The 125,218-nt window shown below is 42.0% G+C and overlaps 2 protein-coding genes and 1 non-coding gene across 3 annotated transcripts in view; 1 reads left to right on the forward strand and 2 right to left on the reverse strand.

Annotated features, from left to right (window-relative positions):
- Positions 1 to 49, reverse strand: part of Ino80 (chromatin-remodeling ATPase INO80) — a 499,736-nt gene extending 499,687 nt beyond the window's left edge. The window contains 1 exon segment of the mRNA XM_080278280.1: positions 21 to 49. Within this exon segment, the coding sequence (XP_080134406.1) occupies positions 21 to 49 (29 nt within the window).
- A 24,129-nt stretch (positions 50 to 24,178) lies between these two features.
- Positions 24,179 to 24,297, reverse strand: LOC145407320 (5S ribosomal RNA). Its single transcript, XR_013898683.1, has one exon. It is a non-coding gene; the product is annotated as a 5S ribosomal RNA (ribosomal RNA).
- Positions 24,298 to 45,912: 21,615 nt separating this feature from the next.
- Positions 45,913 to 116,397, forward strand: LOC145407015 (serine-arginine protein 55-like). The gene is made up of 9 exons (XM_080278031.1): positions 45,913 to 45,985; positions 57,107 to 57,233; positions 62,916 to 62,986; positions 75,438 to 75,530; positions 79,201 to 79,270; positions 108,261 to 108,334; positions 108,867 to 109,031; positions 113,758 to 113,871; positions 116,271 to 116,397. Exons 2-9 carry the CDS (start codon positions 57,108 to 57,110, stop codon positions 116,395 to 116,397), a joined length of 840 nt encoding a protein of 279 aa, XP_080134157.1. The 5' UTR covers positions 45,913 to 45,985; position 57,107.
- The last annotated feature ends 8,821 nt before the right edge of the window (positions 116,398 to 125,218 follow it).

The following is a 125,218-nucleotide window of genomic DNA, read 5'->3' on the forward strand; positions in this document are numbered from 1 at the left end:
TGCACAACACACCCCACTACATCACAGGGGTTGACGCCAGCAAGGGCATGCGGCTAGAAAACTTTGCCCCCGCTACCTTGTGGCAGACCTATTGAGGGGAGGCGTGACGAGGGTTCCGCCAGCATAAATCGTGGGACTGGGATGAGATGTGGTTCGAACCTGTGCTAGATGGTAAAGGCATTGCGGTTCCCAGGCTGCCGCTTCCGCCCAATAGAGAGGGACTCTATCTATCTATTGCCAGACGCCATAATCCCGTAAGGGGTGGCCATTTGACTCTGAGTTATTTGTTTCACAGGGAAGGGCACTAACCCTCCACCAACCAATTTGTTGACACGTAGGAAGCACGTACTGTTTGGTTATATGGTTACCACCAAGCGTTGTAAATGGTTTCTTGGCTTACAGGAAACCATTTGACTTGTCACTCAATGTAATGCCACCTGTAAAGGAAGCAAAAGCAATAAGAAGTGACAGGAAAGATGGGAGAAATAGGAAGAGAGGAGGGTAAGCACAGAAAAAGAATGATAAAGACTAAGGAAGAAGTAGGAAAGGAAGAGGTTGTGTAGATCAGATATTCATTCTTAGGTCTTTAGTGGAAAAGTTTCTAGAGAAGGGAAAGAAGTTGTATGCGGCTTTCATGGATTTGGAGAAAGCATATGACAGGGTGGATAGACTAGGATTGTGGAAAGTGTTAAGAATATATGGAGTAGATGGGAAGTTGTTGAATGCTGTGAAGAGTATGTACGATGGTGCGAAGGCTGCAGTGCGTGTGGATGGTGAACTAAGTGAATTTTTCTCTTTGAAAGTTGGTTTGAAACAGGGATGTGTCATGTCTCCATGGTTGTTCAATCTGTACATGGATGGGGTAATAAAAGAGGTACAAGGTAGGGTAGTGGATGTTGGAGTGGCCATGGTGAGAGAGGATAGTGTTTGGAAACTCCCTGTACTGTTGTTTGCAGATGATACTGTGTTGTTGAGTGAAGACGAGGGGGAGCTGCAGGGCTTGGTGGATGAGTTTGAGAGAGTGTGTAAGAAACGGAACCTAAAGGTGAATGTAGGGAAGAGTAAAGTGATGGTCTTTGAGAGAGGTGAAGTTAGTGAATGTACAGCGAGGTTAGATGATGAGGAATTGGAAAATGTGAGTACGTTTAAGTATTTGGGTAGTGTGATGAGTAAGGATGGAGGTTTGGAGGGTGAAGTGCTTGAAAGGGTACAGCAGGGAAGAAAGGTTGCTGGTTCCTTGAGAGCAGTGATAAGAAACAGGGAAATGAGCATGGAAGTGAAAAAGTTACTACATGACAGTATTGTGATACCAACTCTAACGTACGGAAGTGAAGCTTGGACATTGTTGGAAGGACACAAGTCAAGAGTGAGAGCAGTGGAAATGAGTTATGTAAGAGGAGCCTGTGAAGTCACATGGAGAGACAGGCTGACGAATGAGGATATAAAGGAGCGTTGTGGTGTGGATGTGGATGTGATAGGAAGCATTATGAGGAACACACTGAGGTGGTTTGGCCATGTGGAGAGGATGGAGGGTGAAAGACTGACGAAGAGAGTTTATGTGAGTGAGGTGGAGGGGGGAAGAGGGAGGGGGAGGCCGAGGATGAGATGGAGGGATGGGGTGGAGAGGTATATGAGAGAGGGGGGTGTGAGTTGGGAGCAGGGGAGTGAAATGGCGGGGGACAGGGCGACTTGGAGGCGATTTGTTTGTGGCCACCCCAAACGGGATTGAGGCGTCTGGCAATAGACAGATAGATAGAAGAAGTAGGCAGCACTACATCAAGTGAGTGGATGATGATCGCCACCACCTACCACTAAGAGGGACCCAAACCTGGGAATAGCACCCCAGGAGGCTGCCCTATCAATGGGTGTATAAGTTCAGGGTAGTGACAGTGCCAAGGCACACTTGGAGGGTGTCCCTGTACAATAGCTGTCCTGGCAGGGTGTCCTGAGGCCAAAACCACAGCAACTGGTCAAGGCTGGTGGGCTAGGGGTCCAGGATCCATTGCATGGGCCTGGGGCTGTGCAGTGGATGGGGCCTGTGGCATGTCTCTCCCCTTCTATTTTACTGATTATGACCAAGCTAAAGAATGTAATTCAAAGCAAACCTGAGGACAATAATTCACCCAGGGGAATCAGAGTGGCTTTGTGGAATGTGGGAAGTTTGAGGGGAAGAGTGGGGGAAGTGGTTGAGGTAATGAGCAAGAGGTGGGTGAATGTGGGATGTGTGCAAGCGAGAAAACGGCCGTGACAGCGACAAATTCAAGGGATAACTTGTTCATATGCAGACATTCTGTCTGTCTAACACTTAGGCATTCATATCATGCACTGTGTGGGTGGTGCCTCACTGACGTGACTGACTGTGTCTTGAAGTCCGGTACAGGGGTGGATCAGCCAGAAAGACTGCAGGGAGGGACTGTTCCTATAAGTTGTTTTGGCAGGGTAGGATAGATGGATATGGGTGTGCGTGTGTGTGTTGGTTAGGGAGAAGTGGTTGGAATATGTCATGATGTTATGCAAGTAAGTGACAGGATAGCAGTAGTAAAAATTTTGTTCGGTGGGATGGTGTTTGCAATTGTATCGGCATGTGTTCCACAAGCAGGATTGGATGAGGCAGAGAAGGATAGATTTTGGGATGGCTTAATACATGTAGTAAGTGGTATGGAGGATGATGAGATTGTAGTATCTATCTATCTATCTACTGCCAGGTGCCATAATCCCGTAAGGGGTGACCATTAGACTTTGAGTTATTCGTTTTACGGGGAGGGGCACTAACACTTCACCAACCCATACAGTTTGGTTATGTGGTTACCACCCAGCACTGTAAATGGTTTCTTGGCTTACAGGAAACCATCTGGCATGTCACTCAATGTAAAGCCACCTGTAAAGGAAAGAAAAGCAATAAGATGTGACAGGAAAGATGGGAGAAATAGGAAGAGAGGAGGGAAGGCACAGAAAAAGAATGATAAAGGCTAAGGAAGAAGTAGGCAGCACTACATCCAGTGAGTGGATGATGGTCACCACCACATTAGGGGGGATTTAAATGCTTATGTAGGTGAAATACCTCAAGGATATGAAGGAGTACATGGGGGATGTGCATATGGTACAAGAAATAAGGAAAGGGAAAAGATATTCGGGTCTGGGGATGCAATGAACATGATTGTAATCAGTAGGCTGATTACATATGAGTCTGGGGGAAACACCAGCCAGATAGACTATTTCCGGGTCAGGAGGGCTGATAGGAGGTTAGCAAGAGATGTTAAGTTACAGGGCGCGAGGAGTGTGTGCAGCAACAAAAATTATTGATATGTAACATGGTGCTTATGGAGGACATATGCACCTGGGAGGAAAAAATGGAACCTGAAAAACCAAGCAGTAAGTGATGCCTTCTATAGCAGGATGAGGAAAGTGGTGGCTGAACAGGGAGACGTGGACAGAAATGTTCATGAAGAGTACAGAGCCCTCAAGTGCAACCTCTTGAAAGCTACTGATTCTGTATGTGGATGGACAAGAGGCCCACCAAGACAAAATGACTTGGTGGTGGGATGAGGGTGTAGAAGCTGAAGTTAAGGAGAAAAGAAAACTTTCTGGGAATGGAAGAAGGGTGGCAACAAAGAGGAATACAGTACTTGGTTGCCAAGCATTGGGCCAGAAAAGACATTTACAGGCTGAAGTCTGGGTCACAGAGACTTTTACTTGATAGCCTAAACCGTGTGGATGGGAAGAATATGATATTTAAGGTGGCAAATCGGATGATGAGGGACAATAGGGATATCGTAGGTGAGCAGTGTGTAAAGAATGATGAAGGAAGGGTTATGGTGAACAATGGGGATATTAGAGTCACATGGAGACAGCATTACAGCCAGTTGTTGAATGAGGAGTTTGACTGGGATATGGAAGGTTTCAAGCTAGCAGATCTAGTGTTTGGCCCTTGGCCTTTGATTGATGCTGCTACTGTGAGCAGGGCAATAGGCAGGATGAAGGTGGGGAGGGCAGCAGCTGTGTCTGAATTGATTGCTGAAATGTTGAAAGTCTCAGGAGATATAGGAGTGAGGTTAGTCACTGACCTGATAAATAGCATTATATATGAGTGTGCTGTCCCAGATGACTGGCTGAAGAGTGTAAATGTAAATGTGTACAAGGGGAATGGTGATGCCCTGGAAAGAGGAAATTATATATGCATAAAGTTTTCAGACCAGATAAGGACAGTAATGGAGAGAGTTCTAGAAGGAATGATTAGAGAGAGAGTGAATACTGATGAGATGCAGTTTGTTGTTTATGCCAGGCAAAGGGACCACCAATGCCATATTCATTGTTCGGCAGCTTCAGGGAAAATATACAGGAAAGAAAGGGAAACTGTGCTTTGTTTTTGTTGATTTGGATGCCTCTGACAGAGTCCCTGGAGAGATTGTGAGGTAGGCAATGTGAAAGCTTGGGATTGAGGGGTGGCTGCTTACGGTCATTATGGCCATGTATATGGATGGAGATCAGAGTGAAGAGCTTTCTAAGAATGTTGGTGGGCACCAAGGGTCAGTCTTGAGCCCTTTTTATCATGGTACCTGAAGCCCTCTCACATGACTTTAGAAATCGACTCCCGTAGGAGATGTTGTATGCTGATGATTTGGTGTTGGTTGCAGAGAATGAAAGGGAGGCTGAGGAAAGATTTAGGAAGTGGAGAGACTGTATGGGGCACAAAGGATTAAGAGTAAATGCAGATACAACACAAGTGATGGTATCTATGGCTGGGGGTAGTACTGTCAAAGAAGGAGAGTGGTCAGTGTGCAATTTGTCACATGGGTGTGGGAAGCAATTCCATCTTGTGTTGTGTTTGTCATAAGTGGGTGCACAAGAGATTTAGTGGTATCAGACATAGACTGCAGGCTAATGCTAATTTCATGTGTACGGTGTGTCAGGGAGAGCATGTGGATACTGCCAGGCGTGAAAGGACTGAATCCGCTGGTGAGTCTCTTTAGTATGTGGAAGAGTTTTGTTATTTGGATGACATGTTATGTGTTGGAGATGGGGCAGGAGCTAGCCCTGTGGCTAGAGTGGAGTGACTGGAAGAAGTTCAGGGAGCTGTTGCCTCTCCTGACATTGAGAGGGCTCTCCCTCAATGTTATGGGAAATTGTATGCAGCATATGTTAGGATTGTAATGCTGTATGGTGGTGAGACTTGGGCAGTAAAGGAACAAGATATTCGCAGGATCAAGAAATGGCAATGATTAGGTGGATGTGCAGTGTCCTTTAGTGCAAGGCCTCAGGGGGCTAGGTTTATGATGGAAGAATTGAGAGGTAGGATGGGACTGGAGTGTACCGGTATTGGTGTTGTGATGAGGAGAGGTAGATTGCGACGGTCTGGGCATGTGAAGATGGAGGATGATGACTGGGTGCAGAAAGTAAGAAGTGTTAATGTTGGGAGTAGAACAGTGAGAAGCAGACCAAAAAAGACCTGGGAATAGGTCACTGAGTGTGACCTCAGGGTTAAGGGACTATTTAGGGAAGCTGCCAGAAATCGAGCAGCTTGGAGGGATGCCATTAGGTGACCAAGGCCGATGCGTGCAAGCATGTTGGAGCCTTCAAAAATGAAAATGAAACGAAAACAATTACTGTATAATATATGAATTCATAAGAAAATCCAACAGTAAAACCCACTTACCTCAATTAACGGAATTAACAGAACACCCACCACCACCACAACATTACATGATTGTAAACTGTAAGTGGCAAGTAATAGATTCATCTCAACTGTGATGTTTGCTGCATAGCGTTACTTCAGGGCCTACAAGAAATCCCAGTTTTGATCTTTCAATTATTAACTGCTATAACAAAAATTATTTTTTACTATCCATTTTTTGATTCACAATGGTTTTACCATGATGACAAAGCTTAAATGACAGCAAAACTTTCATACTTGGATCACACAATGTGTATGTTGCAATTTAGTCAGAGCATGAGGAGATATAAGCCTGTTTTCTATGTTCAGCTAACAAGTAGACTTATCAGAAGTTCCACTTCATCCTTCCTTTATTAAAAACTTGCACTAACATATAATATACATTCATCTAGTGCATCTTCAGCTACTCCAAAGATCATGAAACAAGACACTTCATCACAATGATGCAGAAAACATTTTAGAGGCTGTGTGTGTGTGTGTGTGTGTGTGTGTGTGTGTGAATGGCATGCAAACATACACACATGTCATGCATGCACACACACACACACACACACACACACACACACACACATCCACGATCCAGGCGCACAGGCTGAATTGATCAACAAATGTTTTCAAACTGTTTTCACAAGAGGGAATGAGTTTAGTGAAAATAATGATAGAGCTAAGGACTCAGTGCTGGACGATATACAAGTAGATATACAAGAAATATATGAAATTAATGGAAAAACAAGATGTTAGGAAAGCACTGGGACCTGATGGAGTGTGTAACTGGATAATAAAAGAGTGTAAAAAGGAACTAGTAGTAAGGATGTATGACATCATTATGAATTCACTAGCAAAAAGCAAAGTCCCTCGGGATTGGAAAAGAGCAAATGAGGTCCCCTTATAAAAGGAAGGGAATGAGGAAGAGCCACTGAATTACAGGACATTATCATTAACCAGTGTTATTGCAAAAATCTGAGATTGCAGTGAAAGACTGATGGATCAAATACCTGGAGGGAACTAATACAATAACAGATCATCAATTTAGGAACTAATATAATAACAGATCATCAATTTGGCTTCAGAAAAGAAAGGTCATGTACTACAAACCTACTAAGCTTTTACGTAAGAGTGATATACGGTATGTAAGAGAGGGACGGATGGATTGATTGTGTCTGTTTGGATGTAAAGAAAGAGTTTGACAAGGTACCACACAGGAGACTGTTGTGGAGACTTGAACACAGAGGAGGTCTGAATGGGGCTTTACTTTGAAAGATTTTCTAGGGGATAAGGAAATGAGAACAGTCGTAAAGGAGCAGCAGTCGGAGTGGTGTAAAGTAATAAGTGGTGTACCTCAAGGGTCAGTTTTGGCACAAGTCTTGTTCCTGGTTTATGTAAATGACATGGAGGAAGGAAAAGACAGTTATATACAGTCTATTTGCAGATGACACTAAGCTATTAAGGAAAATGAAAAAAGAGGAAGACTGTAAGCAGCTGCAAATGGACCTTGATAAGATATCTGACTGGAGTCAAAGGAGGGAAATGCAGTTTAATGCAAAGTAATGCAATGAGTACAAAGAGACAAACAGGAAAATACAGAATGGGGAACAAATGGATCAGTAAAACTAAAGATGAAAAAGACTTAGGGGTAATGTTTTCAAACAACCTTTCGCCAGAAAATCACATAACCCAGATCACCAGAGATACATGCTGTATTACCTTTTCAGAAATGTTTGAGTTGTATTTACTTATTTAGATGAAGAGATGATCAAAAAACTGGTTGTATCAATGATTCGCCCAAGACTGGAATATGCAACAGTGGTATGGTCACCACATAAAAAGAGGAATATAAGAAAGATTGAAAGAAAACAAAGAGCAACAACGAAGATGGTACAGTATCTGACTCGAGGGAATTACTGAACAAGGAAAGACTGTTGAGACTAAATCTCCCAACCCTAAAAAAAAGGAGGATAAAGGGAGATCTGATTAATATGTACAGAGTACTCTCAAGGGAATGGAGAAGCTTGACAAGAGGGACCTGTTTTTGTGGGACGAAAAAGAAACATGGGGTCATGGGAAAAAGCTGAAAAGGACCACATGCAAGAGAGACATCAAGAAATACAGCTTCACTTACAGAACTACTGAAGCATGGAATAACCTGGATAAAGAGGTGACAAATGCCAAGAGCATTCACAATTTCAAAACCAAGTTGGACATTAATAATCAAGGAAACGGGATGGTACGAGCATAGCTCCTTTCCCATAGATCGCAACTAGGTAAATACAAACACACACACACACACACACACACACAGGCAAGATGTGTCCACACATCGCTCCACACCAGGCCAATCTCAGCCACAAATGGCCATACCTAAAAAGTATCTTTATGAGTCAAGCTCTGTACTAGGTCCAACTAAGTAGTGTTCTAATATAAAAGAAGAAGTTCAAGCAAAAGTGTTGTTCCAATAACAGAATACAATGAAGTAGCACAGATGCACCAAACAAACAAATAATCTGTTTGGTGTTTACTGTTTCGTCTGCGACGTAGAGGAATGCAAAACTGTAAGCAGAATCTTTCTCTTAGTACCACAAGATGACCACCATCTTTAGCCAAGCAAATTTGGAAGAAGTTAAGAAAAGGGATAAAGGTAGAAAGCAGGATGATGATTTCTACCAGGAACTGGTGGAAATGGAGACATACAATGAGCTGGCAGAACAAGTTTACAGACTAGAAACGGCATTTCAGAGTGAAATAAATGAAATTAAGATGCAATTAAGATGAGTTTGAGAGAGTGTGTAAGAAACGGAACCTAAAGGTGAATGTAGGGAAGAGTAAAGTGATGGTCTTTGAGAGAGGTGAAGTCAGTGAATGTATGGCGAGGTTGGATGGTGAGGAATTGGAAAATGTGAGTACGTTTAAGTATTTGGGTAGTGTGATGAGTAAGGATGGAGGTTTGGAGGGTGAAGTGCTTGAAAGGGTACAGCAGGGAAGAAAGGTTGCTGGTTCCTTGAAAGCAGTGATAAGAAACAGGGAAGTGAGCATGGAAGTAAAAAAGTTACTACATGACAGTATTGTGATACCAACTCTAACGTACGGAAGTGAAGCTTGGACGTTGTTGGAAGGACACAAGTCAAGAGTGAGAGCAGTGGAAATGAGTTATTTAAGAGGAGCTTGTGGAGTCACGTGGAGAGACAGGCTGACGAATGAGGATATAAAGGAGTGTTGTGGTGTTGATGTGGATGTGATAGGAAGCGTTGTGAGGAACACACTGAGGTGGTTTGGCCATGTGGAGAGGATGGAGGGTGAAAGACTGACGAAGAGAGTGTATGTGAGTGAGGTGGAGGGTGGAAGAGGGAGGGGGAGACCGAGGATGAGATGGAGGGATGGGGTGGAGAGGTATATGAGAGAGGGGGGTGTGAGTTGGGAGCAGGGTAGTGAAATGGCGGGGGACAGGGCGACTTGGAGGCGATTTGTTTGTGGCCACCCCAAACGGGATTGAGGCGTCTGGCAATAGATAGATAGATAGAAGATGCAATTGCACATGCAGAAGGAGGAAAATGAAAAATTAGTAAAGGAGGTGAACAAGAAAGACACAACAACAGATGAGCTGTTTGTAGAGGTGAGTACACTTAGAAGGAAGATTAGTGAAATGGCAAGCACAGTTGCCAACCATGAGAGTATTATGGAAGAGTTCAGAAATGATACAGAGACAATAAGGCTGGCAAGCACTCTGACAGATAACAGCAGTGATAATGAGAAGATAACCCAGGAGAATGATGCGATGAAAAGCTACAAAGATGATGTGGAAACCACATACGCTAACATGGCGAAAGTTAAGAAAGACTTAGAAACGAGTCGAAGAAAAAAGCACTAAAAAGATGTGAAGAAAACAATCCAAAACAATCCAAAATTGGTCACAGATTCAGCAGACATCAACAAATCTATAGTAATCACTGGTACAGAGGAGGAAGAAATAAAAAACAAGATTTCGAGAGACAAAAAGGAGATGGCAAATATAATGAGCATATTGATGGAAGTATCATAGGATATCTGTAGTCAAGACATAAAGGAACACAAAATGCTAGGGAAATATGATAGAAACAAATCAAGGCCTCTGAATGTAACCTTCCAGATTGTATACACTTTGGAGGAAATACTAAAAAATGCAAACAAACTTATGGGAAAAAGAGGATTTAAAAAATGTATAGACAAAGAGATGCCTAACTCAAGAGGAACTGGGATTACTAAAAGAGAAGAGAAAGAAGGCAAAAACAAAGAACGAGGAAAGATCAGTGGAAGAGAAGAACACATTTTTTTTTACAAAGTAATTGGATTGCAGGTACGAAAGTGGTACACAAACAGGAAGGAATAAAAAGGAAGAAGATAGCAGACCCAAGTCATGACAAGTATGTAAACAAGATGATTAATACTCTAATGTAGATGGAATGGTATCTGAATTACTAGAGATCAATGACTATATCAAATAAAATGAACCCCACATTATATGACTAACTGAAACAAAACTAACACCAAGGATATCAAACGATACCCTAAACCTAGATGAATACAATACAGTAATCCTTGTACTTTCCGGACGCCCACTTTCTGGCCTCCACACTTACCGGACATTGTGGGCCTGGACCTTTGGATCCCAAAAATGGCCAAAAAAAAGAAAAAAAATCCCCAAATAATCCTAATTTTTTTTTCTACTCGTAATTTGAAATTGCCGTGCAGAGCCAAACAGCTGTTTACACCATGGCCCCTTCACCCCTTCCTTCCTCCCCCCCTCCCCCTTCCCCTGTCAGGTTGCCATTTGGTATTTTTCATTACCAAATGTGGACCAATTTGGTAATGAAAAATTCGTTTGGTAATGAATCAGAATAATGCATTACCAAAAGGATATTTCACATGTATGAAGATGGCGGATTGTTTGCTCTCTCTGATTAATCTGCTAGCCTACACAGCGTGAAAATAATCAACATGCTGTTAATTATAAGGAGAGTGATTACATGTATTTCCAATTGTATATATAATTAGTGAGGAATAAATGCTTCCTTTAAGAATCTGGTAATGAAAAGTTAAATTTGGTAATGAAAATTGAGGAGTTTGGTAATGTGGCCAAGTTCAGATCTGGCAACCCTGTCCCCAGTTACTGCTTAACTTTCGTTCAGGGAAGACGTCCATCATAATCGATGCCGCACGTGCTCGTTCTTTATGAATAGCAGCGAATAAACCACAATACCTTGCCACTAGACCACATGGGAATTTACAGTGTTGTGCAGTGCTAAGAAATTAGAATTTAGAGTGCAAAGGATTAAGTGTGGAGTGAGTGTGGGGTGCAATGTGGCGGTTGAAACTGGTGGCTGAAACTGGCGTGGTTCAGTTCAGAAGAATGTGCAGTGTTAAACAATTATAACTCACAGTGCAAAGAATAAGTGAAGCACAACACTGGATTACTGTACGTGCTTCAAGAGCATTTTCACAACTACCAGAGCCTTAGAGAGTTAGAGGAGGCGGCCATAGACGTGTTGTAAGTACAGTACCCTGTACACTGCTAGGCCTAAGAATTTTCCATACTCACTTCTAATTCCTCATTCTCTGGTTCCTTTTCATTTATGTCATGCTTTATGTCCATTATTGGTGTGAATAGGGTCTTAAATAGGTTTAAATAAGTGCTACGCGTGTCCGGTAGGGAGTTATTTAGGTGGCTTTCAAAGTTAGGCTGGGTTAGGGTCCTTAAGTACCAGTCCAGCAGTCAGAGGCCCACTTTCCGGACATGCCTTTGGCTCTATTACATCGGATAGTGGAGGGATTACTGTATACAGAGGCTTCCTTCCATGAAACTTTCACTGCCTCTTCTACTTCTTCCGCCTGCTCGTCTTTGCATCCTTTAGCTTCTTTGAGTTAATGACACTTTTCATTGTCATCATCACTCAGTTCATCTTCCCAGATCCAAAAGTGGTCGCTTGTTTACGAGGAGTTGCCAATCCATTCATTACTTGATCCATGACCACATCACTCAGCACTTTGGCACATTTGGCACCTAGTTTGAATTTTTTCATTTTGATTTTCTTTACTTTTGGAAATTTTGTTAGCCTTCTTCAAAAATTTGGATTATTGGGATTTTCGGATTATCTGTGTTCGGATTACTGGACTTTTACTGTATATATGTATATACTGTGTGTGTATATATATATATATATATCATCCAATCCTACGTTGCCCCATGCGAAGCGTAGGAGTTCGGGGCTAGGCAAGTTGGTCCTGACATTTAAGGTGAGAGTGTACAGCCTCACTTATCCCTGAGTGTCATTATGTAAGCAATAAACCCCAACCACCCCTTGGATATATGCCTTCACCAGTTCAATCCGATTGGAGCACCATAATTACCCACTAAATCACCACGCACCATAATTTGGTTATATGGTTACCACACAGCATAGCAAATGGTTTCCTGCAGTACAGGAAACCAGATGGCTTGTCACTCATTGTAGAGTCACCCAAAGGCAGAAGGAAGAGGAAAGAATGAAGGAAAGACAGAAGAGGGAGTGTAATGTCACCCACAGGCAGAAGGACAAGGAAAGTATGAAGGAAAGAAAGACAGGGGAAGATGGAAAGAAAGAAGGATGGAGGAGAAGAAAGGGCAGACACCCAAGAGCTGCACTACATGGAGTGAGTGGATGGTGAGCATCCCCACCTACCACACACATATACAGTATACATATAGATATATAGATATATATATATATATATATATATATAGACAGATAGATAGATAGATAGATAGATAGATCAAACACAAAGACGTACATAAATATACACGGTATAGAGGGAATGGAGATCGTCTTAAAAGACGCCTGTTCATCAGATGCTTGTGGAGTGGTTGATGCTGGGAATGGTTGCTGATTTGAGGGCCATGAGAGGATGATGTGGAGGTCTGTTAGATCATATACTTGTGGTAAGCAACATCAAGCTGAGAAAAATGAGGTGGACCAGGAGAGAGTGGAGCAGTCAGGGAGAAAGACTGAAAGCCGAGAAGCTGGGGATCAAAGAAATGGGAGATGAATACAGGACCAAAGTAAGGAGAGGAGTTACAATCAGTAAATTGGAACGAAATGGATCTGGACAGCCTGTGGAGTGCATACAGGGATTGCTTAGTTAGAAATGCCAAAGCAGTGTGTGATGTGGCAAGAGTAACAACAAAGATGAAAGGTACAGCATGGTGGGATGAAAAGGTTGAGAGAGCAGTGGAGGAAAAGAGGAAGAAGTGGCTAGAGTGGGTAGAGGACAGGGGTTCCATTGAAATAAGAAGTGAATATACTGAGTGCAAGAAATTGTTTTGGAAGGAGATAAAGAAAGTAAGAAAGCGTGAATGAGGAAACAGTAGGACAGTGAAAGATGGGAATAACAGATTGTTGGTGGAGAAGAGAGAGAAATTGAGCAGATGGAAGGAGCACTTTGAAGATTTGATGAATGAAGAGAGTGAGAGCATTGCGAGAATAAGTGGCTGGGGAATGGTTGAGAGAAGAAGAGTTGAGAGGAGGGAGGAAGAGATCAGTAGGGCACAAGCAGTGGAAGCAACGAAGAAGATCAAGATAGGAAAGGCCGAAGCAATTGATGGAGTGCGTGGTGAAATGCTGAAGTATGGGGGTGAGATTGTTGTAGAGTAGATATGGAACTTGAGTAGATTGGCTTGGGAAGAGGGAAGGGTTCCAGAGGACTGGAAATCAGGTATAAATGTTCCTTTATACAAAGGAAAAGGGGAGAGAGAATTATGTGGTAACCATAGGGGTATTTGCCTTCTTAGTGTGACTGGAAAAATATATGGTAGAATACTTATTGATAGAGTTAGGCATATAACAGAGGAGCTAGTTGGGGAAGAACAAGGGGGATTTAGGAAAGAAAAATGGTGTGTAGATCAGATATTTGTTCTAAGGTATCTAGTGGAGAAGTATCTAGAGAAGGGAAAGAAAGTATATGCTGCCTTCATGGACTTAGAGAAAGCATATGACAGAGTAGAAAGGCAAAGTATGTGGAAAGTATTAAGAATATACGGCGCGGAGGGAAAATTGTTGAGTGCTGTGAAGAGTATGTACGAAGAAGCTAAGGCTATGGTGCAAGTGGATGGTGAGCTGAGTGAGTTCTTTGATCTCAATGTGGGACTGAAACAGGGATGTGTGATGTCTCCATGGCTGTTTATTATATACATGGATGGGGTTGTAAAGGAGGTGCAGGGTAGGCCAGTGGATGTAAGGGTGGCTCTAATGAATGAGGGTGAGATATGGAAGAGTCTGGTGTTGCTGTTTGCTGATGATACAGTATTGTTGAGTGAAGAAGAATGGGAGCTGCAAGGTTTGGTGAATGAATCTGGGGCAGTGTGTAGGAGGAGGAATCTGAATGTTAACGTAAATAAGAGTGAAGTTATGGTGTTTGAGAGGAATGAACTCAGAGAATGCACAGTGAGGTTGGATGGTGAGGACATGGAGAATGAGTGCATTCAAGTACTTGGGTAGTGTGATGAGTAAGGATGGAACGTTGGGGGATGAAGTGTGTGAAAGGGTACAGCAGAGAAGGAAGGTTGTTGGTTCACTGAAAGCAGTTTTGAGAAATAGGGAGGTGAGTATGGAAGTTAAGAAGTCACTGCATGATAGTACTGTGATCCCTACCCTGACATATGGAAGCGAGGCATGGACCTTGCTAGAGGGGAACAAGTCAAGAATGACAGCAGTTATTTGAGAGGAGCATGTGCAGTGACATGGAGGGACAGGTTGACGAATGACTGAATGAATGAATGAAAGAAAATGTGACATGGCGGCACAACAGCAGAGGTCATTTGCCGCCAACCATAAAATTAAAAGAAAGTCAAAATATATACAAAACATTAAAAAGCAAAGAGAGAAACAATGTATGTTGACGAATGAAGAAGTGAAGGAACGTTGTGGAGTGGATGTGGATGTGGTTGAAAAAATTAGGAGAAATGCATTGAGGTGGTTTGGACATACGGAGAGAATGGAGAATGAAGGACTGACTAAGAGAGTGTTTGTATGTGAAGTGGAAGAAGGGACAGTGAGAGGAAGACCAAGGAGGAGGTGGAGAGATGGAGTTGAGAGGTGTATGAGGGAGAGGGGAGTGAGTTGGGGGGAGGGCAGTCAAATGGCGGGAGAAAGAGCGACTTGGAGGTGTTTTGTCTGTGGCCACCCTTTGCGGGATTAGGGCATCGGGCCATAGATAAGAGAAGAAGCATGTAAAGAGACTAGTGAAGAAGGAAAAAGGAGGTAAATTATGATCTGAGAAGAAAATAAATGCAAACTGCTCTGAAAATAGGAAGTTATTCTGGAAAGAGGTGCGGAAATGTAGACGTGAAAGCAGAAAGAAATGTGAAGATGTGAAGGATGTAGGTGGTAGAGTATTAACCCGTGGGGATGAAGTAAGGACCATGTGGAAAGAATATTTTGAAACTCTGATGAATGGGAATAGAGACAGCAGAGTCACTGTAAACATGATTGGTTTTGGGGTGTTAAGAGGAGGAATGCAGTGCAAGAAAACTTGATACTCACACAGGTGAAGAGCGCTGTGACGCAGCTGAAAAATGGGAAAGCAGCGGGGGTTCATTAGGTGTATGCAGAGATGATTATGTGTAGCAGACAGAGTGGGATGAAGTGCTTGTTGGAGATATGTAAGATGGCATGGGTGAGTGAAACTGTGCCTGCAGAGTGGAAAAAGGCTGTGATTGTACCCCTGTACAAAAATAAAGGTGAGCAAAGTGAGTGCAAGAATTATCGTGGCATAAGAGTGTAGCAGGGAAGGAACATGGAATAATTATTACAGAGAAAGTATGAGAGATATCAGAGCTCCAAGTGAGTGATGAACAGGATGGCTTTAGGAGTGACAAAGGATGTGTGGATCAAATATCTGCAGTGAGAAGGATAATGGAGAAGGCTTGTGAGAAGGACTATAAGGTGCTTATGGCATTCACGGATCTGGAAAAAGGATATGACAAAGTAGACAGAGAAGGACTGTGGAAGGTTTTGCACATGTATGGTGTAGATGGTAAGCTGCTAGGATCCGTCAAGAGTTTCTATGATGGTAGTGAAGCATGTGTAAGGGTTAATGGGCATCTAAGTGAATGGTTCATGATCGGTGTGAGCGTCTGACAAGGTTGTGTGATGTCCCCATGGTTGTTCAATATATATATGGATGGGGTGATGAGACAAGTAAAAACATGAGTAATGGAGAGGGGAATGGTGTTGGTAATTAATGGTGATAAATGGAATATCTCAAATTTGTTGTCTGCTGATAAGGCAGTACCAGACAAGAACTTGGTAGACTAGTGCAGAGTTTTGCTGATGTCTGTGAGCGTCATGCCTTGAGAGTAAATGTAGAAAAGAGTAAAGTGATGGTTACTGAGAGAGAAGGTGACTCCCGGTGCGATGTTACAGTAAATGGAGAAAGACTGGAAATGGTGAGAGAGTTCAAATACCTGGGTACAGTGATAGAAAAGAGAGGAAAATATGCAAAAGAAGTGGAAAGTAGAGTGACACGAGGGAGGAAAGTAGCTGATGCAATGAAGGCCTTGATAAGAAACGGAGGCATGAGTGTTCCAGCTGCACGAGGCATACATGAAGGAGTGTTAGTGCAAACTTTAACATATGGATGTGAGACTGGTGTGGCATGAAAATGAAAAGTCAAGAGTAAGAGCAGGGTAGATGGAACTGCTGAGGAATGTATGTCAAGTACAGAGAGTGGATAGGACACGAAATAATGTGATTCATGAAAGATACGGAGTGAGGAAGTTCGTGGACACTAGAATCGAAGAGAGTGTACTGAGATCGTATGGTCATGTTGAAAGAATGATTAACAGAGTGATGAAAAACGTATATCTGAGCGAATTTGAAGGAGATAAGAGGCGAGGTAGGCCATGAAGAAGGTGGAGAGATATGGTGGCTGAGTATGTGAAGAACAGAGGTTTGACAGTCAGTGAAGCTTTGGGACTGACGAGAGATCGAGCTGGCTGGATGAATATTGTGAGGTGAAGCACATGATCAGGGATGTGGCACCCCTTTTTAACATGACAGCATCTGGACTGACTCTATCAGATACGTTTATGTGAAGTTACAGAACGTGGTGAATGTTTTTTGTGTATCAGATAGAGCCAGGATTCCGGGAGCTTGAATGGTGGGTGAATGGAATCATGGTCCATTGGACTGGGCAAATTTGGGCTGTCTGAACACTGCTACTCCTCACCCAGCCCTAGAGTAGGAAAGGAGGTCCGGATGATGATGATGATATATATACAGTATATATATACACATACATACATACATACACCATCTAATCCAGTGTTGCCCCATAAGCGTAGGAGCCCGGGGTTAGGCAAGTTTGCCTGACATCTAAGATGAGGGTGACCAGCCTCACCCATCCCTGAGTGGCATTATATGAGCAATAAACCCCAACCACCTGCACAGGTTCAATCTGACTGGAGTGCCTTAATTACCCACTAAACAACCAGGCATCATAATTTAGGTATATGGTTACCACCCAGCACAGCAAATGGGTTTCCTGGTGTACAGGAAACAATCTGGCTTGTCACCCAGTGTAGAGTCACCTATAAAGAGAAGGAAGAGGAAAGAATGAAAGTAGAAGAGGAAAGAAAGAAGGAAAGAAGAGGAGGAAAGAAAGAAGGAAAGAAAAACATAAGAAGAAGAATGGAAAGAAGGATGGAAGAGAGGAAAGGGTGGCCACCCACCAGCAGCACTACATCGAATGAGTGAATATTGAGGATATATATATATATATATATATATATATACAGTATATATATATATATATATATATATATATATATATATATATATATATATATATATATATATATATATATATATATATATATATATATATATATATATATATATATATATATATATATATATATATATATATATATATATATATATATATATATATATATATATATATATATTATATATATATATATATATATATATATATGTGTATATATATATATATATATATATATACACTCAACCCTCGGCTATCACAGGTTCCGCTATAGTGAACTCGCTATCACGCCTAAATAAAAAACTACCCAAATACCTTTATCACGCACTAAATGCCCGCTATCACGCACCGGAAATGCTCGAAATTTTCAAGAAGGCCGGGCTCCGGTGCTCCGCCCAGCCAACAAAAGCTTCACTCCGTGATTGGTTGTGTGATGTCAGCGCCAGCCAAGCGCTGATTGGCCGCCCGACCGAGTCTCCTGCCTGCCAAACCATTCAAGTGCGCACCCTCAGACCATGAACAGTGACAGCGAGAACAATAACCTTTTTTTATGATATGACCATGGCCAATGAACCTCCTCCCTGTCCCACTACCATCACCCAACATAATGCTGCGGCACCTGGCAGGGAAATAAAGAAAAGGAAGAACTTAAGTTATGCAGATAAACTGGAAATGTGAAACTTATAGACAATGGAGAGACCAAACGAAGTGTGGGGAAGAAATATAACATCAGTGAATCAACTGTGAGGGGTATTTATAAGAATCATGATCACATCATAAAACATGCTCATTTTTGGACTATTGTATGTTAATATGAGGTACAAAATAGGTATCTTAGGGGTAAAGATTGAGGTCATGGCACCAATTAGAATTATTTCCATAAGTTCTTCAATTCGGCTATCACGGTTTCGGCTATAGCGTAGCCATAGCAGGACCAATTGGGAGTGATAGCTGAGGGTTGAGTGTATATATATATATATATATATATATATATATATATATATATACTGTATATATATATATATATATATATATATATATATATGTATTATATATATATATATACCTGTATATATATATATATATATATATATATATATATATATATATATATATATATATATATATATGTATTATATATATATATATATATATATAAAGAAGCGTTGTGGTGTTGATGTGGATGTGATAGGAAGCGTTATGAGGAACACACTGAGGTGGTTTGGCCAGGTGGAGAGGATGGAGGGTGAAAGACTGACGAAGAGAGTGTATGTAAGTGAGGTGGAGGGGGAAAGAGGGAGGGGAGGCCGAGGGATGAGATGGAGAGATAGGGTGGAGAGGTATATGAGCGAGCGGGGTGTGCGTTGGGAGCAGGGGCGCGAAATGGCGGGGGACAGGGCGACTTGGAGGCGATTTGTTTGTGGCCACCCCAAACGGGATTGAGGCATCTGGCAATAGATAGATAGATTGATAGATATATATTATCTATATATATATATATATATATATATATATATATATATATATGTGTATATATATATATATATATATATATATATATATATATATATATATATATATATATATATATATATATATATATATATATATATATAGAAAGACTATATAGATATATATATATATATATATATATATATATATAGATATATACAGTAACCCCTCCAATATCCAGATCAATAGAGCCATAGGCAGGTCCGGATAGTGGTCCTGTCCGGATATTGGGCCCCAGCTTATGGACTTGTACTTATGGACCCTAACTCTGAAAAACACCTATACAACTCCCTCTGGACATGCATTGCACCTATTTAAGACCCAAATCACACCAATAAGGGACATAAAAGACTGAAATAAATGCAAAAGAACCATAAAATGAGGTTTTAGAGGTGAGTTTATACAATATTAAACATTCTGGGTACTTACAAGTCCCTTGCTCTTGGACTGGTTTGAACCGCCAGTTTGCAGTCCACAGTTAATCCTCTGCACTCTAAATTCTAATTTCTTAACACTGCACAACACTGTAAATTCCTGTGTGTTCTAGTGGCGAGGTATTGCAGTTTATTCACTGTTTATTCACAAAAAACAAGCACCTGTGGCTTGCACTGTTATGAGTATCTGCTCTCCATCGGAGTTAAGCTGTGACTGTTGATGTTGGTGGGGTAACACAGTTGCCAGATCGCAACAGCCACATTACCAATCTCCTCAACTTTCATTGTCAAATATAACTTTTCATTACCAAATTCGTAAAGCTAGCATATATTCTTCACTAATTATATATACAAGTGGAAATACATGTAATCACTCTCCTTATAACTAACACCATGTTGATTATTTTCACACTATGTAGGGTAGCAGATTAATCAGAGAGAGCAAACAATCCACCATCTCCATCCTGTGTATCCTCATACATGTGAAAAATCCATTTGGTAATGCATTATTCTAATTCATTACCAAACGAATTTTTCATTACCAAATTGGCCCACACTTGGTAATGAAAAATACCAAATGGCAACCTGACAGGGGAGGGGGGAGGGGGAGGAAGGAAGGGGTGAAGGGACCATGGTGTAACAGCTGTTTGGCGCCAGGCGGGAATTTCAAATTATGGGAGGGAAAAAAGTCAGATTTTTTTCGAATTTTTTGCGGTTTTTGGCCCATTTTGGGAATATTGGATCCCAGGAGGATTATGTCCGGTTAGTGGGGATGTTCGGATATTGGGTGTCCGGATATTAGAGGGATTACTGTATATATATATATATATATATACAGTACTCGTCAAAAGTATTCAGCGTTGTCGGCCGGGCGCGCAATACTTATGGCCCAAAAAGAATCACCCATTTTTGGGGGTAAGAATTGAGCCACAAGTTTGAGCTCCGAGCATGACGTCACGGTAGCCTGAGGCCTTCCAACGCGCTGGTTGGTTCCCGCCTGTCACCCACGGGCTGCCTGAGAGAGAGGAACTCTGCCGAGTGTCCCTCTCAAATTGCGCCATTTTTTACCGAGTGTCCCGCAGTGTTTTGGCCTTCAAAACTTTGTTATGGCACCTACCCGTGAACTATCGAGTGAAATCATATCCCAGATCATTGCTCTAAAGAAGGCAGGCCACCAGACAAAGGAAATTAGTGAATTGGTTGGTGTGGGACGATCAACAGTGCGTCGTTGGTGTGCGCGGTTTCGGGAGGAAAACAGTGGTGAAGTTCCCACAAAGAAACTGAGGTCTGGTAGGCCTAGGAAAACTTCCCCAAGGTCTGTTAATGTTTTAAAACGTGCAGTGGAGTTTAATCCTCGTGTGAGTGCAAGGAAAATTAAGGAGAGCAACCCGGAAGTGTTTGGTGAGGTGTCAGTGAGAGCAGTGTCTCGTAGGGTGCATGAGCTTGGTTACACAAGTCGCAGGCCTGTGAAAAAGCCTTTTCTCACCAAGAGCCAGAGAATTTGTAGGCTTGCCTTTGCTAATTAATATCTAAACTGGGGTGAGGAGCAATGGTTGTCAGTGTTGTGGTCTGATGAGGCAACGTTTAGTGTTACCTGTAACAGAGGAGCACGTGTGTATCGACGCAAGGGTAGTGACCCACTTGACCCACGGTATGTAGAAAGCACAGTTAAACATCCTGATTCACTCATGGTATGGGGTTGTTTCTCAGGGAAGGGTTTGGGGAAGCTTGTTGTACTTCCCAAGAACCTCAGAGTGAATCAGGATGTTTAACTGGAGCTTCTGTGTGATCATTTACCAGACTCCTTCGAGCTAACAGGTGCACGAGTGTTTCAGCAGGACGGTGCACCTGCTCACAAGGCCAAATCGGTCACCAATTAGCTTCGTGACTGCGAGGTATCATTCATGACAGACTGGCCAGGAAATAGCCCATACCTCAACCCGATTGAAAACCTCTGGTACCTCGTAAAGAAGAGTCTCCAAGGGAAGGACGTGAGCTCTCTGCTTAAGCTGGAAGCCGCCATTCGTGACTCCTGGGACAAAATACCCCTCCAGCACCTCAGGAGCCTCGCCCTTTCACTTCCAAGACGTCTCAGGTCCGTGAAGAAACATAAAGGCTACCCTACGAAGCACTAAAGGTAAATAAAATGCATTATTTATATGTTTTTTCAATGTTGAAAGGTTTGTTTCTCAGGAGGGACGCAGGGCGCTCCATACTTCTGACGAGCACTGTATATGTGTATATATATATATATATATATATATATATATATATATATATATGCAGGGTGAGTCTGAGAAGGAAGAGCGAGTAAAAGCAGAGGATGGAAGGATGTTAATTGAGATGGATGCAGTAAGGAAGAGATGGGCAGAGTATTTTGAAAGATTGTTAAATGTAGAGGAGGAAAGGGTGGCTGAGATTGTGGCGGATGGAGGGGTGCAAGGATTAATGTGTTGGGAGAGTTGAATGATTCTTTGATCACGAAGGAGGAAGTGGAGAAGGCAGTAAAGGAGATGAAAACAGGGAAAGCTGCAGGTATGGATGGGTGTGCTGTGGAATGCCTGAAGGGTGGTGGAGTGACTGTTGTTGACTGGTTAGTAAGATTGTTGAATGTGTGCTTTGTGAAAGGTATGGTGCCAATTGACTGGGCAAGTGCTTGTGTGGTTCCGTTGTATAAAGGCAAGGGTGATAAGGATGAATGTACTAGCTTTAGGGGTATAAGTCTGTTGAGTGTTGTAGGTAAGGTGTATGGTGGAGTGACAATTATGAGAGTTAGAGAGGGTACAGAGGGAGTGATTGGTGATGAGCAGTGTGGCTTTAGGAGAGGGAGGGGATGCGTGGATCAGGTGTTCGCTGTGAGACAAGTGTGTGAAAAGTATTTAGCGAAAGGCAAGGATGTGTTTTGGGCATTCATGGATTTAGAGAAAGCGTATCATAGAATTGATAGGGAGGCTTTGTGGACTGTTTTAAGACTGTATGGACTTGATGGTAGGTTACTGAAAGGGGTGAAAAGTTTTTATGTAAATAGTAGAGCGTGTGTAAAAGTGGGAAATGCTGTGAGTCATTGGTTTCCCGTGAGAGTGGGGCTGCGACAGGGATGTGTGATGTTGCCTTGGTTGTTTAATATTTATATGGATGGTGTTGCAAGGGAGGTGAATGCAAGAGTGTTAGGTGGAGGTCTGAGTCTGGTGAATGTTGATGGTGGAGAATGGAATCTGAAGCAGCTCCTGTTTGCAGATGATACTGCACTGGTGGCTGATTCAGAAGAGAGATTGAGACAATTGGTAGAGGAGTTCGGAAGGGTGTGTGAAAGGGGGAAATTGAAAGTAAATGAAAATAAGAGTAAAGTGATGAAGTGTACGAGGTTGGTAGATGGTAGGGGGATGAATATAGTTTTGAATGGTGAGTTGCTTGAGGAGGTAGAGTGTTTTAAATATTTAAGGCCACATGTTGCTGTGGATGGAAGAATAGATGCAGATGTGAAGTTTAGAATGAATGAAGTAGGTAAGGTGCTGGGAGGAATGAAAAAAGTGTTTAGATGTCATTCGCTTAGAATGGATGTAAAGAGAAGGCTGTATGAGGGTGTTGTGGTACCGACTGCATTATATGGGGCTGAAACATGGAATATGGGTGTAGCAGAGAGGAAAAGTTTGAATGTAATGGAGATGAGGTGTCTGAGGAGTATGTGTGGAGTGACGCGTATGGATCGAGTGCGAAATGATGAAGTGCGAAGGAGAACTGGAGTTGTTCGGGAGATGGCTGGTAGAGTTGAACAGAGGGTGTTGCGATGCTTTGGGCATATGGAGAGAATGGATAATGAGCGACTGGTGAAAAAGATAACTAGATCTGATGTGAGAGGTGTAAGGCTGAGAGGGAGACCACGAACAGGATGGATGGACAGTGTGAAGAGAGCGCTGGATGCGAGAGGGATGTCTGTTGAGCAAAGAAGAGTGGCTGTGCGTGACAAAAATAAATGGAGAGAAATTGTGACCGAATAAATGATGATGCAGCCCTGGGGGGACATTCTCCCAAATTTGGTCTGATCAGCTAGTCAGGTCAGGTGCGAGTAAGGGGAGGGGATGAGTCTATTATGATGTGGCAGGGGTAAGTCAGCTCTGCTGTCGGGCCCTGCTGCGGATGTCACTGATTGCACTGCGCAGTTGACCCTTGTGCGGTGTGATGTGGTGAGGATCTGCCCCTTCTCCCCTTTGGGGCTAAGATGCGAATGAATGTGTTTGAATGGATGAGTAAATGGGGAGTATGTCATCCTGTCTCGGCTACCTCTCTTTCCTTGGGGGAAGCAGCTTAGGTATATAGATAGATCAATCTATCTATATATCTATAAATATATATATATATAGATATAGATATTTACTACACTGGATGGTAGCCATATAACCAAAATTTGGCGCCTGGTGGTTTAGTGGGTAATTATTGCGCTCCAATCGGATTAAGCCGGTGAAGGTTTATATCCAAGGGATGGTTGGGGTTGATTGCTCATGTAATGCCACTCAGGGATGAGTGAGGCTGGTCACTCTCATCTTAAATGTCGGGACCAACTGCCTAGCCCCGGGCTCCTACGCTCCACATGGGGCAATGTAGGATAGGATGATGGCTGGCTGGATGGAGATATACTGTAGATATATATACAGTATATCCATCCATCCATTGCCAGACGCCATGTATCCCAGACGGGGTGGCCAAGGGCTTAGAGTTAATTGTTTTACAGGGAGGGGCACTAATCCTCCACCAACCCCACTTGACGTAGGGTTACCAACAGCATCTGGTGTTCCCAGGCGGTCACCCATCCAAGTACTAACCAGACCCAACGTTGCTTAACTTCGCTGATCGAACGGGAAGCGGTGTACTCAACGTGGTATGGCCGTTGGCATACAGTATATAATGTATATATATGTAACTCTGAGAAAGAATTACAAATATAAGTTTTCAAGGCACCCCGAGGGCTCTATACTAAGGCTCCAAGGGTGCCGTGACGCCCGCGGACAACAGGATGGGGACCACTGTTTTAAAACATATCACAGTCACTGTGAGATGGACTCCGTCCGGAAATGTATCTATCATTATTTACTGAATTTAACTGGGAAAAAATGGTTCTGATAAATGAAAATCCAATGTTAAAAAAAGAGTTTCATTCAATGGGTACTCCTGAAGTGTGCAATAAAAATAAAACAGAGCATTACTGCTATGGTGTGAGGTAGCCAGCAACTGGCTGTATGACACAGGTGTTGTGGACAGGTGAGGGAGGCAGCCAGTCATGGCTAAGGCTGGTATGGGGAGGGGATCTTTTTAATTTCATCTGGTTGTAGTCAAGGCCAGATTGAAGGTGGTGAGAGGGTTGCTGAGACAAAAGCCCTAGGACCTCCACACAACACAGATCCCCACAAGTCAAGAGTGTATACTGGCACTGATCTTCATAATTTCATGCCCCTAAAATAAAAACAACACACTACTGTGTACTGTATAGGCTTTTTGCAGTGGGTGTCTATATTACTGAGCTCGGCCAACATTAGTCATAACTAAACTTTTTCATAAATACCATATTTGATGCTTGGCCTACTATTGAGCCTCCACTACATGCTGTGCCCTAGGGCCCCAACAGCTCTTACTCTGGCTCTGATGGCAGGCATAGAATGGACATTCTAGCATTTAACAAATGCATTTGTAGCATTATAGAATATAGAAAGTGGTTACAGGATATGATGTCATGAACTGTATGGTCAAAAGGGGGATTAGGGGCTTTAGGCTGGGATGCAATTAATTATAACCTTATGTTCCTTAATTTATACTACACAAAAAAATTACAAGACACGTGTCAGGGATGAAATTCATGTGTTATATGGGACTGTACTGTATATCACAGAAGTTGTTCAGATCACTTCTAGATGAGCAGCTGCAAACAAATAGTGAAGTGTTAAGCGGAATGTTATCATTCTGAAAATTTGACTCACCTCAAAGAGTGTAAAGAAACAGAATGGAGTGCAATATAAAACTGTCTAGGACTTAAACCTAAAACTAAGACAAACCTACTAAAGTAGTCTGGCATCATAATCAATAAAACATGCAATGCAACATACAGTACTGAATACAAAATAATGCATTCAGTATACTGTATTTACATTTTTGAAGGCCTTGGCCATACATGCATATAAACACCTTTTTTTTTTATGCTGACACCAACTGATGTTGCATGCCTTGCAGCTCTGGCACCACTGGTGTGCCACCAAAAAGAAACCTGGCCAAGTTTTTCATTGGCCACATGCCCTTGCTGTTTGTACCAAATGAAACAAATTGCAGCTGTGCAGAGAAGAGATGTATGTGTAGAAGTCTTAACCCGAACTATGACTATGTAACTATGAGAACTCACAATACACTTCCATGGTAATTGTCTAGGCTGAGACTTATTTCAATGAGAATGAACATATTTTCACAAGGAATGCAATTTTTTAAATACAATTCTCAGTACAAAACTTAAACCTACTTTTTCTTACTTGACATTGGACATAGATTAGACAGCCCATTCCCTGGAGTCCAACAGCCCTGTGCACAACAGGCAGACACACTGTATCACCAGCTGGGTGCTACACACCATACTGATCATAATGAATATATGCTTGAGATATCTCATTTAGGTGTGACAGTACTGTACTGCATTACTGTAGCTGGATCTTGTGGGTCAAAATTCAAACTCCCTATTGTACCTAAGGATGAACCTCACATCCTATTGTTAAATGATCCACTACTCTACTATCTGACCATAAGCTGGGCAGCTTGTGGTCAGACACTTAATACCCTGTACAGTATTATGGTAAAATTATGCAGTCAAACCTTATTGGCTGATTGATAACACTTTCAACATAGTTCAGGAAGGGGTCAAGCTTGAGAGCCTGTTCCAGCCGCTGGATGTGCACTGGCTTAGAGAACTCCACCTCATCCATGTTCACAACCTGCAAGTTATACAGCATTAAGAGTTACAGCATGATGAAGCAGCTGAGCAAAAGTAGTACCAACAAATACAGGGTCATAAAACATTACTAAGCTAGACCTCGTTTCAAGTTGTTTTACTTAAAGCTGATTCATGCAGCTGTTGATGAATTAACACCAGGTCTTCAATAATGCTCTATATTTATCCATGGCCAGATGCCAATATCCGTAAGGAATGGCCATTTTTCTTTGAGTTAGCTGTTTTACAGGAAGGGGCACTAACCCTCCAACAACCCACTTGTTGCCACATGGGACGCATGTGCAGGTTGGTTATATGACTACCACCCAGCGTTGTAAATGATTTCCTGGCTTACAGGAAACCATTGGGCTCATCACTCTATGTAAAGCCACCTGAAAAGGAAAGAAAAGTAATAAAAGGTGACAGAAAAGATAGGAGAAACAGGAAGAAAAGAGGACAGAAACAGAGAAAAACAATTAAGGTGAAGGATGAAATAGGCAGCACTACATCAAATGAGTGGATGATGGTTGCCACCACCTAACACCTTATTAATGTTGCTCTTGACTAGTTACAGAGTTACTTAACCCCTACGCACCAGGTGTCAATGTGGACCGACGCAAAAGGGGTGGACGGAGACCGCCGGGTATCAGTAGGAACCACAAAAGGATTCTCACCAGTTTGAAATGGCCGCCATTTGATCTCATCACCAAAGGGTAGCAAGAGACTCCTGCTACCTGATGCAAGAGTACCTCAGTCGTCTCTCTGACTTGGCCAGATGCTGAACGATGTTTTCTGAAACCTTCTTATTTGATTCCATTCCCACCTCACGTGGACCCCTTGCCTCATCCATTCCTGCCAACCCTCTGCCCAAAGATACTAGGAAAGAGCTCAATGATAGTGCCATAGGACGTGCCTTGGATGCCACTGTGTCTAGTTGATCCAGTAGTGGAGAAGTTATCATACTGAAAGCGAAGCCAAGTCGAGGCCATGCACACACGCATGAAGACATCCTGCTTCTAGAGGCAAAAGTTACTTATCTTCATGTCCTTACTCATCGAAGCAACCACCTGCAGACCTAGGGATGGTTTCATTTGCAAAGATGTGTTGGTGAGTAATATGGTCTTTAATCTGTTTTCCTAACTATTATACTTTCACAGATATGAAGATTTAAAAAACAGCTATTTGAGGAAATACAGATGTAGGGAGAGGGTGACTGTGCCAAAAAATTCCCAGCACCTAAGGGTGAAAAGTCAAAAATGAATTTTCTCGTGCTTTTCACTCAACTTTCCTGAGCTAATTTTAAGTGGCATTTTGCCCACACATATCTTAGACTTTAAATGAGGACTGACTGTGACATACGAGGTCTGTTCAGAAAGTATCCAACCACTGACTCTAAAAAAATAATTGCCTAACCTGTTGAGCTAGGACACTAATCCCTCAAAGTAGGCCCCTTCTGACTTGACACAAGTAGCCCAGCATTCTTTCCATTGCCTGAAACATTTTCAAAGTCAGTCTTTGTTATGAAGAATTTGGAAGGAATCTGAGTGTGAAATGGAGGAGAGTAAGAAATTGTTTTGGAAGGAGGCAAAGAAAGTAAGGCAGTGTGAAAGGGGAAATAGTATGGGAGTGAAAGATAGGAATAATAGATTGTTGGTGGATAAGAGAGAGAAATTGAACAGATGGAAGGAGCACTTTGAGGACTTGGTGAATGTAGAGAGTGAGAGCAGTGAAAGTATAAGTGGTTGGGGAATGGCTGGGAGAAGAAGAGATGAGTGGAGGGAGGAAGAGATCAGTAGGGTGGAAGTAGTACAAGCAATGAAGAAGATTAAGATGGGAAAGGCCCCAGCAATTGATGGAGTGTGTGGTGAAATGCTGAAGTATGGGGGTGAGATTATTGTGGAGTGGATATGGAAGTTGTGTAGATTAGCTTGGGAAGAGGGAAGGGTTCCAGAGGACTGGAAATCAGGTATAATTGTTCCTTTATACAAAGGAATTGGGGAGAGAGAAGTATGTGGTACCCATAGGGGTATATGCCTTCTTAGTGTGACTGGAAAAATATATGGTAGAATACTTATTGATAGGGTTAGGCATATGACAGAGGAGCTAGTTGGAGAAGAACAAGGGGGATTTTAGGAAAGGAAAAGGTTGTGTAGATCAGATATTTGTTCTAAGATGTTTAGTGGAGAAGTATCTAGAGAAGGGAAAGAAAGTGTATGCTGCCTTCATGGACTTGGAGAAAGCTTATGACAGAATAGATAGGCAAGGTATGTGGAAGGTATTAAGAATATATGGAGTGGAGGGGAAATTACCGAGTGCTGTGAAGAGTATGTACGAAGAAGCTAGGGCTACAGTGTGAGTGGATGGTGAGCTGAGTGAGTTCTTTGATCTCAATGTGGGACTGAAACAGGGATGTGTGATGTCTCTATGGCTGTTTAATATATACATGGATGGGGTTGTAAAGGAGGTGCAAGGTAGGGTAGTGGATGTGGGGGTGGCTCTAATGAATGAGGGTGAGATCTGGAAAATTCCGGTGTTGCTGTTTGCTGATGACACAGTGAAGATGAATGGGAGTTGCAGGGTTTGGTGAACGAATTTGGGACAGTGTGTAGGAAGAGGAATCTGAAAGTTATTGTCTATCTATCTATCTATAGCCCGACGCCCTAATCCCGCAAAGGGTGGCCGCAGACAAAACGCCTCCAAGTCACTCTGTCACCCACCATTTGACTACCCTCCCCCAAACTCACCCCCCCCTCCCTCATATACCTCTCAACTCCATCCCTCCACCTCATCCTCGGTCTACCCCTCCCTCTCCCTCCCTCCACCTCACCTACATACACCCTCTTAGTCAGTCTTTCATTCTCCATTCTCTCCACATGTCCAAACCACCTCAGTGTATTTCTCCTAATCTTTTCAACCACATCCACATCTACCCCACAACGTTCCTTCACTTCTTCATTCGTCAACCTGTCCCTCCACGTCACTCCACATGCTCCTCTCAAGTAACTCATTTCCACTGCTCTCACTCTTGACTTGTTCTCCTCTTGCAAGGTCCAAGCCTCGCTTCCATACGTCAGGGTAGGGATCACAATACCATCATGCAGTGACTTCTTAACTTCCATACTCACCTACCTATTTCTCATCACTGCTTTCAGTGTACCAACAACCTTTCTTCCCTGCTGTACCCTTTCACGTACTTCATCCCCCAAAGTTCCATCCTTACTCATCACACTACCCAAGTACTTGAATGCACTCACATTCTCCACATCCTCACCATCCAACCTCACTGCACACTCTGTGACTTCATTCCTCTCAAACACCATAACTTTACTTTTGTTTACATTAACTTTCAGCTTCCTCCTCCTACACACTGTCCTAAATTCATTCACCAAACCTTGCAACTCCCATTCATCTTCACTCAACAATACTGTATCATCAGCAAACAGCAACACCGGAAGCTTCCAAATCTCACTCTCATTCATTAGGGCCACCCCCACATCCACTGCCCTACCTTGCACCTCCTTTACAACCCCATCCATATATATATTAAACAGCCATGGAGACATCACACACCCCTGTTTCAGTCCCACATTGAGATCAAAGAACTCACTAAGCTCACCATCCACTCGCACCGTAGCCCTAGCTCCGTCGTACATACTCTTCACAGCACTCAACAATTTCCCCTCCACTCCATATATTCTTAATACCTTCCACATACCTTGCCTATCTATTCTGTCATAAGCTTTCTCCAAGTCCATGAAGGCAGCATACACTTTCTTTCCCTTCTCTAGATACTTCTCCACTAAACATCTTAGAACAAATATCTGATCTACACACCCTTTTCCCTTCCTAAATCCCCCTTGTTCTTCTCCAACTAGCTCCTCTGTCATATGCCTAACCCTATCAATGAGTATTCTACCATATATTTTACCAGTCACACTAAGAAGGCAAATACCCCTATGGTTACCACATACTTCTCTCTCCCCTTTTCCTTTGTACAGAGGAACAATTATACCTGATTTCAAGTCCTCTGGAACCCTTCCCTCTTCCCAAGCCAATCTACACAACTTCCATATCCACTCCACAACAATCTCACCCCCATACCTAAGCATTTCACCACACACTCCATCAATTCCTGGGGCCTTTCCCAGCTTAATCTTCTTCATCGCTTCCACTACTTCCGACCTACTGATCTCTTCCTCCCTCCTCTCATCTCTTCTTCTCCCAGCCATTCCCCAACCACTTATACTCACACTGCTCTCACTCTCTACATTCAACAAATCCTCAAAGTGCTCCTTCCATCTCCTCAATTTCTCTCTCTTCTCCACCAACAATCTATTATTCCTATCTTTCACTCCCCTACTACTTCCCCTTTCACACTGCCTTACTTTCTTTACCTCCTTCCAAAACAATTTCTTACTCTCACTCCATTTCACACCCAGATTCCTCCCAAACTCTTCATCCACTTTCTTCTTACTCTCCTTCACCAGTCTCTTAACCTCCCTTCTCCTGCTCACATATACCTCTCTCTTCTCTCTCTCATTGTCTCCCCTACCTCTACTCACCAACCATTCACCATATGCCTTCTTCTTTTGTTCCACAGCTCGTTTCACCTCACCATTCCACCATGCTGTCCCTTGCACACCCTTGCATCTCCTCCTCACTCCACAAACCGCCTCACACGCTGCGCTTATCTCTTCCGTGAATATCTTACATACGTCTTCCACCCCTTCCATCTGCTCTAGCTCATACCTTCCCAATCTTTCTTCCACTATGCTCTTATACTCTGTCCTTTTCTCACTATCTTGCAATTTCTCCACTCTTCTCATAGGAGCTGCTTCCTCCTGTCTTCCCCTTCGTCTCCTCAACCACTTTCTTTGCAGCTCTACCTTGGCCATCACTAAGTGATGGTCCGAGACTCCATTCCCCCACCCTCTCCACACCCTTGCATCCAACACTTGTCTTCTCATTCGCTCATCCACACACACGTAGTCTATCATTGCCTTTCGTTCAACAAGTTCACCATCCATCCTCCTCATTACTCTCCATGTATACCGGTGGATCATCTTATGACGAAAGTAGGTGTTGGCTATTGCCAACCCCTTACCAGCACAAATGTCCACCAAAGCACTGCCATTCCCATCTACTTCAGCTGGCACACCCCACTGACCAACCACTCCATCCACTCGTACATTCCCAACTTTGCCATTCATGTCTCCAATCAACAGCACTCTTTCACTCCTCTCAAACTTATCCATACATGCTTCTACTCTCGCCCAAAACTCATCTTTCACTCTTGCCACTCGATCCTCTGTTGGAGCATACACACATACAATCGCCCATGCTTGTATACCTACTTTCATCCTCACCCATACAATTCTTGCACCCATTGTTCCATACTCTCTTATATTCTCCTTCCACTTCTTTCTTATCATCAGACATACTCCCTCTCTTGCCCTCTCATTCTCACTGACTCCCGCACATATACCTACACCGTATTCCCATTCTCTCTTCCTTTCACCTTTCCATTTAGTTTCAGTCAATCCACATATATCCACTTTTGCATCCTCAAGCACCTGGACAATCTCTCTCTCTTTCACTTCATCATTCACTCCTCTCACATTCCATGTTCCTACCCTCAGAATGTCCTTTGTCCGTTCCTTAGTCATCAACGTATGGTCCGTCCGGGTCCGAGGCGCTTTATTTGCTTTTTTAGTTAGTTCTTTTTACAGGGTGGGGCACTAACCCACCACCAACCCTTTTAGTCGCCTCGTACAACAAGCAGGGATACTGGGGGAGTATTCTTGAAACCCCCCTACCCCCAGGGGGGGTGTTTGAGAGGAATGAACTCACAGAATATACAGTGAGGTTGGATGGTGAGGATATGGAGAATGTGAGTGCATTCAAGTACAGGTAGTGTGATGAGTAAGGATGGAACATTGGGGGATGAAGTGTGTGAAAGGGTACAGCAGGGAAGGAAGGTTGTTGGTTCACTGAAAGCAGTGATGAGAAATAGGGAGATGAGTATGGAAGTTAAGAAGTCACTGCATGATAGTATTGTGATCCCTACCCTGACGTATGGAAGTGAGGTGTGGACCTTGCAAGAGGGGAACAAGTCAAGAGTGATAGCAGTGGAAATTAGTTACTTGAGAGGAGCATGTGGAGTAACATGGAAGGACAGGTTGACAAATGAAGAAGTGAAGGAATGTTGTGGGGTGGATGTGGATGTGGTTGAGAAGATAAAGAGAAATACACTGAGGTAGTTTGGACGTGGAGAGAATGGAGAATGAAAGACTGACTAAGAGGGTGTATGTGAGGGAGGGGTAGACTGAGGATGAGGTGGAGGGATTGAGTTGAGAGGTATATGAGGGAGGGGGGAGTGGGCTGGGGGGAGGGTAGTCAAATGGTGGGTGACAGAGCGACTTGGAGGCATTTTGTCTGTGGTCACCCTGTGCAGGATTAGGGCATTGGGCTATAGATAGATAGATAGATAGATAGTTTTTGTTATCTCCTGCAGGTGCTTTGTCATATTCGCCATGATCTCTTCTCTCATCTCAAATCAGGAACCCTTCAGTAGTGTTTTGAGCCTAGGGAATAACCAAAAGCTGCACAGAGCTATGTCTGGTGGGTAGGGAGCCTGAAGGACCTGCAGGATGTTGTTCTGGGCCAAAAATTCCTGAATCAGTTGAGAATAATGGGCAGGGGCATTGTCCTGATGCAGCTTCCAACTTGCCACTTTCCAAAGGTCTGGGCTCTTACACCAAATTGCGTCAAGAAGATGACTGATAACGTTGAGGTGGAAATGTTTGTTGACAGTCTGACCTTCTGATACGTATTCATGATACACAACACCATGGCAGTCGAAAAAAAACTGCCAACATGCATTTCACCTTGCTGCTGACCTGTTGTTATTTTTCAGGCAGAGGCAACCCTGAATGCTTCCACTGGGAAAATGGTGCTTTGGTTTCCGGGTCGTACCAGTACACCCAAGTCTCATCTTCTGTTATAAGTCTTCAGAAAGTGTGGATCGCAATTTTCACAATCCAGCATGTCTTGAGCAATGTCCATCTGCAGAGCTAGTTGTTCACGTGAAAGGAACTTTGGAATGAACTTGGCGGCAACTCTTTGCATATCCAAATCATCCATTTAACTTTTGTGTGCTGATCCATCACTGATTTCAACTTCATTAACAATTTCTCTGACAGTCAACCGACGATTTCCCATGACCAAATCGCAGACTTTCTTCGCATTTCCAGTACTACTGCATGTTGATGGCCTCCCAGGACGTGGAACGCTCTCAACTGACATTCGACCATTTTTTAAGCGATTGTACGGTACCACTTCTTTATGTGCATTACCCCCATGGCTTCATTCCCTAAAATTTGCTGGATCTTCCTGATAGTTTCAACTTGGGTATCACATAGTTTTTGGCAAAATTTGATACAGTAACGTTCAACTTTTTCAGTCATTGTGACAAATACGGGAACTCCTTTTATTATATATACAGTAAAACCTCGATACAACGGACTTCAAAAGACTGGAATTCGCTTTTATCGTACTCAAGGAGCTACCAGACTAAATTCCTATACAGTATATCAGAAAAAGTTTGATAAAGCCAGAAACAGTCCGCACTGCCTGACCACTTCAGCTATGTTTACCACAATAAGGTAGATAAAAGACATGTTTTTATCAGTGTACAGTACAGTATTATTATATACTGTATATTATACCATTTAATTACTGTCGTGAAGTTATAACACAGTACAGTACCGCAAAGGTATCAAAACAGTTTAAAAACTGTTCATGCAATCTGGAGTAATGTCTGATATATCGGAAAAAGTCTGGGTTAGCAAGGGGAAGTCTGGATGTCGTTTTTATCGGAATTTCGCATTTTTCGGAATGGTTTAGGCCCCATTTGGTTTGTTATAGTGACGTCATACTGTACCTATATACAGTAATCCCCATACTATCTGGACGCCCACTTTCCAGACACCCCACTTACCGGACATTGTGGGCCTGGACCTTCGAGGGGGGGGGGGAAAATCCCACCTGTAATTTGAAATTGCCGCGCAGCGCTGAACAGCTGTTTACACCACGGACCCTTCATCCCTTCCTTCCTTCCTCCCCCCTCCTCTCTCCCCTGTCAGGGTTGTCATTTGGTATTTTTCATTACCAAATGTGAGCCAATTTGGTAATGAAAAATTCGTTTCGTAATGAATTGGAATAATGCATTACCAAACGGATTTTTCACATGTATGAGGTATATGAGAGAGGGGGGTGTGAGTTGGGAGCAGGGCAGTGAAATGGTGGGGGACAGGGTGACGTGGAGGTAATTTGTTTGTGGCACCCCGAACAGGATTGAGGCGTCTGCCGATAGATAGATAGATGAGGATACACAGGATGGAGATGGTGGATTGTTTGCTCTCTCTGATTAATCTGTTAGCCTACACAGCATGAAAATAATCAACATGCTGTTAATTATAAGGAGAGTGATTACATGTATTTCCTACCTATACCTATTGCCAGATGCCATAATCCCATAAGAGGTGGCCATTTGACTTTGAGTTATTTGTTTTATGGGAAGGAGCACTAACCCTACAACAACCCACTTGCTGACACGTAGGGAGCAGGTATGGTTTGGTTATATGGTTACCACCAAGTGTTGTAAATGGTTTCTTGGTTTACAGGAAACCATTTGGCTTGTCACTCAATGTAAAGCCACCTATAAAGGAAAGAAAAGCAATAAGAAGTGACAGGGAAGATGGGAGAAATAGGAAGAGAGGAGGGCAGGCACAGAAAAAGAATGATAAAAGGCTAAGGAAGAAGTAAGCAGCACTACACCAAGTGAGTGGATGATGGTCGCCACCACCTACCACTATGTATTTCCACTTGAATATATAATTAGTGAAGAATACATGCTAGCTTTATGAATTTGATAATGAAAAGTTAAAATTGGTAATGAAAATTAAGGAGTTTGGTATTGTTACGGCCTAACTTCGATCGCAAGTAGATGCTTATCGCAATGGATGCCACACATGCTCGTTTTTTGTGAATAAACTGCAATACCTCACCACTACACCACACGGGAATTTACAATGCTGTGTAGTGTTAAGAAATTAGAAGTTAGAGTGCAAAGGCTTAACTGTGGAGTGCAAACTGACGGTTAAAACTGGCTTCGTGCAATGAACAGAATGTTCAGTGTTAAACAATTATAACTCACGGTGCAAAGAATTACTGTAAGTGCAGCACAACACTGGATTACTGTACATGCTTCAAGAGCATTTTCATCACTGCCAAAGGCTTAGAAAAGGTGGCCACAAACGTACCGTAAGTACCCTGGCTGAGGTACAGTCACTTCTAATTCCTCATTCTTTGGTTCCTTTTCATTTATTTCATGCTTTATGTCCATTATTTTTTTCATTATTTTTTTTATGTGAGGAAGAAGAAACCAAATGCCATGAGCCCGCAATAACAGTTCCCTCCAAGAGAAAAACAAAATAAAAGAGAGAGCCAAATTCAAGATCCATTCATTTCGAGATGCCTGGACACACTGCGTTTGAAAGACTGGAGATCATAGGCAGCAGGAAATACAGACAGAGGGAGACAATTACAGAGCTGATCTGTTGCATAAATGAAGGACTGGGAGTAACGGTTAACTCTTGCATTAGAGAGTTGGACAGAAAAGGGATGAGAGTTTGCTGTTACATGGGTGCTATGCGCCTGTCGTAGAGGTGGAGGAATGCATGCAGACAGTTCAGAGGAGCAGTGACCATTAAAGCAGCGACAGAAAAGAGATAAAGATGCAACAGTGCGGCGAAGAGACAGAGGTTGAAGGGAGTCAGTAAGAGGAAAAGAGTTAATGAGACGAAAAGCCTTTGACTCCACCCTATTGAGAAGAGCTGTATGTGGGGAGCCTCCCCACACATGAGAGTTGTACTCCATACAGGGGTGGATAAAACCCCTGTATAGAGTCAACAATTGTGCAGGGGTAAAGAAAGAACAGAGTCAGCTTAGCACACTCAATCTCTTGGAAGCAGGTTTTACAAGAGATGTAATATGATCCTTCCAAGATAAGCCCAGAGTAAATGAAACCCCAAGCATGTTCAAGGATGATGCAGGATTAAGCTGAACATTATTAAACATTAATGGGTATACCTGTGGAAGATTTTGACGGGTTGATAGGTGTAAGAACTGAGTCTTGGATGCATTAAAAACAACAAGATTATTTTTACCCCAGTCAGAGATACGAGCCAAGTCAGACATTAGGTGTGCCATAGCATCATCCCTTGTTTGTTGAAGTAACTGCTGAGATGGGCGTTGCGGGAACCGAATGGAGAGGTGAAGGGTGGAGTCATCAGCGAATGAGTGGATAGGGTTAGATGTACAGCTTAGAAGGCCATTGATGAATAAAAGGAAGAGAGATGGTGATAGGACAGAGCCCTGAGGAACACCACTGTTGCTAGATCTAGGAGAAGAACGATGGCTGTCTACAACAGCGGCTATAGAACGACCAGAAGGGAAGCTAGCAATGAAGGCACAGATAGAAGGATTGAAACCGTAAGAGGGCAGTTTGGAAATTAAAGATTTATGCCAGACTTGCTCGAAAGCCTTTGAGATGTCAAGTGCAATGGCAAAGCTTTCGCCAAAGTCCTGAAAGGAGGATGACCAGGAGTCTGAAAGGTAGGTGAGATCGCCAGTGGAGCGTCCCTGATGGAACCCATACTGACGATCAGAAAGAAAGTTGATAGGAAAGATGCCTTAAAATTTTTCTATTGAGAACTGACTCGAAAACTTTTGAAATATAGGACATTAAAGCAAGTGGACGATAGTTGGAGGGTTGGGAAAAAAAAAAAATGGAGAAATGAATTCCCCGAGCAAGGCAACTAAGGCCATATAGCCCCGCTGGGGTTACAGGAGGGAGCTACCCCTCCCAGCAACGGTAGCCCGGGCGAGGCTCGAACTTGCGACCTCCCAATCACAAGCTCAGCGCGCTACCACTGTGCTACCGTGCCCCCTTGGAGGGTTGGGAGTGGTCACCCTTCTTTGGGACTGGCTGAATGAGAGCAAACTTCAGGCAAGAAGAAAAGGTACAAGTTGACAGATAAAGGCGAAAGAGTTGGCCTAGGCAGGGTGTAAGCACAGAAGCACAGTTCTTGAGAACAACAGGAGGGACTCCATCAGGCCTATATGCCTTGTTAGTATTGAGGCCAGTGATGGCAGAAAATGCATCAGCTGAAGAAATCTTAATGTCAGCCATGAGGAAGTCAGAGGCGGGAAGTGATGGAAGAACAGCACCGGAATCGTCTAAGGTGGAATTGGAGGAGAAAGACTGTGCGAAGAGATCTGCTTTTATCAGTAGAAATAGCTACAGAACCATCAGAGTAGAAAAGAGGAGGGAAGGATGATGAGATAAAGTTGTTAGAAAGGTTTTTGGCAAGGTGCCAGAAGGAGCGGGAAGAATTCGAGTTGGATAGTTGTGAGCATTTAGTACGGATTGTGTGGGTAAAGTTGAAAATAGGAATACAAATGTGGGCGATTGTGTGTGTGTATGCGCCAATGCAAGATCGTGCTAGAAGAGTGAGAGAAGAGTTCTGGACAAATGTAGAAGTGTGCATGGAAAAGTTTGGAAGGAATGATAGAGTGTTTTTGATTGGTGATATGAATGGTAAAGTTGGGAATGTGAAGGTGGATGGAATAGTTGGTGAGTGGGGTGTGCCTGCTGAGATAGATGAGAATGGGAGTGCGTTAGTGGACATTTGTGCTGGGAGGGGGTTGGTGATAGCCAATACCCTCTTCAGGCATAAAATGATCCACAGGTATACATGGCGAATGATGAGAAGGGTGGGTGGTGAATTGAGTGAAAGGAAGGCAATGATTGATTATGTGTGTGTGGATGAAAGGATGCGAGGATGTATATTGGATGCAAGAGTTTATAGAGGTTGGGGGAGTGGACTTTCTGACCACTACTTGGTGGTGGCCAGAGTTAAAGTTCAAGTAAGATGGAGGAATAGAAGAAGGGAACGACGAGAGGAAAGAGTAGTTGCAAGGAGAGTGGAAAGGTTACAAGAGGATGAAAAAAAGGCAGAGTATAAGAGAGAAGTGGAGGAACGATTGGGCAAATATGAGTTGGAGCAGATGGGGGACGTGGAAGGTGTGTGTAGAATATTTACAGAAGAAATATGTGCAGCATGTGATGTGGTGTGTGGAAGGAAGAGAAGACGGAGGGGGGTGCAAGGAACAGCGTGGTGGACTGAAGAGGTGAAACGGGCTGTGGCACAAAAGAAGAAAGCATACAATGAATGGATGAGATATAGGGGCGTGGAAGAAGTTGAGAGGCGGAAGAGAGAGTTATATGTAGAAAGAAAGAGAGAGGTGAAAAGATTAGTAAGAGAGAGTAAGAAGAGAGTGGATGAGGAATTTGGAAGAAATTTGAGTGTAAAGTGGAGGGACTGTAAGAAAATGTTCTGGAAAGAGGTGAAAAGAGTAAGACAGGGTGGAAGTGAAGTTAGCAGGGGAGTGAAAGATAAAAATGGTAGATTACTAGTGGAGAAGGGAGAAAAAGTGAGAAGATGGAGAGAACACTTTAAGGAATTGTTGAACATAGAGGATGGAAGTAATGCGAGTATAAGTGGCTGGGGAATGGCTGGGAGAAGGAAGGAGGTGAGAAGACAGGAAGAAATCAGTAGGATAGAAGTTGTGGAAGCAATGAAGAAAGTTAAATCAGGGAAAGCCCCAGGAATTGATGGAGTGTGTGGTGAAATGCTGAAGCATGGGGGAGAGATAGTAGTAGAATGGATGTGGAAGATGTGCAGATTGGCCTGGGAGGAAGGTAGAGTCCCGGAGGATTGGAAGTCGGGTATAATTATTCCCTTGTACAAAGGAAAAGGGGAAAAAGAAGTGTGTGGTAATCATAGGGGCATTTGTCTTCTTAGTATAATAGGAAAAGTGTATGGTAGGATACTTATTGACAGAGTCAGAGAAAGAACAGAGAAATTAGTTGGAGAAGAACAGGGAGGCTTTAGGAAGGGAAGAGGTTGTGTAGATCAGATATTCATTCTCAGATCTTTAGTGGAAAAGTTTCTAGAGAAGGGAAAGAAGTTGTATGCGGCTTTCATGGATTTGGAGAAAGCATATGACAGGGTGGATAGACTAGGATTGTGGAAAGTGTTAAGAATATATGGAGTAGATGGGAAGTTGTTGAATGCTGTGAAGAGTATGTACGATGGTTCGAAGGCTGCAGTGCGTGTGGATGGTGAACTAAGTGAATTTTTCTCTTTGAAAGTTGGGTTGAAACAGGGATGTGTCATGTCTCCATGGTTGTTCAATCTGTACATGGATGGGGTAATAAAAGAGGTACAAGGTAGGGTAGTGGATGTTGGAGTGGCCCTGGTGAGAGAGGATAGTGTTTGGAAACTCCTGCACTGTTGTTTGCAGATGATACTGTGTTGTTGGGTGAAGACGAAGGGGAGCCGCAAGGCTTGGTGGATGAGTTTCAGAGAGTGTGTAAAACGGAATCTAAAGGTGAATGTAGGGAAGAGTAAAGTGATGGTCTTTGAGAGAGGTGAAGTCAGTGAATGTACAGCGAGGTTGGATGGTGAGGAATTGGAAAATGTGAGTACGTTTAAGTACTTGGGTAGTGTGATGAGTAAGGATGGAGGTTTGGAGGGTGAAGTGCTTGAAAGGGTACAGCAGGGAAGAAAGGTTGCTTGGTCTTTGAAAGCAGTGATAAGAAACAGGGAAGTGAGCATGGAAGTGAAAAAGTTACTACATGACAGTATTGTGATACCAACTCTAACGTACGGAAGTGAAGCTTGGACGTTGTTGGAAGGACACAAGTCAAGAGTGAGAGCCGTGGAAATGAGTTATTTAAGAGGAGCCTGTGGAGTCACATGGAGAGACAGGCTGACGAATGAGGATATAAAGGAGCGTTGTGGTGTTGATGTGGATGTGATAAGAAGCGTTATGAGGAACACACTGAGGTGGTTTGGCCATGTGGAGAGGATGGAGGGTGAAAGACTGATGAAGAGAGTGTATGTGAGTGAGGTGGAGGGGGAAAGAGGGAGGGGGAGGCCGAGGATGAGATGGAGAGATGGGGTGGAGAGGTATATGAGAGAGGGGGGTGTGAGTTGGGAGCAGGGGAGTGAAATGGCAGGGGACAGGGCGACTTGGAGGCGATTTGTTTGTGGCCACCCCAAATGGGATTGAGGCGTCTGGCAATAGATAGATAGAAATTATTTTTAGCAGAGCGAAGAACAGACTTAGCACGATTCCGGGCAGAAATGTAAAGATGATGTGATTCGGGGGTGGGTTGGCTTCAGTACCTTTTGTAGGCCCTCTCCTTGTTGCGGACAGCATTAGAACAAGCGTGATTAAACCAAGGCTTTCTTGCGTTAGTCAAAGGATATGAGAAAGGAATGTATGCTTCCATGCCCAAGAGAATAACCTCTGTAATGCGCAAGGCACACTCAGATGGCTCCCAGCCATGGAAGCAATAATCATTCCAGGGAAAAATCAAAGAAGTACTGCCTGAGGGCCTCCCAATCTGCGGCTCCAAAATGTCACAGATGACGTTTCCCTGAAGGGTCCACAGGCCGTACCAAAGTGATATGACTGGTTAAGGTGATAAGGTTGTGATCGGAGGAGCCCAACGGAGAGAAAAGATTAACAGTGTAAGCAGAAGGATTAGTTGTAAGGAAGAGGTCAAGTATGTTGGAGCTCTCTCCAAGGCGGTCTGGGATACGGGTAGGGTGCTGTACAAGCTGCTCTGGGTCATTAAGGATAGAAAACATGTAGGCTTGTTCACCAGGTGGATCAGTGAAAGGAAAAGAGAGCCAAAGGTGGTGGTGAACATTGAAATCTCCTAAAATGGAAATTTCAGAGAAAGGAGAAATGGATAGAATGTGTTCCATTGTAGAAGTAAGATAGTTGAAGAAATTTTTATAGTCAGTAGAATTACAGGATAAGTAAACAGCGCAGATATATTTAGTCAGAGAATGACAGGAAAGCCAAAGCCAGAGTGTAGAGAATTCAGAAGAATCGAGTTCAGGAACACGAGAGCAAGATAAGTCGTTGCGTATATATACACAACAGCCACCTTTGGCTTTGAAATGAGTATAGAGAAAGTAGGAGGATACAGAAAACGGTTTGCTGTCAGTTGCCTCAGACAGCTGAGTCTCAGTTAGAAAAAGGTGAGGTTTAGAGGAGGAAAGGTGGTGCTCAACAGAGCAAGGTTAGACGAAAGGCCGCGAATGTTGAAGAAATGAAGAAGATGAGAGTCAGACAGTGGTTCCAGGCACCTCGAGTCATCACCGGGAGAGGGGCGGAAGGTGGGGGCATTTAAGGTCCCCCCCACCTCTGGGGACTCCGAGGCTGGGTGATGAGACGCCATGATTTTTTTTTTAATTTTGGAAAAGGAAGTGTAGTGTGTACTGTGCATGTAGTTTGGTGTAGATAATTAGAGAAATTTGTGTCGGAGAGCATGCTGGCCTACTCTCTGAGTAACTGAGACACTGAAAAAGTTCAGCAAAGGTGAATGGTCAGGAACTAGTCCTGAGGGCTTATGAAACGGGAGCTCCAGCACTCCCTGTCATCAGCTTTCCATCCACCTAGGGAGTACTGCCCTGCTCGACTGGTGTTACAGTCTACTGGTGTGAAAAGGGTCTTAAATAGGTTTAAATAGGTGCTATGCATGTCCGGTAGGGAGTTATTTAGGTGGCTTTCAAAGTTAGGCTGGGTTAAGGTCCTTCAGTACAAGTCCAGGAGGCTGGGGCCCACTATCCGGATGGGACCACTTTCCGGACATGCCTTTGGCTCTATTACTTCAGATTGTAGAGGGATTACTGTACCTGTCTATGCTCTGTCTTCTTTTACAATAAACATTTCAGTTTAATTCAAGAGTGGTCAATACAGTATTTGAAATAATCATCCTGGGGAAATACTGATAGCATTGTCAGAGTCTGCTAAAAGCTTCAAAAAAAATGTAGATGCATATTTAAGGGCAAAATTGCAAATCTGACAACACAGCCCACTCCCTGCTTGAATGTCCTCCACTCTAAGAAGCGAACACAGGTAAATGCATGTAAATACCTGTACAAGCATATGAAAGAGGATTCTCATTCAGGAATGGTGTGCTGGAATTAGGTGGAATGTTTAAGACATGTCACTAGACCTCTTAATACACTTACAACTTTAAACAAAATTGACATTCATCAACTATTCCATGGCCCAGCGTGGGATGAATCTGAGGATTTTTTGGTCTGCAATCCACTCCTTTTCCACTTGACCATTACCTGCGGTTTCCAAGTGCAACTATTTTATTCACTTTCAGGAGGCAAGATAAGCGCTGCCCTTTGATGTATCATTATCAAAATATGATACAGGCAATGCATACCCGGTACCAGTACTTCAACTAAAGTTTCTTGGATATACTTTAACAGTTTTGGTTAGAAGTTTTATTAAACTTCCAATGCTTTTCTTAAACACCAAAATGAATTGGAAGTATTGTATTCATTTCAGTTATGGTTGGTGTAAAAAAAAAAAACACCAGTATCGGTACTGCATACATTACTACTTCATAATGTTAGGTCTTCTGACACCTGGTAGCTGGCAGGGATTAGTAACTAAAAAAAAAAAGAAAAGGAAAAACAATGAGTACATAGAGCCATATACACAACCTATTTGTATTATAAAGGTAAAGTTTTCTATTCATCCTACCACACTGTACAGAAAGGCTCCAACAGGCTTGTATGAATCAGCCTAGGGCATCTAATGGCAGTTCTCCAAGCTGCTTGATCTCTGGCAGCCTCCCTATCCAGTTCCTTATCGCTGAGATCGTATTCCATGACCTTGTCCCTGATCTTTTTCAATATGCCTCTCACAACCCTACCCTCAATGTTCACACTTCTCACTTTCCACAACCCAGTTGTGATCCTTCATCCTCTCCACATGCCCAAACCATCTCAATCTGCCCCTCCTCATCACAGCATCAATACACTCCAGCCCCCTCCTTCCTCTCAACTCTTCATTTGTAAACCTAGCCTCCCCAGGCCTCACATTCAAGGACGCACCCACACCAATCTAATCAGTCATTTCTGGACGTCTGAGCCTCCAAACATGCTCTTCCTTTACTGCCCAGGTCTCACTACTAAACAGCAATACACTCCTAATACATGCCACATACAAAGATCTTTTAGCATGGGGGGAGAGCCTTCTCAGTGTCAGGAGAGGCAACAGCCCCCTGAACTCCCTATAAACACTCCTGACCCTAGCCACAGTCCCATCTCCTGCCCATAACATATCCTCCAAATAACATGACTTCCACATACTCATGACACTCACTAGGAAGATCAATCCCTTCAAATCTAACAATCTCTACATGCTCTCCCTGACACACATACAGTATATACATATATATGTGAAAGTCACTAGTTTTGTTGAAGCTGGAGTATGTACTTGTTTCAACTGTTGTCTCCACCTAAATGAGGAAAATTCAGGAGCTGGAACAAACACAGTGAGCTTCCACAAAGAAACTGAAGCAACTACTTTAGCACTGCACAGAATCACCATGATCAACGGGGACTTAAAGCGTTAAACATTTACTCTACGAAGATGAGATACTGCATTATTTATATCTGGAAAATACTTAGAAATGTAGTCCACAGCCCTGCAACACCCAAAGAAAGAACTGTTGGATGTCAGCACCCTCAAATAACTCCAGGAAATCCGTAGATGCAATCACTCAATGCCTGAACACAACCCATGCAGTTTCATAAATGCAGGACCTTGACTATTGTATTCAATTGCCTTCCACAAACTCTGTTCAAGAGTAAACTTGATAAATTCTTGAAGGGGTTTCCTGATGAACCTCCCATTCCACAAATACCTACCCCACCGGGAGTTGAAAGCAACTCCATACCAGAATAGCTCAAGCACAGCAGAAAGGAGGGCATATGTGGAGATGTCAGACTCCCAAGTACCATGGCGAGGACACCTCAATGCAGAACAAGTAAGACCAATATGATATATATGGATATTCCAATGTTGTCATTGCTGAATCTGATAAAGAGGCATCAAGTTAGTAACTTTCCATGGCCTAACCCTGACACCAAATTGAAGTGTTCATTTGCATCTTGCAATGAACACAATACAGGTGTATATTGCAGAGTTAAACTGTCAGTCAACAACATTACCATCCTTATGTCCTTATCACACCACCATGAAGTAATATAATAAATGAAAGTTACAGTCCTCAGGCCAGTTGCACTTTTATTGTCCACGCATATTTTAGCATACAAATCTGTTGAAAAGCAATTAAACCATCATGTAACATCATTGGACTGAGCAAAGTAATAATGGATAAATTACCATCATGAAATCTGGTAGTACGCCCGGTAAATAAATAATGACGTGGCAATAATTCCAAATGGGGTACTAATTCCTGGGATCAAGCCGGTACCAGAGATGAAAAAAATGTTACAGAAGGTGAAGTCTGCGACTAAAAATCAGTGGCAACCTAGCAATATCACAGATGAGTCGAGTTCTGGGAAGAAAATACTACCTAATAAGGCCAGACTACAACACATGAGGCCGGTTAACAATCACTCCGCCAGCTTTCACAGTAATTCAAGGAAAAATACACAAATTCACTTATCACAGGCCAGTGCTGTACACCCACAAGTGTATGTATATGCTAAACTAGACACAAGAAGCACTAACAGTGGGTCAGCGGCAAAGCATCTTCAGGCCACGAGTGTGAACACAGCGACCGGGAATGAGAAAACGGTAGAAAATCTTTATTCGCCATGATCATGTGCGCCGCCATTATCAAGTGACTCTCGTCCTTGCGCTTATGTCAAATTTCCCTTAGCCTGTTTAAGAACTACCTTTATAATAGAAATTTATATCAAGTATTTATTAAGAAAACTAAAGAAAGAAAACTTAGCACTATTTAATCTCGATTATTAATGAACTCTGCTAAGAACATTTTGGAACAAGACTATAATAGGCTCACAAGCTAGCAGATAACTTTCATCTCTATATAAATAATAAATCGGTGAAGTGAGACCAATACACTGCCATTATTATTGTAATATAAAACTGCAGCGTCTCCCCCCAGAGTTACTTTCATAATAAATCGATAGCAACTTAGTGTAACTTCAACGCTCTAGGACATTTTAATCACATTGCTCCATGTTTATCTTACATGATACGGATTTTTTTTTTTTTTTTTTGTTAGAACTTGTCCCAGTGCAAGCAAAACAGACTTTATTCGCGAATCTTCAGTCTAGTTTGTCTTCTGTCAATTGTTTAGCTAGATCTCTCAGGTAAGCTTAAAGATGGTTGATCTGCTGCTTCAAAATATAATGACACCTATGTCTAGCAGAAACTCCCACTTCGTACAGGAATTTTGATAGGTTATTGCTGAAAAAAGTGTTAGTCTAAATACACTGATGCATCTGGTAATTTATTGCAGTCTGTATTGAATAAGTGGCTTACATCTTAGAATTTGTCACTCATAAAACGAGTCTTTCAAAGTTAACACTAGGCACTTGATATGTGTAGTGACGCCCACACACTGCATTAACATTGACGTTTTCTCAGACTTTATCTACCTTTCGTAAGGTATCAGAATCGAACTCACCACCTTAGAGCCCTAGCATCTTGATTGGTCCATTCTTTAGTTGGGTTATGCGTTGTTTCATGATCATCAAGTCAATGTTTACCAGTACCGTGGTGTAATGGTGTTGCCAGTTAGTGTTATCCCCAGTATGATTAATTTAGCAAAATGTAAATAACATAACCTTTGCACTACTGGAGAGAGCATTTAGAGGTAAAGATGCAGTGTATGTCTGATGCCATCTACTTTTGTTTTCCTCTCTTGTAACTTTTAACCTCTCATTTAGTAAAAAGATGAACTTGCATGAATGAAGCCAGCTATTAACCATCAGTCTGTACGCTGATCTTATTTGTGAAGAATGAGCATGACACAAGCATTCCCAAGCGTTCTTGCCCTTGTGTACCTTATTGCCAGAATTTGCTGTTCATTGAATGTGCATGGATAATACTTTGATCCTATTCTTTGCCAGGTGGCTCTTCATTGCAAAGCTCATGGTGTACAACATAGAAGTTCCTCAGTTAATGAAAAAATGTCAAAGTCAGCTTTCTAGGGGACTTCGGACAAGAAGGGGTGTGTGCACTGTGTTCCATAGAATTTTTTTCCTCATGGTTGGTCATGTCATCAGAATTCAGAGGTTTTGGTGCAAGCTGATTCACTGCCTCTTAATGGCTGCACTTTAGGCCTATGTGTGTTTATGGATAACAGTTTCACTGTTTATGAGGATTTGTTTTGCATGTAATTGACTGCTACTCTTTTATTCACCGCTTAATGGTTCACCACTTGTGCAATAATTTACAGATTATTGAATAAATCCATCAAACATAGTATCCCAGTTCATGCACCGATGTTTGCTGTTAAGTGGTTGTTATGCTGCTGTCGTATTCATTCTGAATGTTACTGCTGCAGAAATTCATCATCTATCTATCACTTCAGTTCAGTTCAGTTGAATGTCGGGGGTAATGCCTTTACAACGGCACCCCCTAATGTATCTTCTTACAGTCTGGGTCTTTTTGAAACTTGTCTAGCGCTTTCAGTTTTTTTGGTTCTTATCTGCCAAAATTTAAATAATACTGATTTACTTTCTTCTAATGTGCTGCTGTTGAAGAGCAGATTTCCTACTATTGAGTCTTCATCCTCTTGGTATGGTCGCTAATCTTATTGCTTTCTCAATCATTTGTTCTTTCTGTACCTTGAAACGATGTTTACTATCATTTATCATAATTCCCAGATACTTTATTTTATTAGTGACCATTATTCACGCAATTTCCCGCAGCTTTTCCATTTTATTAAATACTATTATTTTACTCTTCTGTCTATTTATTTCTAATCCGCACTCTCTACTTACATTTATTACTGCCTCTATAACTCTCTCTGGATCTTCCACACACTGTTCCAACAACATACCATCATCAGCGAAAAAAAGGGATGTGATTTTGTGTACATCATCCTTATAGCCTATAACTAATTCTTCTAGTTTCTACATTATTCTATAGGTTACTAATTTAAACAATGTAGTGGACCCCCTATCATCATCATCATCATCATCAGCCGTTTGAGTATCCACTGCAGGACTGGCCTATCCCGACTGAAGTCGGGACGATACAGCCAATGTATCTCTACCAAGTGGCTTAGGCTGTCTAGTAGAGATTGTATGTAGGGTGAGAAGTGCTTGTTAGTGTAATTGTAGTGTTGGAGTGGCTTTGAATGTGTGTGTAGTCTGTGAACCAAGTGTAATCGGCCCGCACAAGCCGACTGGGTGCAAGCATACTTTACAGTAAGCGACACTGGTTCAACCACAGCACCCCTGGTGTCCGCTAATGCTGTACGTGGCCGGGTGAACACTCCCAAAGTTTATTACCCTGGCGGGGCGCAAACCCTGGTCCACCCGTGTACGAAATGCACACTCTACCGCTGTACCACAGGACCCCCTATACCCCTGTCTTATTCCGCTAGTTACAATCCTAGCAACATTCGCGGCCTTTCTTCTAACTTTGCTCTGTTGAGCACCACCTTTCCTCCTCTAAACCTCACCTTCTTTTTCTAACTGAGACTCAGCTGTCTGAGGCAACTGACAGCAAACCCTTTTCTGTATCCTCCTACTTTCTCTATACTCATTTCAAAGCCAAAGGTGGCTGTTGTGTATATATACGCAACGACTTATCTTGCTCTCATGTTCCTGAACTCGATTCTTCTGAATTCTCTACACTCTGGCTTTGGCTTTCCTGTCATTCTCTGACTAAATATATCTGCGCTGTTTACTTATCCTGTAATTCTACTGACTATAAAAATTTCTTCAACTATCTTACTTCTACGATGGAACACATTCTATCCATTTCTCCTTTCTCTGAAATTTCCATTTTAGGAGATTTCAATGTTCACCACAACCTTTGGCTCTCTTCTCCTTTCACTGATCCACCTGGTGAACAAGCCTACATGTTTTCTATCCTTAATGACCTAGAGCAGCTTGTACAGCACCCTACCCGTATCCCAGACCGCCTTGGAGAAAGCTCCAACATACTTGACCTCTTCCTTACAACTAATCCTTCTGCTTACTATTACAGATTTTTTATGAATGGAGGATGCCAGTAATCTGGTGTAAAGATTATCTTTTTTTTTCATTTGTCTTTCCTTCCTCTGCTGTTATTTAAAAAAAAAAAAAAAAAAAAAAAAATCTTTGCTTCACTTAGCCTCTGGAACTTTTCAAGGAGGTACTTGAAGGCTGGACTAGTCTTGTCCATTGCCTTAACAATGTTCTTCATCAGGCCCAGCTTGATGTGTAAGGGTGGCAAGAGAATCTTCCCTAGGTCAACCAGTGGGGGATGCTGAACATTTTTCTGCCCTGGTTCCAACGACTGTCAAAGCAGCCAGTCTCGCTTGATGTAGTGCGAATCTCGTGCTTGATTGTTCCATTCAGAAAGACAGAGCAGCAGTGCTTGGTGTTTCTGGCATGTAGACCTAGCAAGAGAGTAACAATCTTCAAATTACAGCAGAGCTGCCACTGATGTGAGTTGTAGTTTATGAAACTCAGGAGATGCTCCACATTGTCTTAGGTTTCCTTCATATGTGCTGCATGACCAACTGGAATTGAAGGCAGTGTGTTTCCATTATGTAGCAAAACTGCTCTGAGGCTGGTCTTTGATGAGTTGATGAACAGCCTCCACTCAGAAGACTCATAAGCGATACTGAGAGCCGTCATCAATCCACTGGTGTCCTTGCAGGCCACAAGTTCTCTTTCCATAAAGAAGAATCACACGAGGTCTCTTTGGTGGTCATGAAACGTGGAAATCCAAACATCACTCACCAGTAGATTCCACTGCTGTAGCCTCGACCCAATTGCCTTATTCTTAGGCAATTCTAAATCTCTGACAAGATCGTTGAGTCAGGTCTGCATTATGAGCTGTGGCTCAAAAGGAACTTGTGGAGGAAAAGCTGGGTCATGTGATGTAGGATGCTTAAGAATGCAGCTTTCAACATTTTCCTCTTCCTCATCTGACTCCAGTGTGAACGCTTCTGGAGCCACAGGAATTGGCAGTGCATCTCCATGGGGTACTGGTCGTATGACAGATGGAATGTTGGGACACTGCACAGTCCACTTCTTTTTAATTGACACACCTGCACGTGGAAGCACCATGGAAAAGTAACAATTGCTGATGTGATCTGTTGGTTCCCTCCAGACCATTGGCACTGCAAACGGCAAGGATTTCTTCTTCCCATTCAGCCACTGACAGCGCTTTGTGGCATAGGTGTTGCAGCAAATGTGCAGGGCCCAAGCCCAGATCTTATCCTGATTGCCGATTTTGCAGCCAAAATAGAGGTGGTAGGCCTTCCTGATATACCGGTAGTGGTTATTTTGCGCTTTTGTGAAACAAAAGTAACCTCACCAAAAACATAGCAGAAGTTGTCAACATTGTTCACACAGGTATGAGGCATTTCCATCAAAGCTGCAAACACAGAACACACGTTTTTATTAGTGACTAGTGGCTTGTTTATAGGTGACTACAGTAAAAGTCCAAAATTTCGGCATCCAATGCCCCGGCAAATCTGACATTTCGGCAGTTTTGAGAAATAGTCCCATTTACGAAAATCTCCGATCGTTCGGCAGATTCTCCGATTTTTTTCGTCAGTCTTGAAATTCTCCATGAGGCTCGCCAGCTAGCTACCCGCCTTTACCCGCCTTAGTGAGTGAGATAGTGAAAGTGATGGAACGAGTCTACCACTGCCATGAAGCTCAGAGGCTAGCTCTTTCTCCTACAGCATAAAGAGAGGACAAACATGTAGTGAGTCTAGTATGGGAAAGAGAATCTGTTTCGCCATTCTTCCTCCATTCTTCCGAGTTGTTGCCGTGCTGCTGCCGACTTCTCTTGATTCTTCTGTGTGCTTTGTGAACTTCGTACCGAAATACCTCTGAAATTACTATTCGAGTGTGCTGTAAGCACCGTAACATCAGACAGGAGCTTTGTAACACCTGAGTGGACCAGCCGTGTGTTGTGAACAGTATAAACATCTTCTGCATGCTTTGAAACTGGCCTCCACGTGTGGAAAGTTAACTGGTGTTAGCAAGAAGCGTACACATAAGATGTTGACTATTGTACATATGTACATATTGTACATATGTAAATAAGGAACCTACAGTACTATAAGTTTAGGTAAGTGCATGTGAACTTGTAGGCCTACTGTACCATTACATTTATATACAGTATGTTCACTAATTTCTTTATTTTTCATATTCATGTATAGTACTGTATTCATTACAGTATTGTACAGTATCAAACAGTATACAGTACTCTCTCCAAACACATTTGTAATGATATGAGTAATGATGATAGTGTTCACCGAAACATATAAGGTACTGAGTGGGTAGGGTTTTCGATAATTCGGCAATTTTGCTATTTCGGCACTTGCCTGGTCCCATAGATGCCGAAATATTGGACTTCTACTGTAATATGATTTTGCATGTGACTTAGGTGATTTTATAGGTGATTCAGTATCAGACATTGTCTTTTGATTATATCAGTAATTCACATCACACGTTCTTGTTTGAAATTGAGCTCATTCTCTCGTAGTCCTTATACAATATCTATCTATCTATAGCCCGACGCCCTAATCCCGCAAAGGGTGGCCGCAGACAAAACGCCTCCAAGTCGCTCTGTCACCCACCATTTGACTACCCTCCCCCCAACTCATCCCTCCCTCCCTCATATACCTCTCAACTCCATCCCTCCACCTCATCCTCGGCCTACTCCTCCCTCCACCTCACCTACATACACCCTCTTAGTCAGTCTTTCATTCTCCATTCTCTCCACATGTCCAAGCCACCTCAGTGTATTTCTCCTAATTTTCTCAACCACATCCACATCCACCCCACAACGTTCCTTCACTTCTTCATTCGTCAACCTGTCCCTCCATGTCACTCCACATGCTCCTCTCAAGTAAATAACTCATCTCCACTGCTGTCACTCTTGACCTGTTCTCCTCTTGCAAGGTCCACGCCTCGCTTCCATACGTCAGAGGAGGGATCACAATACTATCATGCAGTGACTTCTTAACTTCCATAGTTATTTCTCATCACTGCTTTCAGTGAACCAACAACCTTCCTTCCCTGCTGTACCCTTTCACGCACTTCGTCCCCCAAAGTGAATGCACTCACTCTCCATATCCTCACCATCCAACCTCACTGCACATTCTGTGACTCCATTCCTCTCAAACACCATGACTTTACTTTTGTTTACATTAACTTTCAGCTTCCTCCTCCTACACACTGTCCCAAATTCATTCACCAAACCTTGCAACTCCCATTCATCTTCACTGAACAATACTGTATCAGCAGCAAACAGCAACACTGGAATCTTCCAAATCTCACCCTCATCCATTAGAGCCATCCCCACATCCACTGGCCTACCCTGCACCTACTTTGCAACCCCATCCATGTATATATTAAACAGCCATGGAGACATCACATAACCCTGTTTCAGTTTCACATTGAGATCAAAGAACTCACTCAGCTCACCATCCACTCGCACCATAGCCCTAGCTTCTTCGTACATACTCTTCACAACATTCAACAATTTCCCATCCACTCCATATATTCTTAACACCTTCCACATACCTTGCCTATCTATTCTGTCATATGCTTTCTCCAAGTCCATGAAGGCAGCATAGACTTTCTTTCCCTTCTCTAGATACTTCTCCACTAAACATCTTAGAACAAATATCTGATCTACACACCCTTTTCCCTTCCTAAATCCCCCTTGTAGCCTGACTAAATATTCAAGCTTTTTATTATATTCAGTGATATCTTGAAAACTAGAGCCAATGAAGATTTTTCAGCAGCAACTTCGTTTTCAGTGACCCAAAATCAGTCAAAGAAGACTGCTTTCATTTCAGAAGCATTTTGACTGTAGACCAGTGTAATTTGATGATTTGTGTTGAAAAAAAATTATGAGCCACAAAAACTGATTTCTACAACGTCTTCCCACGGTTTATGAATTCCAGTCCTTTATGTGCAATACAGTATATCTATGCATTTCTAAAATACAGTACAGGTCTCCCTCATTTTACGATTGGTATGCGTTCCTAGAAAGGCAATCGTAAACCGAAATATCGTAAAGCAAAATTAAGGTTTAATGAGATAAATAGGGATGCGTTCCTGGACTCGTGTATAAGGAACCCAAGACCCATACAAGTGATCTAATATGCAATAATAATGATGATGTTTTATGTATTGTAGAGTCATGCTTGTCTCCCCAGCTTCTTAATGTTGACAGCATGCTTTATAACAGTCGATACAGTCGACTGTGCAAGACTCATGGAACGAGCAATGGAGTTTGCCCCCTCACCTGCTTCGTGCTGCTTCACAATATTAAGCTTAGACTCCAGGGTTAAGGACGTTCTTGCTTTCTTTGGCTTCATATCACCAGCACCAGATGTTGCAGGGGGTCTACAAGACATCACGGTGGTGGCACTAGGGGTGCAAAATATGAAGAACAGGAGAAATAGTAATATCATGGGCACTGATGCACACAGATGCACAGAGGTTGTATACTGAACATGCACGCGGGTGAGACTGGCAAAAGTGCGGGAAACTGTGTGGGTGGGGCAGGTATGCCACACATCTCTCAGCTGATCTGCCTGTGAGTGCAGGATTTCCACATGCCCAATCGTAAATGTGAGGGAGCTCAATCATAAAATGAACACTTGGTACTAAAGAAGAAGGATCGTAAATGCGAAATATCGTAAAACGATAACGTAAAACGAGGGAGACCTGTAGTTGGATATTTATTTTGACTTTCTTTGTGATAACTAGTCTTTGGTAAGTTTTGTAGCCCTCAGCTTTACAAATCCTTTCTTCTTCTTCTTCTACCATAAGTGCCCACAGTCTACACCAACTTTACATCTTAACCCTTTGAGATTCCGATGACGATTTTGATCGTCATTTCAAATCCAACCTCAGAGATTCTGATGACACTTTTAATCATCATTTTAAGAAACTTTTGTAAAACATTCACCATAATTTGCTTTTACGTGTCATAACGAAGAAACTCGAGTGTGATGTCACGGAATGGTTGCTCTATGTGTGGCGGGTACTGGACAGCTGGTCTGACTCATGGCTTTGTTTCTTTATCACTTTATTCTTGGTGAATAGTTTTCTACAGCAAGGTATAAAATTTTTGGTTTCTGCCTAACTTCAACTCGTCACTTTGACTTTTTATTTTCTTTGTTTTCCTTTTTTGAACATACGGTATTAAGATAAAGTACAGTTATTCAGCTTCAAAATAACACCACAACCAGCATCCTATCATAAAAAGTGTATTTACGCTGACCGATCAGAGAAAAAGATTGCAAAGCGAATATGAGGCCGACTAAAATAAAATTTTGCATTTCTTTCCTTTTGCTTTACCGCACAATAAAATGCAAAAATTACCATAATCTATATATCATTGTAAAGGTAATTTATTGTAGTTTTGCATGATTTAAACCATATTTACATATCTTTATTATTTCCTTCTTTGCCGAATATTTTTCTACGGCAAGGAATTTTTGGTTTTTGCCTAACTTCAACTCGTCATTCTGACATTTTATTTTATCTATTGTCCTTTTTTTAACAAAATACAATAAAGTACAACTATTCAGCTTTAAAATGGCACCAAAACCAACATTCTATCATGTAAAGTGCATTTACACAGGGGTATCAAAGCTCCGCGAAGATGCGGGTCAGCGTGAGAGTGGCTGACTCTAACACAGACATAATGTACCTGGCCCAGAAACCTGATAGAATTAATACTGCTGTTACTGAAAGAAGATGAAGATGTGGGCATGCACATGCACCTGGCACTATACCTGAATATCTATGCAATGAATGCTGCTGATAGATCAAAGTAATGGGAAAAATACATGGAAGTACATAAAAATGCTGAAAGGAGAATGGGGAAAAGAATAAAGCAGTTGTATGGATGGTGTGTACAGGGAAAATGGAAATAAAATAAGTAAGGAAAATATAAAAGGGGAAGTTATGAAATTTTGGGGTAAAATTTATGGAGAGCATGTGTACCGGTAGGTGGTGGCGACCATCAGCCACTCACTTGTTGTAGTGCTGCCTACTTCTCCCTTAGCCTTTATCATTCTTTTTCTGTGCTTGCCCTCCTCTCTTCCTATTTCTCCCATCTTTCCTGTCACTTCTTATTGCTTTTCTTTCCTTTACAGGTGGCATTACATTGAGTGACAAGCCAAATGGTTTCCTGTAAGCCAAGAAACCATTTACAACGCTGGGTGGTAACCATATAACCAAACCATACGTGCTCCTTACGTGTCAACAAGTGGGTTGGTCAAGGGTTAGTGCCCTTCCCCGTAAAACAAATAACTCAAAGTCAAATGGCCACCCCTTACGGGATTATGGTGTCTGGCAATAGATAGACAGATGGATGTTAATGAGATAAATGAGGTTTGGAGTACAGACAGTATAGAAGGTATGGGAGGGAGAGAAAATATAAAGATGAGACTAGAGGGCAATCAAGGAGAGAATTCAAAGGAGGAAGAGTTAGAGGAGAGTGATACAAACTATTTTGATATATGTCCTAATGAAATAAGAGAACATTTAGATATGGCACTAAAAGTGAAGAATAAAATTAAACACATGGAAGATGAAGTAATAAATGTAGGAAGAGTACAGAAATGTCTAAAAAAGATGAAAGCTAAGAAAACCGCAGGACCAGACGAAATAAAACCCGAGTTATTTAAAGTATTCCTAGAGTGACATATTGCTGCAATTGTTGGTGAAATTGTTAAAAGAAGTAATACGGACAGGGAATATACCAGAAGGTTGGAAGGAATCTAATACAGTAATGATACCTAACACAAGAAAACCTCAAGTTAACAAATTTAGACCTATAGCACTAACAAATATACCGGTACAGTATAAACTAATAATGGCTGTAATAAGAATGAGTACTGAAGAGCAAATTGAGAGAAATGAGTGGGGAAAAGATACTCAGGCAGGTTTTACAAATGGAGGAAGGGTAGAAAATAATATTTTCATCATAAGGTACTGTATAGAGAAACCAATCGAAATGAGGAAACCATTAGTCGTGATATTGAAAGATTATGCTAAAGCGTTTGATAGCATCAAAAGAGGTAAGATGACAGAGGTACTGAAAAATTACAGGATATGTCCACAAATAATAGAAGTAATAGCAAAATTGTATGAGGGGGATAACACAGTGGATTGATGACGGCTCTCAGTATCGCTTATGAGTCTTCTGAGTGAAGAAAACTCATAAGCGATAACGGAATTCTTATTGCTTTTGACGGATGTATTGTCAACAAACTCAGTATCACATCTAATAATAAAAAGACTATCAGTTTTAGCAACAACGAAATCGAACAAACACCTCCAGCCAATCAGAATCTCGGCCGGAACAGTGTTGCCATACATGCCTGGCCTGATTAATTGGTATGAGGTATAGTCTGGTCTTTCCCATACTGTACCTGTACTGTACAGGTATACCCTGGTTTAATGATGCAGTTGGTTAAATAAAAACCCATCGTTGGGGGGATATCATATCACAGGGTATGTTTAACATGCAAAGTATGGGGATGCATTTTTGAGCCTTGGGTTACTTCCCCAACCAAGCTTTAAACCCACCCAGATGAGTCCAAAAACAAGCTTAAAGCCAATTTGAATGGCCTAACAGCTGTAAAAGAAGCTAATCTAAGTGTAACATTTGTAAATAACTCACTAAAACCAACAAATAAAATCTGAGAATCGTCAAATATAAGTCTGGAAAAAATCAAGCTTAGTACACTGTACCCAAAAATGACGATATTCACTCCATCTTTGGCTAAAATACATAAATCTAAGTTTAAAAACAGTTTATGAATCAACCTGAACACAATTTTAGTCTAAAATATCATCAAAATCAGTTTTAAAAAATCAAAACCCATCATTAAACTGAGGTTTGGCCATCGTTTGGCGGGGAATGGCGGTATTTCTACCCCCATCGTTAAGCTGGGGTATTGCATCACGGGGTATCGTATATCGAGGTATATCTGTACTTGCATTTGTTTGCACTCCATCTGTCAGTTATACTGATGACCAATACATACTTAATATGCAAACATAGCCATTACAACACTGATTTCCATGTGCATCACAGTACTCAAACATAGCCATTACAACACTAATTTCCATGTGCATCACCCTTCCTGTAGACACCTCTTCCCCAGTCATACTTCACAAGGATGGGGCATGGTTAATTCAGGCTCTTGCTGTCACTTGGAGAAGGTCCAGTCATGCAGTGGGTGTGATATGGACTGATATAGATACAGGTGCAGCATGTTTTGAAGATCACCAGAAGTGCCATTAAAAAAGAGATTGGCTATAAGGAGAACTATGTAAAGGGAAAGTACAGTAGTTAGCTAATTCAAACTTATTAGTCCCATGTTTTTGGTTGTCATTTATTGTGGCTGCTGGCAGTTAGTTTTATTCAGTTAGGAGAGAGCTTATGGATAGAAGAGATTACGGTGAGCTGAGCATGATCACAAATTTGATTGATTATGGTATTGTTTTGCACGATGAACAAGATAAACCAGTACCGTAGTGCAACTTAGAAACTAAACATTTCATTTTCCAGGATGGTTGGGACACGTGTATATGTGGGTGGACTGAGCTACCGAGTAGGTGAGAGGGACCTGGAGAGGTTCTTCAGAGGATATGGTAGACTCAGAGACATTGTCATCAAGAATGGCTTTGCTTTTGTGGTGAGTTCTAGGTTAACTTTTTCAAAACTAGCAGTACAGTCAGACCCATACTTACCAAGGATCAACTTATGAAAAATCCACAGATACAAAAAAAAATTGTGTGTGTGTGTGTGTGGCAGGTCAGTCATAGCAAGGAAGGATGGGGTCAGATGATGACACTGACAAGGAGGTGAGGTGATAATTGCAGTTCAGGGAAAGGTAGGTGATAAGTGAAGGAGTGGAGACACTAATGGTCTTTAATCTGGGTGAGAGAGAGAGAGAGAGAGAGAGAGAGAGGATAGCACAGAAGTAGGTATGGAGTAGAAAGGAGATGGGGTAGAGGGAAAGAACTTTGTGTCCTCAGTAATTGTGGGATTAGGGTTGGGTTGGAGAGAGAGAGAGAGAGGATAGCACAGAAGTACCTTAGGTACGGAGTAGAAAAGAGACGGGATAGAGAAAGATAACTGTGCGTCCTCAGTAATCATGGGATTAGGGTTGGGTTGGAGAGGAGAGATAGAGAGGGGGGAGAGAATAAGAATGAGAGAGAGAGAGGATAGTATGGAAGTAGGTATGGAGTATAAAGGCGATGGGATGAAGGGAAAGAACTTTGTGTCCTTAGTAATTATGGGATTGGGTTGGAGAGAGAGAGAGAGAGAGAGGGGGGGGGATAGTACAGAAGTAGGTATGGAGTGGGAAGGAGACGGGATAGAGGGAAAGAACTTTGTGTCCTTAGTAATTATGGGATTAGGGTTGGGTTGGAGAGAAGAGAGAGAGAATAAGAATGAGAGATGGAAAAAAAAATGACTTGTGAAAAACCTTCATGAACAAGCTATTTTTGTAAGTTGGGGACAGCCCTTATGATAGAGCAGAACCAGTGCATGTTAGTTTATGCTGTGCTAAATAAAAATTGTTGACTGATATACAGTAGGCCCTTGCTATAATGGACTAATTAGGGGAATGCCAGGTCCGTGAAAGCTGATAGTCCGTTAGCTATATCTGAGGGTCCCCCCTGAGGTAGGATTTCAAGTACGTTTGAAAATAGATGAGTATGATAGCATATTCTAATACTAAAAATGTAAACAGTAAATTACATCCACTTTACACCAACCTGGCCCATAATTTTGCCCTTCTGCAGCTTATTTCATATCCATAACATAGCACTCCTTCATGACTAGTACAGTATTATTATAGCAGTCTTGATGGGTAGAGGGCAGTTTCAGGCCAGGTTGGAGTAAAAACGGTAGGAAAATATGTGTATTGCAACTCATTGTGCCCCATTTAACAAACAATGTTCGTTATAGCTGGCAAAATTTGGTGGGCTTCGTAGTGTCCATTAACCCCTTAACCGCGGGTATTGTTTTGGTCTGACTGTCCTCTCCCGCGGGGGTTTCAGCCAAATGTAAACAAACCTTTAAACCTTAATAACTCTGCACAGAATAAAGCTAGAGAAAAAAATAAGGTACCATTAGAAAGTACAAACCTTCAGCTTTCCATTGATGTAGGTTTCATGACTTCGTTGACTTTCACAGGACGGGAGAGCCGTTAGAAGTGAGGGGTGTGAAATAACTATTTTACGCCCCACACACCAGTACCAAATGCCAACCACTCTCTCATAATAGTAATATAAACATATATGAACACTGTACATACGATAAACACCCACTCTGTGTTCACTGAGGTAGGTAAAAGGCACTTCCCTGCGGCTGCGCCCGCTCTTCACTGCGGCTGCGCTTTCACTTCACTGCGGCGGCACCCGCTCACTGACGTTTCCTGCGATCTTTTCATTATTTCTGACTTCTAATATTATTTTACATATAATATGGGCAGTGTACATTATATTTACAATGCACTTATTACTATATTGCGTCACTGGCGCATCACAGAATTACATAAGTGCCGCAGAATTCCACAAGTGCCGCAGATTCTCTTATTACAATATCACTTATTATACTGGCCAATATTTCCTTTATTTTCTAGGCAAAATATCCCTTATTACTACATTATCCATTATACAATTATTGGCAAAGCACGTCACTGTCGCATCACTATATATCACTGTCACTTTCAGTATTTACTCAGAGAGTGGTACTCGGCAAAGCACGGAGTTACACATAGAGCGACTTGGCATTCAAGGCACTGGTGTGTGCTCATTTTTCTCGTCGTAGGCCTTCGTGTGGTGGTTGAACATACTCTGCAGCGGCCCTGTGACAACCTGCCGCCTGCTTTAGGAGGCAATTTCACAAGCTGGTGCCGGCTCATGTAATTGCGGCACTCAAGACGGTCAGGTTGTGTGTCAGAGTGTCGCCTCGGGATCAATGCCGTCACCTGACCAAATCGTTCAAGTAGCTGCTGAACGACAGTCTTGGAAAACTGTCTCAGTGATGGTTGCCTTATGCCCCGACTTGTGTCTTGTAAAGAATGAAGGCATTGAGCATGCACATATCGAGCATGTGCAGGCAAGCCTTCCTGTACCATCGGGTGTTTCTCCTGAGACAGTCTATTTCGCCAATCATCATATCAGACTTATCAACGAGTCTCATATTTACATTATAATCAATGACGGCATCAGGCTTCATGATTGGCTCTCCCGTCCTGTAGCTGACCTTCCCAGTTCTCTTCATTTCCCCCTTGTGGATGGTGCTGATCATATTGACAACCTTCTTGTCATGCCACCTGATACGCAGAAGCTTTTCTGACTTCTTCAGGTGAACATCTCCCCTGGATGATGATGATGCTTCGGGAAACTAGGCCACTCTTTCCTATAGCTCCGCACAGTGCCAACAGTGCCAATGCCGTGTTCAGCAAGGTATTTGGAGAGTTTCGGTGCTGTGTAATAATTGTCTGTGTACAGCACATGATTACCACCAAAATACCTCTCCATCAGCACTTTACAACGGCAGACCAGAGAAGCCAAGGGGGTCTTTCCTGTTCACATCCATTGTGCTAGCCGAGTAAATGACAAAATCCATTATATACCCCGTCTCACAGTCACACAGCACAAAGAACTTTATCCCAAAGCGGTGGCGTTTGCTGGGGATGTACTGCCTGAATTTGAGACGTCCTCTGAACAATACCAGGGACTCGTCTATGACGACTTTCTGCATAGGCCTGAAAAATCGCATAAATCGATCCCTAATCTTGTTGAGGAAATCCCTCACTTTCCACAAAGGGTCAGTTTGGGACGGGTTGTCATTATCAGCGAAGTGCAGGTATCCAAGCAGCTGTCGGAACCGATCCCGTGACATATACTTCCCGAATATGGGGATAGTAGTTATGTCATCCACGAGCCAGTACTCCTCCAACTCATGTCTCTTTATATGGGCCATCAAAAACATGAGTGCAAAAAAAACATACAGCTCTCTGATCCCGACAGGCAACCACGACACTTGCTTTGGCGAGCCAATAGGTCCCAGCCCTTGTGCTGCACACTGAGTTGCATACCTATTGGTCTCATCGCTGACATGCTGCACAATTTCATCATCAAGGAAGGCCAGGAAGTAATCAACAAACTCATCACCTGCGTTGCATGGGAAGGCAGGCTGTATTCCAGCATTTGTCATATCAAACGGTGGATTGTGTGGCTGGAAATCTCCACCGTCAGTCCAAACAAATGCATCAACTTGCCCTGTGCGTGGTTCAGTGGCAGGGGCATGTTGCATTTCACTCGTTTCCCGTGAGAAGGAGCTGATGTAGAGGCAATGGGTGAGGCTGGTGGTGTGGCTGGTGGAAAGCGGGTGGTGGGTGTGGCTGGTGGCACCGGGGAGGGGGGGTAGTGCGGGGGTGGTGAGTGGGGGGTGGCGCGGGTGAGGGAACTGAGCGGGGGGCAGGCGGGGGGGTTTCTGACCTGGTGCGTGGTGAAACTTGACCCTTTCTACCCCGCTTATCACCTCGCTTATCGCCCAGCTTTGCCCTCCAACTGCCACGCATCCCCTTTGTTCTAGGCCTGCCTGCACGGCCTGCACGGCCTGCCTTCCTCGCTTTGCAGGCTTTGGTAATTCGTACTCCTCAGATGATGTAGACTGAGGAGAGGGCACGACAGATGATGATGATGATGATGTGAGGGCAATTGGGCTAGGGGAACGGGAAATTGATGGGAAATGCGTACTAGGGCCTGGTGTGGGAGACGTGAGCCTGCGCTTCACTCCCTTCCCACGTGCAATACCAGATTTGCCCATAGGAGCCTTTCCTTTCCCAGAGTAAGTTGGGGTGGTGGGGGGAATCAACACGATCACTTTCATCACTGTCACTATCAATGGAAAATGGTTCACCACCAATCACTGCCAAATCATCACTGCTTGCTGTGAGTGTGTCACTTTCACTGCCACAATCAAGAGTAGTACTTACTGTTTTGTCCAGCTCAGTTCTAATTTCAGGAGTGCTCAACCCCTTCTGCCTCGCCGTCGGCAGTTCCTTTACCGGTGTAGAGGTAGAGGGAACACTAGCACTAAACATTGTAGAGGAGGAAGCGAGCGACGATGAGTCGGGACGGAGCGCCATTATCACGCAGAGCTGGACAGATACTGACTGACGCGGGTCAGGGCAGGGGTGGGGGGGGTCCCCTCGGGGTTGGAGGAGGGAGGTGTGGGATGGCTGGCGTGAAAGAACTCGACAGCTACTCTTGCGTGAGAATATTTGCGCGCCGGGAAAACGCGCGGTGTTCAAAATATTCACGATCATTCCAGAATGCCACCCGCGGTTTGGTCCAGTTTTGTCGCCGTCATTCTGGAATGACACCCGCGGTTAAGGGGTTAATTCTGATATCCTTTTTATTGGGGTCCATTATAGTGAGGGTCTACTGTATAATATGAAGAATACTTGAATTTCTGCTTGTTAGTAGCCGCACTCAATTGTGATGTTGCATCAGAATGTCTATCTATCTATCTATTGCCATATGCCTCAACCCCGTTTGGGGTGGCCACAAACAAATCGCCTCCACGTCGCCCCGTCCCCCGCCATTTCACTGCCTTTCTCCCAACTCACACCCCCCTCTCTCATATACCTCTCCACCCCATCCCTCCATCTCATCCTCGGCCTCCCCCTCCCTCTTCCCCCTCCACCTCACTCTCATACACTCTCTTCGTCAGTCTTTCACTGTCCATCCTCTCCATATGGCCAAACCACCTCAGTGTGTTCCTCATAACACTTCCTATCACATCAGAATGTGATGTTTATAAATTACATTATGGAGCTGTGCCCAGGTAGACCATACTGGACACACAGTGGACCTCATAATGATCGTGGTAAGTGCTATTCTGCAAGATGCCCTCAGACATTTTAAAATTACTGCACTATAGTAGCAACATTGTAATAAATTCTTTTGCAAACATGCCGTACAAGTCCTCCAGTGCCAGACATATTTGGTAGCATGATTTTGATTGGTGAGGAAGTAATGTCCTTGTAAGTCGTGTAGAGGTGTAGCCACTAACCATTTAAAAGAAGGGAGAGAATCAGATGCAAAGGGAGCATAGGAATTAGTGAGTACAGTGTAAAACAAGATAGGTTATCTGTGTACTTGAAAAGTTTTAGTTGATCATTCTGTAAATAAGTTGAGTAGATTAATGTTGTAGGCTTTGGTGCTGGTTCTCTCCTTTTTGCTTAAAAAAAAAAAAAAAAAAGAAAGAAAGAAATTAAGAAAAGAAGAAGAAGAATGTTCTCCTGGTGATGAAGTCACTGCTGAGTTAGTTGTTGTCTAATACTTTTCAGGAATTTGATGACTACCGTGATGCAGATGATGCTGTGTATGAGATGAATGGGAAGGAACTCATGGGAGAAAGGTACTGTATTGAATAACCAGTGCTGTAACGATAAAAATTTTTCTTAACTGTATGTGATATGCTGACATACTCTTCCCCTCTTACTCGCCAAATGAAAGAGAGGTGGGTAATCTGGGTTATTTATTTTGCACAGTGCAATTGATAGTGTGTACTATATATAGTTATGTTCAGTCTAGAGTTCTAGTCTAGACTGGGTGTTTGGAGCAGGAGATCCACTACAGTACTGTACTGTTGTCTGTACATGAGCTTTGTGGTGTGGTGTTCGATAGTATGGCACCACTGATTGACTCCCAGTGGGAGGTCATGCAGTGTACATGAATACATCCAGGAGTACCAGAACTGGTGTAGAAGTACAGTGAGCTCTCACATAACGTGCGAATATTTTCCCCAGAAGGTCCCGCGTTATGTGATTTTAGCATTACAGGGCCATATGTTTACATGTTAAAGGGTTTCATGGTACCCAAGTCAGTCCCAAATTCACCTTTTCGGGCAATTTTCAGGGATTTTTTCCCAGGACATTTACTTAATAATGACATCATTATATACAAACACAGGAGGATTCCTTACTTTGAATTGAAGAGGTTGTGGGCTTGTTGGGGAGAGAGGGAGTGGGGTTCCGAGGGAGGGCAGGACTCCTACTGGTCCCCAGGTGGCCAACAAAAAAGAGCAAAGATAACACAGCACGTGTGCAGCCAGAGCGTGGGGAGAGGGTAGGCTCGTGGGGCAAAAACGCACAGTGGACTGTGAGGACACCCTGCGCACACACGTGACAGCCATATGCCATTGGCTGATGCAACACGCGCTAAAACTATCGCTGCAAGCGTTATGTCTGTTCCCACTGATTAGGACCAATTTTGATGTCTTATAACTACGATTTGGAGAGGGAAAATTCTGTTCGGTCCTGTCAAACGTACTATATTGCAGGTTAGGACATTTGAAACCATGCTATTTTCTACCATGAAGTGCATTGTGTAGAGCAGTGTTTCTCTCTCTCTCTCTCTCTCATGGCTCCCTTCTGAGTGTCATTTACCTCTGCGCCCCTTTCATAGCCACTATTAATAAAAAAAGTAAATACTGTATGATACTTTACCATCTGCTCTGTTCACTACCAGTAATTTCAGCTGTATCACATAGAGTGTTTCCAATAGGTAAGAGATATTATAAATCCTGTGGAGACATAATTGTGTAGTAGCATACAAAAGGCTATAAAGATACAAAATGTCTAATAACAGCATAAGGTCTTCTAGCACAAAATATTTGTATAATTTATGCCTGTTTCCATGTAGCAAACAAAATGCTGTAAAGATATAAATGTGTAGTAGCAGCATAAGATCTGTTTAAAAAATAAAAACATAAATGATCAGTACAGTGAACCCTCAGTTGTCGTACATAATTGGTACCGTAGCTAGTCTGTGAAAATGAAATTGTGCAGTAATGAAAGCACCAGAACAAAAGGGATTTATTCTAATCCCCACTCATAAATCCAAATTTTCTCTTTTCAACAATTTATACCCACCAAATTCCTACATGCTATTATGTTAAGTATCAGAAGTACACATATGCATGGTTAGGGTAATAGAAAGTGATGAAAAGGGCACAGTTAAGAAGAAACATGTACAGTACCATAGTGAGACATGAGATGGGATTGAGGTAAGGGTTTCTGAGGCTAGAGGGTGGAGAATTAGTGGTTACCACCAGGAATTGACTCTTCAAGTAAGGTCTCATCTTTGCATCCCTTAGAGCCATCAGAAGCCACAGGTACTGCACATCATTGTCAGCAGAAACTCGCTCAAGTGTGTGGTAATGATGATTTTTATCCTTAAAATGTGCAGTGACAGAGGGAGTGCAAATTCTCATATTCCAGTGATAATGAAAATAGCTATAACCAATTGTGCAGTAACGAAGGGATCACTGTACAGCATTTTATTTTTAAAGTAGCAAAGAAAATTCTTATACAGTGGATGTAAAATGTATAACAGCAGCCTAAGTTTTGCTGACAAAAAGATAATCTGGTAATTGGCAGCAGGAAACATTCTGTAAAGATCTTAAATGCACAGTAGCAGCATAAGGTCTGCACGCAAAAAATCATTCTTAGAATGCGAAACAACCGCACTCACCGTCTTCACACCGCCAACTGACTGGGCCCTGCCTGCACACCACAGGACCCTTCCAGTGACGTCACCACTCTGGACGTAACAGAAGTGTGCGCACGCACACACACTTACAGCAGTATGCACTAACGCTGTTGTCATCTCTTCTTAATTTGACATAAGAATCCAAGTACGAAGCTGAATGGACTATTGACGTCCAGTACACACTATTTATCCAATACATAGACTTTTGTGTCCGATACATACTATGTATCTAATACATAGACTTTAGTGTAAGTACCATTAAGACCCAGTCTGTGGTCACATAAAAATATGTGATGTCCCTTGAAGTATTAAAATCCTTCTAGTCCCGGCTGGCTGCTGCATGCAGCCACTCGGTCGAGGCACTTTTCTTGATGAGACAGTCAGCCAGTTGTTGTGATGTATCCACCCAAGACACTTCATCAGTCTCCCCTCGCTCCAGCATGTCTTGTAATACAGCCATATCAATGCGCTATCTTATGTCTTCTACGCTCCTACAGGAGTAAAGGGCATCCACCAGACTCTTGTTGTCGATGAAACACTTGATCTTGAAATTTCCTCATCCAGAGACCTTACATAATATGTTGGCAAGATATACAGCAGTCTCAGCACATTCAAGCAGCTCTAATACTTCAGCAGATAAGGTAGATTTGATGACCCGCCTGATCTTTCTAGTCTGCCAGAATATGGGGCATCTTGCCTCACTAGCATCACGTAGGAAGATCACAAAACCTCCCTGAGACCCATTCCCTACAAGGTTGGCATATGAGGCATCCAAAAAGCACTCAGTTTAGCAGTCGTTGAGTGGCCCCATTCTTGGAATGTATAGCTTCATGTTGTCAGTTTTCACCCTTGCGATCACCTTGTTGAGCCTAAGCAAATCCGCTACGGTAGCATGGTTGCTAGTTACACTCAACTCACACACATCAGAGGCAATATCTGGCCAAGTGTATGTGGCAGTCCAGTTGAGTTGCCTAAGTAAAGCTCGGTACTCCGTTTTCTCAGACTCTGACAGCTCTCCTGATTTCACTGCTGCATGATGTCTGCTCAGTGTAACTGGTTTCAAAGATGAAGCATACTGGAATTGGTCAAGCGTTATGCTGCCATCGATGTTGGAGATGACATTTAGACCAATGTATTTGAAAGCTTTTTATTCTGAACTGCCTATGAGGAATATTTGACTCGAGCTGTTTATCACTTGCTGCTCGAACTCACGTGTACCAGCTCAAAGAAAGTCATCAGCATAAATGCATGCAGTGCCTTTGAGTTTGCCATTATTGCTCGAAGAGAACAGCGCTGAATCCATTGATGACACTTTAGCTCCGAGACTCAACAACTGATCTTTTACGCGCAGGTACCAGTGCCTAACAGCATCACAAAGGCCGTAAACCATTTTCTTTAGTCTCCACAGCTTACCATTTGCATATTCAGGCAGAGGACATAAATGAACAACTCACTTAGTGTCGTTACCTTGCAGATAAGCAGCATTCACGGCCATAGTGTGGCAGTCCCATTGGTTGGTTGAGACAAAAAAAAGTGCCAAATGCACAGCTTCTTTTGAGCATGTAGGAGAGTCTTTCCGGAGATCCACTGTGTCTTCCTCAAATCCTTTGGTGACTAAATTGGCTTTAACAATCAGTAGGAGAGTCTTTCCGGAGATCCACTGTGTCTTCCTCAAATCCTTTGGTGACTAAATTGGCTTTAACAATCAGCTTTCCATTTTTAATTTTTTCCATCACAACCCATCAAACTGTTATGGCATCCTGTCCGACATCCACTACTTCCCCATACACGTCATTATTCTGCCAGTTTGTAATTTCGTTTTCCTTGGCGCATAATACATCCTCAGAATTGAAAAGAACAAGCATTTCTGTGTCATCATCAGCAACTTCCCATGTGCCAGAATCATTTTGCAAATCCACCCAATCTGTGTTGCCATCAGAGTCCCTCTTCAAATTGTAGCAGGTTTGTACTTCCCAGTGGCATTACACGCCCAACTCACAATCCTTCCAGACACCACTTTCTGAATGTATTCCCTTTATGCATTGACCAATAGAAACTTATGGAGGCTGATTAACCAGAATAGAAAGTGTGTGAGGCTGATCAACCAGAATTTCACCATTTTTCAACTCATCATCTGGTGGATAGTCATTCAGCACTTGTGAAGAATCATCATTAGGCTTCTTTTGGACTACATTGTTCTTCTCATCACTGCCGACACTCCCCCAACTGTAGTATTTTGCTCTGGAGCATGTGCTAAACGAAACATGTGCACTCGCGCGTAGACACCATCGTGTCTCACCAGAATTTGTTTTCATCTCTGCCTATTACAGTTGCAGGACCGTACCACTCATGACTGTCATTTCTTCTGTAGAAGACTTCATCTCCATATCGGATGTTGTTTAAGTCACTCAAACGTATGTTGTGCTGCAGAGCCCTAGCCAAACGTTCACCTGATTCAGTCTTTATAAACTCTTGTCTTGCTAAATGAAGAGTGTTCAAATTGTCCTTCACAATTTTCGATGGCGAAGTAGGTTCTAAGGCTGGAGGATCATTTGGATACACATTAGGCAGGCCAGGGTTTTGACCAAAAACAAGTTGGTTAGGAGAAAAACCTGCATAGTTGGTGAGAGCATTTCTTGCCAATACTGACAATGATTAGGTGGATGTGCAGTGCATCCCTGCGTCCAAGGCCTGGAGGGGCTGGGTTTACAATGGAAGAGTTGAGAGGTAGGATGGGACTGGAGTGTATTGGTGTTGTGATGAGGAGAGGTAGATTGAGGTGGTTTGGACATGTGGAGAGGATGGGGGATGATAATTGGGTGAGGAAGGTGAGAAGTGTTAATATTGGGGGTGGGGTCGTGAGGGGTAGACCGAGAAAGACATGGGACGAGGTCATTAAGTGTGACCTTAGGGTTAAGGGACTGAACAGGGAGGCTGCAATGGATCGTGCAGCGTGGAGAGCCGCCATTAGGTGACCGAGGCCGACACATGCAAGCATGTTGGAGCCTTTAAAAACGAAAATGAAAACGAAACTGCCCAAGCCAAGGCCACATCCAAGTCACACTGGCTATCAGCCATTATCTTCCTAACAGTGTCACCAGTGACTGCAATTTGACGCTCACCTACTCCATTGCTCCATGGACTCTCTGCAGATGTCATCATGATCTTTATATTGAAGGCCTCTCCCAGTGCTCGCATTTCAGCATTGTTGAATTCACAGCCATTATCTGTAAGAATTTTCCAGGTGCCCCAAACACAACGATCCAGGTCCGAAAAACTCCTTTGATAATGGTGGTCGCACATTTGTCCGTGATTACTATCGCAGTGCAATGCTTGGTCACCAAATCAACAAGGACTAAGAAATAATGCCTTCTCCAAGCTTTCAAGTCCATGGCTATGACTTCATTAAACTTAGACTCCATGGGCAAACTGACTACGGGTCGTGGCTTGGCATTCTTGAGTCTACAACAGACTGTACATGCATTAGATCCAGCCTTGATAGCCCGCTCCAGTTCTGAAGTTTTAATTCCAGCATCTGTAATAAGTTTGATTAGTTTCGCTGACGTTGGGTGTCCAAACTGCCTATGAAGCTTCGAAGCTGTTTTTTCTACATCCCCCCAAGAGATGCCAGCGCGTCCAGTGCGATTGTTCCATGGCCTAGTCATAAAGAAATTGGAAGTAAATAATGGCCTGATGATGAGGACTTCAAATTAATGATGGTTCCACAAATTTTGACCTGGTCACTTTCAATGTCAATCAACATTTTTGCTTTTTTCATGGAACGTTTGCTCCGCAGCAAGGGAATATTGCAGTTCACAACATCTGTCACAATGGTTGCAAGCACATATCCAATGTAGCAGGGCAGAATAACATGTTTGAGGGAAGAAACTGTGACGCCATCAGCAAAAGTAAACGTTGAGGATGACTATTCTTCTGGTATAGCTTCATGTTCATAATCACTGAGCTCAGATAGCAATTGATCCATTCAACTCCACATACAGTTGTAGAACACCCTGTGTCTAGAACAGCACATCCCTAAGATTCTCCTACTTGCATTTGTAATTTACCTCTACCAGTGGCATCATCCACATAGCCCATAAATGACAGATGCAGTTTCAGAATTTCCTTCACGACTGCCGTTATTTTCGTATGCATCCGAACAGTCACGTGCCCAGTGAAATCAAGAATCACATACTAAACACCTTGATACCTCTCCGTCAGGCCTGAGCGGGTTCTGCCTCCTGTTGGTGGATGAGCGTTGGGAAATTCTAACAGATATGGTTGAATATCAGCCATCACCACGACCTCGATCACGTACTACACCACCCCAAAAGATCGTCCTTCCTCGTCAAGTACCTGTAATGTAAAACGTCTCCTCGCCCCTGACTTCTGCACTCCAAAAGACTGGTTCACTCTTCACCTTACTGGCAGACACCGATGCGTAGTCCTGCCTGCACATTTCCCCAGCAAAAGTACGATTTAGGACAGATTTCATATTTTCGTAAGTTACCTCAGTTATCGCAGACATCACGTAGTTGTTGCCCACTGTCTGAAAGTTTGCATAAAGCCAGAAGCATAAAAACCATCACAGAATTCGGCAGTTCCATGTCCTGCTTTGTAAATTTGAAATAAACATGCTCAAATTCTGCCACGAACTTACGAATGTTCATGTCACCGACTCTTCTGAAGTTGTAGAATTCATGAAAAGATGCAAACTGCCAATGTCCTTTGTCCACGAGAAATAAACTGTCTAGTTTGTTCAACAAGGTATGAACACTATTATCTTGTTTCAAATCAGCAGTGTCAATTTCTAAAGATGCCACCCTCGCTCTTCCCGACAATGAAAGGTGAATGGCTAGAGCTTTTTCCTTTTTCGGTAAGTCCGTCAGTTCGCACCAAATGTCGATGTCCTTCTTCCAACCCTCATAGGCAGAATCATTTTCAAGTTTTGGAGGCCACTTAGTTGAGGACGACGCCATTATGTTCCAACTACACTCTGCTACCAGTATTAGAATGTGAAACAACCACACTCACCGGCTTCACACTGCCAACTGACCTGTCCCCGCATGCACGCTGCAGGACCCTTCTGGTGAAATCACCACTCGGGACATAACAGAAGTGTGTGTGCACACACACACTAACAGCAGTATGCACTAACAGTTCTGATAATCACAACTTTATTTCTAAGTAACAGAGGAAATTCTTAGTGATGTAAATGTGTAGCAGCAACATAAGGCCTCCTAACAGGTATATTCTGATATTCAGTATTTATGCTCCCAAAATTAGCACAGAGAATGAAATGTGAGGGTTATGAAAAGTTGATCATATGCTTTGCAGGTGAGTTTGGGTGCCCCCCTCAGAAACTTACTTTGGTCCCTTGAAGTTTCATGTTTTTTTTTCCATGTGTATAGAAATATGGCATCACTCCCAGGGGGGACATATGGCCCAAATTGAGAACCACTGGTCTAGAACACGGAATTCACAGCCTACATCACAAAATACAGTGCTTGTCAAAAGTATCAAGCGCCTATGACCAGGCGCGCAATACTTATAGCCAAAAAAGAATCACCCGTTTTTGGTAGTAAAAATTGAGCCAGAAGTTTGCGGCGCTAGCATGACGTCACGGTAGCCTGAGGCCTTCCAACGCGCTGGTTGGTTCCCACCTCAGTTGCCCACGGGCCGCCTGAGAGAAAGGAACTCCGCCGCATCTCCCTCTCTTTTTTGCGCCCTTTTTTACTGAGTGTCCCGCAGTGTTTTGGCTTTCACCACTTTGTTATGGCACCTACCTGTGAACTATCGAGTGAAATCATATCCCAGATTATTGCTCTAAAGGAGGCAGGCCATCAAACAAAGGAAATTAGTGAATTGGTTGGTGTGGCTTGATCGACAGTGCGTAGGTGGTGTGCGCGGTTTCGAGTGGAAAACAGTGGTGACATTCCCACAAAGAAACCGCGGTCTGGTAGGCCCAGGAAAACTTCCCCAAGGTCTGTTAACCCCTTAACCGCGGGGCGTCACTTTCGTGACGCTTGGGTGCAAGGGATCATACCACGGGGTGTCGCTTTTGTGATTCTGTGTTATTTTGAATTCACCTGGGCTTTCAAGTGGTGGCTTGTATCATCTATCAGTACTGCCAATGTCCAACACTAGTCAGCACTCCTAATCTCATCTGTACTCCCATCCATTGTCGACAATTTAGCCATTTCTCCCCGTTCTTGACTCCCCTCCGTACCCCCCCTCCATTACCCTATCCTCTCGCCTGCCCAGCCGTGCTATGCTAAGTAAATCTTCCCTGGAATTTTTCACTGATTTCATCCATTGAAATAAGCCCTATGCCCTATTCTTATACCAAATAATATATACAAGAAAGAAATAAGGTAAGTGAGAGTGCCATACACCTGGAATTGGCTTATTATCACCTGACAACACCTCATGTGCACTCGTTCGCTAATTTTCGCTGTTTATTTCCCCTTGAAATATGCCGTATAATCTATTTTCGTAATAAATATACATATAAGGAGGGAAGGGAGAAGCCTAAGTGATATTTACATTCACCTGGAACTACCTAATTTATTATGTATTGTCTAGATTTCCTGCCAATCATTTCACTGCTATATATTAGCTGCTGTCAAGAGGCTAACGTTGGCAGTAATGCATTTCCCTAGGTAGGCCACCACCGGCCCACCCTTATCAGTTCACTCTCATCTTCCAATGTGAAGGTACGTCTGTTTGCTCCTGCTTACTTCAGGCACTTTTCACCCCCATGCAAAGGGCCCTGTGACCTTTACCCGCTACTAAACCTCGTGTGGAAAGAGGTAAAGGGCTGACAATTGAGAAAAGAGTGACTACGATCTTCCTATTGAGTAAAACAGTGCAAGTGGAATTGTAAATAATGTGTAAATATTGTGTACACAGCAAGTGAAAGTAATGAACGTAAATATACGTGAACAGTGGAAAATAGTTTTATAAGTTACTTCAAGTGACAGTGCATAACACAGTGTAAATAAAATAGAAATGTAAATAACTTAAATAAAATAGAGAACGTAAATAGAAATGTAAATGAGTAGTATTATAAGAATACGAGTATATACCCTAGGAGTAATGAAAGTGAAAGTTTCACTCTAGCATGTATGAATACTATGAGTTATGAGAGTGAAGGTGAAAGTGACATTCACTCTCAATGCCAGTATACAGGACGAGAAAGTGAATGCTACGTATTTTACTGAAAGAAATTGAATCCCTACAGTGACAATAAACTAATACTATTGAAGGAAACTTATGGATAAAGACTGTAGATATATATAAGTGTTATATAGTAATAGAAATATAAAGTGTGAGGGGTTTTATGAATAATAAATGACAGAATACCAACAGCGAACTAGCGCAAGTGGGAAGGTCATACGTGCTCGTAATTTTCATTGCTTTCACAGTGGTTTTTATTTGGAGTATGGATCCCAAACTACTTGATAATCGTAGAGTAGTGTTTATAGTGTTAATATCCAGCTGTGGTAATCATATTACGAGTTGTCGGGAAGTGTAAAGTGGAGACTTCGTTACCCAACTTCAGAGGTCTCCACAAGTCCTACGGTAATCAACGAAGGCTCAACAAACATCCCAGGAGAAAGCTGAAGGTATGTGCCATATGCATATGTAATTTTAATATTCTAGGTCTAATAACTGATTTTTGGCAAATATTTTTTGAGGGTCTGTTGGAGCCCAAATAACCCCACGGGAGACGCAAAACATTGGGAAACATGCCCGCAGTGTAAGGGTTAATGTTTTAAAACGTGCAGTGGAGTTTAATCCTCGTGTGAGTGCAAGGAAAATAAAGGAGAGCAACCCGGAAGTGTTTGGTGAGGTCTCTGTGTGCACAGTGTCTCATAGGGTCCATGAACTTGGTTACACAAGTTACAGGCATGTGAGAAAGCCTCATCTCACAAAAAAACAACCACTTCGTAGGCTTGCCTTTGCTAACAAATATCTTAACTGGGGTGAGGAGCAATGGTTGTCAGTGTTGTGGTCTGATGAGGCAACGTTTAGTGTCACCTGTAACAGAGGAGCACGTGTGTACCGGCGCAAAGGTAGTGACCCGCTTGACCCACAGTATGTTGAAAGCACAGTTAAACATCCTGATTCACTCATGGTATGGGGTTGTTTTTCAGGTCAAGGTTTGGGGAAGCTTGTTGTGCTTCCCAAGAACTGCAGAGTGAATCAGGATGCTTACCTGGAGCTTCTGTGTGATCATTTACCAGACTCCTTCGAGCTAACAGGTGCACGAGTGTTTCAGCAGGATGGTGCATCTGCTCACAAGGCCAAATCGGTCACCAATTGGCTTCGTGACTGCGAGGTATCATTCATGAAAGACTGGCCAAGAAATAGCCTAGACCTCAGCCCGATTGAAAACCTCTGGTACCTCGTAAAGAAGAATCTCCAAGGGAAGGACGTGAGCTCTCTGCCTAAGCTGGAAGCTGCCATTCATGACTTCTGGGACAAAATACCCCTCCAGCACCTCAGGAGCCTCGCCCTTTCACTTCCAAGACGTCTCAGGTCGGTGAAGAAGTGTAAAGGATACCCTACGAAGCACTAAAGGTAAATAAAATACATTATTTATATGTTTTTTCAATGTTGCAGGGCTTGTTTCGTAGGAGGGACACTGGGCGCTCGATACTTCTGACGAGCACTGTACTCTTTAGCTGCCTATACCCTGATATTATTTCTGGCTCAAATGGCACACCAAAAAAAGAAGTAAGCATTTGCTGTATGACTGTGTATACTCCCCATTACAGCACTGTGTAGAATATTCCTTGACACACTCAGACCTTGCTGTGCAATGAATTGCTATGCGATAAATCTCTAGAATGATGTATAAGAATCTCTGCATGACGTGGCTGAGTGATTGTAAGAGTTACAGTGATGGGTGGAGTCAAGTTTTTTTTTTTTTTTTATAACTTACATGTATATTTATTATTTATATTTCATTGTAAAAGCCAGTCCTTCTTTTATACATACTTCATTCGCTCTTTAATCTAGTTATAATACTTATACAATAGTTCTATCGTCGAACAAAATGCAGTACAGTACTTTGTTCTAAGGTATCCCATTTTGATTTTTAAAAATACTGTCCATATACAGTAAACTCTCGATTATCTGTCATCGCAATATCCGGCACTGCTGGCTTGGCTGTTGTAATGCAATGTGCGGCAAAATTATGCAACATTTGGTGCCAAAACGGGACGTAACTGACGGTTCTATGTAATATCCAGCATTGAGGTGTATCAAATGGCTTGTAAATGGTAGCCAGTTGGCTCTGTATTCCTGTGTTACTCTACTGTATCATTATTTTATCTTGTTTTATGCTTAGTTTTCATCTTTTACTCATGGGAAAGCTTTTAGGATGGAGGGTCAAAATGGATAGTGACACAGCATCCGGCTCAGCGCTGAAGGGGGGTAATATGCAATATCCAGCATTTCACTTGATTCTGCATAGGGCTTGGCTGAGTTTCAATGGGTAATGGAGAGTTAACTGTAATGCACAGAGATTAATACCTACAATAAATGACTTGCGAACATTCATGAGGGAACGCAAGATGGTTCTACACAGCTCTAGAACAGTGACGAACATATGCGAATTCTCATGATGATTAATGAACATACAAGAACTCAGCATCTCTCCAAGTTTCTCATTGGCTGATCTTTGCTCTCCTGTTGTTCTCCCTCACATACCTTGTACTGCTGACTGGTTATTTTCTGATGCCTGCCATACAGTTTTTAGACATTTCTGGGTGGGTGACCCATGACCTAGTAATAATTGCATCACTGTATGATGAAGTGCAATGTGTTGAGTGTTCACTTGAGTTAAACTATAATATAGGGAGGCCAGACTGTATTATCCAGACATTGGTTCAGTTTTGAAGTGAACTGGAATTGATTAAGAAAATGCATAAATTGCAACCAAAGTAAAATGGAAAATTTAAAAAATTGGCTTCATTAGAAAGTGATGCATTTATATAGCTGTTTTAGCTGATATGTACATTATGTTGCCTTGTACGATTCAGAGAGACAGTGGTTTGCCATTTCCTTAAATTTATTTGAGACTGGAATCACTGTTTATTTACACCTTGAACTGCTTAGTGCTATAGTACTGAAGAATGGCAATAGACTTGGGGCTTAAATAAGTTGTACATTTTCAGAGTCAGCCTGTTAAAAATTTATGAATCTGAAGCCAAAGCCAGATAAGCTTTCCTGAATTCAAAGCCAGCCTTTTAGAAAATCCTGTTTGTTTTGCTTTGTGTAGATTTATGTATCTTAATTTTTTCCAGGGTATTGGTGGAGTTTGCACGAGGAACGCGTTCAGCAGGGAGCCTGTACTCTTCTGCTTATGCACGGAAAGTCCGAGCTCCATGGATGGATAAGTTTGTATATTGTTGCAGTTTATTTTTTTTTTAATAATTTATTTTATTTTTTTTATGGCATTTTACTTTTCTTGTCCCATCAGGTGCATAGGGACCCAGGGCTTGTCCACCCAATCAAGACAGCTCTTTTATGAGCCATATCATGGAGTGTCTTACCCTACTACATCACCAGAATCTATGTTTAATGTAATAAAAGTAAGCCTGTGGAAATCATATCACCTGGTGAGTTCAGTGTCGCATCATGGAATGTGAGTGGTTTGAAGGGTAGAATGGAGGATGAAGTTGAGCCTGAGCAAGAGGTAGGTGGATGTCTGTTGCATACAGTAGATTAGGTTTAGGAGAGGGTCAGCTAGGATGATTGCTGGGTGGGACTGTAGGTATAAGCTATTTTGGCAGGGAAGTGTAGACAGATATGATGGTGTGGGTGTGCAGGTTGAGAAGAAAGGGGTGGAATGTGTCATAAATGTAATGAGAGTAAATGAAAGGATTATAGCAGTGAAAATATTGTTCGGTAAACTCATGATTTCATTTATATTGGCCTATGCCCCACTGGTTGGCTTGGACAGTGTCACGGAGTTTTCAAAATAAAAGCAATTATTAAATGGTAATGTTCTGTAATACTGAAGAGCAGGGACAACGATTGTCTTGCTAAATCAAGCAGTGATTACTTTATGCCGGCTCTCTTCGCCGATTCTCTCAGAACGAGAATTTATAAACTTTCTCAACAGTACACAGCAGAGACTAATTACTCACAATTGCTGTTTATTAGTACTGTTAGCCTCTGGAGAAAGTGACTTCACCCCTGACAATAAATAACTAATACTATTAATGATATCAGGTTCTTGCTGATGCGTTAACTCCTAGAAGGCACATCGGATTTTAAGCTTAATACAACAAGACTGGCCTAAGTACCAGTTATGAATAGCATAGCATTTATGCAAGCTAGGAGCTATAAGGGAAATAAGCTTAATTTTGGAGAAATGAAACACGAGTTTACATTACATTAAGCTCAAAGAAAAAAGAACGGTTAAATTTATTGATTACAAAGGAATAAATTTAACGTCACATTTCAAAGTGAGTTCAAAATAAAGAGATCGCACTCACTCGTTCACTCAGAAGCTAAACTCTTAAACCTAGGAAAATACGAAAAGGAAATACTGGTCAATGTAGCGTATCACCAAGGAAGGGTGGGAGCCTGGAGAACTGTAGTCTAATGGAGTCTGGGTGCTAGATGACCTCTCTCACTCTCTCTACTGGAGCACAGAACCACACTCCGTCGCGACAGACAAAAGACTGATTCAAATACGATGTATGGGGCAATGCACAGGCCAGCCGGAAGAAGGCGTGGCCAACGGTTGAGGCAAGTGCTTTAACTTACAAGTACATACCAGGACAGTAAATATTTTACTTACAAATACAGTACTGTAGAAAAGCAGTACAGCAAATCTTTAATGAAGAAATAAAAAAAGCAATATTCTGATGCGTATTAGGTAAACTGGTTATGAGACTTTATTTCTTGCTTTAATGTTATTTAATAGTACTTTAACTTGCACAGAACTTACCAGAAAAGTGATGTAAATATTTAAATGACAAATACAGTATGGTACGGTGGAAAAGCAGTACAGCGAATCACATGATCAAAACAAACTGTCGATGCTATGCTAATGTTCAATGATTTGGCCTTTCAAAGGCCTCTCACATAAATTTATAGTTTTCCTAATGGTTCTTTAATCTGACGTTGTCTTATATGTATCCCAGCACCTACCACGTATAATTGCGAGCGCGTTCGGCGAGAATGTGTTCGGGGCGAGCTTACTGTATACAGTATATGTATATATACGATATACTGTATATATATATATGTATATATATATATATATATATACTGTATATATATATGTACTGTGTATATATATATATATATATATATATATATATATATATATTAAGACCTCGCTATAATGGACTAACTGGGGCCCAAGCCATTCCGAAAAACGCGAAATTCCGATAAAAGCGACATCTGGACTTCCCCCTGCTGACCCGGACTTTTTCCGATATATCAGACATTAGTCCGGATCTCATGAACAGTTTTTAAACTGTTTTGACTACCACTGCAGTACTCTACTGTGCTATAACTTCACTACATTAATCAAATAATATAGTGTATATAATAATACTGTACTGTACAGTGATAAAAATGTCTTTTATTTACCTTATTGTGGTGAACAAACCTGAAGTGGTCAGGCAGTCCGGACTGCTTCTGGCTTTATCGGACTTTTTCAGATATACAGTATTCTGATTCATTACCGAACGAATTTTTCATTACCAAATTGGCCCACATTTGGTAATGAAAAATACCAAATAGCAACTCTGACTGGGGAGGGGGGAGGAAGGAAGAGGTGAAGGGGTCGTGGTGTAAACAGCTGTTCGGCGCCGTGCCGTGATTTAAAATTATGGGTGGGGGAAAATTCAGATTGGGGGGGGGGGGGTTGAAGGTCCAGGCCCACGATGTCCGGTAAGTGAGGAATCCGGAAAGTGGGAATCTGGATAGTACAGGGATTACTGTATTCTGAATCAGGGCGACTCACGGATGGTTTTAGGGGGTCAAAATTACATCTGGGTCATTCATGGTCACCAGTAGAGTGTTCGCCTTTTTTGGCCCTGGCAACACTGGGTACCCTGCAGCCCAGTTTTTGGCATGAAGACTCACATGACCTTCAGTTCAGACATAGGCTGTGTGAGGTTGACCTCTGAGGCCATTTTAGGTCGTGTTAGAGGTCATTTGAGATCACCGGTACTACACGCTTGAACGACTGGACCCAGCAACCCAGTTTGTGGCATGGAGACTCACATGACTTCCACTTCGGACATGGGCTGTGTGAGGTTGACCTCCGAGGTCATTTGATGTCACCGGTAATACACGCTCAAATGACTGGACCCAGCAGCCTAGTTTTTGGCATGGAGACTCACATGACCTCCAGTTTGGACATAGGCTATGTGAGGTTGACCTGCAAGGTCATTTGAGGTCACCAGTAATGGTAAACAAGTGTGAACAAATACTGTGCGTTAGTCTGTGAATGCTGAAATAGAAAGTTCCTGGACCTATCCCTCTTCAAAAGTATAAGAGGTAGATTGTCTCTCTGGAGTAGAAGGAAAAATTAAACTAGAACAAATAGGATTAGAGCATTCTCCTTTTTGGCTCAGGCAGTGCCAGGTACCCCTGCTAGTATATATATAAAATGGTACTTATTATGTGTCATCATTCTAGACATGTTTGTTGCAGTTACAATTTGTAGAAAAAAATTGCTATTAAAATTCCTTTGCTATCAGTAAAGCTGATATACCAGTTTCCCTAGCTTGCATTTTATGGAAGAAGTTGTGACATGACACTTCCCTGACATATACCAGTACCTCATTGTAAGTTTAGGATGTACAGTATTTTGAAATATCACCTCTTCCAGACAACTGGTTCTGTAAATTGTTGGAAACTGGCAAATCAGCTTGAAGGGCAGGTATAGAACCATAGTAGGCATTTTTTTCGGTAACTTTGCCATGGATGTAATTGCAAACAAGAATATCATAAATGCAACAATGATGCTCTGCTGTATATCATAAGCATCATATGGTGCTATAGATGTGAGATGGTTTCAGTAGCTTCTTCATTCACCAGGTATGGGTTGCCGACACGTACAGATTACCGACTGATTGTGGAGAACCTGTCTAGCCGGGTGTCATGGCAGGTTAGTGTTGAGTCTTTTTGTGGATTTTGAATATTACTTTACATGTGTGTGTGTATACTTTGCGAGGCACTGTCACAAACTGTACCATACCTTCAAATGTGCATCTGAAACAAGAGGATGCATGATTTTAGTTAGGATTATTTTTTACACTGATTTCCTCTCACTTTCCATAATGTATTCAGTGTTAAAGTATACATGTAAAGCCACTTCAAAACAGTTGCCAATATTTTTAAAGAAGGACTTTAACAGTGAATACAGAATAAGTACTGTTGAAATCCATTAACCCCTTCCACCCGTGGATTTATTTTTTCTCGCTACCTGCAGACAATTTTCTTGTGTTTGATGATACTTTTTGTAATGGGGTTAGAAACAGTCTCCATAAACCCCTCACTGACTCATATTTCTTCCTGAGATGAATAGAAGCTTGTGAAGGTAGCAAGAATAAATTATGAAATACATCATCACATTAAAGATGTTTAAGTTGATCACCTGTAATCCTAGACAGTTGTCAGCTAACAGTTTCAGTATTGCTTTCATGGTGTAGCTACTTGTAAAGTGTCAATGTAAAGACATTGTTTGAATAGAAAAACAAGTCAACTGCACATGTATAACCTTTTGTTATTGTATGTATGATATATATATATATATATATATATATATATATATATATTTATAGGGAGTCCCCAGTAAACGAAAGGGTTAGGTACCTTTAAAATCTTTCATATAGTGATTTTTAGTATATTGAAGCACTTTTCCCCATAAGAAACTTAAGAAAGTGAGGAGATGTGTTCCAGGAGCCCCCCAAAACAGTCAACTAACTATTCTATACTGTACTAGGCTTGTTGTAAGCTCTTAAATCTACAGTAGAAATATTAATAAAAGCTAAATGAACTGTAAGCAGTTGTTTATTTATCAAATTACTGAGTAAGAAATAGAAAATAGTACTGTACAGTATATACAGGTGAGGCTCGATCTCACTCACGCCCTGGCCTTCCTCGTTCCTCACGATAATTTCCAGCTTGCACTCTGGCGTCAGGGTTAAATGTTGCTTCCTCTCAAGAGGCTCCACAGGTGATGATGATGATGAAGGTGAAGGACATTTGGGTGGCATGATGCAAGATGCAAAAGATTCTTGGAGTACAGAAGGCACGCACTACACATCTGGGGAGTGGGAACAGTCTGGGACAAAGGGGAGGTAGTGGCGCTGTAGTTGGTCGCGCACCAAATTTGAATCATTTTCTCATGGCGTTTTTCGTACCATCGAAGCATATACCTTTCATATAGGAGAATGTGTTCTATATTTTTCACTTTCGTACGTTTGAATTTTCGTACATTGGGGCTTCGTATATTGGGGACTCCCTGTATATACGGTATGTATTTATATCAGTATATATATATGTATATATACTGTATTTGTATACTATATATATATATATATATATATATATATATATACTGTATATACAGTATATCTATCTATCTATTGCCAGATGCCATAATCCCATATGGGGTGGCCATTTGACTCTTGAGTTATTTGTTTTACAGGGAGGGGCACTAACCCTCTGCCAACCCACTTGACACATAGGGAGCACGTATGGTTCGGTTATATGGTTACAACCCAGTGTTGTAAATGGTTTCTTGGCTTACAGGAAACCATTTACTATATATATATATATATATATATATATATATATATATATATATATGTATATATCACCACCGGTCAGCAAGTCACAATGTTAGAAATATTGTACTGTACTGTAATGTCAGATAGCACTTGGCACTACACCATAGTAGCTTGTTGACCTTGATTTGAGCTTAACCACTCCAGTACAACAACATATTATTTAACTTATTATTACCACTTTCAGATGCATAAATTCTGTAGGAGAGACATTTTGAAGAGGAGTCATGAGATATAGCCATCCTTCATCAACCCCCTTCATATGTGAAGCATTTTCTGTGTTGAATAAAATTGTGTGGAAATAGTTACAATAAACTAAAAAAAAAAAAAAAAACAGATTCAAGGGGTTAAATACATTTGCTGACAATATACTGTCACTTGCAATATCTTCCATACAAATCTAATCTGATGTGATTGAAAATGCAAGAGAATTTCAAAATTCATGCTTGCATGTAAAAGTACAAAATAGTTGCACCACTGTGTGTATAGTGATAAGATGGGTTAAGTACTGTTTTGCAGTGTAGTCATTGAAGCAGCCTCACAAATTGCTCTTTGAGCACTGAGTTTTCTTTGAATCACATTAATCCCCTCAGTCCAGTAATGTATTTTTCATTTCACTCCAAGTACCACCAGATAATTTCACCATAACTTAAGGAAGGCTGTCTTGTTGTGAAGGGGTTAATTTATGCTATATCTTACCACTCCAGTTTGAAAAGTCTCCCTGTGCTGAGTAAAATTGTCTGGAGATAGCAAGCATAAGTTAAAATGTCATTGGATTATAAGGGTTAAAACAGTAAAAAGGTAATAACAGGAGCAGTTTGGAGTCAGAAGGGAGGAGTGTTTACTGACATTAGGGAGAGAGGAACTTTTAGGTAGTGTATGTTGTTGTGTTTGTTCAGAGTAGGTGGCTGCAAACTAAGTTTTGATATTTGAAGTTATGTACTAGTGTATTCAGTCTTCAGGTGATTTGCATTAATTCACATGCCCTTACAATATATCTAAAGCACTGTATCAAATTGCATTGCATAATGCTTTATTTTTCTTTGTTGAAACACATCTAAGAATATTGAAGCATGATCAATAAAAGGCAAACTTTGTAACACAAATTTTGTATAGACTGTTTAGTCATTCAAAAAATTTTGATTTTGTGATATTTCAGTATAGAATGAGTACATTATACCCTAAATTACAGTCAGTAATCATATTTCACCTTTCAGTGTACTATTTATGGACACAGAAAATTATTAATTTACCTTGATTTACATTAGCAATTTTGCTGTGGGATTGTAGTTATTTCAGGTCACATCTACCAGATCATGGCTCATGTTCTCATGGGTTATGGAGGTTTCCTAGCTTCCCTTCCTTGCCAGTTTGTAGAAGGCTAGGGTATGTTTTCTTATCTGATATTTATGCAAATTATATTGACATGAAAAAGTTATTATTTTTACAGATGATCATTATGTAAACTTCAAGATAATTTACTACTAAAAAGTTGTTGGAAAGTCCCCAAACTTATGAGAATGAATTAAAAATTTCAAGAGAATCGCGGATCAGTTGTCAGGTCAGAGTACATTTTGAGGGAGAAACTGTCAATTTCGTGCTGTATGATTGAACGAGATTCTTACTACACAGTTGACTGTGTATAGACTGTGTATAGCATTTCTGCAGCTAGCTTGCATGTGTTAACCCCTGTGGAGCTGATTCTTTGTATGGAAGTTTACCTCCCCTGACTCATTGTTTTACAACGAATGTAAGTTGTACTTCTTATGAGGTTTTTTTTTTTTTTTTTTTTTTTTTTTTTTTTTTTTTTAAATGCAAGGAAGAAGGAACCAAGGGCCAGGAGCCCACAAACTGCTTCTTCCAAGAAAAAAACAGAACAATACAACAGAGAGCCAAATTCAAGATCTGTTCATTTTGAGATGCCTGGACACAGCGTTTGAAAGGCTGGAGATCATAGGAAGTAGGAACTGCAGACAGAGAGAGAGAGAGAGAGTGTTCCTGAGATGACCTGTGGCATAAATGATGGACTGGCAGTAATGAATAACTCTTGCATCAGAGAGTTGGACAGGAAAGGGATGAGAGTTTGTTGCTAGACGGGTGCTATGCACCCATAGTAGAGGTGAAGAGATGCAAGCAGACATTTCAGAGGAACAGTAACTATTGAACTAGCGACAGAAAAGAGAAAAAGATGCAACAGTGCGGCGAAAAGGCCTGTGCAGACCTTCATTTTACCTTGTATGAGGTCTGCAGCTCAGTAAGAATTATTAAATATTTGTATTAATTAAAAGGCAAGTCTTGCTGAAGAGCTTTTTTAAGTATGCTCCAATTCATTTCTAAACTACAGGCACAGAACTACTGTACATCTTTCTGTTATTGTGAATAATGAAAGAAGACTTAAACTCACTAGTAGATGCTGACATTCATACAAAGAGAGGCTTCCCTGTGGTAAATAAATTTATCTGGCATTTGCTATACCAAAATACTGTAAGTTGTCATCTGCTGTTCAGGAGTAAATATCACCCTATCAGCAAATTGATTACTACAGTAACACCTCCATTTGTGCGAGTAATGTATCATTGAATTTTATCATTCAAAATGAACTGCGCATATAGTACCATTGACACTCATGGTATATGGCTAATTGGTATGGTGAAAATCCAAAATTTCTCGAGGTTCCCCTTTTGGCTCTCTTGAAAATTTTTGATCCCCCCTCCCCAGTCACATCTAACTTTCAGTTTCATAAACATACAACCTCTAGGAACATTATTGGATATAAAAAGGGATTAATTAGAGGTAGAAAGTGGTAAATAGGTGGTGGTTACCTACCACAACAGAGGATGGAGCAACATGGGAACCTGGAAAGGCTTGTCTCAACCTCCACCAGTAACTGGTGTAGTACACTCAGAAGCCATTGCGCATCAGTTATCGGTACATTTAATCTATCTGTCTATCTATAGCCAGACCGTCATAATCCTGTAAGGGGTGGCCATTTGAGTGTGAGTTACATGTTTTACAGTGAGGGGCACTAACCCTCCACCAACCCACTTGTTAGCACATAGGTAACACATATGGGTTGGTTTTTTGGTTACCACCCAACATTGTAAATGGTTTCCTGGCTTACATGAAACCATTAGGCATGTTAATGAATGTAAAACCTTCTGAAAGGGAAAGAATAATAATAGAAAGTGACAGGAAAGATGGGAGAAATAGGAAGAGAGGAGGGCAGACACAGAAAAAGAATGATGAAGATGAAGGAAGAAGTAAGCAGAACGTCAAGAAAATGAATGATGGTGAGAAATAGGAAGAGAGGAGGGCAGACACAGAAAATGTTAAAAGTGAAGGAAGAAGTAAGTGGCACTACATTGAGTGGATGATAGTGAGAAATAGGAAGAGAGGAGGGCAGACACGGAAAAGGAATGATAAGGTGAAGGAAGAAGTAAGTAGCACTACATCAAGTGAATGGATAATGGTTGCCTCCACCTACCACAGTAAAAAAAAAAATTTCATATTGTTAATGTTTTTAGCCTAATACAAATGTTTTACTGCATTAGGTCCCCCCAAATAGCCGTTAATGCACCATTCTGACCAGACGGATGAATGAAAATGTGCGTGAAGATATGGGCAGCCAGTGCAGTAGGTCACTAGCAACATGCTGGTAACGGTGTGCCTTGTAGCAACTGGCTTCCAGGCAAACAACCCCAAAATGAAATAACACTTTATGCATTCCACACTCTTATCAAGTGCCTCAGTAGATGCAGGCAGGCCTTGGTATATTGTACAGCTCCGGACAGATGAAACGGCTACACCCCATCCACCAGCGACTTGGTTTGGGTCTCAGTGGTTCTGGTAACAGTTGCAGGTGGAGGAAGGGGGGATGTGGGAGGGTGAGGAGGGGAGAAATGTGGGCGGAGTTCTATAGGGGGTAGTGTGGGAGGGTGAAGAAGCAGCGCAGTCTGGCTGGTGGGAGGGGGAGACAAATGGTTGGGTAGCGGAGACGAGAGTCTGCTGGAGGGTAAGACAGGTGAGTGTGGTTAGATGAAAAGAAATTACAAAAAATGAATTATTATAATATCTGCTGCATATATTGCGTTTTATCTACTAAATAAAAACACTGTCTATTATTCACCACTGTATTTGGGTATCCTACTCATTATTATTATTATCTTTTGGATATTAGGCAATAAATAAAGATATTGGACGGTCTTTCGGACCCGAACCAATTTTTTCATAACTTTTTTCTTCAGCTATTTCCGTATTCCTATTATCCCTCGTGCTTGAAGTCCCCCTTTTTATCACTTTCTCCTACGCCCTACATTTTTTTTTTAGGCATAAGGCAGTTTAACTCTCTCTTTAACCCCTTAACCACGGGGCGTCACTTTCGTGACGCTTGGGAGCAAGGGATCATACCGCGGGGCGTCGCTTTTGTGATTCTGTGTTATTTTGAATTCACCTGGGCTTCCAAGTGGGGGCTTGTATCATCTATCAGTACTGCCAATGTCCAACACTAGTCAGCACTCCTAATCTCATCTGTACTCCCATCCATTGTTGACAATTTAGCCATTTCTCCCCGTTCTTGACTCCCCTCCCTACCCCCCCTCCATTACCCTATCCTCTCGCCTGCCCGGCCGTGCTACGCTAATTAAATCTTCCCTGGAATTTTTCACTGATTTCATCCATTGAAATAAGCCCTATGTCCTATTCTTATACCAAATAATATATACAAGAAAGAAATAAGGTAAGTGAGAGTGCCATACACCTGGAATTGGCTAATTATCACCTGACAACACCTCACGTGCACTCGTTCGCTAATTTTCGCTGTTTTTTTCCCCTTGAAATATGCCGTATAATCTATTTTCGTAATAAATATACATGTAAGGAGGGAAGGGAGAAGCCTAAGTGATATTTACATTCACCTGGAACTACCTAATTTATAATGTATTGTCTAGATTTCCTGCCAATCATATCAGTGCTAGACAAAGCTGTTTCAAGATATAACATTGGTAGCTCTGTATATATATCTCCTAAGTAGGCCTCTAATCTATTTTCGTAATAAATATACATGTAAGGAGGGAAGGGAGAAGCCTAAGTGATATTTACATTCACCTGGAACTACCAAATTTATAATGTATTGTCTAGATTTCCTGCCAATCATATCAGTGCTAGACTTAGCTGTTTCAAGAAGTAATATTGGTAACTCTGAATAACCCCTAGCAGGCCTCCACGCTGGTCGGTCCTCCGTTATCAGTTCACTCTCATCTTCCGAAAAGAGAGTACGTATGTTTCTTCTTGCTGACTTCAAGGCCTTTTTTCACCCCCATGCAAATGGCCCTGTGACCTTTACCCCCTACTAAACCTCGTGTGGAAAGTGGTAAAGGGCTGACAATTGATAAAAGAGTGACTACAATCTTTCTACTGAGTAAAACAGTGCAAGTGGAATTGTAAATAATGTGTAAATAATGTGTAAACAGCAAGTGAAAGTAATGAATGTAAATATACGTGAACAATGGAAAATAGTTTTATAAGTTATTTCAAGTGACAGTGCACAACACAGTGTAAATAAAATAGAAATGTAAATAACGTAAATAAAATAGAGAACGTAAATAGAAATGTAAATGAGTAGTATTATAAGAATACGAGTATGTACCCTAGGAGTAATGAAAGTGAAAGTTTCACTCTAGCATGTCTGAATGCTATGAGTTATGAGAGTGAAGATGAAAGTGACATTCACTCTCAATGCCAGTATACAGGACGAGAAAGTGAATGCTACGTATTTTACTGAAAGAAATTGAATCCCTACTGTGACAATAAACTAATACTACTGAAGGAAACTTATGGATAAAGACTGTAGATATATATAAGTGTTATATAGTAATAGAAATATAAAGTGTGAGGGGTTTTATGAATAATAAATGACAGACTACCAAGAGCGAACTAGTGCCAGTGCGACGATCAGACGCGCTCGTAATTTCCATTGCTTTCACAGTGTTTTTTTTTTTTTTTTTTAGTATGGATCCCAAACTACTTGAAAATTGTAGAATAGTGTTTATAGTGTTTGTATCTGGCTGTGGTAATCATATTACGGGTTGTCGGGAAGTGTAAAGTGGAGACTTCGTTACCCTACTTCAGAGGTCTCCACAAGTCCTACGGTAACCGACGAAGGCTCAACAATCATTCCAGGAGAAAGCTGAAGGTATGTGCCATAAGCATATGTAATGTTATTATTCTAGGACTAATAACTGATTTTTGGCAAATATTTTTTGAGAGTCTGTCGGAGCCCAAATAACCCCGCGGCACACGCAAGTCATTGGTAAACAAGCCCGTGGTGTAGGGGTTAATAACCATATTTGTCAACAAATATTCCTTTCATTAATCTATTTAATTACCTGTTTTCTTTCAATATGCATTTGTCTAATAATGGGTGTTACACCTTAATTGGCGCCGCTATTTGACGTTGTGAATAAATTTGGTCTAAATTTACGCATATATTGCAGTCTCTCTCAAGTAGGCTGGCAACCTCACACATCCTCCCCCCTGCTTTCTCCTTCTCTCGCTACCCGTTCCCTCCTTTCCTTTTGTAGTACTGTTTATCTATTCTTTCTCATATTTTTAACCTCATTCCTTCTTACAAACTTTTAGTGCCATAGGAATTTCTCCCTTATCACCTACAGTCCTACTACATGAAAGTGGAAAAAACTGCCAACGGGAAAAGAATAACTGGAAATTTATGGCGAAGGTTACGATATTAGTTATTTAGAATGAAAGTGTTGGCAGATACGCATTCTTGGCTTGATTATCATAGCCACAGCATTTCGCCTTCATAAAACAGAAGGACTATAGGTTTCATGCATTACCTCCTTACGTCCAGCATTACCGTGCAGAATGCCATGTATAACACATTAAGGACCACAAGGACAGTAATGGTAGTCATCGTGATTCTCATGAATCTCTCCATAGGCTATTGAAAACAGTGCTTTATGCTCAACTTCAGAATTATGTTCTCATCATGGCAATGATAGGCAAACATAATAAAAACAATATATACAACCAAATTATCATTTATTATACAACAAAGCTCAAACTGCCTCCGTGCTACCTGAAAAAAATTAAATACCTGATCATATATATATATATATATAATCATACAGGCTCTACACTTATGAAATTTAACATCGAGTAACCCTATATGCCCAAAGTAATTTCCTCTGCATGGACTGACGTTGTAACGAAACTGGTTGTCTCCCTGCAGTAATTATTAATATATTTTTATGGTCATGTATGACTGAATAGTTTAGTTTATACAAGCGAAAACCTCGTAAATAATGCTCACTGAGTATTATTCCTTCTCCAGCAGTTGCGCCTTCAGTGACACACTTCCAAAAATCCTCTGGCTTGTCAACATAACGTTTGCTAGGGTCCTGTGATGCAACCCTGCTTCGTGCAATACTCTTCTCATAGTCTTTTCGCTGATATCATGGTCTGTGCATCGGTTTCTGTGGCGTGTAGTGCAACATGGTGGTTTCCCTGTGGTTGGTTGCCATGCTAGTTAGTGTCCTCTGCTTTACCCAACACAATAAATTTTAGATCAAACAGTGTTCTTCATGGTTATTAATATATATATATATATATATATATATATATATATAGGATCATGTATTTAATTTCTTCAGGTTACATGTGATTGTGTGAGCTGGTTACACCCTTGAGACTGCAGCACGGAGGCAGTTTGAGCTTTGTTGTATAATAAATGATAATTTGGTTGTATATATTGTTTTTATTATGTTTGCCTATCATTGCCATGATGAGAACATAATTCTGAAGTTGAGCATAAAGCACTGTTTTCAATAGCCTATGGAGAGATTCATGAGAATCACGATGACTACCATTACTGTCCTTGTGGTCCTTAATGTGTTATACATGGCGTTCTGCACAGTAATGCTGGACATAAGGAGGTAATGCATGAAACCTATAGTCCTTCTGTTTTATGAAGGTGAAATGCTGTGGCTGTGATAATCACGTCAAGAATGCGTATCTGCCAACACTTTCATTCTAAATTACTAATATCGTAACCTTCGCCATAAATTTCCAGTTATTCTTTTCCCGATGGCAGTTTTTCCACTTTCATGTAGTAGGACTGTAGGTGATAAGGGAGAAATTCCTATGGCACTAAAAGTTTGTAAGAAGGAATGAGGTTAAAAATATGAGAAAGAATAGATAAACAGTACTACAAAAGGAAAGGAGGGAACGGGTAGCGAGAGAAGGAGAAAGCAGGGGGGAGGATGTGTGAGGTTGCCAGCCTACTTGAGAGAGACTGCAATATAAGCGTAAATTTAGACCAAATTTATTCACAACGTCAAATAGCGGCGCCAATTAAGGTGTAACACCCATTATTAGACAAATGCATATTGAAAGAAAACAGGTAATTAAATAGATTAATGAAAGGAATATTTGTTGACAAATATGGTTATTTAAAGAGAAAGTTAAACTGCCTTATGCCTAAAAAAAAATGTAGGGCGTAGGAGAATGATAAAAAGGGGGACTTCAAGCATGAGGGATAATAGGAATACGGAAATAGCTGAAGAAAAAAGTTATGAAAAAATTGGTTCGGGTCCGAAAGACCGTCCAATATCTTTATTTATTGCCTAATATCCAAAGGATAATAATAATAATGAGTAGGATACCCAAATACGGTGGTTAATAATAGACAGTGTTTTTATTTAGTAGATAAAATGCAATATATGCAGCAGATATTATAATAATTCATTTTTTGTAATTTCTTTTCATCTAACCACACTCACCTGTCTTACCCTCCAGCAGACTCTCGTCTCCGCTACCCAACCATTCGTCTCCCCCTCCCACCAGCCAGACTGTGCTGCTTCTTCACCCTCCCACACTACCCCCTATAGAACTCCGCCCACATTTCTCCCCTCCTTACCCTCCCACATCCCCCCTTCCTCCACCTGCAACTGTTACCAGAACCACTGAGACCCAAACCAAGTCGCTGGTGGATGGGGTGTAGCCGTTTCATCTGTCCGGAGCTGTACATCAGTTTGGTATGTGATAAATTGGTGGAATTGATGCACTAAAAGTTATATCCAGTTTCGTGGTAACAGTGGTGAAATTCACTTACTTTGTATACAATAATTGTGAATTGTGGCAGCCAGGTACAATATTCCTGTGCTGGCCAACAGTTAGATGTTTGAGCCTAGGTGGCCTCCTAGTGTTTACATTTGCTGTGGTCATCACCCTTTCATTCCATTTCATGCATGCAAGGGCATTGAAACACCATTGCTATTGCCAAATAACAGTGGACGTGTACAATAAATAGTATAATGTGCAGTAAGTGGAGTAATAACTTTGCATGTGTGAAATTCTGAAACTTGTAACTTGGAACTCATATCTGGCAAGAAAGCAACCCCTAGTGGAAAGTGTAGTGCTACTGAGGGTGCCAAAAGAAAGCCTTCCCCCCCCCCCCCCAAATGGTTCATGCCCCCTTCCGTATCCCCATTGAACCCATGTTATATTGACCTTGATATTCAATAACTAATCATGCAATGAGTTTCCATGTGATGACCCCATCACATACCAAGGCATGACTGTACTGGTGATGGAAGTAAGTTTTTTGTAATTGGCTGGAGTTGCAATTAGGATTAAAATGAATTGTTGATAGTTTTATTTAAGGATAAACTTCACCAAAAGCAGGAGAAATGCTATAAGAAATTTATTCACAAGAATGGAAATCGGTTGTTGGGAATTGTTAATTTAAAAGAATTCATATTCTCAAATAAAAATACATTGTTAAGAATGCTGACTTGCAAGTTAATATAAATATGAGAGAAGAGGGTCATCTGGTTCCTGATTGAAGGTAGCAAAATCTTTGTAAACATTGGCAGCCATATTGACATTAACATATATCACTCTGTTGGTCTTTGAATATTGGTGTCCAGAAGCCTTCATTTGGAGGCCATGTGAAGGAGCATTAGCTTTGTTGTTTTGCTGTCCCACCACCTTCTAAATACATGATGTCTTGGTTAGGCACATAACAGCTGACTCTAGGGCATTGATAATTTTACTGACCTTACATCATCATCATCATCATCATCCGGACCTCCTTTCCCACCCTAGGGCAGGGTGAGGAGTAGCAGTGTCCATACTGCCCAAATTTGCCCAGTCCAATGGGCCATGCTTCCATTCACTCACCATTCAAGCTTCCGGAATCCTGGCTTTATCTGATACACTAGAAACATTCACCACGTACTGTAGCTTCACCTAAATGTATCCGGTAGAGTCAGTCCGGCCACTGTCACATTAGCAGGGGTGCCAAATCCCTGATCATGTGCTTCTCACAATATTCATCCAGCCAGCTCAATCTCTTGTCAGTCCCCTAGCCTCACTGACTTCCAAATCTCTTCCTCACACACTTATCCACCATATCCCTCCACCTTCTCCGTGGCCTACCTTGCCTCCTCCCTCTTTCAGATTCACTCAGATATACCTTTCTCACCATTATGTTGTCATCTAATCTTTCCACATGACCATACCTTCTCAGTACAATCTCTTCAATTCTGGTGTCCACTGACTTCCTCTCTCCACATCTTTCTCGAATCACATTATTTCGTATCCTATCCACTCTCTGTACTCCACATACATTCCTTAGCAGTCCCATCTCCACTGCTCCTACTCTTGATGTTTCATTTTCATATCACACCATAGTCTCACATCAATAAGTTAAAGTTGACATTAACATTCTTTCAAGTAAGCCTCATGCAGCTGCAACACTCAAGCCACTGTTTCTTATCAAGGCCTTCATTGCACCAGCTACTTTCTTCCTTGTCACTCTGCTTTCCACTTCTTTTGCACATTTTTCTCTCTTTTCTGTCATTCCACCCAGGTATTTGAACTCTCTCACCAATTCCAGTCTCTCTCCATTCACTGTAACATCACACTGGGTGTCACCTTCTCTCACAGTAACCATCACTTTACTCTTTTTTACATTTACTCAAGGCACAACACTCACAGACATCAGCATAACTCTGAACTAGTCTACCAAGTTCCTGTCCATTATTTGCAGTTATTACTGTATCATTAGCATACAACAAATTTGAGATATTCCATCCATCATCATTCAGTATTAACACCATCCCTCTCTCCATTACTTATGATTTTACTTCTTTCATCACCCCATCCATATATATATACTGTATATATATATATATATATATATATATACACAGTGGGCTCGCACAGTGCGCGTCACCGCAGTGCGCGATTCGCCTTGTGCACGAATGACCAAAAATCATAACCAAAAACCCTTTAATGCACGAGTTTACCGCACAGAACGCGAGGCAGAGGCAAGGAGTGGCTCAAAAATGCCATTTTCTACTAGTGCGCGACCACCCCTCACAGAGCGCGTCACGTGTTGTCATGTTGATGCGCCAGACAGAGTCAAGTTGAGCAGCCTAGTGTGATGGAAGGCAGAACTGAGCTGTGTATGTCAAACATTAACAAGATCCTTGCTGCCGTGGATAAGCTCAAGGAAGAGGTGAAGGAACAGGAAGTGAGCAACCTAAGAACGGAGGAACTTCTGGTTGGTATCGACAAACTCTTCCGTTTCTACACAGACAGGCACAGGGAAGAAATAAACAGGAGAAGACAGACGCTCATAATAAGCTACACGCAGCGGGCTCAAGTTGGTGAAATGGCGGAACCACCGACATCGTCTGCTCCTGTTCCTGTTGAGGATGAAGAGGATGCAGTGTCAGAAGTGTCAGCATTGAACTTTGAAGGGTTTATGGCCGAAGTGAGTGACTTTGATGCTCCTGGGGAAGGTGATCAAGAGGAGTCTGCGGAGGGAAGTGTTGGTGCGGTGGGGAGTGCGGCGCTGTAAGTGTTGCCGCGCGTCGGAACCCCTGTTATTTAAGGTCATCAGGAATGTTGTCTACTGTTGTTAAGGTGACTACCCATATTTGTGTTATTGTAGCTATAGCTTTAGTACAATGTCTGAAACATATGACCTTTATTATGTCTCTAAGGGCCAAAAAAATGTCCAGGTATGAGGGGGTACCGCCCATATGTAATTATTCCCATAAGATTATGTATTCCTAGTACGCGAGTTCCCAGTGCGCGAGCTCGTGCACCGCCCAATCTCTCGCGCACTGTGCGAGCCCACTGTATATATATATATATATATATATATATATATATAGAACAACCTTGGGAACATTCCCATGCCCACACTGATTGTGAACCATTCACTTAGATGCCCATTTACCCTTACACATGCTTCACTACCATCATAAAAACTCTTGACGGCACCTAGCATCTCACCGTCTACACTGTACATGCACAAAACCTTCCACAGTCCTTCTCTGTCTGCTTTGTTGTATGCATTTTCCAGAACCATGAATGCCATAAACACCTTATAGTCCTTCTCACAAGCCTTCTCCACTATCTGTCTCACTGCAAATATTTGATTCACACATCCTCTACCACTCCTAAAGCCACCCTGTTCATCACTTTCCAGGACTTCTGATATCTCTCTTTCTCTCTAATAATTCTGCCATATACCTTCCCTACCACACTCGGTAAACTTATGCCACAATAATTCTTGCACTCACTTTGCCCACCTTTATTTTTGTACAGGGGTACAACCACAGCCTTTTTGCGCTCTGCTGGCACGATTTCACTCATCCATGCTTTCCACTACAGTTAATCATCTCTGCATACACCTCACCAACCCCAGCTGCTTTCCTATTTTCAGCCCTTTCACAGCACTCTTCATCTGCATGACTGTCAAGTTTCCTATCACTGCATTCCTTCTCTGCAAACCCCCAGAACCAGTCATGTTTACAGTGATTCTGCTCTCTCTGTTCCCATTCATCAGGGTTTCAAAATATTCTTTCCATCTGGTTCTTACTTCATCCCCATGAGTTAACAATCTGCCACTTACGTCCTTCACACTTTTATATTTCTTTCCACTGTCACTTCTACATTTCCACACCTCTTTCCAGAATAACTTCCTATTTTCAGAGTAATTTGCATTCATTTTTCTTCCTAGATCATCATTTGCCTCCTCCTTTTTCCTCTTCACTAGTGTCTTTCCATGCTTCTTGCTCTCAGTGTATTAATTTCTTATTTCAGTTGAACCCCTATCCTGTAACTACTCTAACTACCTCTTCCTCTTTTCTTCCACTGCTCTTTTAACCTCTTCATCCCACCATGCCGTACCTTTCTTCTTTTTCGTTAATCTCGCCACACCGTACACCGCTTTAGCATTCCTACCTAAGCAATCCCTATATGCATTCCACAATCTGTCCAAATCCATTTCATTCCAGTTCACTGATTCTAACTCCTCCCTTACTTTGGTCCTGTATTCATCTGGCGTATCTTTGATCCTCAGCTTCTCAACCATGAGTCTTTCTCCCTGACTGCTTCTCTCTCTCCTGGTCCACCTCATTTCTTTCAGCTTGATCTTGCATACCACAATTTTTTTTTTTTTTTTTGAGGAAGAAGGAACCAGAGGCTAAGCCCACAAAACAGTTCCTTCTAAGAAAAAACAAAAACAATACAAAAGAGAGCCAAATTCAAGATCCGTTCATTTCGAGATGCCTGGACACACTACGTTTGAAAGACTGGAGATTGTAGGAAGTAGGAAATACAGACAGAGGGAGACAGTTCTAGAGTTGACCTATTGCATAAACGAAGAACTGGAAGTAACGGTTAACTCTTGCATGAGAGAATTGGACAGAAAAAGGATGTGAGTTTGTTGCTAGATGGATGTTAAGCACCCGTCGTAGAGCTGGAGGGATGCAAGCATACAGTTCAGAGGAGCAGCGACCATTGAAGTAACGATAGAAAAGAGATAAAGAGGCAACAGTGCGGCGAAGAGACAGAGGTTGAAGGGAGTCAGTAAGAGGAGGAGAGTTAATGAGATGAAAAGCCTTTGTCTCCACCCTATTGAGAAGAGCTGCACCATATGTGAGGAGCCTCCACACACTTGAGAGTTGTACTCTACACAGGGTCGAATAAAATCCATGTAGAAAGTTAGCAACTGTGCAGGGGTAAAGAAGGTACGGAGTCGGCTTAGCACACCAAATTTCTTGGTAGCAGATTTTACAAGAGAGGCAATATGATCTTTCTAAGATAAGTCCCAAGTGAATGAAACCCCACTCATGTTCAAGGATGATGCAGGATTGAGCTGGATATTATTAAACATTAGTGGGTACTCCTGTGGAAGATTTTGTCGGGTTGATAGATGTAAAAACTGAATCTTTGATGCATTAAAAACAAGATTATTTTTACCCCCCTCAGAGATACGAGCCAAGTCAGACATTAGGTGTGCCATAGCCTCATCCTTTGTTTGTTGAAGTAACTGCTGAGATGTACGTTGCAGGAACCGAATGGAAAGGTGAAGGGTGGAATCATCAGCGTACGAGTGGATAGGGTTAGATGTACAGCTTAGAAGATCATTGATGGATAAAAGGAAGAGAGTTGGTGATAGGACAGATCCCTGAGGAACACCACTGTTGATAGATCTAGGAGAAGAACGATGACTGTCTACAACAGCAGCTATAGAACTACTAGAAAGGAAGCTAAAGATGAAGGCACAGATAGAAGGATGGAAACCATAAGAGGGCAGTTCGGAAATTAAAAATTTATGCCAGACTCGATCGAAAGCTTTTGAGATGTCAAGTGCAATGGCAAAGCTTTCGCCAAAGTCCCGAAAGAAGGATGACCAGGAGTCTGAAAGGTAGGTGAGAGGATCGCCAGTGGATCTTCCCTGATGGAACCCATGCTGATGATCGGAAAGAAGTTTGTAATAGGAAAGATGCTTTAAACTTTTTTTTGTTAAAAACAGACTTGCCAACTTTTGAGACACGGGATGTTAAAGCAATTGGACAATAGTTAGAGGGTTGGGAACAGTCACCCCTCTTTGGGATTGGCTGAGTGAGAGCAAACTTCCAGCAAGAAGGAAAGGTACAAGTTGAAAGACAATGGTGAAAGAGTTCACCTGGGCAGGGTGTAAGCACAGACGCACAGTTCTTGAGGACAAGAGGAGGGACTCCATCAGGTCCATATGCCTTGTTAGTATTGAGGCCAGTGATGGCAGAAAATACATCAGCTGAAGAAATTTAAATGTCAGCCATGAGGAAGTCAGAGGAGGGAAGGGATGGAGGCACAGCATGGAATCATCTAAGGTGGAATTGGAGAAGAAAGTCTGAGTGAAGAGATCTGCTTTATTAGTAGAAGAAATAGCTACAGAGTCATCAGAGTAGAAAAGAGGAGGGAAGGATGACGAGGTAAAGATGTTAGAAAAGTTTTTGGAAAGTTGCCAGGAGTGGGAAGAATTTGAGTTAGAGAGTTGAGAGCATTTAGTACAGATGAAATTATTTTTAGCTAAGCAGAGAACAGACTTAGCATGATTCTGGGCAGAAACATAAAAAAGTTGTGATTCAGGGGTGGGTTGGCTCCGGTACCTTTTATAGGCCCTCTCCTTGTTGTGGACAGCATGATTAAACCAAGGCTTTCTTGCATTAGTCAGAGGATATGAGAAAGGAATGTATGCTTCCATGCCTGAGAGAATAATCTCTGTAATGCGCAAGGCATACTCTAATGGCTCCTAGCCATGGTACCAATAATCATTCCAGGGAAATCAAAGAAGTACTGCCTGAGGGCCTCCCAATCCGCAGCTCCAAAGTGCCACTGTTGATGTTTCTTTGGAGGGTCCACAGGCCGTACCAGAGCGACAGGACAGGTTAAAATAATAAGGTTATGATCAGAAGAGCCCAACGGAGAGGAAGGATTAATTGTAAGGAGAAGGAGTAGTTGTAAGGAAGAGGTCAAGTAGTTTGAGCTCTCTCCAAGGTGGTCAGGGATACGGGTAGGGTGCTGTACAATCTGCTCTAGGTCATTAACCTGTTAACTGCTCTATACATCCTGGGCTGTTCCGAGTGCGACTGCACAATACAGCCCTGGCTGCGCAGGTGAATTTCGAATACAGTACCATGGTGACCAAGGCCGACTCATGCAAGCATGTTTGAGCCTTCAAAACCGAAACCAAAACTGAAAACGAAAACCATACATTCCAAGAGGGAATCAGATACTTCGATGTTCATCCATGGCTTTACCAAGGTAAATACATTGAGCTAATATTTCATTACTATATACTTTGGCATGTGTTCTCTCAATTCCTAAGACAAAATTTGGTCTTTGGGAAATTTCATTTTTACTCCTATGTCTGCGCACCACGGATACCTCCACAAAACCGCCATGCGCAGTTAATAGGTTAAGGATAGAAAATATGTAGGCTTGTTCACCAGGAGGATCAGTGAAAGGAGAGGAGAGCCAAAGGTGGTGGTGAATATTGAAATCCTCTAGAATGAAGATTTCAGAGAAAGGAGAAATGGATAGAATGTGTTCCATCGTAGAAGTATGATAGTCAGAGAATGCTGGATAATCAGTAGAATTAGGGGATAAGTAAACAGCGCAGATATTTTTAGTCAGAGAATTACAGGAGTGCTGAAGCCAGAGAGTACAGTGAACGCTAACATTTGGTGAGTAATAGGTGCAAAAAATAACTCGCCAAACTGGAATTCGCCAAATCTGAACTGAATAATAATAATAATAATAATAATAATAATAATCTGGCCTTTTGTTTCTCAAAAGCACCAATTCTTCCTTTGGGAATTCAGTAGCGCTTGACACCCATACATTATTTTTACAATTACAAGAATTGTGACATTTCTTGTATTTAATACAAGCTACATCATATATACATGAAAGTGGCAATAATTAAACCCTATAATCATTTGTCACAGTACCTCTCTCCAGGTCACAGCATTTTGAAAAAAGAAAGGCTTTCAGCTGTCTCTTAAGGATTCAGCCGTAGAGAGTTGTCTTATGGACAATGGCAATCTGTTATATAATCTAGGGGCTCTATACACAAAAGAACGATCAGAGAAAGATGACCAGTGAATGGCTCCTGGCTCATCAAGATGCGAGGAATCATCTTCACTGCGTAACATCACACCCGGTCATGCAGATGGGAGTTTTAACAATTCAGCAAGATACTTCGGTTCACCAAACTTAAGAATCTTGAATGTAATAAGACACATTATAAATTCAATTCTAGCCTTTACTGGTAACCAGTGCAACTCAATCAGAAACGGGGTAGTTGAGGTTCTCGGGGGGAGACCAAAGATAAGCCGTGCTGCCCTGTTCAACACAGACTGAACTTTTATTAGTATATTATTTGGAAGACCAACCCACAGTGAATTACAATAATCAACACAAGACAAGATCACTACGTGAACCAATGTTAAGAGGCACCGTCTATTAGGAATTTTCTCACAGAGTACAGATTTCTGATATGCAAGTTACACTCTCTTACAACCTGATTAATATGTTCTTTGTAATTTAACTTGGAATTAAAATAAACACCCAGATTTCAAGCAGAACTGACTGGATGAAGCTGTGACACGCCAATGTTCAAAGCCAGGGCATTGTCAGTGTCATCACCCCTTCTGTTTCCTCTGATGATGATGATCTCAGTTTTACCATCATTCAGCGTAAGTTTTCTCTTAGCCATCCAAATCTTAATATCAGACAGAGATTCAAACTTTGTCTTAGTATCGTTGATATCTGACATCTTAACATAGAGCTGGATGTCATCAGCATAAAAATGATAGGACACATCATGAGCATCAAGTAGAGACGATAAACTACATGTGTAGATAGTAAATAGAATTGGACCCAAAACTGATCCTTGAGGGACTCCAAATAGAAGGGGAGCAGAATCAGAGCTAGCATAATCAACAACCACTCTCTGAGATCTGTCCGACAGATAAAACTTAAGGAGCAAAAGGGCACTGTCACGAACGCCATAAAAATACAGATCGTCCAACAATAGTTTATGATCTACTGTGTCAAAAGCAGCAGACAGATCCAACAGAACTAGGAGAGAGGACATCCCACTACAAGTGTTTGCCACCAAGTCACTCTGAATCCTTGTTAGTGCAGTTTCAGTTGAATGGTATTTTCTGTATGCTGATTGAACAACAGGAACAACTCTGTTGTGTTCCAGTAATGGTACGAGTTGATCGAGTATGGCCCGCGCAATAATCTTGGATAAAAAAAGACAGGTTAGAGATGGGATGATAATTTGTCATGCTCTCAACATCAAGGCCAGATTTCTTAATTAGGGGCCTAAGCAGAGCACGTTTCTCAGACTGCACAAAATTCTTTCTTAAGCAACGTTGGGTCTGGTTAGTACTTGGATGGGTGACCGCCTGGGAACACCAGATGCTGTTGGCATCCCTACGTATCAAGTGGGGTTGGTGGAGGATTAGTGCCCCTCCCTGTAAAACAATTAACTCTAAGCCCTTGACCACCCTGTTTGGGATACATGGCGTCTGGCAATGGATGGATGGATGGATTTATTTATTATGTTGCAGATAAAGTCTGCAGCGTGCTCATACACATCAGGTAGTTGTGACATGTTACACGGATCGAGTGAGCAAAATGTTTTATTAAGTTCTCTGATATAACATTTGACTTTTTTTACATCCAGCGGATCAAATGCTGAAAGCAAATGATCCCCGGTGCACTGTGGCTGGAAGTCAACTGAGTACGCCTCACTCGGAGAACTGCTGTCTAAATCACTTCTTATGTGAGATATCTTACTTGTAAAAAATGAAGCAAAATCAGAAGCCAATTGGGTATCAGATACAGAAGTTGGTTTAATGGGAAAAAAATAAATTGTTTCTGGGCATGCATGACTGGACTGATTTTCTGCCAATATTATAACATTGCTGGGTGTAAATCATATGATAAACATACACAACATGCTTCAATTTAATTTAATTTAGCCAAGAAACAATACAAAACAGAAAAACTTACATAAGAAAAGATAATAATGGGCTTGATGTACATGTGGTGTATGGTGTGTGGATGCCTTAGTGGATAGTTTTCTTTGTTGAAAAAAAAGTTAATGATGAAGGAGCAGTAAAATTCATATATTTGCTTTTAGTGCAACGAATGAAAAAAAAAAGGGGGGGAAAAAAAAAGGCTTTGTGCTCGATCTTTATGAACTGATGGTCTTTGGTCAAGAAAATTTGAATCTTATGATACGTGAAGACTCTGTGTGTTGACATAAATAGTTAGGTAAGATAATTATGTGAGTTCAGTTCTTGTGAATTGTACCGTCAGACAAATTATACCGCTTGGCTGACTTGTTTATTATTCACGATTACTGCATTCGTGTGTTTCTGAGAAGTGAGATACGCAATCACTCCATGCTGACGACTTCTTTATAGCTTTTTTTTTTCCTTTATTGTTGATGACTAATGGCTTTCAAAAAGTTTCACACTGCATTTTTTTTTTTTTTACTGCACCAAAAGTGATTCATGACAAAATATGTGTGATGCTGAGCGGCCATTATTCATGTTTTGTTTAGGTCAGTTTTTTGCTTGATTTGTAATGAGGACTTTCAAGAGGTTTAGTGGCAATCCTTGGTGATTAAAATTTTTATGGGGAGTATTACGGGGCAAAACACATCGGTTAGGTTAGGTTAGAATGCAGTAGCTGTGCACTGATGTGTCCAGTAGGTGGGGTCGTATGTAAACACACTGTCTTCGCTGTCTTAGGGCAGATGTGTTTGTAATAATCTATCTTTAAATATATTTTTAACAAGAAATATGAGACTCCTAGAACCAAACCCCATATTTTACATGTAAACATATGTCACGTTTTAGCATGAAATTGATTTTGCACGAGGTTCTGCATAACCTGTCTCGTGTTGTATGAAGACATTACTTTATCATCTCACCCAACTGCTCTTTATTTACTTCATTAAATCCTGGAACACTTCTTGCTGCATCTACTGCTTCTTTCATGAGCTGTTCCTTCCGCTGACGCTGTGTCTGTGTGTCCGTGTCACTGTCGGCACCATCCGTGATGAGGTGAGGGAGAAGTGGTGCCCACCTATGCTTAATGGTAGCATTATTAATTTTATGCCAGGCATCTACCATAAGGTTGCCTCATGGGGCAACGTAGGATTAGATGATGGATGGATGGATGGATAGTGTAGCGTGTACTGTGTATGTAGATTAATGTTGACAGTTAGAGAAACTTGTATTGGAGAGCATGCTGGCCTACACTCTGTGTTACTGAAACACTGAAAAAGTTGAGCAAAGGGGGATGGTCAGGAACTAGTCCCGAGGGCTGATGAAACGGGAGCTCCAGCTCTCCCTGTCATCAGCTTTCCATCCACCTTGGGAATACTGCCCTGCTCGACTGGTGCTACAGTCTACTTCATATCGCCCTCTCATGCCCCTCGTATCAGCAACCATTCCCAGCATCAACCTCTCTATGAGCACATAATCAATTAGGCTCCATTCAAGACTTTCCCCTTTCCCTCCATCTATCTATCTATCTATCTATAGCCCGACGCCCTAATCCCGCAAAGGGTGGCCGCAGACAAAACGTCTCCAAGTCGCTCTGTCACCCACCATTTGACTATCCTCCCCCCAACTCACCCCCCCCTCCCTCATATACCTCTCAACTCCATCCCTCCACCTCATCCTCGGTCTACCTGTTCCTCTCCTTCCCTCCACCTCACCTACATACACCCTCTTAGTCAGTCTTTCATTCTCCATTCTCTTCACATGTCCAAACCACCTCAGTGTATTAATTTTCTCCTAATCTTCTCAACCACATCCACATCCACCCCACAGCGTTCCTTCACTTCATCATTCGTCAACCTGTCCCTCCATGTCACTCCACGTGCTCCTCTCAAGTAACTCATTTCCACTGCTCTCACTCTTGACTTGTTCCCCTCTTGCAAGGTCCATGCCTCGCTTCCATACGTCAGGGTAGGGATCACAATACTATCATGCAGTGACTTCATAACTTCCATACTCACCTCCCTATTTCTCATCACTGCTTTCAGTGTACCAACTACCTTCCTTCCCTGCTGTACCCTTTCACGTACTTCATCCCCCAAAGTTCCATCCTGACTCATCACACTACCCAAGTACTTGAATGCACTCACATTCTCCATATCCTCATCATCCAACCTCACTGCACACTCTGTGACTTCATTCCTCTCAAACACCATAACTACTTTTGTTTACATTAACTTTCAGATTCCTCCTCCTACACACTGTCCCAAATTCATTCACCAAACCTTGCAACTCCCATTCATCTTCACTCAACAGTACTGTATCATCAGCAAACAGCAACACCGGAAGCTTCCAAATCTCACCCTCATTCATTAAAGCCACCCCCACATCCACTGCCCTACCCTGCACCTCCTTTACAACCCCATCCATGTATATAGTAAACAGCCATGGAGACATCACACAACCCTGTTTCAGTCCCACATTGAGATCAAAGAACTCACTCAGCTCACCATCCACTCGCACCATAGCCCTAGCTCCCTCGTGCATACTCTTCACAGCACTCAACAATTTCCCCTCCACTCCATATATTCTTAATACCTTCCACATACCTTGCCTATCTATTCTGTCATAAGCTTTCTCCAAGTCCATGAAGGCAGCATATACTTTCCTTCCCTTCTCTAGATACTTCTCCACTAAACATCTTAGAACAAATATCTGATCTACACACCCTTTTCCCTTCCTAAATCCCCCTTGTTCTTCTCCAACTAGCTCCTCTGTCATATGCCTAACCCTATCAATGAGTATTCTACCATATATTTTACCAGTCACACTAAGTAGGCAAATACCCCTATGGTTACCACATACTTCTCTCTCCCCTTTTCCTTTGTATAAAGGAACAATTATACCTGATTCCAGTCCTCTGGAACCCTTTCCTCTTCCCAAGCCAATCTACACAACTTCCATATCTACTCCACAACAATCTCATCCCCATACCTAAGCATTTCACCACACACTCCATCAATTCCTGGGGCCTTTCCCAACTTAATCTTCTTCATCGCTTCCACTACTTCCGCCCTACTGATCTCTTCCTCCCATCTCTTCTTCTCCCAGCCATTCCCCAACCACTTATACTCGCACTGCTCTCACTCTCTACATTCAACAAATCCTCAAAGTGCTCCTTCCATCTCCTCAGTTTCTCTTTCTTCTCTACCAACAATCTATTATTCCTATCTTTCACTCCCCTACTATTTCCCCTTTCACACTGCCTTACTTTCTTTACCTCCTTCCAAAACAATTTCTTACTCTCCCTCCATTTCACACTCAGATTCCTCCCAAACTCTTCATCCACTTTCTTTTTACTCTCCTTCACCAGTCTCTTAACCTCCCTTCTCCTGCTCACATATACCTCTCTCTTCTCTCTCTCATCTTCTCCCTACCTCTACTCGCTAACCATTCACTATATGCCTTCTTCTTTTGTTTCACAGCTCGTTTCACCTCATCATTCCACCATTCTGTCCCTTGCACACCCTTGCATCTCCTCCTCACTCCACAAACCGCCTCACACCATGTATATTTATGTGCATCTTTGTGTTTGAAAATATGAGTTACAAAATTATGCACAACCTCCTTTCCTGACACATATCTTTCAATCGTTTCCCATCATCATTTTCTTCTGGCACTTCATTACAACCCATTAGGTCATCCTCAGGACCAGTGGCTACTTTTCCACTCATATCACCCATTATGGTCACTTTATATCCTGTGCATTTCTCCCACTGCTTCATCCAGCTCATCCCAAAACCTGTCTTTCTGTCTCTCACTCCTGTCATTACACGGTGCTTATGCTACAGTCACAGCCACTTTCACCGTCTCAGACTTGAATTTGACATACAGTAAAACCTCGATATAACTTACTTCAGTAGACTGGAATTTGCTTTTATCGGAATTGAGGAGCTATCAGACTAAATTCCTCTATATCGGAAAAAGTCTGATAAAGCCAGAAGCAGTCCAGGCTGCCTGAGCACTTCAGCCATGTTCACCACAATAAGGTAAATTAAAGACATGTTTGTCAGTGTACAGTACGTTATTATTATATATATTATACCATTTGATTATTGTAGTGAAGTTGTAATACTGTACAGTACAGTACTGCAGTGCTAATGAAAACAGTTTAAAACTAATGTCTGATATATCAGGAACAGTCTGGGTTAGCAGGGGGAAGTCCAAATGTCGCTTTTTTCGGAATGGCTTGTATCCCAATTAGTCCATTATAGCGAGGTGTTACTGTTCATACATCGCAAGCTGACACATTTGTAATCTCTCATTCCACTCTGACACACTTCATTCATCAACAAAGCAACTCCTTCCTTGCATATTTTTCGCCCATTCATGCCCAACCTCACACACTTGAATCCCTCCCACTCCTCCACTTCACACCCTTTCAGCTTTGTTTCACACAATGCCATCATGACATATTTCGCACTCTTGAACACATTCATCACTTCCACCCTCTTGCTCTCCTCATTCGCATCTCTCACATTCCAAATGACCACGCGAATCTGCCCATTTGGTTAGGGCCCTGGGTAGGTATTGGGCCCTCCAAAACATTTGCCATGATTATGTGATTTTAGATAGGGGAATGTGGGGGACACATAACCTGGCCAGAAACCCCGGTTATAAGGTTAGCACTCAGCGTAGTAAATGGTTTCCTGGGTACAGGAAATTGTTTGGCTTGTCGCTCAATGTAGAGACCATAAGGCATCCCTTCAGTGAGTGAGTGAATGATGGGTGTCCCCATCTACCACCTTACAAAATATTAATAATATTTTACTGTAAGCCATCCATCCTTCATCCAATCCTATGTTTCCCCATGAAGAGCGTAGGAGTCCGGGGTTAAGCAAGTTGGTAGTGACATTTAAGAGAGTGCCCAGCCTCACTCATCCCTGAGTGACATTATGTGAGCAATAAACCCCAACCATCCTTTGAATATAAACCTACACAGGCTCAGTCCGACTGGAGCGCCTTAATTACCCACTAAATCACCAGGCACCATAATTTTGTTATATGGTTACCACCCAGCATAGTACTGTAAATGATTTCCTGCCGTACAAGAAACCATTTGGCTTGTCACTCAGTGTAGTGTAGCCCATAGACTGAAGGAAGGGGAAAGAATGAAAGAAAGAAAGATAGAAGAGGGAGTGTAAAGTCACCCGTAGGCAGAAGGATGTGGAAAGAATGAAGGAAAGAATGACAGACGAGGAAGGGTAGTAATAATAATAATAATAATAATGTAATGATCTTGGGCCTTGAAACTTCAGTTTCTCCAAATATCAGTTGTCCACTTTTGATTTTCCTAGTTTAGTTAGGTGAGAAGATCCAGGGCAAGACATATTTCTCTCTGGTGGAACACACACTAACCTGTGGATTGCGAGCCACAGCTCAGGCTGGATAGCGTTGCGTTGCGAGTCACAGCTCAGGTTGTGCAGGCCGTGCATCACCGCTAACTACTCCACCCCTACACAAGCCTACGGAGAGAGAGAGAGAGATTTTTTTCTATGCACCAGATGATGCTCTGGATGTTTATCTTCAAGTTTTTTCTATCTATCTATTGCCAGATGCCATCATCCCGTAAGGGGTGGCCATTTGACTTTTGAGTTATTGGTTTTATGGGGAGGGGCACTAACCCTCCACCAACCCACTTGTTGACACATGGGGAGCACATATGGGTTGGTTACATGGTTACCACCCAGCATTGTAAATGGTTTCTTGGCTTACAGGAAACCATTTGGCTTGTCACTCAATGTAAAGCCACCTGTAAAGGAAAGAAGAGCAATAAGAAGTGACAGGAAAGATGGGTGGAAGAAAGAGAGGAGGGCATGCACAGAAAAAGAATGATAAAGGCTGAGGAAGAAGTAGGCAGCGCTACATCAGGTGAGTGGATGATGGTCGCCACCACTTCATGTTTTTAAAAATAAAAATAAAAAAGTTTTTTTTATTCATTTTTCGCTACTCCCCTAAGTAAACTTACACATGGCCCTACACAAAGATGGAGAGAGAGAGAGTTTTTTTTTTTTTTTTTTACCAGATGATGCCCTGGATGATTATCTTAAAGTTTATAATAAACAAAAACTAAAAAAATAAAAAATAAAAAATAAAAATAAAAACATTTTTTGCACACCATGGGGTGGGATAAAAAAAAAGGTAATTGCACAAACCATGTGTTAAGGGTGCAAGAAAGTATTGGTTAAAAAGGAAAGAAAAATTTGCTCCTTTCCCCCTTCCTTCCCAGTGTCATGGGTGATATGAAACTACTTAGAACATATTTTGGATAGAAGTCACCATATGACAAAGCCACTGCAAAAGAGGGGTGGGGAGCTTTTTTGTCACTTTACCGCTCTGTGTCGTCACTAGGTGTGAAATGCGGTATGCAGGTAGTAGTGTGTTATTTATCATTATGTTCCCTGGGATGTAATACTGTACAGTACTAAACTTTAAAAAAAAGTTCAAACATAGGGACAAAAACAGAAGAGTTGCCTTAGGGTGTGGCTCATTTTTGTGCATTAGAACATTTTATATAAAGCATGACAACCCCAAATATCAGATACTACTGCATGAGATTAAATAGAAAAATATGTGTATCAGGAGATAACGAATTTTAAGATTCAGGAATAAAGTCATCCTGACAGTGAAAGATTACATTTCAGGAGATAACTTGAATTATAAGATTCTGGAATAAAATCATCCCAACATTGACAGATTACATTTCAGGAGATAACTTGAATTGTAAGATTCCGGAATAAAATAATCCAGACAGTGATAGATTACTTGACTCTAAGACACTACTATATGAAAGTAAAGGAAATCTCTCTTCCAAAGGATGACTGATATCCATCTCTATGTGATGCAAATTTTTACTTATATTAATTTTACCTTTGCCTGCTTTATACAGTTTATTGAACCGTTGCCCTTTAACCATGCAGCACTGTGTATGTAGCTTGCCATACACTTGATTGGACATGGCTCGCCATAAAATTTTACACTGTAATTTGAGCAGGAAGGACATCAGATAATTTGGGCTCTTCTGTTTCTATATGTTGAACTATAATACGTAAACTAATTAGGTAATCCCATTGTTTGGCATCCTAGAGCTAATCTCATGTTGACCAAGTTCAGAGATTAAGCATGAGCTTTGCAGCTATGGACTATGAGTATTATGAGTTAGTTGGTTAGGTTATATTTGGAAAATAGGGCAGGGGACAGATAAAAGTTGGGAACTCCAGGTCTCACATAACAGTGTTCTGTCAGCTGCTGTTGCTGATTGGATATATCAGGTGGGATTGCCAGATACATGTAATATTTAGTACCAGGGTACTGTACTGCTAGTCACATGGTAAATTTGACCTGGGATCACTGCTAACTTGACCTTATATTTTGATTAATGCCATTTACTTTCTGCTTTTCCATTGCATTTTTTATTGTATTATAAAGTTTGCAGCCAGTGTTGTATACAAGGGGTCTGACATAGGCATACACTCCATTAGTAGCCATGCTAAAGATGCTGTTAATCCTGAAATGTCCTTTTAAGACAACGTAAGAGAGAGGGAGATGTCGTAGCTTGAGGCTTGAGGCGGAGGACGGCGAGGCTGGCAGAGCCAAGCACCGTCCTCACTGGAACGCGCCACCACCAGCCATTCCTTAATAAGACCTTAGACCTTGAACAGTGTTGGGAGCTGCCTGGGGCCCTGGTGGAGGGAGTGGCACACCTCTTCCCCCCTCCACCAGGGTGCCAGGGCTGAGGCATTCTGATGAGGCTACTGGTGGTTGTGGTGATGATGTGATGATGATGATGACAGATGTTGACGTCCGCGCGACCTCGCGTTTCCCTTGACATACTGAACCCCATAACCAGGACAGGTAAATCACGTCAGCACACTCGACTCATCAATTTGGCCAATTAACACATTTTGTAGGTAAAGCATTGTATTCTGCTTGAATTTCTAAGAAAGACATAATCTCTTGATATACAGTATGACCAGCTTTTGTATTTAGCAGTTATGTGTGATATACAGTACCTATATATCACTTCCTGATCTTGATACCATAAGTGTGACTTCATTTCACGGGCATTAGTAGATCTCCAGTGAGCTCTGAGTACTCATTTGTTTTACAGCACTGTTGTAGGATGCCATTTTTATGCTTTTATCATAGTCTAGGACTAAACTTTTTCAGTATTACTCACATGTCAGGCAGCAGAGTCATCAAGTACAGTCATAGGTATGTTCTTCATGAAGAAAACCTTGTTATTACAGTATTTGAATTGTCTTCATAAAATTAAAATGAGTGTGCAGCAGTCTGTGTGTTGTGATTATACCCAGTTTGAGTGTTATGGTAAATAATCGCTCCTTGGCAGGACCTCAAAGATTTTATGCGTCAGGCTGGAGAGGTGACATATGCTGACGCTCACAAACGCAGGAGGAATGAAGGGTGGGTTGTCATCTTTGTTGCTTTACTGTAGTAATACTGTAATAACCATAATTTATTAATAGGACAGTACAGTAATTTTGTATCTAACACAATTGATGTGCTCCTAAAAACTACATTTTAAATGAAAAATAACTGCTAAGTAAGTGCTAACTTAGTTCCACCAAGAAAGATTATCTTCTCAGATATTTAAAGCTCATATTCTGGGCTGCACTTAAGCAGTCACAGTGTATGTCATGATTTGATTAGATATATCTGTATGTACCATATTACAGTATATGTTACAGTCCATAAGTACTGGAAGAAAAATAAGTGATATTTGGAAATAAATTTTGAGGTGAGTTACTATATATCAACCGTGACATTTTGCTGCCTATCCTGATCACTTAATAGTGAACAGTGATATGTGGAAAGTGTTAAGCAGGTTTAAACATAAAATGTATTACAGTTGATATATATAAAAGGCAGCATGTTAAACTTGGACTTAGTGAATAGAGTCCTTGTCAAGTGACGCAGTATATGCTGTATGTGACAGAGTGGTGGAGTTTGCAACATATGCTGACATGAGGACAGCCCTAAGTCGACTAGATGGGAAGGATCTGCATGGCCGTCACATCCGCCTGATCAACAACTCGTCCTCACGGCGCCGCAGGTCACATTCTAGGTCCTCCTCAAGGTCCAGGTCACGATCTCGCTCCAGGTGGGTTGTGTAAGGTGTATAGTGTAATCTCAGTTATTGAGTATCCTTTGTCAGTTGAGGCTGTGACCACACCACCACCAGCAAAAACAGTTAAAACAAAAGCAAAACCAGCAATATCTGGCATTAATTGTGGATGCTAGCTGTCCAGTTTATTGGTGATCCTTAACCATTTGTCAAACAAAATATCACTTATAGGTCAGCCTCACAATACAACTAGAAAGCACTCAGAGTGCATATCTGTGCCAATATTAGCCATTTAAAAAGGATCCGGATCCATATCCGTAAATATAGGATCTGGATCTGCCCCCAAATTTCAATTCTTTCTTGGTCAGTAGTCCACCTTTCCAGAAAATTTCATTGAAATTCATTGAGAACTTTTGGAGATATTGTGCGGGATACTCTGGATCCAGATCTGCCCCCAAATTTAGTCATTTCTTCCTTGACCCATGGCCCACTCTTCCCCAAAATTTCATCAAAATCCATTCATAACTTTTTCAATAATCCCAGATCTGGATCCGTGGATGTAGGATCGGGATCCCCCTCAAAATTGAATCAATGCTTTCTTGGTCCATGGCACACCATTCCACAAAATTTCATTGAGAACTTTTGGAGGTATTCTGCGGGATACTCTGGATCCAAATCCAGCCTAAAATTTACAGTAATCACTTCTTCCTTGGCCCATTGCCCGCCCTTCCACAAAATTTCATCAAAATCTGTTCTTAACTTTTTTAGTAATCCTGCTAACAGGCAGCCAGGCAAACAAACAGACAAACAAACCAGTGCTGGGTAAAACATAACCTCCTAGGTTGAGGCAGTCAGGTTATTTGATGCTGTGTTGTTGAGTGAAAATGAAGGGGAGCTGCAAGGCTTGGTGGATGAGTTTGGGAGTGTGTGTAAGAAACGGAATCTAAAGGTGAATGTAGGGAAGAGTAAAGTTATGGTCTTTGAGAGAGGTGAAACCAGTGAATGTACAGTGAGATTGGATGATGAGGAAATGGAAAATGTGAGTACGTTTAAGTACTTGGGTAGTGTGATGAGTAAGGATGGAAGTTTGGAGAGAGAAGTGCTTGAAAGGGTACAGCGAGGAAGAAAGGCTGCTGGTTCCTTGAAGCCAGTGATAAGAAACAGGGAAGCGAGCATAGAAGTGAAAAAGTTATTACATGACAGTATTGTGATACCAACTCTGACGTATGGAAGTGAAGCTTGGACTTTTTGGAGGGACACAAGTCAAGAGTGAAAGCAGTGGAAATGAGTTATTTGAGAGGAGCCTGTGGAGTCACATGGAGAGACAGACTGACAAATGAGGAGGTGAAGGAGCATTGTGGTGTGGATGTGGATGTGGATGTGATAGGAAGCATTAGGAGAAACACACTGAGGTGGTTTGGCCATGTGGAGAGGATGGAGAGTGAGAGACTGATGAGGAGAGTGTATGTGAGTGAGGTGGAGGGGGAGAGAGGGAGGGAAAGGCCAAGGATGAGATGGAGGGATGTAGTGGAGAGGTATATGAGAGAGTGGTGTGTGAATTTGGAGCAGGGCAGTGAAATGGCAGGGGACAGGGTGACTTGGAGGCGATTTGTTTGTGGCCACCCCATATAAAGGATTAAGGCGTCTGGTAATAGATAGATAGATAGATTACCACATCTACTGGACATTTTTATAGACTTACCTTTGGAAGCTATAAATGAGGATTTAGGCTATGTAAATATTCCTTCAATGTGTGCCAGTAGCTGGCCGTATTTAACATTCGTAATGTGCATTTTTAAATTTGAAAGCTGGCTGTCAAATGCAAGTGAGGCTAGGTTGGATTAGGTTAGGTGTGGTTAGGTTAGGTGTAGTTAAATCATTAAGTTTCCCATTGCTTTGACATGGGATACACTGATGCATCCAGTTCCTTAACTACCCGAAAATAGGTATATGTTGTCTTTTTCCAATCACTTCTTGCAGCCACAATTCAACAGTTAACTATCTCTTTTGCATGTGTACCAAAATTACTTTCCTTGAGATCATGGTGAAAGGTAAGGGCATTTATGGATTTAGAGAAAGCGTATGATAGAATTGATAGGGAGGCTTTTTGGACTGTTTTGAGATTTTATTTTATTTTATTTTATTTTTTTATTATTATTTTTTTTTTTAATGCGAGGAAGATGGACTTGATGACAGGTTAAAAGGATTGAAAAGTTTTTATGTAAATAGTATAGCTTGTGTAAGAGTGGGAAATACTGTGAGTGATTGGTTTCCTGTGAGAGTAGGGATGTGGCAGGGATGTTTGATGTCCCCTTGGTTGTTTAATATTTATATGGATGGTGTTGTAAGGGAGGTGAATGGGAGAGTGTTAGGTGGAGGTTTGAGTCTCTTGAATGCTGATGGTAGAAAGTGGACTCTGAATCTGCTACTGTTTGCAGATGATACTGCATTGGTGGCTGATTCGGATGAGAGATTGAGACAGTTGGTGGAGGACTTCAGAAGGGTATGTGAAAGGAGGAAGCTAAATGAAAATAAGAGTAAAGTGATGAAGTGTACGAGCTTGGTAGATGGTAGGAGGATGAATGTAGTTTTTGAATGGTGAGTTGCTTGAGAAGGTTGAGTGTTTTAAGTATTTAGGGTGATGAGTTTTCTGTGAATGTTGATGTGCATCAGGGGTCAGTTTTGAGTCCCATGTTGTTTATCATGGTACTTGAAGCCCTCTCCAATGACTTCAGAAACGGACTCCCGTGGGAGATGTTGTATGGTGATGATTTTGTGTTGATTGCAGAGAACGAAAGGGAGGCAGAAGAAAGGTTTAGGAAGTGGAGGGATGGTACGGGGCACAAGGGCTTAAGGGTAAATGCAGATAAAACAAAAGTGATGATATTTAGGGTTGGTGGCGGTACTGTCAAAGACGAGGGAGAGTGCATTGTGCAGTTTGCCACAAGGGCGTGGGAAGTAATTCCATCTTGTGCGGTGTTTGTGATAAATGGGTGCACAAGAGATGTAGTGGTATCAGAGGTAGACTGAGATATAATGCTGATTTTATGTGTACGGCGTGTCGGGTGTAAAGTATGAGGTTAGCTTGAGATGTAGCTGCCAGTTAAGAATGACAAGTGGGGGGTTGGCTTTGGTAGGAGTATGGGGGAGGGTTGGGAGCTGGGATAGAGGTGGGTGGAGCTCATTTCGTCCATGCCTCCCGTCTTCCTTGGGTATGTAGGGGTAGGAAGGGTTCACCTCTGAGCAGAAATTACTGATCGTGAGTGTACATGATCATTAAATAAACACTTAAAATGATATGGATTATTGTTTTACTCACTGGAAATGCTTAGAAGGGTAGATGAACAGTTGCAAGCAGGTACATCCAAGTCCAAGAGCAAACCCAAGCCAGATTAATCCCTAGATAAATCCCAGAAAAGTTTAAAAATTTGCCTTGAAAAATTCGGAGTATTGGGGTTTTTGGAGTATTGGTGGCTGGATTGGAGGACTTTTTCTGTATAATCATCTGGTAGCAGAAAAATTAAAATATGAATGGCTGTTAGACTGAAAGAGTTAACAACAACAACAAAGTAAAATTTATATAAATATATATATATATATATACTGTACAGTAACCCCTCCAATATCCGGATCAATAGAGCCATAGGCAGGTCCGGATAGTGGTCCTGTCCGGATATTGGGCCCCAGCTTATAGACTTGTACTTATGGACCCTGACTCTGAAAAACACCTATACAACTCCCTCTGGACATGCATTGCACCTATTTAAGACCCAAATCACACCAATAAGGGACATAAAAGACTGAAATAAATGCAAAAGAACCATAAAATGAGGTTTTAGAGGTGAGTTTATACAATATTAAACATTCTGGGTACTTACAAGTCCCTTGCTCTTGGACTGGTTTGAACCGCCAGTTTGCAGTCCACAGTTAATCCTCTGCACTCTAAATTCTAATTTCTTAACACTGCACAACACTGTAAATTCCTGTGTGTTCTAGTGGCAAGGTATTGCAGTTTATTCACTGTTTATTCACAAAGAACAAGCACCTGTGGCTTGCACTGTTATGAGTATCTGCTCTCCATCGGAGTTAAGCTGTGACTGTTGATGTTGGTGGGGTAACACAGTTGCCAGATCGCAACAGCCACATTACCAATCTCCTCAACTTTCATTGTCAAATATAACTTTTCATTACCAAATTCGTAAAGCTAGCATATATTCTTCACTAATTATATATACAAGTGGAAATACATGTAATCACTCTCCTTATAACTAACACCATGTTGATTATTTTCACACTATGTAGGGTAGCAGATTAATCAGAGAGAGCAAACAATCCACCATCTCCATCCTGTGTATCCTCATACATGTGAAAAATCCATTTGGTAATGCATTATTCTAATTCATTACCAAACGAATTTTTCATTACCAAATTGGCCCACACTTGGTAATGAAAAATACCAAATGGCAACCTGACAGGGGAGGGGGGAGGGGGAGGAAGGAAGGGGTGAAGGGACCATGGTGTAACAGCTGTTTGGCGCCAGGCGGGAATTTCAAATTATGGGAGGGAAAAAAGTCAGATTTTTTTCGAATTTTTTGCGGTTTTTGGCCCATTTTGGGAATATTGGATCCCAGGAGGATTATGTCCGGTTAGTGGGGATGTTCGGATATTGGGCGTTCGGATATTAGAGGGATTACTACTGTATATATACATAACAAGGTTGTGACGTACTGACACGAAAAATGTATCTTTCTTCAATCAACAGGTCACAGTCTCGTAGCCGATCTCGCTTTAGATCTTACTCCAAATCAAGGTCTCAGTCCCATTCAGGGTCACGTTCCAGGTCCAGGTCAAGGTCACGCAGCCACACGAGATCCAGGTAAGGCTAAGGATGTAACTAGCATTCTTATGTTTTACATTAGATATGCATTACTTTGGATTGATCCATGTATATTTTATAGTAGCCTACAGTATGGTAAGTCCTTTTAGCACAGTTAAATCCAACTTAAATTAATACAGTAAACCCCCACTATAATGCGGTTCAGATATTGCTGGTTCACTTTATCGCGGGATTTTCATTGGAACCTAAGTATTTTTACATTGCGGGAAACCCTGCCTCATCGCTGTTTCCACAAAGCCTACTACGGCTATTTTTAGGGTACAGTACATATTTTACATCTTTATTTTCAGTACTGTATTCTGAAATGGATATGTTTATGGTATTTTACATCTTTATTTATTCTAAAATATTAATAGCTGTATTAAAATAATAATTAAAAATCGGCTAATATATTTGATAAAATACAACCGAAATCGTGGCGTGGGGTGAGGAAATACCCAGACTCATTGGTAGGTGGCACACAATTGGCTGGAGCCTTACCAGTAGCCAATCCAAACACGCTTTACATTTTTTCTTGCCGCTGATTGGCTGCTGCCGACGCGCCCTCCTCAAAGAAAGGAGCAGGACCGCACCGCACCACCATACCGCACCTCCCAGTTTACCTGACAAGCACAGGCGTAGGTGGAGACACTTCAGCAGTCTGGTGCACAAACTCTCACTGCCTCCCATATGCTACATTCTGCCTTCTTTATTGTCCAAATAGTTGACTCATTCAGCCCAAACATACGGTTCTGAGCCAGTTCACAGGCATAGGTGGAGACACTTCAGCACAGTCTGATGCACTGGCCCACACTGACTCCCGTTTAGTCCCGTGTACTATGTTCTGTCTTCTTTATTGTAAGAACAGTTGACTCACCCCAAACACACGGTTCAGAGACAGTTCACCATCAAGTCAATTCACCATCAAAACATGGATGATTCCCTGTCATTCTGTAAATATACTTATTATTGATTAATTAATACTTTAATAACTAATTTTCAGGGGGATTTTATAACTCATATAAGTAAAAAACTAGTGTACTGTACTTGCTGAATAAACTGGTATGTAAATAAATGACGGGGAATTGTCCTGACGGAGAATTATCGCCGACATTCCTCCCTTAAGTTTGTCCAACACTTTAACTTTCTCTGTCAGCAACATCACTACTAGTCCGTTTTGGTGTGTTACCACATGCATCACTAGCACTACGCTTAGGCCCCATGTTGACAGACAAGGCAAGCAATCACTGGAAGGCAGAAAAATAAGCCACAAATAATGATTTACGAGTCACGCATGGTTCGACCATCGGATTCAAACTAACTGTGTGGTGCGTGGTAGACCGACCTCCCACACTTACGTTTCGCTCACCGCCCGCAGAAATGTCATCATAGGCGCCCTCTCAAGAGCTGCACAACTAATATACACCTTGTACTGAACTTCATGATCATCATCATCTTCAATTCGTCTCATTCATCATCAGTGAGTACCCGTACTGGTTTTTCTTATTAATAGACAATAAATAGCCATTTTAGGGGTAGCGTCGATACATCGCGGATTTTTGCTTATCGCGGGTGCCTTTGGAACATAACCCCGCGATAAAGTGAGGGTTTACTGTATATTGTGGAATATTGCTCCATCACAACTTACAAAGCGACTTAGGATTTCTCTAAATGTACAGTACCCGTTATGTGAAGAAAGCTGTGATAGTCTTTGAACTCATCCCCAATATACATGGAGGACTTGCTGTAAAATGTTCTTGAGATTGCCAGTTGTATTATGTATTGTCCAATAGAAAAAGTACCATCCATCCATCCATCATCCAATCCTGCATTGCCCTATGAGGAGCATAGGAGCCCTCTACACTGAGTAACAAGCCAAATGGTTTCCTGTACACAGGAAACCATTTACTATGCTGGGTGGTAACCATATAACCAAATTATGGCACCTGGTGGTTTAGTGGGTAATTAAGGCGCTTCATTTGGATTCAGCCATTGAAGGTTTATATCCAAGGGAAGGTTGGGGTATATTGCTCATGTAATGCCACTCAGGGATGTGTGAGGCTGGTCACTCATCTTAAATGTCAAGACCAACTTGCCTAGCCCCGGGCTTCTATGCTTGCCTAGAAAAGGTACATTGTCTAAAAAATAATACAATTTGTTCTTAAAGTTGTTTCAATTTTGAGCAATCAGCAATGAACAGCATAGACTGAAAACATTCCCCATTAACATTATGCACTCATCCCTCACATAAAGTCTTAAATGTGCACAGGCAAATGCCATTTTAAGCAAATGTGGTCTAACTATATGTCCTTCACCCTCTTCTTTGGTTTGGGATGATCCTACTCTGCTCTGCTGCACTGCCTGGCCCTGCCCCGAACTGCATTAACTGATTACTATAGAAGTGAACGATCCAAGAGGTCCCATTCCTACTCAGGTTCTAATTCTGGGAAGTCCATGTCAAGGTCACATTCAAGGTCCAAGTCTCGCTCCAAATCAGTGTCTAAGGAGAAATTACAGTCAAGGTAAAGCTTTCAGGGTTTAACCCCTTCATTATAGTCCCATCTTTTGTATCTCTTCCTATCACGAGGTGTTTGTATTCAGCTGCAAGGAAACTTGTCAGTCTAGTACCATGAAATGTAGTACATGTATAGCCTTCATTTTTCCTTTAATGTGAATATAATTATCTGACAGTGGTCTGATTAAAATGGAGTTACTGGATAAGGGGTAAAGACCAACACAGTTCATATTTGTGAAGAAATATATATATATATATTTTAATCATCATCAATATATATTTTAATAACTATTCATATTTTGATGATTATGATGGCAGTGTTTCATATTTTTATAAGTTTGTATTCAAGAGTAATAATGTACATTAGTTAACCTGAGATACCACAGAGTTACATTGACAGTTTCGAGATGTTGACGCTTTGTTTCATTTTCAGAGGCTTTCTACATGCTTGCATTTGCCAGCTTTATTCACTTCACATGGCAGCTGTCTATGCTATATGGTCTATGGCAGCATCTTTGTTTGATCCTGTAATCCTGAAGTCATTTTGGAGGATCTCATTTCAGGTCATCATAGTTCTATCTCTTGGTGCCATAACCTCCAGCTTCACACTCGTAGATCTTTTCACCCACTTTTCATCATCCATTCTCTCCACATGTCCCCACCACTTCACTCTCACCCTATGCATTACATCACCAATGCCTTCAGTTCCCAGCTGATCTTTCAGTTACTGATTTGCAGTTCTGTCATTCAGGGAAACATTACAAATCTGTCTGGATGTCCTCATTTCTGTACTATGCTTGTCCTTATCATTTGCTGCACAAGTTTCACTACTGTAAATTTAGTATTTAACTTTTCGCATGTTCTGCATCCAAAATGCGACATCTACTCAAGAATCAAACCTCCACACTAATCCCCTTGCCTCATCTCTGTGAGGTGCTGTCATTTGCATGGAAACATCAGTTTATTGCATGGAACAGCCCTGGAGGGGCAGTTGCTTATCTGCAGTTGATGGGTCTGATCAGTCAGACAGACTGGGGTAGCACAGCAACAACTACACAACCAGTACCCCACAGTCAAAGTTCACCTCACACCTTGTTCTTCAGATCTCCCTTCAACTTTGTCAAGTGAACTCTTATTTTAAGTACATTAGGCTTGCCCAGTGCGCGAATCGCATTGTGCGCAGGTGACCAAAAATCATAACGAAAAACCTTGAATGCGCAAGTTTACCCCACAAAACACGAGGTAGAGGCAAGAAGTGGCTTAAAAACGCCATTTTCCATCAGTACGTGACCCCCCCCCCCATACAATGCGCCAATAGTGACCTAGAGGCTCATGGGGAAGGTGCTCAAGAGGGGTCTAGTACACCGCTTCCCGTCCGATCAGCGAAGTTAAGCAACTTTGGGTCTGGTTAGTACTTGGATAGGTGACCGCCTGGGAACACCAGATGTTGTTGGCATCCCTACGTGTCAAGTGGGGTTGGTGGAGGATTAGTGCCCCTCCCTGTAAAACAATTAACTCTAAGCCCTTGGCCACCCCGTCTGGGATGCATGGCGTCTGGCAATGAATGAATGAATGAAACCAATAACAGCTTCAATAATAACGTTTTCGGCAATAACAGTAAGTTAGAATAGATACCCAGTTTCTATAATAATGATGTTTATTTCGTGAATACCAAGTTGATATACTGCCAATACGTCATAACAAGATGAATGAAACAAACAAGCAAGAAGAGATGAAGGAAATTGCCGAAAATCTTAGCAGTAGCGAGGAGGAGAGGGAGGATCCTCCCCTCACCACCTCCCCTGACTCGCCTGCCGCCGTCCTCCACTGCCCCACCTGACTCACCAGCCGCCTCCCTCTCCATCTTCACAGCCCCACCTGACTCACCTGCTTCACCTGGCATACCTGCAACCCCCACCATAATGACTGTTGCTGCATTCTGGAAGAAATGTAACATTCAACAGGCCGTAAATTTCTTCATCAAAGCCTGGAATAATACAACATTGGCAACCGTTAAACAAGTGTGGTGCGGCCGGGGTGGTGGCGGGGGCACTGTAAGTGCGTTGCCACGCCTCAGAACTCTTGTTGTTTAAATCCATCAGGCCTGTTGTCTACTGTTGTTAAGGTGACTGCCCATATTTTTGTTATTGCAACTATATCTGTAGTACAATGTCTGAAAAATTTGACCTTTTTTATGTCTCTAAGGGCCAAAAAATTTCCAGGTATTAGGGGGTACCGCCCATATGTTTTTTCCCATAAGATTATGTATTCTCAGTGCACGAATTCCCAGTGCACGAGGTCGTGGACCGCCCAATCTCTCGTGCACTGTGCGAGCCTACTGTACTGCACTTCCTTACAGTATTCTTAGATGAGGGTGCATCTCCAGGAGTAGCCTGGTCAGCCAGTTACATCCTGAAAATTTTCACACCCAAGATGCTTCTCATTAATGAAGCCCCAGATATATTCACATCTGTCTAATACTGTACTACTGTGCACGCATGCATTTGTGTGTGTGTGTGTGTGTGTGTTTACCAAGTTGTGATATACAGGAAATGAGGTACACTCATGGGGTCCCGTCTCCATGTTCCGACCGGTCAAATTTTAAACTCATTGAAGCTTTTGGACTGGACGATCTCTTTGTCCAGGCTATTCCACAGGTCAGTTCATCAATATGGAAAACTGTATTTCTAATGTGGAAAATTGTATTTCTTGATATCCTGCAAGCAATTTGTCTTTTTCAGTTTCTCTCCATGTCCTCTTGTTGCTACCTCATTCCAAACAAGCCAATCTCTGTCAGTTTTGTCTACATCCATCATGGTTCCGAACACTGCAATCACGTTGACCCTCTCTCTTCATTCTGCTAAGGAAGGCAGACCCAGCTTTTCTTGTCCTTCCCTGTACGATAGATCTGCTAGGCCATGGACCATCTTGGTTGCTGTTCTTAGTTTTCTCTCGATCTTGTTTATATCTTTCTTTTTATGTGGGGACCACACCACTGTCGTTTATTCCAGCCTGGGGCAGATCATAGCCACTATCAATTTTTTCATAATCTCCTCATCCATGTAATGAAATGCCACCCTTATGTTTATCAAGAGCTCATATGTCTCTGACAATCTTGTTAATGTGTTTTTTGGGTGACAAATTATCCTGGAACAATACTCCCAGGTCTTTCTCTTCTCTTGCTTTTGTGATCGGTTCCTTTCCCATCGAGTAATTCAGGGATTGCTTCTTGGTACTTTTACTCATTTCCAATATATATTTTTTATTTTTCTTGCGCTGAAATTCATTTCCCATACCCAGCTCCAATCGTAAATTCAGTCTAGGTCTTCCTGCAGCATTTTACTATGTTCAACTTCTACTTTCCTAATGATCTTTGCATCATCTGCAAACAGACTTGCATAACTGTTCATTCCATCCACCATATCGTTTATGTAAATCAGGAACATTACACGTGCCAGCACTGAGCCCTACAAGACTCCACTTGTTACTTCCCTCCACTCTTGACAGCCAGCACTGAGCCCTACAAGACTCCACATGTTACCTCCCTCCACTTTGACATCTTGTCTTTTATTACTGTCTTCATCTGCCTGTCTCTCTTGAAGTCTCTCATCCACTCCAAGAGGTTTCCCTGTAGTCCTCCTATGTGCTTACACAATCCACCCAACTATCTCTTTCCTGTAGTACATCAATTGCCCATCTGTGTGGGGGGGGGGGTGTTTGTGTGTGTGTACAAAGAGAGAGGGAGGTGGGAGGCAAATTTTATATCAAGTTTATTTACTGTTTATCTTGAAATTGACATAGAGGCACTTTTGTATAGCTGAGTGGAATGTGAGAGGTGTGGCCGATGAATATGGGAAGGATAAAAGTAGTGAAGGTCTTCCTAGCTGAGCAGGCCCATCATCCACAAGCGAGCAGCTTCCTTCCTGTGGCAGACAGTGCCTTGCCAGGGTCAGAACAGGGTCTTTTCACATGGTGAGGTGCAGGGAAAAAGGAAGAAGCATAGCCTGAAGAGGATTAGCCGTGTATAGATGTGAATGAAAAGTATTCTTAGCCCATGCTTTGACAACTTGGTATGTGTGGTTGAGTTCTCTGCCTGGGAGTGTTGTGCAAGGCCAGCTACCGGGCCTTGGTCCATGTCATTCCCATGGTAATACCTCCTGGGATGATGGTAACCACCCACCTCCTTCCTTTCTGGTGGGCTGACAGGCACTACACCATGCCCAAGAATGACCTAGGACCATGCAAGACAGGGGCACCCATCTTCCCTGAGCCAAATATTAGGTGCATGCTTCGACTGCATTCCCAATGTGGATAGAGTAAAGAGAGTTGAGCTATTGGTGAATGGCAAGTGGTGGCAAAAAATGATTGCATATACATGCTTCAGCACAATGTACCTGTATGTGAGATTGAAGTTTGTTCTAGTAAAGGTAGCCTTAATTATTGCATGTGAACTGTAAGATATGATGATGAGGTGTGGAGGAGAAGTATAGGTAACTTGATAAAGATGTAGAACACATGCCAAAGAGTTATAGAGTGTGTGTGATAGGTAAAGGATTTTTGGTTACATGTTTTTGACACCAGTCACAGTTTTCAATGGCAAACCTAACCTTGTCTTCTAAAGAAGTAAACCTACAAGGTAACAGTTGGTTTTATTATTAGTTTTCCTTCTTGCTTTTGCCTAGGCTCTCCTGCAAGACAGCATGAGTTGTTTAGGGATGCTGAAGGGTGGTACGTTTTGCCCAAGGGTGACCTGGGATTATCCATCCTCCCCCCCCCCCACCCACACACACACACACACACAGTCATAACTACAAATCATATGACTATGAATTTTTTGGTCATAAGGGTAGAAAGTCCTTGAGCAGGAAGTGAACTAAAGCCATGGCTGTTTCATGAAATAATGATGCAACATAAAAGCCAAATTACTGGGTGTCAGTGGGTGGCCAAAATACAGTACTCAGTCAGCATGGCTGAGGGTGTATCATGTTCAGACTCTGCCCATGGTGGCCATGAATTTAGTTCCTCCTGCTCAAGGATTTTCAACTGCCAGCTTATATACAAGAAGCTAAAGGACGACAAGCTAACTCTGCTACACCAACATACCACTGTTACACCAGCATACCACCTGCCAGATTGTTAATAATAGGGTTGAACATAGGCACCTGCCAGATTGTTACTAATAGCCTTGAACATAGGCATCTGCCAGATTGTTACTGGAGTAATAGCATTGAACATGGCATGTGCCAGATTGTTAATAATGTGGTTGAACATAGGCAGCTGTCTGATTGTTAATAATAGGGTCGAACATAGGCACCTGTCTGATTGTTACAAGACTGAAAATAGGCACCTGCCTGATGTAGCTATTAAGGATCCAAAATCTACAGCGTTGACTGTTGAAGCATGTGGAGAATCATGCATTATGATAATGGAGCCTTATTTCCACCTCAGATTTTCACTGTATTCTCTCTTAATTTTCCAGATCTCGTTCCCCTAGCCCCAGCCTATCCTCATCCATAGAGCAACAGCAGAGTCCTGCTAAAGATCCCACATCAAGTCAGATGCAGGAAAGGGAAGAGCAGGATTAGAGAGAGGCAAGGATTATGTTATATATCCTAAAAATATGTTATTGATCACCAAGAAACCTAAAGCTAAGCCAGTGAATATAATGATATAAACAATCTCTCTCTCTCTCTCTCCACTCATTTGATGTAGTGCTGCTTTGGGTGTCTGCCCTTTCCTCTCGTCCAGCCTTCCTCTTATGTCTTTCTTTCCTTCAGTCTTTCCTCTTTCTTCTGCCTGTGGGTGACTTTACACTCCGTCCTATGTATTTCTTTCCTTCATTCTTTCCTCTTCCTTCTGCCTGTGGGTAACTCTACTCTGAGTGACAAGCCAAATGGTTTCCTTTACACCAGGAAACCATTTACTACGCTGGATGGTAACCATTTGACCAAATTATGGCACGTGGTGGTTTAGTGGGTAATTAAGATGCTCCAATCGGATTGAGCCTGTGTAGGTTTATATCCAAGGGTGGTTGGGGTTTATTTCTCATGTAGTGCCACGCATGGATGAGTGAGGCTGGTCACTTATCTAGCCCCAAGCTCCTACATTCCTCGTGGGGTAGTGTAGGATTGGATGATTGATGGATGGAGAAAACTTTTAGACCAGATAATGAAGGTAGTGGAGAGAGTTCCAGAAGGTATGATTAGAGAAAGAGTGAATACTAATGAGATGCAGTTTGAGTTTATGCTAGGCATAGGGACCACTGATGCCATATGCATTGATCGACAGCTTCAGGAAAAATATATGGGAAAGAAAAAGGAACTTTACTTTGTTTTTGTTGATTTGGAGAATGCCTTTGGCAGAATCCCTAGAGAGGTGGGGAGATGGGCAGTGAGAAAGCTTGGGATTGAGGAGTGGCTGGTTAGGATGGTTATGGCCATGTATGTGGGTGGTTGCACCCAGGTAAGGGTCAATGGAGACATGAGTGACAAGTTTTCTGTGAATGTTGGTGGGCACCAGGGGTCAGTTTTGAGCCCCTTGTTGTTTATCATGATACTTGAAGCCCTCTCACCTGACTTAACAAATGGACTCTTGTGGGAGATGTTGTATGCTGATGATTTGATATTGGTTGCAGAGAATGAAAGGGAGGCAGAGGGAAGGTTTAGGACATGGAGAGAGGGTGTGGGACACATGGGCTTAAGAGTAAATGTAGATAAAACAAAAGTGATGGTATCTAGGGCTGGTGGCAGTGCTGTCAATGAAGAGGGAAAGTGGCCATGTGCGATTTGCTACAAGGGCATGGGAAGTAATTCCATCTTGTGTAGTGTCTGTGATAAGTGGGTGCATAAGAGATGCGGTGGTATTAGAGGTAGACTACAAGATAATGCTGATTTCATGTGTGCTGTGTGTTGGAGAGAGCATGTGCAGATTGTCAGGCATGAAAGGATTTACCTTGCTGGTGAGTTTCTTGAGTGTGTGAAAAAGTTTTGTTGCATGGGTGACATGTTATGTGCTGGAGCTGTGGCTAGAGTGAGGAGTGGTTGGAAGAAGTTCAGGGAGCTGTTGCCTTCCCTGACACTGAGGGAGCTCTCCTTCTGTGCTAAGAGATCTTTGTATGCAGCATGTGTTAGGAATGTAATGCTGTGTGGTAGTGAGACCTGGGCAGTAAAGGCAGAGGATATTCACAGGCTCAACCATACAGAAATGACAAGGATTAGGTGGATGTGCAATGCTTCCCTGAGTGTGAGGCTTGGAGGGGCTAGATTTATGATGGAAGAGTTGAGGGGTATGATGGAACTGGAGTATGTTGGTGTTGTGATGAGGAGAGGTAGATCGAGATGGTTTGGGCATGTGGAAAGGATGGGGGATGATAATTGGGTGCAGAAAGTGAAAAGTTTTAATGTTGGGAGTAGGGTTGCAAGAGGTAGATGGAAAGAGGCCTGGGACAAGGTCATTGAGTGTGACCTTAGGGAGAAGGGACTGAATAGGGAAGCTGCCAGAGATCAAGCAACATGGAGAGCCACTGCCATTAGGTGACCAAAGCCGACACATGCAAGCATGTTGGAGCCTTTGAAAACAAAATAAAATGATATACAATATACAGCATATATATATATATATATATATATATATATATATATATATATATATATATATATATATATATATATATATCTGTCATCTATCTATCTATCTATCTAATAAATATATATATATATTTCATCATCATCATCATCAGCTGTTGAGGTCCACTGCAGGACTGACCTATCCCTGCCGAAGCAGGGACGATACAGCCAATGTATCTCTACCAAGTGGCTTAGGCTGTCTGGTTGAGACTGTATTTAGGGTGACAAGTGCTTGTGAGTGTAAGTGTAATGATGGAGTGGCTTTGGATGTGTGTGTAGTCTGTGAACCAAGTGTAATCGGCCCGCCTTAAGCCGACTGGGTGCAGGCATACTAGTATGCGACAGCACCCCTTATGTCCGCCAAAGCGGTCAATGGCTCGGTGAATGCTTCCCAAAGTTTTTACAACTCTGGCGGGAGGCGAACCCACTTCCACCAGCGTGTGAGATGCACACTCTACCACTGTACCACAGAGGCTCATATATATATATATATATATATATATATATATATATATATATATATATATATATATACACAGTACCCTCGGGTCCAACACAGTAATATTGTCATGCACAGGTCCCGTGTTGGACCAAAAACATGTTGGACAAACAACAGAGCTTATGGGGAAAAATGAATTATGTCAGCAACCCTAGGAAAAGTCACCCTAAATACCTACTATATACCTTTACATATATTGATACTACTGTAATTATAATAAATGGTGCTGTACTATGAATGATAATTAACCTTTTAGGATAGTGTTGGTGGGCTTGCTGGGAATGGAAGGTGGTATCCAAGGCTGTAGGTAGTCCTACTGGGTCCCTGAAGGATGGCTGCTGGCGTCACTAGTGGGTAATGGCTGCTGCTCATCCTCAACATCCCCAATAAATCCTGCGAAATCACACTCATAATCACTGTCCTCATCCACATCCATGGAAGGTCCTGCTTCTGCCTGTCCTAGCACTCGTAAGCCTTCACTGCTGCCAGGATCTTGTCTTGGTTTTTATTATGGTCCTCACACTGGCTTCATTCACGTCGAAGGCCATTGCGATGTCCACTTTCCTCTCCCTTTTCTTCTTCCTCTCGATGATTTGTTTGGTGGCCTGAGGGAGGTGCCGCCGCTTCTTGGGGTTCTCAGAAGGCTTCCAAGGCATCGTGAGCAGGATAAAATGCAGTAGCAAGGGCAGAAAATGCAGCGAGAAAAAA

This window comes from Coenobita brevimanus, chromosome 72 (genome assembly GCF_032717465.1).
Source record: "Coenobita brevimanus isolate Jiangsu-jjx chromosome 72, ASM3271746v2, whole genome shotgun sequence".
Classification (NCBI taxonomy): domain Eukaryota; kingdom Metazoa; phylum Arthropoda; class Malacostraca; order Decapoda; family Coenobitidae; genus Coenobita; species Coenobita brevimanus.

What these genes read in the sequence shown, in the direction of transcription:
- LOC145407015 (XM_080278031.1), top strand. Translation starts at nt 57,108, where the DNA reads ATGGTTGGGACACGTGTATATGTGGGTGGACTGAGCTACCGAGTAGGT. An exon ending in CTAGCCGGGTGTCATGGCAG is followed by an intron (nt 79,271 to 108,260) that starts GTTAGTGTTGAG and finishes GCTCCTTGGCAG; the next exon opens with GACCTCAAAGATTTTATGCG. An exon ending in AGGTCACGATCTCGCTCCAG is followed by an intron (nt 109,032 to 113,757) that starts GTGGGTTGTGTA and finishes TTCAATCAACAG; the next exon opens with GTCACAGTCTCGTAGCCGAT.